Genomic DNA, 144,179 nt, shown 5'->3' with positions numbered 1-144,179 from the left:
TGTTTCCATTGGCCTACTCATAAATTCCCAGCTTACTGTATCAAATGCTTTACCTTCATCAATACCCTCTAGTAACAGTGGTATTTTCTTACATTCTAATTTCATCTGTCATCATTGTTCTATCAATGCTGTCAAATGTTTGCCTCTGCTCCACAAAACCACATGTGATCCATATCTGTCAATTTTGGCAGCACCATTGCCATTCTTTAAACTAGTATTGACATAAATATTTTATATGTAATCATGGTTTAATTATTGAAATGGGTGTATATGAATATGGGTTTGATGGGTCTTAATCATCTTTGGGTAGTACAGCCACCATGGCTTTCTTCCAAGATGTTGGTGCTTCACCTTCTCTTAAAATGACATTAAAATTTTCTGGATCTTTATCACCTACTTTCCTGCTAACTTACACAGGAATACCATCTGTTCCTGAAGACTTTCCTGTAGATTAATTATACATCACCATTTTTATCTCACCTCCTTCTGTCTTAACTGTTAGTTGTTGAGCCCCATCTGCCTCTAACCTTGGGATAATTAAGTCTTTCATAAATATTTCCATTTGTGCTTTTTCTTTATTTCCACATATCTTTCCATTCTACAAATTGTCATAAAATTTCCAAAATATCTCTAATACGATCTATAGGATTTCTGGTTATTTTTCTTATTATAAGCGCCATAAATTTGTTGACAACCATTTCTACTTTCTGTTGCCTAAGTGAATGTGCTAAAAGTTTTTGTGCTCTGGAATTATTATCAGAAAATAGTTGGTTAACAACAATCTTTCTAAACTCATGCATACTATTCATATACTTCATTATTTTTTCTTTAGCACTCAACATTTTGCCTTTTCTTGTTCTGTGACATTCCCCTTATTCTGTGGTACTTTAACCTTTTGTCAGCCATTCTAGGTAACTCATTGCTTTTTAATCATATATCTTTCTTGTTTATTTCTACCCTACTTTTAAACTGTATTTTCATTTTGTCCCACTCACTAGCTATAACATGCAAAAAAATGCTATCTTCTTAATAACTCTCAAATAATTTTTAATACCCATTTCTTAATGTCCTATCTTTTTAATAAGTAGATGGAAAAGTATTGTCTCATTTTTATTTCATTACTCTGCATTTGTATCTTGATTTTTATCGATGCATGATCTGAAATAGTTATTGGATGTGTGTTGACACTTTCAATTAAATGCACATGTTCCTGTGAAATATAATTTCTGTCTAGTCAAACAGTTATTATTCCTTGGGGAGTATTTAATAAGTAAATTCTACCCAAGTGCCTAATACTGAATTCACATCTTCTGTACCAATTATTTTCAAAACTTTCTTTAGAAATCCACCCTGCTTTGTTATATTTTCCCTTCTAGGTCCATCTAATACATCATCACTATTGCAAATCAAGTTCCAGTCTCTGTCTCTGAAGAATTTTCCTTTGGAACATTGGAAAAGGTTTCACTGGTAAACTCTATAAACATTATTGTCAGAAGAATGAGAGGCTGAGTGCTTTACTATTTGCTGATTCGCTTTTTGTTAGCTAAACTTTTTTTTAGTTCCTCCTTATCATATTCTGCATCAAAAAAAAAAATTCTGAAGACAGCTGGATATAGCAGCTTGAATTTCACACCTGAGACTTGACTTTCCCTTATTGCTTGGATACGTTTGCTTCTGTTCTAATCATTTTCCACAAACACTCTGCTATCTCCAGTTTTTAATACTTTACGTAATGCCTCAGTTTTTCTAGATCAGTTCTTTCTACTGGTATGATTGTATCTTTACTAATACAGGTCTTGTGGCCAGGATTGGAGCATACTCTTGATGTTTCCTTACAATTAACAAATCCTGCTGCAGAAGACCAGTCAATTTGCATATTTGTGCTTTCATAAAATTAATACAGTCTGCTTCTTCCAGTTGCTCTGGTACAGAAGAAAATCTCAGGTCTTCTCTGTGTGCTCTGTCTTCTATCTCAATCATTTTTTGAAACAGTTCTCCTTTAAAAGTGTCATAGTCAGCCAGCCTTTTCTTCATTTTGGCCTCATTTTTAGTAGTTTTTATCAGTTCATCTAAACAGCTAGTGAAAGCTTTTTTGAATTTTTTTTTCCAGCATTTTAGTATTTGAGTTGATATGCTCCTTCAGTGTGTCACTTATTTTAATCACCTCTAAGCGCAGTTGATTTATCTTTTCTTATAAATTGCTGGAAGCCATCTAAATAAAAGTATTTGTGTTATGCCTAGTCATTTTCAGTGATATATAAGACTATACTTTGTATCCTTTGTTTCATTCTCCTCTATTACCCACTAGATGGCCATTTGGTATAGGCACATCTGCAAACATATTGTAATGTACATATTCTATATCATGCACACTGCAGGAGTATTGGTTGCAGATGTTTACTATGATTTCATAGACAGAACATGCAGCTTGACAGTTAACAGAGTCTTTCCCGTTGTCATTCACGTATGTATCCACTTCTTCATCTTCTGGAGCTTTAATAGTGAGGTGGCTATAGTCAATGCCTCTGAAAACTCTGAATAATTGAGATATGCTAGAAGCGAGTTTAATGGTTACGTAATGCTTAGCAGGTGACACCTTGTAACACATCACAGTGCAAAATATATCAAGTTTGCAGAGGGCAGCACTCTGGGACACATTTACAGTATCCCCATATGATGCTTGAATGGCTCAGACAACACTATACCCAGCACCAAGCATAGATTTACTTTCAAAAGGAGCAGACGAGTAATTTGAAGGTCATTGTTACTTGATGGCATCTTGAAATTTTATAGTAGCCAAGGAAATTCCTCAGAATATGAGATTCCTTTCATCATGATCACATCACATCCTATATCCAGTATTCAGAACTTTCTGAAATTCATCAGAATTGTGTTTTAAGGGTTTTGCATTATGTTTTTTCTTTAGAACTGCACATAAGGGGGAGACAGATGATTTAGCATGCTGTGTGTCATCTGAACTATACTGAATAGCACAGATGGTTTAGCATGCTGCGTGTCATCTGTACTATAATGAATAGCAGAAGGTCAACAGTGGTCCATGAAGATCATGTCGCTGTTTACCCTTTGTGCAACATGTCTTGGAACTCAGCCTTATTCAAGACGAGAGATGACGGTCTGCATAATACCTTGGCAACTTTAGTCTGTATGTACCTTTGAGAAACAAGTGTATAGATGGAAAAACTAATAAAAACACATAAATGAGAAGCCTAACAATATTTTTGGGTGAAATAAAGCCATTAACAAGCCCTAAAACAGAAGGTAAAAGCATTCTACAACAAAATATGATCACTCCATTTATGCAGATAACTAGAACTTCCTTAATGGTTCTTTTTGTAGAGCTAAATGATTAGTTGCAAATTCTCTAGTATTTAAATTATAATAAAACATTTAATTATATCAAAAGAATTAAGCAGAATAATGTGATGTTTTAAAAATAGAAACCATACAAAAAGGTAAATTCCACACAGGAAAACTTTTAATTCATTAAGCACTTTTGTCCTTAAACAAATATGAACTACATCAGAATAAAGTCAAAATGAAACACATGAATTAAATAGATATAAGTTGATGGGTTCAAAACAATTGTGCGATATACAATGCAACCAATGATCATGCAGCCACATTAAAAACATGAAAAATATTAAAAATACAAACTCTCTTAAATATTAAGACATTTAATTTGTTAATCACCGGTGACTGAAACATTTTCATTCAAACTTGGGAATTTATTGGCCATCAAGTCCAGCTACCAGACAAGTTGCCAGAACAATAAATATCCTAATCCCCACCTCTGAAATTGATAAGCACATTCTCTAAAACAAAAAATACAAATGTATTAAAACTCAAACTTGACAATGCTTCACTAATGCATTTTGAGGATCGCCCTTTCTAATTATATAACAATGTTGGTAAATACATGACCTTAAATTGTTCATTGCATTACTAACATAAAACATTGGGCAAAATTCACATACTGCAACATATATAACACCATCCATAATACAGTCATACAGTCATAGTGTCCCCTTTGGGTGATCAATGTATTGAGTATGCCTAGAATGACACTTTTACCACTAAAACGAATGGACAATATTTACATAAGCTTCATCTAAACATTCCTTTTTTATAATGGTTCTAGCAAAATAGTGATTAGATTTGAAAATCTGTTTAATGTTACATCTGCTTTTATAAGCAAACTAACAAGTCATCAAATGTTATTATTTCCCAATGTTTGTAAATAAACTATTTAATCAAAGAACAATCCAAAGAACAATATATCACCATGGCTATATCTAAATTTTATAGATTAGGTTTGTCCTTCATTTGTAAAGGGGGTGATCATAATCTTACATCTATTTAATTCATTTGTTTCAGTTTGATTTTATCCTGAAGAACTCTTTATCTGATTAAAGACAAAAGCTCTTAATTAAAAGTTTTCCTGAATGAAGTCCACCGTTCAATGTGATTTTTATTTTTTTACTGATTCCTAGTATTTATATTCTGATGGGGTTTTTGGACCATTTCCTGTTGACATTGTCTGTGAACTGTGGATTGTATTCTTATTAATGTGACTTTCATATGACCTTGTCCAATCACAGACCTATTTAGCATGCCATTGCATTACTGAGATTTACTTATTTAAATTACCATATCTTCATACAATATGCTGGTTGTCAATGGAAATGCTTTTAATAAGTGTATATTGGCTAGTCTATTTTCTCACAAATGTAGTTACTATTTTAAACTAAATACTAATAGAAAGTCAGAATTTATGACTCAGAAATATTTGCTAGATTACTTTGTGTCTTGTATTATCCTTCCAAATGAAGACTCAGACTGGGGGTTGGGAGGGTGGCCTAATGGTTAAGGTGGTTGCCTTACAAACTAATAACTTTGTATTTCTGGGGCCCAAAATATCACTGAGATTTTTGTCTCTAAGTAATTTTATTCACTTACTCACTTGTCAATTCCCCTTAAGGTCCAAATCATTCTTGGAGAATGGAACAGAACAGAATGGAAGTTGTCAATAATTATTAAATTTATAAGGGGCATACTTATCCTGCTGACCAGCATGCTTTGCAAAATAATTGAAAACTGCTCTCCTACCTGATAGACAAATTTTGATAACCTGACATACACAGGTATGACTTTATGAAAAACACATTATGACTGTTATATCTTGTGCCTTTTTTGAGTGGAGGCATTGCCTCACTGGCTGTAGGTGTTTCACTGTATTCAGTATAATTCAGCCTTATTTTTTACACAATTTCTGACTACTACACTGTAAACAGCCTGTATCATAATGGGACTGTTATGCTGTATATCAAGTAAAAGATTGACATACAAACAAAATACAGAGCACGAGATGGTTATCTTGTTAAATGAAACTCAGCACCTTGAAGACTGTGGCCTTGAAAGTTTATATGACCCTTTGCCATTCCTCAGCTCTTCTGTTCACATTTATTATCCATTATGCAAATAAAGTAGAGTTTGTATATAAAAGTAAAACCTTGGTGCAGTCCTCAATATTTTTTTTCATTTTATGTGACCAGGTGTCTGCTGTCACCAAGTGTTTGTATTATCAGCTGTGGAATATTACAGGTAAAATAACTGATATCTTCCAAAGATCTGGAGATAGATGTCCATTCTGCAGCTTTTTCTCATTCTGACTACTGCAAAACACTTTACCTGTGAAGCCTCGATACTGAATCATTGCAGCTGGTGCAGACCTCTGCTGCACAGTTAATTATGGATCCACATCAGCACCTGCATGTTAATCCCATGCTTCACAGACTACACTGGATTACTGCATGTTAATCCCATGCTTCACAGACTACACTGGATTACTGCATGTTAATCCCATGCTTCACAGACTACACTGGATTACTGCATGTTAATCCCATGCTTCACAGACTACACTGGATTATTGCATGTTAATCCCATTCTTCACAGACTACACTGGATTACTGCATGTTAATCCCATGCTTCACAGACTACACTGGATTACTGCATGTTAATCCCATGCTTCATAGACTACACTGGATTACTGCATGCTAATCCCATGCTTCACAGACTACACTGGATTACTGCATGTTAATCCCATGCTTCACAGACTACACTGGATTACTAACAGGCATTGTAAAGTATTCTGCATCTTGGTGTTTATTTTTTATTCTTTTGGCACAGCACAACATAGGTTCCTCCTACTTAAAATAATCGACTGTACCTTATTGTTAACTATGCACACTACACTCTGCTATCTTAATGCTGTCAATAGTTCTTAAAACATGGCTAGAAATAGCTGGTATTTGTAGCTTTGCTTATTAAGGCCTGCATCTTTGGAACCGACTACCATGGTGATGTTAAGAGTGTTCTGCTGTGGTCTGCCTTAAGCATTCACTGTAGAGCAATCTTTTTAATCTAGACATTTCTTATTATTAACTGAATCAGAGTGTATTGCTTTAGACATAATTATTGAATTTTCTATTTTATCTAGATTTATATTTCTGTTATTGTGTGTTAATTTTGTTAACATGTTAGTGCTTAAGCAGGTTAATAAATGTGAAGTTGAGGTCATTGCATTTTCCAAGGTGTCAGTGTGGTCACTAGTAAGGTTCCCAGGAATGTATGCAGTGCTACATCCTCTGTAATTTTCTTTGTCTGTATTCAGTCTTTTAATCATGTAGACTTGAGGTAAGATCACTGTTGACTGCAAACAAGGTAGTCTTATTCCTACTGAGAATGACAGGACCTGACTCTTTAACCATCTAATTAAACTGTCTAACTGGTATAAGGATTAACCTTTAATGTTCATAGGTGCTGTATTATCTGTTTTGGTAAAAATGTACCTTTCATACATCTGTTTTTATTTAATTTCATTATTTTATCTTGCAATGCACTGAACTGGGCCACCGTTTTTGTCATAAACTAGCTAGAGTAGAAAGGTTAAGAAAAACAAGTAGATGCATGCACTAATCGGTATTGAGGTGACTTGCATTATTAAAGTAATGAAAACAATTATATAATTGCTGATAGTGTTATATTCATTGAAGGACATCCACATGATCTTGCTCAGTCTCACACCTCTCTGGCTTAGTATTACATATACAGGAATTTGAATATTTAAATAAAAGTATTAGTGCATTTATATTCTCTCTATCTTTTTTTTTTACACTCTCTGCCCCACTGTCTGTCAATCATCATACCCCTCCAACACAATCAGCCAACTTGTTCCGCATCAACAGAGTGAGGATTGACCAGGAAGGGCCTTCGCCTTCATTCAGACAGCCATTAGGGGTGTTTTAAGGTTTTTCTTTTTATGCCCTAATGTTTCCGCATGGACAGTCCTCTTAAGGAGTAGAAGAAGTACATGCAATGGAATGACTGCACTGGCCATCCTGCATTGTCAGCAAGTAGCTTTACCCCTTCCTCCTCAAGAAAGTGGTTTCCCCTGGTCTTTATCAGAGAAATTTCACTTCTCTGTATATTCCACAAACACCCACAACCCTTCCCTACCATCCCAGTAGAGGCATGTTTACCATGCCCTTATCCCGCTCTCCATTTTCCATTGCCACAGTTAGTACTCAAATATAATTTGATTTAGTTGCAGTAAGAGCTCCATCTGTCTGTGGCACAGATACAGGCTTGCTGCATTTATATTCTCCTTTCATATAAAGTACTATTTGAGCTGTTTAAAAAAATATTACATTGTAGGTACTTGACTGCGGTGGTGGTGCTGCGGTAGTGTTGTCGCCTCACAGTTAGACGTTGCCCATTCGATTCTCAGTTAGAGCGTCTTCTGTGTGTTGACATGCATGAATGGGCGTTCCTTCATTGAAGGTTGTGCATTAGGCCTGGCAAGCCAGCACGTAAAAATCTACTGCCAATCATTAGCGGACCGGAGTTCCGCTGTGGCGACCCCTAACCAGGAAAAACCAAAAGAAACAAACAAAAGTAGATACTTGTAATTCATATATTGAACAGAGAAGTGAATTCCATAGCTTTGATCCTAGAATGGAAAAGCCCCCTTAATATGCAGTTAAATAAATAGTGTGATTTATAAGTAAAATCACTTAGGAATATAGAAACACAGGAATAATACTAACTTAATGAACACAGGGACCATAAGATGTTTACACTTAAAACTTTTTGCCACCTTTTACAACCCTCCAAATTGGTAATGGCTGTTCTTCTTTTGGCTTTTCCCAGTTAGGGGTCGCCACAGCAGAACTCCAGTCCGTTAATGATTGGCAGTAGATTTTTTACAGGTGCCAGTTCGATGCCCAACCTTCAACGAAGGCACACCCATTCTACGCATGTCTTTCGAACGCCACTCGACCATGGGGAGGACATGCAGACTCCACACAGAAGGCGCTCCAGCAGAGAATTGAACTGGAAAACCTCTTGCTGTGAGGCAACAACACTACTGCTGCACCACCGCGGCTTCCAAATTGGTAATGGCTGTACAGTTACCGTATTGCGTTCTTATATTAGGTTTCATTTTCTTAGTTTCTCTGAGTAGTAAGTCATATTAAGCAGTTAGTAAATTGGAGGATCAATGAGGGACATCACTCTGACAGTTACAGAGAGGAAACCTGCGGTGCTGAGAGTACGTCATGAATCAGCAGGATTTGTTTCAAGCAATAGGCACACGCAGAAACTGCAAGCAGAAGATCATATACGACACGCATTGCATTCTGAACAGTTAGAATTATAACCAGTTTCCTGAATGTCACCTTTGCCGCTTTAGTTAGGAGGTTTGCATTTTGTAGTACATGGATAACTAAAACTGACATTTTATATTTAGTATTATGTATGTTTTTAAAGGCTCTGAAATATAGCATACCAAGTAAATGCAGGAATTATCAGCAGATGATCAGGGTTGCTACCTTCTGAAATGCTCAATGTGTAACATTTTTTTACAGAAGTGTGAGATTTTCCAGAGCAAATCATACCCACAAACCAGTACATAGGACTGCATTTAATTGATTTTGTCAAGGTAAAAGCTCACTCCTGCAGTATTTGAGTTGTTTCTGTTTCATATAATATATATAATATATATAATATTGAAGTGTTTCAGTTACAAAAATCTTTGCATTATGCATTTGTTAGACAAAACTTAGGAAATATCCTTTTTCTTAAAATATCAGGACATTTGCCATTTTATGTTTTTTTACAAGACACATCTGCCCAGACAGGGAGCGTCCTGTGTAAAGAGTGGCACTTGGTAGCCCTATAGATGAAGGTGTCACATGGTCAGACATCTAAGCTAGCCTGTCCAGTGTTTGGGATTTTTGTCAGCTATTGATTAAGTTTTGATAAAGTGACTTCATTAAGGTCAGTGAAGAAGCTGTATATAAACTCTGCTACTGATTTGGGAGTTTGCTAAGGAAGTTTCATTCCTGAACTATGTAATCAAATGAAGAATGCTGCAAAGGGTCAATTCAGATATATGTTCACTGGTGATGCTTAGGATAATTGAGTGTATTTAGTCCTTTTAATCGTGACTTCTTTACAAAAAGCTTTGATGTTAGCTAGTCAGAACACATGTGTTTATTTGACAAATACATTTAAATGTATTTACATTTTGCTGACCAGGTTAGCCTTGTTGGATAGAACCAATTTTCAGAGGCGACCCAGGAGACCATCCATCAAGGAATAACAGTACAATGAAAAAAGCATTACAGTGATATGTACAACAGAGCAGTAACAATAACTGGCTTGCTGGAGTCTGTGAGACCATTTTCTAGTTGTCCCAGAGCAAGGCAGTCACTTAAGCAGCAATAAATATAGTGATAGAATGACACAATGTAGTGGTTGAGTGAAATTAAGGTAACAGTACAATGGATATATGGAGAAGACTCCCTCTTCTCCATATATCCATTGTACTGTTACCTTAAAAGGAGAAAGATGATGCTTTGATAGTTACAGTAACATAACTGTAGAAATTAGATAGAGAAAGTGACGTGAGGTACATTAGTTAATAACTAAGAAACTCCTTATTTGTAGTAGGACAATGTGATGTTGAACTGGGATCTGCATTAGTCTCTTTCTGATGCTGTAATACTGGTAAAGTCTGACAGAAAATGGCTACATTCTTACTTTTGCTAAACTGACTGATAGCTCTATGTCAGAAGCTCAAATTTTCTGAAACTTGAAATTCATATTGTCGAGAACATACGATCAAGTTTCCAAAAACCTGAACTTCAGAAACAAACAAAAATCTCTTTTTTTTCTACAGTTTTGTAGAGGGGCAACTGTGCCCCCCACACCCCCTGCATGCTATATATAGCAATAAGGCTGCAATCTCAGAACCCCGGTGTACCACGATCACCATTCAAAATCTTTCAGTTTTCAGAAAATCGATCATATGGTTTTGACTGTATCAGTTTTGAGTTTCTGAAAATTCAACCTTCTGATAGGAACTGATATGCCATAAATACTTGCTTTAATTTTATACTAATCCGTGGGGCTGATTTTCCTGTCACATCTTTCTTCTTACAAGGATATCATGCATCCTATACTAGAAAGATGATGAAATCAGCAGAAAAAAGGTGAGTAGGGATGCAAATGGAGAGCTAATGAAATGAGTAAGAAAAGGAGAGGAGTGTTGCTGGAACTGGATTCATACTCACGCCTTGGTGAGGACATTCACACAGTGTATCCTGTTTTCACAAAATCTCCCTAAGATGACACTGATATATAGACTGCATCTTATATAGCATATATCATGGAGACAGGTAGGTTAAAAAATAAAAAAGGTCGCTGAGTGCACGGGTCCCAGGATGAAAAAGTGCCCAATCCTGGTAGGCGCACTGGTGCCAAGACTGGAAAAAATGACAGTGTAGATTCCTCAAAACATGGAACCATTCCTACAATGGAGTTAGGCCCAGGCTCAGGGGGAGGATGCTCACTCCCCTATTATGGGAAGAAGTCCACAAAAAAACTCAAAAACTGACAGGCCAAAAAAGAGACGTAAAGATGATAGAGTACACTATTGAAAATAAGGAAGAAATTACATATTGTCACTGTTATGCAAGAAGCCCCAAATTTCCAGATAGAAGATATTCAGAAAAATTAAGAGAGAAAATTTAGAGAAAAGAAAAATACTTGATCAAGAAAAACTGTTAAAACATTGAAATGCAAATTTGAATTCATTGATACAACAGGTCCATGAAAAACATTACATAGATGCAGAAACTTTGGGCCACCTGGAAATAAAAGCAACAGACAAAGTGTGAAAATATAAAGAACAAGAACCAGAGATTTTTGAAACACACGAAAAAAGAAATATGGACATGAGAAAGACAAAGAGCTCTGACATGATAAAATATTTATGCAAAGGAGAAAGCCAAACTAGTCAATACAAAAACAGATCCAAAGAAAATTGAAGAGAAATACAGGCAAAGGCACCCAGACATGAACTATTTCACAATACAAAAATAAGAAAACAAAGGGAAATATAGAACAGAGTATTAGTAAGGTAGAAGCTGAACAAATAGAAACAAGTTATGGATTACCAGTGAAGTGAAGGGTTTAGTGCAGAAAATCCAACACAGGTAATGTCACAACATGATGCAACAATGATTCTTCAAATTAAGGGAAAATAGGGAGGCATTTGAAGAAGAAATATGGATGGGGGAAAAAAAGAGATCTGAAACAGTACAATATTTATGCAAAAGAGAAAGCAAAACTAGTGAGTATAAAAAAAAAGCAATACCAAAGATATTGGAAGAGAAATGCTGGTGAAGGCAACCAGATATGGAACATTTCACAATACAAAAAAATAAGAAACCAAAGGAGAAAAGTAGAAAAAAAAAACAGTACAAAAGTTTAATAAAAGTCACACAACAAGAGAAAGAGCAAGAAACACTGGCAACTCTGATTCAGCCAATGTTGTGGAATAAACAGCCAATGAGTTCCCACATGAAGGAGCAGCAGCTGACGCAGGATGTATCTGAAGTGGATATGTGACAGGAAGCTGTACTGGAAATTTGCCCGCAGGAAATAGAGACCAAGGAATGTGCTCTCATTTTAGAAGAAAATTATATAAGGGAAGATCTACTTGATTTAATAGAGATGGATAGACATATTAAGATCAATGAAAGAAATCGATTACAGAAAGTAAATGAGGCCCAAAATATCAGAAGTCTGACAAAACAGATGAACGCAGTAATCAAGACTATTAGGCAAAATTCATGTGACATAAACGAAGTAAATAGGATATATTACTGTACAGCTAAATTAAGAACAGATAATGTCTTACCTTAAAAACATAGAGCAATAAGGGATAGAATGGGAAGAAATAAAATGCCACCACGAAAGCTTAGAATAGAGAAAACCATAAAGCAATTAAGACAAGAAGTGTCACTGTTAGAAGCATATAGAAAAGGGAATAAATCAGCAAAAATATTTAGAAAGATAGACTTGGTAAAAACAATGCACTCTATCAGAACAGACCAGGATCTATCATACACTATTGCAAATAACAAACTAAAGATATTAGCACAGGCAGAAAAAAAATCAACAAAAGATGTGCAGGTAAATATAAAGGAAAAGTGCAAAATAAGCAATTCATTGATGACCTAAAAACATTTTACAGAGAACTGGGCAACAAAGATGTTGAATGGATAAAAACATTAAAAGAAAAGTAAAGAGTTCAAATGCAGAGAATATAACATGGGATGAAGTTATGGCCAGAGAAATTGAAGCAAAATTAAGAAAAACTCCTAACTGGAAAACCTCAAGTCCAGATGCAGTACCTAACTTCTGGCCAAAAGTATTAACATCTTTATACAAAGATTAAGCCCTGAGTAAGAATCACTTATATGCACATTCCAAACAGACACTTTAATTTATTTACTTAACAGTACTGCACTGTTTTTATTTGTTCACTTGACTGAATTCACTTTTTTGTGTCTGCATTTATATATTTGCTGACAGAGTTGAAGATGTTAAGATTTGCACTGGGTGTGACGAGGATGGACAGGATTAGGAATAAGTATATTAGAGTCTCAGCCCAGATTGGACGGTTTGGAGACAAAGCCAGAGAGGTAAGATTACGTTGGTTTGGACATGTGCTGAGGAGGGATGCAGAGTATATTGGGAAAAAGATGCTAAGGATGAAGCTGCCAGGTAACAGGAAAAGAGGGATGCCTAAGATAAGGTTTATGGATGTGGTGAGAGAGGACATGCAGGTGGTTGGTGTGACAGAGCAAGATGCAGAGAAGAAATGGAAACAGTTGATCTGCTGTGGTGACCCCTAACGGCAGCAGCCGAAAGAAGAAGATTTATATATTTGCTGACCTCTGGCTAAATTTAGTTTCATGATCTTTGCTGATTTTTTTTTCTGTTCTGAGGCATTTGGCACAGCACTTTAGCTTGGACTAACTGGTTCCACATAGGGGGTCCTTTACAGCTCTCTGGGGCAGCAGAGTTTGTAGTGAACTCATTCCAGGGTGGAAACACCTGTCAGACAGCTTCTGTGTTATTTCATTGCCTCAAGGTGTGGCTTTGGAAGGGTCTTTTGTCTTGCTGGTATAAAATATTACATTTGTGTGAATTTCTGCTTATCTTGCTAGCATCTCCATTGTGCCTGACTGAGAGTGTTTCTTAAACAAGCTGGAATTACAAAGCTAAAACAAGTACATTGTTTGTACTTTATCTAACTGTTCAGTGTTTTTAACAGTACTGCACTGTTTTATTTATTTGCTTAATAGTACTGCACTGTTTTATTTATTTGCTTGAATTAATTATTCACTTTTTTGTGTCTGTATTTACATATTTGCTGACCTCTGGCTAAATTTAGTTTCATGATCTTTGCTGATTTTTTTTTTCTGTTCTGAGGCATTTGGCACAGCACTTTAGCTTGGACTAACTGGTCCCGCATAGGGGGTCCTTTACAGCTCTCTGGGGCAGCAGAGAGTTTGTAGTGAACTCATTTCAGGGTGGAAACACTGGTCAAACAGCTTCTGTGTTATCTGATTGCCTCAAGCTGTAGCTTTGGAAGGGTCTTTTATCTTGCTGGTATAAAAATATTACCTTTGTGTGAATTTCTGCTTATCTTACTAGAAACTCCATTTTGCCTGACTGAGAGGGTTTCTTAAACAATCTAGAATCACAGAACTGACATAAGTATATTTTTGTACTTTATCTAACTGTTCAGTGTTTATTAACAGTACTGCACTGTTTTTATTTATTTACTTAACAGTATTGCACTGTTTTTATTTATTGCTTGACTGAATTATTTACTTTTCTGTGCCTGATCTCTGGCTGAATTTTGTTTTTCTCCCACCCAACTGCTGTTGTGTTCTTAACATGGGTGGCTTTTGCAGTTGCCCGCCCCTACTGTAAATTTGATCTGGGACACTCCTGTCAGTCCCATATCTTTAGGTCATTATACCTAATACAAAGATCATTTGTGAAGGCCAAACCCCTTAGTTCCTTAACCTTGAATTATCTTCTGTTCCTCCTCTCTCCCTTTCCACTTTACTAACAAACAAACAAAAACATTTTATTCAGCTGCTTTACTATATTTGTGTTTCCTCCTCCTACTTATAGGTTCATAGGTTCATAGGCTGGTACTAGACTATCAGCCCTAGGGCCTATACAAGCCTAACCATAACAATTCCCTGGCTATTTCTTCCCACACCATTTACTTCCATGGACCCCTGTCTAGCAGGGTGACTGACGTGATCCCCAGGATGAATCTCCTTTCTCCCATCCAACCGTCAAGGTTCCTTTTGAAGAGGGCCAAAGAGGCACTCTGCTTGACATGTATGGGCAGTCTGTTCCAGAGTCTGGGGAGTCTCTGGGTCAAGAACCTATCCCTCCAGCATGTTTTGTTTATTGTGATGACAAGGTTTAGATCCCTGCAATGTGTGGCTCTGAGGGATTGGGATTTCTTTAAGTGTAGCATGTCCAACAGCTCTGGGTTTGACATGGCCTTGTATGTTAAGCAGAGATCGCCTCTGAGTAGACGATATGTGACAGACTATAGCTGGAGTTTTTAAGGCGGTCAGAGTAGGGCATCTGCTTTATGCCTGTGATTCTTTTAGTGAGGTATTTCTGCGGCCTTTCCAGTTGTTGCAGATGTCTTGAGAGGCACATACCAAATGGGGCATTGTATTCTATAATGGGTCTAATGAGGGATGAGTACAGTGGGACAATGACCTCCTTTTTTCTCGATGAAAAGCCCTTATTGATGAGGTGTGCCACATAGAAGGATTTCCTGACTGTTTTGGCGATGTGGTTATAGAAGTTGAGACCACTGTCCACCTGTGTTCCTAAGTCTCTTATCACACTTTCGGTGTTTAGTGTACTGCCACCTATGTGGTTATTCACGGGAACATGTTTTTTCCCATAGGGGATAACTATACATTTCTTAGCACTGAGCTTGAGCCCATGGCTCTGGCACCAAGCATCTGTTTCTGTAAGGCCATTTTGTAGAGTATCCGCATCATTTGGGGATTCAATAATGGCTCCCAGTTTGCCGTCATCTGCAAACTTTGTTTCATCTTGCTTTTTCTGCTACTTGCTGCTTGTTCTTTAAAGTGTTCAGTTGCATCTTTTCTGTTGCATTTATTACTGCTTGTTTATAGCCTGTTTAAATTGTAAGTGTTATTCTAAGCCTCTTAGTTTTGGTTTAAGCACTTGGGCTTTAGGCCTACTCTTTAGCTCTCTCTGGCCTTTCTCCCTCAGATTCTGACAAATATGGATGGGCAGTTTCCTACAGTTTCTCCTGCCAGTCTGGTTGATATGGGCATCCTGAGACAGTGTAGCAACTGCCACATGTAGACGGACAACCATCTACTACTACCACCTAGGAACACAATTTGTGAGAGATGCAATTACATTAGGAACCTAGAGCCTATGCTCTCTCCTTCACAAGCCAGTATATCTGGCACTGAGAAGGTTGTCAACACAATCACTACACCTCAAACACCACCCACATCTATATAACACATATTCACATATATGGAGGCCCTCAACAGAAACATACCCAAACAAAGCAGACCTCCGAGGCAAATCACATGCAATCTGCACAGCCCTCCACACCACATACTATGCATAGTTCACACACCTGTGTCTCACAGCCACTAAGGCTTAACCATAAACCCAACATATTAGTCATAGGAGACTCCATTGTGAGACACACAGATGTGCCTCTCACCAGGCTGGATAAGGAGAAAGTCATGGTCAGTTGTCTGTCAGTGGCCAGAATCCGCCATATCACATATGCACTCAAGTCTCTCAACAACAGGTACTATTATGACTCTGTCATAGTCCATGTCGGTACAAATGGCTTGAGACGTACCTCCCTGGACTATATGCAGCATTCTACCATCACCCAGAATGATGCCTCAGTTCAAACATAAAACTGTTGACTTTAACAATTGGCTTAGTTTCTGGTGTCAGTCCAGAGGGATCCAGTACCTGACAGCCTGGGAACATATGATAGACAGACCACAATGCTTTGCCAGAGATGGTCTGCATCTGTCTCACCTGGTCTTCAAGCTTCTGGAAAGGGTCTTGCCTCCCCCATAGTGACTTTTTTAGGAAAAGTGATGAGGTTAAAACTGCCAACATAAAAATTTCAACAAAATGCAAATTAAAGGTCATGCTGCTAAACGCTAGGAGTTTAAACATGAAACTGCACTCATTGCAAGCATTCTTAACCCTGGAAAATGCTGACATTTGCGGAGTCACAGAAACCTGATTCAAAGTTGTGGAGAGCACCCCAGCCTTACCTGGTTATTCATCCTATCATACATTCACACCCAAAACTATGGACAGCAAAGCAAAAGGAGATGGAGTTTCAATATATATTAAACACATGCACACCTCCAGTCTGGTCAGACAGTATGATGCACAGGTGACACTCCAGGTCCGGTTAACCATTGACAAGACCACTATACAAATCATAGCTAGCTATCTGCCCCCAAATCTGACTCAAGATGCCCAATTTGCCTATCTGGACTTCTTAGAATCTATCAAGATTCAACCCTTTACCCTGATCCTGGGTGACTTTAACTATCCAGTAATAGATTAGAAGTGCTACTTATGCTAGAACACAATGCCCAGAGATTCCTCAATTTTGTCAATGCAAATGCCTTGGAGCAGCTAGTTGATACCCCCACAAGAGGTGATAATATCTTGGACTTAGTATTAACCAACATGAGTAGCCACTGCAGCATCCCTGCAGTATCATCCTCCCTGGTAAGATCCAACCATAAAGTGGTCACTTTCAAAGTCACCATCTCCCCGACTCCCATCTAGCTAGGGTCAAACAAAAAACCTCTCCAAAGCTGATTACAGCCTCCTGAGGGATGGTATAAACAGTTTCACAGCCCCTTCCCCTCTCTAGGAACTGGCACCAGTATCCAAAACTACACCAAAGCACTATATGAGCATTTATATAGATTCATGGCATTATGAATACCTGACAGGACTAAATCATCCTCTGCAAAGAAGAGTAAACCTGTCTGGTGGACATCTGCAATAAATAAACTCTATAACAAAAGGAACAAATTGCTCTCCAGGACCAAGAAGGAGCAGGTGCCCAACTGGAAGCAATCTTTCCTTAGCCTGTACAAGCAAATAAGGGCACTAGTGAAATCCTCCAAAACAAACTTTGAGTCCAAATTGGCTACATCTACTAGAGACAGTCATAAGGCCTTCTTCACATATGGCTGCAATCTCAAAGGAAGCACTCAGATCTGTTCAGAACTGGTGGTCAAGGACACCACATATACAAATGCCGTAGATTCAGCAAACTTGCTGGCTGACAGATTCAGCAAAAACTTCACCCACTGTCTCCCATCAGTAAATCAAGACATCCCCAGTACTTGCCCCCTTCCCCTTATATCTAGGGAATAAGTCATCACTGCTCTCTCAAAGGCAAAACAATACAGCCTCCATGGGACCTGATAACATCCCAGGCTGCATCCTACATGAACTCAGGCAGGAACTTGCAGCACCATTAACCACCCTATTCACCCAAAGCCTGAGTACCAGCTTCATCCCAGATGAGTGGAGGATAGCCACCATCATCCCTTTGCACAAAGGTGGAGCGTACACCAATCTGTGAAATTATAGACCCATCAGCCTAACTTTGCCTGATCTGCAAGGCCATGGAACAGATTATCATGGACCTCATTAACAAGGACATTGGCAACGTCTAACTACTTGATCCCACACAGTTTGGCTTTATCAAGAGGAGGTCATGTCTGTTAAATTTGGTCAACTTCTTTGAGACAGTCAACAAAGCCATGGACGAGCGAAAGATGATGCACACTGCCTACCTTGACCTGGCCAAAGCCTTCGACACTATTCCCCCACTCAGGCATAATAGATAAACTCACTCAACTAGGCATCAATCCATATGTTACCAGATGGATAGTTAATTGGCTTACTGATAGAACCCACCTAGTCAAAATAGGGGAAGGCACCTCAAGCAGTAGACCCGTAATGAGTGGCATACCCTGGGGTCCGTTCTTGGGACCTCTGTTATTTGGGAGATACTTTTCTGACATGCAGGGCAAAACCAGTGGGCTATGGCTGACCAAGTTTGCAGATAACTGCAAGTTGGGTGCTGTCATCAATTCTCCTAGTGATGTGGACATTCTCCAAGAGGGTCCCACCCAAACAAATGACTGGTTCCAGAAACATGGCCTCAAGTTGAATATCAAAAAATGCATCATCATCCGCTTTGGGGAGAGTGATGTCCCCACAAATTATCACATTAATAACAATGTCCTAAGCACATCATCAGTCATGAGGGATTTGGGCACCCAGGTTGATAGCAACCTGACTTTTGACCACCATGTTGCTTCCATGGTATGGAAAGCTTTCTACATGGCCCAACTCATAGGTAAGAGTATCTCATCCATGGACAAGGAGGTCATAATATCCCCGTATTCTTCCCTTATAAGGCCCATTATTGAGTACAATGCCCTGTGTAGCATGTAACATGAAAAGCACGTGCAGCAGATGGAGAGACCACAGCAGTTCCTCACCAGGAGAATCCTGGGCCTCAAAAATCTACTATACACAGATAGGCTAAAAGCCATATCCCTCTACTCAGTTTCATACAGATGCCTCAGAGCTGACCTCTGTCTGGCATACAAGGCAATCTCAGACCCTGCCTTGATGGGACTGCTATATATCCGCAAGTCAAGTTCCACTCGAATAACCCACACACATGGCCTCAACCTGGTCTGTGACATAAATAGGACTTGTTGGCAGGAGAGATTTGTTTCCCAGAGACTCCCCCCATCAATGGAATAGACTCCTTCTCCACATTAAGCAGAATACCTCTTTACCCCTTTTTAAGCACAACCTGGATAACTGGATGAAAAACAGAAAATACATGCCTGGGGTTCCACCTGTGTCCCTGCTGGACAGGGGCCTTGGGGGCTGACTTGTCTAAACATAGGCTAAATTCTTGTCTGGGCTTATAAGGGCCTTAGGGTCAATAGCTTAGTAACTTTCTATGATCCTATGACCAACCAGATTAACAATAGAAAAAATAATACTCCGCCTTAAGAGTGAACCTGTAAGCCAGCCTAGAAACTATAGACCAATAACTTGCCTTCTGATAATGGAATGGATGCAGACCGAGTTTATAGTCATTTAGAAATAAAACAACCATGGCAATAGAACAAAAGGGTAACAAAAGAAAATCATATGGAACAAGGGATTATCTGGTGCTAAATAAAGCCATAACAGAGACTTGTAAAATGGGAAAGAATCTAAGTATGGCATGGATAAATTGCAAGCACACATTAGACATCACCCCACATTCATGGATAAAGGATTCCTTAAAGATGTATAAGATACACCCTGCATTGGTCAGTTACATTACAGTGGCCATGAAATGATGGCAAACTACTTTGCAGTTAAGCCATGATAAAGGCCAAATTATTATCCCAGGGATGAAAATTCAAAGTGGGATATTTAAGAGTGATTCTTTATCACTGTTGCTGTTTTACCATACCTCTAACCCATTAAACTGTTTACTTAACAAATTAGACTATGGTTACAATTTAGTGCCAGAAAACAACCCTGGTTAAAAACTTATCATTCACTTTTTGTGGATAACTTAAAACTAAAACTGTATAGTTCATCAGATGAGGAGCTGAAAGCACAACTTCAAGTACTTAAAACTTTCTCAGATAATATAAGAATGTCATTTGTTCCTGATAAATGTGTAAAAGCAATGTTTAAAGCAGGAAAGTTGCAGTACCAAGCAAATAATCTAGGAAAGGATTGTGATATTAAGGAACTTGAGTAGGAGGGAGTGTATAAATATCTGGGAATTGATGAAGGATCTGCAATAAAACATGAACAAATGTGAATTAAACTTCATAAGGAACACTTCAGAATATTAAAACTGATATTGAAAGCAGCCTTGATGTCTAGAAATAAAGTCCAACCAATAAACCAATTTGTTCTTCCTGTTCTAACTTACAGTTTTGGGCTGATTGACTGCCCCCAAAAGGTACTGGATCAGTTGGACAGGAAAACAAGAAAAATACGTTGTACTTATCAAATGATGTATAAAGAAATCAGTGTATACCAAGATGATATATTCCTCATTCTGAAGGAGGTATGGACTTCCTCCATATTGATTACATGTAGAGATCTGAAGTAGTGGGATTGCATATATATCTGCTGAACTCTTCAGATCTAAACATAGTGGACGTTTTAAAATATGAGAAGTTGTCTAAGATTGCTTCCCTGCTTAGTTTAGCAGAAGCATATAGGTGTCAAACGGGAATGAAAATAAAATCAGAAGTTGACAAAAATAAGTCTGAAACTAAATGTGCCAAAAAAAAAAACAAAAGAAAGAATATAAGAAGAAGTATCAGATGAGAAGAAAAGGGATGTGGAAAAGGCATAAATATTGTGGGAAAAATAGCCATCTCCTGGAACAAACTCATGTTGATTAGGATTTGATGCAGGAATGATTAAGGAGAGGTGAACTGAAACCAAAAGACGAAAAGGTTAATAATGGTGCCCCAGGATAGTAGACTACATACATGTTGGTTTATAAAGCCTTAAACATGTGGGAGAAACAGACAAATGCAGGTTCTATGAAAAAGAACTGGAAACAGTCACACATCTTGTTGCTGGGTGTGATACACTCATGGCAGAGGGCCTGTATACTGAAAGGCACTCTAATGTGGCAAGACTGTTGAATTGGGGATTGTGCAAACACTACAATACTGAAGGAGTTGAGACGCATTGGAAACATGAGCCACAAAACATTGTAGAAAATGATGAATTTTATATCACATGGAATCACCCGTTACCACCAGATCAGAAATAGATGCGAGAAACCAGGTATAGCAGTCTTGGAAAAAAAGACAAAAGTAGAATTGATCATTGAAATTGCTACACCCAGCGATTACAGAGTCTTATGTACAGAAATACACAAAGTCATAAAATACCAGGATTTGCAGGCAGAATTGAAAGCAGTATGGAAGAAGCTTACCCAGACAGTTCTAACAGTAGTAGTAGGAACAATAATAATAGAAAGGAATTTACAGTCATATTTAGATATGCTACCAATACATGTAACTATGTATGAATTGCAGAATGTTCTGGGCTGGGCACATTGCAGGTGCTGCAAAGAGCACTTTTGGCTAACTTCAAAGATTAAAACAATACTAATGTCATGAACTTTAATTGCACTCTTAATTAAGAATAAGGTTTATTCCCCTCATGGTGTACGAAACCCTAAAGACTTGGAGAAATTATGCTCCAAGGTAGAATACTGAGAAAGTTTTGCAAGGCAGATTCAAAGTCAGACTGTTTTCTGACACAAGACCCCTCTGTGTCTGCGAATATTTCCCACAACTGCCCTTGAAATACTCTTTAATTGATTTTGACCATAATATATGTTGACATAGCTAGGAAAGAAGTTCTGATATTGCAGTAATTGCTAAATATTAAGGATTCAGTAGGTGGTGGCTTGCAACTATTAAAGTAATTTTTGCCAGGCTCCATGCTGCTTGAGGCAGAGACCTGGAGCCCTGATTCTGATCGATGAGACCGGGATATGATTTGCAGCCCCAGCACTGGAAGAACCAGGGAAGGAGGGAGAGGAATGAAGCAACATGGCTGACTCACCTTTCCCAGGAGATGGCGATTACGGATTACAGCCACTCGAGAACCATATAGGGAAGTACAAATTCCCTAGTAGAAACTCGGGAAATCATTTCCCATGCCTCACGTTTGAGGTGGGACTGCATGCTAGCAAGGTCCATTATGGAAATGACAGATGACCAGTGCAGTTAGCTTATTGTATGTCCTCCTCCTTCTTCTGCTTATCTGATAGTGGCCAGGAAGTTAGGGCCATAAGTATAACACCCCTAACCACCCTTGATGGCTGCCTTAATGATGGTCCTTCTCAGATGACTCTCACTTTTGTTGATAAGGGAAAAATTGATTAATTCACTGAGATGGGAATGATGACTGGGAAGCAGTGTGGGCAAAAACAAAATTTCAGTTATTACTAATCCAGTCCAGTGTATTATCGTGTCCAGTACTTGACCTTTGTCTGGTTCGTATGCCCTGTAACTAAAAGGGAAAAGCATGTTCAGTCAGAGTGCTGGGGATGACTATTGTTCTCACATTCACTATACCAAAATAGCCTATTACTATATCATTTTACAGTGTAGGCATACCTCTCAATTATCGCTGATTTTCAGGGATGTCCCTGATTTTTCTCAAATTTTAGCTTTGTCCCTCTTAATCCTTTCTAAAACTAATGATTTTCAGAGAAAAGTTGGTGAATTATACTTAATAAATAATGACAATAATTAGAGTTATAGACTTATTTTACTTCAGAAAATGTATATGAATTCACATCCAATTATTCTGTCAATATTTCAGGTTAATAATATTAATATTTTGTAAGTGTCCCTGATTGTCCCTGATTATTTCTGGATTTGTCCCTGATTCTGTTGAGATTTGTCCCTAATTTGTTGAGAGCTATGAGTGTAGGTGTTAGAGCATATTAGAGCTAACCTTATTTAGGGCCTTGAGAGTGATAGGAAGTGGCCGACAGTGCAGTCCAATTTTGAACTTTCGTTTTATGTGCATTCATGTGCTAATGAGTTCAGTAAATGATCAGAGTTTTTTTCACTATTCAGGGAGACTGGATAATGCTGACCATTGGCAATGTGGTGTTTCTTCATAGTTCCATCCCATTCACAATCTGCATAAACTTCTCTGCAAATCTTGTCCTAACCCAGCTGGCCAGGGTTGCGAACCCTCTGCTTAGGTGAAGATGCAAATGGTGTGATGGGTGAGATGACCAAACAGACATCATGGTTGCACATAGCTTAGGTAGGTTTACTACATAAGAGTGAAGTCATACCTCCCACTGTGTACAGATAAAAAAACTAGCTTTTATTTGGAAGTTAAATATGAGGAGAGGACAGAGAGAGGAAGGTGAGGGGGGAGGGGTAAAGGTGGTGTATAGTGTAGAAAGGGAGTGGGTTGGGGGGTTTAGAAATTTATGAGGTATAGGGTAGGAGTGGAAGTAGAGGCAATGAGTAAGAGAGCACAGTGATAGAAGGTTGAGGTATATAGTGCATGGGAGATGGTGTTAGTTTATGTGGTAGGGGTGGAGGAACATTCCCACTTTGAAAGGAGGTGAGATTGGAGAAGAGTTTTGAAGTTTGAGTGGCTCTGAGTATTTCGAAGCCTCGCCGACCCCCTGGCCACCTACTATTATCCTGCTACACGCTCGAGAGACTTGAACCTCAGCACTGAAATAAATAGGACATGCTGGAGGGACAGATTCATTACCCAGAGGCTCCCTTCACTCTGGAATAAAATCCCAGTCCAGGTTAGGCAGAGTCCCTCATTGACTCTCTTCAAGAGGAATCTTGATGAGTGGATGGGAGATCGTAGGTTTACCCCGGGTATCACTTCGGTGTCACTGTTAGACAGAGGCACAGTATACTAACCTCAAAAAAGGGCATAGCAAAATTAATTTAAAATGGGTGGCGAAAGCCAAACACATTCTGGCTAGGCTTATAAATGCCCTAGGGCAGATAGCCTAGTATGAACCTATGAACCTATGAACCTATGGTAGAGAGAGAATTCCAGAGTTTAACTAGGGAGCAGGATAATAGTAGGTGGCCAGGGGGTTGGCGAGGCTTATATATGTTTAGAAGATTGTGGTTTTCTGATCTTAGAGAGTGGTTGGGAATGTAGGGGGTTAAAGAGCTAGACAGAGAAGGACAACTTGAAGGTTTGCATATGAGCTTGTGAGCAGTAGTACGTCTAAGGAGTTTGAGGTAGTTAGGAAGTTCAAGCCATTTCATGGATTGGAGAGAGAGACAGTGATGCAATGAGTTTCTGGAGTTGGTGGCAAATTTGGAGATTTTATTGTAACAGGCTTCCAATTTGGCCTGTAAGCCTAGCTGAAGATTAGTGAATGGGGAGGGGGGCACCATACATAAGAGAGGGAAGAAGGTAAGCAGAGTTAAAGGTGTGTCTGGTGGATGGGGTAAGGTAATGCTTGTGTCTATACAGAAGACCTAGTTTTTGGTGAGTTATTTTTATATTAGTTTGGATATGGATGTCAAATGTTAGATTTTCATAAATTATGACAACGAGCAGTTTGGTATGTGATACTATTTCTATGGGGCTATTATTCTGAGTAGTCACTGCAAAAGAGTTTTTTTAAATATTGGTGATTTTGGATGGGGAGAAGATAATTAACTTTGTTTTATTGGCATTTAAGGCAAGGTGATTACTATGCATCCATGATTCGGTATTAGAGAAGGCTAACTGAGTTTTGAGAAGTAGGTCATAGGGGGTGTCTGCTGTACAAATAATGGTCGAATTGTCAGCATATTGAATTAGTGTGGCATCGGAGAAAGACTGGTGGACGTTGTTAATAAAGATGTTAAAGAGGAGGGGGCCTAGGATGGACCCCTGGGGAACTCCGGTAGGGGTGTGTAGAAAGGAAGAGAGTGAGCTTTTCCATTTTACGGGTTTCTGTCTTTCAGAGACGTAGCTGGTGAGCCGGGTGATGGTAGGGGGGAGAGGTTGCGAGAGGAGAGTTGAGATAATAGTAAGGGATGGGAAACAGTATCAAAGACTTTGGAGAGGTCAAGGAACAGAGTAGAAACTATTCTGCCAGAGACATGAGCAAGGTTTATGGAGTCTAGAAAGGAGAGGAGGACAGTGATGGTAATATGTCTGGGACAAAAACCATGTTGTGTCGGGGTTAGTAGGTTGTTTTGGGTCATATAGGACATAATTTGGGATTGAATACATTTCTCCCTGATTTTTGATAGTGAGGATAGGATGGCTATGGGACGAAAATTAGAAGTGTCAGTGTTTTGACTCCTTCATGGAGTGGAATGATAAAGGCATGTCTCCATAGTGAGTGAACGTATGATTCTAGTATGGATCGGTTTATTAAGATAGAGATGGGATGGGCAATGCTATCTGCAGACAATTTGAGGAAAGGTGTGGGTAGGTTATCGGGGCAGGGGCGCATGGTTTGACTTTAAGGAGGAGCTTCTTTATTTTGCTTATAGAGACAGGACAGAAGCTAAAAGTAGGAGTAGGGGTAGTCAGATTGTGTGGAGATGTAGAGGGGCTGGTTGGGGGAGGGGATTGAGCATGGTGAGAGAAGTCAGTGGTGAGTTTAGCTATGGGTTCTGTAAAGAAGGTATTGAAGTTAAAGGCATTTTCTAGATAAGTAAGGTTTAGGTTAGGGAATGGATTATCCTTTTTGTAGAGTCCCAGAATTTTCTTGGGTTGGATAAGTTTTCTGATTGAAGTTTATTGCAGTATGATTTTTGATCCCTGATTATTAGCTTTTTTGCAGTGTTACAGAGTTGTTTGACTTCTGTTAGGACATGAGGTAATTTATTTTTATGGTAAAGTTTCCACTTTTTGTCTCTTAGGTGCATGATTTGTTTAGTTTCTTTGGTTAGCCAAGGGTCGTATGACGTTTTTACTGTTTTAGTTTTTAGTGGAGCAAGGTAGTTAAGAAGGTGCAGGAAGGTTTTGTTAAAGTAATCAATGGCATTGTTGAGAGGCAAGGTTTTTAAGGGTGACCAATCTGTTACTTTTAGGCAGTCTATGAATATTTGTGGGTTGAAATTGGAGAAGTTCCGAGATTGTACATAGTGGTGTAGCTTTTGAGGGAGAGAGGAGTGACGGCCAGCAAATGCAGGCAGGTGGTTGCTGAGAGAGTCAGGAAAGGTGACAGTATCTGAGATAAGGTTAGGATGAGACACTAAGATCCAGTCAATGATGGTACCAGCGGTTCCACCTTTGTTTGGCCTGGTAGGAGAGTTTATTAATTGGGTGTAGTTTTAGAGGCTGATATTTAGGGAGGGGGATTCCGAGTTTATAATGGCCCAGTTTATGTTTACGTCACCTAAAATAACTATTTAGTTTTTGATGTTAGCTGAAAACCAGGAGAGTATGTTTTCAAGTATAGGGATGTTTTTGCCTGGAGGAATATAGAGGGCAGCAATGCATATGAATTTGTGTTTGTTGAGTTTAAGGAGGGCAATACAGAGTTTAGAACTGGCAAATATAGGAATGGGATTGGTATACGGAGTAACAGTGTAGGAAGAGGAGTGGAGTATAGGTACTCTGCCACCTTCTTTGTTGGGTCTGTCACAGTGTAGCATTTGGTAGCCTGATGGGAGAATTTTGTTATTTTTATATTAAAATTAAGCCAGGTCTCTGTGATGGCAACAATGTCAGGTTGGTTATGGGACTGCCAAGGTTGGGGGATGGGAATTTTATTTCTAAGGTTTTGGGCATTGATTGTAATAAAATGAAAATTCTTGCGGGTGGGAGAATGTGGTAGGAGATGAGAGTTGGGTTTGGCATTGGTAGGGACAGGGTTGGGGTGGATGTACCTGAAGAGAGACAGTGAGAGCCTGTCTAGTATGAGTCTAATATAGTTTGTTAAAGAGGGTGAGTACAGGTGATGATGAATGGTGCATATGGATGGGTGTGGGGGTGAGGGAGAATAGAATGGGGTAGGATGGTAATTACTCTGAAATTAAATACGAGGTTAGTGTTTGAAGAGTACAGCTCATGGGCTATAGAAGAGAAAGATGGGTAGGTAGTGTGTTTGAAGTTTGATGTATGGAACTGAAGAATTAAAAGTAGAGAGATGAATATTATTAGAGGTGACCTTTGCCTAACATACAAGGCCATGTCAAACCCAGATTTGATGAATATGCTTCACCTCAAAAAATCTAGATCCGTCAGAGCCACAAGGGCGGGAGACTTAAACCCCGACACGGCTATTAATAGGACGTGCTGGAGGGATAGATTCATCACCCAAAGACTCCCTATGCTGTGGAATAAAATCCCGGTATATGTGAGGCAGAGCACCTCGCTGGCCTTGTTCAAGAGAAATCTTGACCAATGGATGGGAGATAGATATACCCAGGGATTACCTCAGTGTCACTGCTCAACAGAGGCACAGCAAAATAATGGGTATAGTTCCCCATACTAAAGGTAGGCAACATAAGAAAGGGCTAGGCTTGTAAATGCCCTCGGGCAGATAGCCTAGTATGAACCTATGAACCTATGAACCTATAAAAGAATGTGTTGAAGTCTGAGATATAGCGTGGGTAGATTTAGTTGAGATTAGGATGGGGTGACAGGAGGGGTTGGGAAGTTGTATAGGTGACTGGGTGCTGTGGCAGAGTGGGAGGAGTTATAGATATAATAAATGTAGAGGTAGTGAGGGCAGGTGGGAAATGGGGGCAGGGGAGCAGAGTAAGCTCGAGTATTAACGAGGGCAAACGGAGTGGGGCTAGACCAAGAATGGCAGGTAAGGAGCATTTAAACAAAAAAACAATCAATCAGGAATGTGGCAATGGGACTGTTCTGCAGTATAGTTCTGTGAAAGGTAAAAGATGTGGACAAGTAAGCCAATCTGAGTTGTATGGATGGTGAGGGGGCCTGAAGGAGGTAGTAGAAATAAGACAGTAAGGGGAACTAAGAGCTTGCTATGGAAGTACAAGTCTAATGTTTCAACAGTTGTCTAGGAGTATGTGACTTTGGTACAGCTAAGGAGGTTATAGATACACTTCTTCCTTGTTAAAAGTCTAACTAACAATATGGGGAGGGGGAGTTAAAATAAGTTTACATGCAGCCTAATTTAAACACTATGGTAGGGGATATAATGGTAGGGGATATAATAATAATTATTATTATTATTATATTACATACCAACTTGTTAACCAGACAGGCCCACTGGAGACACAGGCCCTTTTCAGGGGCAACTCAGGACCAGTGCTTGGTTAAGTGAACTTGCTCAAAGTCACATAGCAGACCGATGAGGACTGAGGTAATCAAACCCTGTGCCACAGGAACTACAGCTTACAACCTTCACCCTTTGCACCAACTGAAAGCTCCCCTGCAAAAAAAATTATTTTCTGTTTTGCGGTTACTAGAATTGTATTAAAGCCATGTACTTGTAAATACATGCGTTCACATGATATTTGTAGTTAAATTAATTTGATTTGTACAGTTGCAGCAACGAAGTTGTGTTTAGAGGTGCTGGGTTTAGAGGAATAGCAACTGAGCAAATAAAAGCACAGTGAATATTATTTCCTCTTTTTAAAAGTACCTTTCCTCCTGTTTGTATTCCCAATCTCCAGGATTGGAATACATTATAAATATGCTGAACAGACTGTGTAATGATATAATCACATTTTAGAGGTCTGGTTTATGCAGGTGAAGCCAAACTTCAGAACTGGTATACGTCCTTCTGATGTTAATAACAGTAACATTAATTATATGGAATTTGTGGTAATACTGCCATAGATTGTTATACTCCTAAATACAAGGAAAGATCCTAGCAGGAGTTCCCGCATGAAACAAATGGCTGCTGTGACAGAGACCAGAGGCTTCTCTGTAATTTGAACAAATTCCAGGTGAATGCTTTTAAACAACAGCATATTAATAAGAAGCAAAATTTCGTATTAGCTATATAAATTCAGTTTTAGTAATATGGTATGGGGGATGTAAACTGACTCTACTGTTGGGAAAATTACATCATGCCCTCCCTTGTGCTAGTACTCTTGTCCTGGGTATGGGCAGATGTGAGGAGGGCAAAGAAGGCCCACACCCCTCTTCTGCCACAAGCAATCAAGCACCAGTTAGTTACAGCTGCAGATTAACCATTCTGTACACCTACTGATTAAATGAAGTGTAGGTCCAGGAGATTGTGAGTGCTTCCTCAATACACATTTGCTAGCAGACATGCATAATAAGGACACCCGTTTACCTAAATACATAGTGCTGTATATTATTTTCATCTCATGCATTTCAGTTAAAAGTGCATAACAGTAGTTTTATCTTTATTAGGCTGCTAGTATAGTCAAGGCAACTGTAAATCTAACGTATATAATGCTATCATGCAGAGTTAAATCCATCCATCCATCCTCAACCCCTTTTCCCATTTTGCACAAGGGGTCAGGGTATCACTTCAGCAGTGACAATCATCTGAAGCCAAGGTTTACACCGCCAGGTGGCTAGCCCTGCCATGGTAGTTCATTCGCACTACTCAATCACACATACACTCTAACCTACAGACAATTTAGAGTGCCCAGTCCACCTACTGCGTGTCTTTGGAGTGTGGGAGAAAACTGGAGCACCCAGAGGAAACTCATGTGACTGCAGGGAGGGCATGGAGACTCCGCACAGAAGGCACCCCAGCAGAGAATTGAACCGGAGAACTTCTTGCTGTGAGGCAACAATGCTAACTGCTGCATCACTGTGGCCACCCCCAGTATAAAGCAGATAATGGAAGTAACAAATCCTAACAAAACATATTTACAGCAATACTAAATAAATGCAAATTCATGTATAGCAATATGGACAAAATCCAGTACAGTAGTGATATTACATTTCCTGACATTCTTTGACATGCCTGTTGCACAAAATGAAAACCATTAAGTTTCATTTAAGTAGTCAGGAACAACATAATGGCTATTAACACCACAATACCTTATTCTGCAGTATACACTGTAGGTTCAAAGATCCATGTTAATGCATATGTAACATAAGGAATCAGAAAAATGCCAAGCTAGTAGTATCTATCTTAAAGTTACATTACTAACTGTTAGTCTCATTAATTTCAGGAGCTACTTGCATGAAAATGTGTTATGTTAAGCAAAACTAGTAGCTTGACATGTTGGAAAGTATATAATTGCATGTCTCCAGATTACAGATCCAATGCAATTTGAATGCATCCAGTTTATGGTTCCATATAGCAACATGCCAAATAGAGTCAAATTCCACCAGAATGTAGCCTAAACAATCATTTATGTAGCAGAGTGACACATCCCACTGAAAGTAGGATTTCTGTGATCATTGAAAATTATCTATTACAGAACACTTGTATGGTCAGCTAAATTCAAATGGATTCCTATAATGTACATTTATCCACAAAGTTTAAAATAATGTAGCTCTCTGATGTTAGCAAGCCCCTCTATACATCCATGGGCCCCGTATTAAAGTCTCAGTCTTTACAAATCAACTAAAAAACATACATCATGTAGAGAGTTGGTATATATTAAATGTGTTGTTTTAATACCATGTGTAGAAAGTGTAAAAACATAGTGCCATCCATAACAAATGGCTACTGATTGCTAGTTGGATAGTGTCTGTGTTATACAACATAAAATGCAGATCCAGAAACACTGAAAGCAAAATTAAGCCAACACATATAGACATACAGCACAGGGCGCTTGCGTGAAACCAGCTTATGCTGAAGTTGCTAAGAGAACACTGCCTAAGCCTCTCAGGCTAAAGACTAAGAAACCACTGACATTAGTATACACAGCAACACACACTCCTTTGCCCTTCACAAGCACCCCTAAGGCATATGTGTAAGAGTCATAAAGGTGCAGACTCCAAGCCCTTATGGTCCACTGAGAATGCATCAAACCATGGTAATGTTTTAGTAATAGGTGACTCTGTTGTAAGGCATTCAGACACTACCCTCACCAGGCTGGATAAGAACAGGGTGACAGTTAGCTGTCCTTCTGGAACCAGAATCCGGGATGTAACAAGGGCTCTTAGATCCCTCATATCTGACAAATATAAATACAAACTGATAGTGGTCCATGTAGAGGTGAATGACCTTGGATGCTCTAGCCAGAGGTACATGCAGAATGATATGATTGAGCTTACTGTGCAGGTGCCTGAGGCAGGAAAGACCCTGGTCTAGAGTGGTATTTTGCCATCATTTCACCCAGAAAAATGACAAGATTCAAAGGCATAATAATAATTTGCTTTAATAATTGACTATGCAGTTGGTGTCATTCCAGGGGGTTCAGTATGTGACAGCATGGGATAATATGTCTGACAACTCTTCCTGATTTGCCAGGGATGGCCTTCGCCTCTTTTAACAGGGATTTCACATTCTGGATAAAGCCTTGCTGTCCCCATAGTGCCTTTTTAGGCAGAGTCCATCTGATGGACATTCCAACCTTGTACATTATAATTTGGAACATATCAATGTGGCTCTACTCAGTGCCAGTAGTCTTAAAAATGCCTAAACTTGAGGCTGTCCTGCAATTTGAACACATTTATGCATTCTTTATTCCAGACATTACACCCAGTAATAGTGGGAGGGCTTTCAGAGCAATGAAAACACTCCCTGTTCCTGGGTATAATGTCTGTTATATTTTCAAACCCACTGGCACTTGTGGGGAATAGCAGTATTTGTCAAGGATATAATCACCTCATGGCAGATTTTTTGGGGCACCACATGTGAACGCCTAGAAGTCCAAATCACCCTAAACAAAATTAATTACCACTTCATCGCTAGCCATAGAACACCCTGTATGTCCCCTTTTGAGCAAGATAGCTAACTTAACACATTAGCTGAAATTCCCATTAAACCCCAGACCTTTCTACTGGGGGACTTCAATTATCCATCAATAAAATGGCTGACCTATACTGCCAATGGTTGGCATGCCTAGTGCTTCCTTGACATTATAAATCCTAACCCTCTTTCTAAAATAGTTAACCATCCTACTAGGGCCCCAATATTCCAGACTTAGTCCTCACAAATATGGCCAGTTCTTGCACAACTCAATGTGTATCATCATGTCTCATTAAATCAGACCATAATTTAGTGACCTTTTCCTTTAAAAGTGGTGGTACTTCCCATGTAAATAGTTCTGTGTTTAGGCACTTCTTAAAAGCAAACCTTCTTCAGTCACTTGGTGACTTAAATAAGTTCTGTTGGGATCCTCCTCAGGAGGATCCTATTGTTAAAGCTGCTGGCTATGCTTCTGACTTATGCTCCCACTTAAATAATATCCACAGCAAATGCAATGACAAGTTTAAAAGCAACCCTTTGTGGTGGAATACCCATAGAAATAAAGTATATAACAAGAGAAAGAAACTGAGTAATGGTTATAAGAGGTCTTTTTCTACCTGCATTAAGAACACACTTAAGCAAATTACCAAAGAGATTAAGGGATGATTAGGAAGCTTAAAGTTGAGTATGAGCTTAAAATAGACACTAAAACAAAAAATGACTGCAAGTTATCTCAGTCATTTGAAAAACTAAGATAACTTCATCCATGGGCCCTGACAACATACCAGGTTGCCAGATTATCATTGCCAAATATGGGTGCTCTGAACCCCTACTTAAACTAAGCTTCTCCACTGGTTACATTCCTGAAGCCTGGTAAACAGCTATTGTAATGGAGTTACACAAGAGTGGCCCAACCATGGACTCTACTCACTATAGACCCATTGGTCTCACTAGCCTATGTAAAGCTATGGAGTGCATTATCTCAGACTTCATTGTCTGGACATTGAAAATCTCTCAACCCTGGACTCTAATCAATTTGGTTTATCAAAGAAAGTTCCTGTATCTTTAACCTCATTAATTTCTTTGAAAAAGTAGCTGAATCAGTGGATAGTGGTTATGCAGTGGATACGGCATATCTAGACCTGGCCAAGGCTTTTGACACTCTTCCTCATGCAAGCATTTTTACTAGACTTGTAAATCTGAAAACAAATCCTTATATTGTGCAACAGATAGCTAACTGGTTATATGACAGCACCCGTGTGGTTAGTCTAGCAGGTGCCACTTCTGAAAGCAAAACATTTACCAGTGGAGTACCACAGGGCTTCGTCTGGAGCCTTCTCCTATTTAGCATATATTTTTCAGACCTACAGGCCTGCATTTAAGGCCTGTGGTTAACTAAGTTTGCAGACGACTGTAAATTGGGTGTTGTTATTCAATCTTCAACTAAGTCACAATTGCTCCAACACAGCTTAGACCATGCTAACAATTGGTGAAAGTCAATGGTCTCAAATTAAATGTAAAAAAATGTAGCATAGTTCATTTTGGAAAACAAAACAGTTTCACTTACCATATAGGAGATGCACCCATTCAATCAGACACTGTTGTAAGGGATCTGGGTACTCTTGTTCATAATTCCTTGTTGATAATTCCTTATCATTTCACCATCATGTCTCCACAGTAGTTCGGAAACCTTTTATCTGGCCCATCTAATTTCCACAGACATCTTCACTAGCTCCAAAGAAGTCTTAATTACCCTTTATTCGCAGTCTTACCAGGAACATTATTGATTATAACGCACCTTTATTAATGTATTTATCTAAATATATCACACAGCTTGAGAGAAACTCAGAGATTCATAACTAAAAAGATTAGTGGCCTTAAAAATCTTAGTTATTAGGAGAGACTGGCAGTCCTTTTTCTGTACTCAGTCTCTTACAAACTGGAGATCTATGTCTAGCGTTTCATGTGACAAACGATCCAACCCTATTTGAGCTCCTGCTCCTTTGTAGAACTATTGCTACATCAAATACTCAGTTAAAGGAACTAAACCTTCATCAGCAGATAAATAAAGCATGATTTGATAAGAGTCGTATCCCAGTGTATTCCTCACCTCTGGAACAAACTTCTACTACATGTTGAGCAGAGTAACTCTTGCCACCTTCAAGGTAAACCTAGATAATTGGATGGGAAGCCTCATCATCTCTTGTCCTTCTTGAGGCTTGAAAGAAATTTTAAATAATTTTTTGGCTAGGTTTTAAACGGTCTTTGGACAGACCGCCTCTTACTTACCTGTGAACCTGTGACCATCAAAACTAGTGGAGCTAGTTAATGCATATACAACTTTTTATTACTATCAAATAGGAAGATCCATTAAAATGAAAGCAAATATGGAAAAAGAAAAATAGTCTGATTTACTCATGAAAAATAGCGTGCAGTGATAAATTTAAAGTGCAGATCACAACATGTACAGATTGCTTAGTATGAGCAATAAGTTGCTAAGAAAATTGTATAGCAAAGGTTTAAAATAAAGATCAGAACAAACTTTGCTACACAAATGACGTTTGATCACTATTTCTTGCCATGCATCTGTTTGTACTATTTAAAAAACTTAAAATGAAGCAGTTAAGAAAGAGGTTAAAATTAGCATATAGGCTTTGCTGCTGAATAAAAAAAAAACTATTAGTCAGCCTGAGTAGACAGTGCACTAGAAATGAAATCCCTCCCTTCTGTTGGCTTTGTAATAGCAGCTTCAAGGAAAGAAGCAAATTTGCTGAAATGAGCAATGCAGCCTAGAACAATCAGAAACTGTAAGCATCTTAGCAGACAGCGGCACGGACGTAGCAAATTGGATAAAAAGCAGTGAAAGCAATAAGATGTCAAAAACTCTCCCCTCTTCATTCTGCTGATGGCAATCAAGGGATATGTAATAACAGGCCTAGCTTAGCTTTTTAACTGAGTATAGCTAACAGGAAATTGAGACTTACATCTGACACTAATTTGCAATGAGATATGCACAGCTAAGGGCACTCACTCACTCATATACCCTTTCTTGGCTATTCTTTTCAACTTAAGCACTTATATTAAATATAGAAGTCACTTGTGCTATCTTAAGCCTGCTATTCGTTACTAGACCTAATGAAAGATGCAATTAAATAATCCTATTATGCTAAGTTAAATATTCTTAACATAGAATGGAAGCAACAGTTCCTAACAAAAAGCATGGATTGCAATACTAAATAAATGCTATTCTGCAACACTGTTACATTTTCAACAACACTATTGTCCCTGCTGCATTGAGCGTAAGCTCTGTGCCTTTTTCAAGTATTCAGAACTGGCAAAATAAACAATATGAGTAGCATTAGTCTGCAAAACTTGTGTTCAGTCAGAGCTCCTTTTTTTGTAGAGAAATAACCAGAAAAATATTGAACTACTTGTATCCATCCTAGTTGTACATTACTAAAAATGTCTTTAATTTAGGAAGCCACAGGCAAGTAAATATACTAAGGGAATCAGATCTAGCAGTTTGGTGTGTAGCAACACTGAATAAAGTACACTACTTACAATTTGCAATTCTGTTAATTTAAAATATACAGTATCCTGTGTAAGTTCCAAATACTAATTGTGGAATATAAGATAAAAGAACTCCAGAATGTATGTTAACTCTGGCCTTCAATTTTATAATAATACTTTGACTTTTACTAAAAAAAAAAAATGTTATATAGAACACATCAAATATTAAATGTAATCAAAAAAGATATATAACTGGTATTCTAATGTTGCTTTCTTTACTTGTCAGTCCTGTTACAGAATGTGGACTGCTCGTTCCAAGTAAGGCATGCTGTTCTGCTTAACAGGACTCAATGCTATTATAAAAATCCATTGTGTGTAGTTATTGCTATATGAAAACAGGCTAAACCTTTTATTTCTGTCTGCTTTACCATCTAAACTTTTTAAGAGTGAATGTGTTTCTTACATGTAGACATATTTGTGGTCACTTCATACACTAATCTTTCTGTCTGTCCAGCATGGGGTGTTGGTTCGATTTCAGACTTGAGTTTAGTAACACCAAGTCAAAGGCAGATTTGTTTTTACGGACTCCCTTGCTTATGGTTTACCCTCCAAATTAATATAAAGAAGGCTCCTTTGATGTATATGTTTATAATTCTGTTGTATAATTACACAAAGGATAGAAAATACAACCATTGCATTGTGGCATGCAAGCTTCTATATGGGCAGTAAACTTTGAACCTAAGCTCAACATCCATAATAGCATCCATGACATAACCAGTGTGAAACAATGACATTCATTACATGTTTCATGCATGGGATCAGATGGTTCTATATTGAACAAGACAGATAGTGAGGAGTCTGTAACAAGTACCATCAGTGGTAAATTTTTGTTCTTCATACAGGAGAGTGAGTGTGGACTGTTTGATGTATTTTAAAGCTGTAGTTTGTTTAAAATATAAATAGCTTGTTCCAGTCAGAAGCAATAATCTGACAAAGTACTTATTATTTTTAATTGTGTAGACTGCAGAAGAACATAACAATATTGTACCAGCATATAAACTTATACGTTGGTTAATTGATATACTCTGTTTATGAAAAGCCAGTCATTTCCCATTGTTAATGTTTGGTATACGGTGATTAAGTCCCTCTTGGAAACTATATTTGATGGAATTGGATGGATGGTGCCTTTTGTGCATGCCAGCTGAGAATCGAACCAGAGAACCTCTTGCTGTGAGGTGACAACCTTAACCACTGCACCATTGCACTGCCACAACAATGAAGGAGACAGCTAAAAAGTTCAACAACATTAGTTAACCCTGGTAGGAGACTAACAGAGCTCCACATTAATCAGATCTTCCCCAAATATCCCACATAAAAATTTGTAATAACCCATCTAGTTATCCAGACTGGATTGAAAGGTTGCTGTGTAATGGAAATGCTCTACTAGGTTGCTTTGGAAGCACTTTGCTTAATATATAATGGCAGCCTATTCCAGAAATGGACCCACACTGCATTGGATATACCATCTGGTATTGTTGATGTGGTTGTATAGGTTTAGGTGTCTAGAACGGGTGTTTGTTTTATCACTAGTTTGACTTAGATGGCAGACTTCAAACAGTGCTAGGCCATTTATGAAATAGAAGGCTAAGCAGAAATCATCCCTCAGGAGACTGAATGGCAGTTTGTAGAGGGACAGTTTTTAATCTATCAGAATAGTTACACTAAGACTTCGTGAGGAATGTTGACATCAGCTTAGATGCTCAGTGAAATGCAAGCTGTAGAGGGCATTTTATCCAATAATGGGAGGAAATAAGGTGGGGGTATAACTTCTTTGGACTTTGAGGAGATGTCTTGAAGGATAAGTTGTACAATGAGGAAGTACTTTTTAACCACCTCAGAGACACTGTGGCCAAAAGAAAGTCTGTTATCAGCATAGGTATCCAAGTGCCTGATAACTGAAGCAGGTTTAAATGAAATTTCATCTCTGTGGTAAACACTAGTGATGCTATAATCAACAAAGGAAACTGCTTTGCATTTCTTGGCACTGAGGGCTAGTCCATGACAAATACACCAAGTGTTTGTTTGTCCAGTATTTGCTGCAGAACCTGAGTATTATAATAGAATTTAATAAAAAAGAAAAGAAAAAGCAGTCTACAATTTTCAGCAAATTTGGTTACATGCAACGCCTTAGTAAATGATTCTTTAACTGCTTTGCCTAAATGTTTATTGAGTACATTTTCAATATGTTTGTATCACAAATGCACTCCCAAGCTTACTGTGATACAAAAGCCTTATCCCAGAAGCTTCCCACATTGCAGTAAGCCTTTCAGTTTCAAAAACAAAGTCTGTTGTTGTGGTTTCCCCCATTGTAAGGGCTATAACACATAAAGTAGTGACAGGTAAAGCTGCGTGCTAATGCAGTGGTCCAGGGAAGTAGGTAAAGCTAATTACCTATATGCTCTCCCTAGGAGCCATAGTGTGGGGTCTTTCAGTCTGTATACTTGTGTAGACATTTGTGTGCATGTCTGTAGAGGCATGGGTAGTCTGAATAGGTGTGTGTGTGTGTGTGTGTGTGTGTGTGTGTGTGTGTGTGTGTGTGTGTGTGTGTGTGTGTGTGTGTGTGTGTGTGTGTGTGTGTGTGTGTGTGTGTGTGTGTGTCTGTGTGTGTGTGTGTGTGTGTGTGTGTGTGTGTGTGTGTGTGTGTGTGTGTGTGTGTGTGTGTATCATGTCCGACAGAGTGGTTTTTGATTCAAACACTTAGTAATGATGAACAGTTTCTCAGTGTAGCTTTACCATGTCTTTGAATCAGATATTGTCTCTGTCACACTGATTAACCAACCTGTATTGGTCAATTAGTGCAGGAGAGAGAGAATCTCTTTCTGAATCCAGCCAATGACATTCACTTTGCTCTGCATTGACGTCTTGCAATTAATCCAGATCACCTCTGGGTACCACAGGTGATCTGGGTCACTTGTGGTACCCAGGACTTTATAATGTATGGCTTTATCTAACAGGTCATTTATAACATGAGCATACTGGTAATTGTTGTGACCATATAGCACATATGTTATTACTAAAGTAAATTTGCCTTCTCAAGGCCTGTTTAGCTATTTTGTTGAGATAATTTTGGAAATTAAAGACAGCATTTGGGTTCATAATAATGGCACCAGGTTGGCTTTCATCTGCAAATATGGATGTACTTACTTTATTTCCTAATGAGAAAACTGCAAGATGTTAAACAAATCAGGACCCAATATGCAGTTCTTTTGATATCCACTTGACGTCATTTCACTTTTGGATATCAAACCCTCCTCCTCACAGTTTATATCCTAATTGATCCTATTCCAACATAGATTACCAGTGATATACCAGACTCTGTATGGGCCCCATTTCTTTTTGAACTGTTCTTCTTAAATATAAAAAATGGGCACTAGGTTATAAATAACTAAATATGCTGATGGCTGCAAATCTAGTAACATAATTGCTTCACTGAAAGATTACAAAGTTCTCCTCAACAGACTGCACAACACCACTCATCTATCTTCTGTTTTAATAACGCTTCTTGCTAGTTCTATATAACAGGAGTGTAGCACTTTATTTATTTTAGAAAGACTTGTATCAGGGAGAGTTGTAACCATCATGCTATAGGACAGTGTTCCACCATTAGATGGAAAGATTTCAAATGGTTATCCTGTTTTACTTTTGAACAAAAAATATATTCACCTGGCATAATAGTTATGACAATGTCAGTAGCTGTAATGTCATTAAACATAGCAAAGGGACATACAAAATGTATTTTATTTATTATGTGTTTACACTTTCTTGACTGGGCTAGTTCTACTTGGCCAGGGGCCTCTTTTCAGGAACACCAGAGATGGTATTCACATTGACCAGGGAAAAGTTGTCTGTGGCAATTGGAAAGTTCCCTTACTCTTTTTGGTAAGTGCCAGGAAATCTTTCACATCCACCTGAGCTAACCACCAGCTCAGGCAGATGGGACTTCAGTTTAAAATAGCATCCAAAGTATAGATAAATGGCAAATCATTTTTATTTTATTTTTTATTTGTTAACCAGGAATGTCCGACTTGGAATGAAGCCAATTTTCAGCAGAGGCCCGAGGAGAAAGGCTTAAGATGCATATCTTTGTAACATGGGAGGAAACCCACATGAATGCAGGGAGGATATACAGACTCCACACAGAAGGCACCCCAGCCAAGAATTGAACCGGAGAACCTCTTGCTGTAAGGTGACAATGCTACCGCTGCACCACTGTGCCGTCCTAAAAAAATGATTCCATTGTTAGAGATTTAGGGGCATTATTAAACAATTTAATTGTGGCAAGTGTGTGTCTACCAGGGTAAGAAAAACATATACTGAAGCCCATCTGATTGAAAAGGTCGTATCTAGTCACTCCAGGGAGATCATTATATTGACCAATACAGTGCTAGACTTTTGAAACCTTTGAACAAGCTACCAGAAAGATGTTGGAAAGGTACAAGGAGTCCTTACTAGAATGCACATAGAATTGGAAAGCTGGAATTATAACAAAAGGCTTCAGCAACTGCCATACTGTGTTTGTTATAGGCTACTTAGAGGCATTCACTACCTGGTCTACAAGGCAATATGTATTTTGTTTCTTACAGGTTATTTAGAGGTGAACAGTGCCTGGTCCATAATATAATGTCTGTTTTACTTCTCTTTGAAAGTCTGCATCTGAAACATACCACTGTGGAATCTAGCACAAAACTTAATAACCAGACAATAAAAATAATATCAGTAATAGAAAAAAATAATAGATGTGTTATACAATACCTACTTATGTTACAGAATAAGCTTCACCTTGACAACAAAAGTTACTACATATCTTAGACATGACATCTCTCTTTGTCTATCTATCTATCTATCTATCTATCTATCTATCTATCTATCTATCTATCTATCCATCTATCTATCTATCCATAATACTTCTCAGCCTCTCTGTGCAAGAAATCTGGACAAAGCCAAATTTAATGGGGGCAAAGGCCTAAAAATATGGATAGATTTTAAACATTGCTACTATACATGTAGAAAGTTGCTAGAATAAAAGGTTTTGTGTTGATATGTATTTCTCTGAATGATAGGAAGTCTGAAACTCAAATGTATGTCATTATTTACTGACTTCAATCCCCAATGATTTGCCAGAAAACCACAACTTTTATAAGGAACAGACCAAAAATATGAATCCAAAATCTGGACAGTTGAGAGGTATGCTTCCATCTATCTATTTACCTATCTGTCTGTCTATATATATATATATATATATATATATATATATATATATATATATATATATATATTAGAAAGTAGCCTGGTCATTGTGCATGGAGTTACAGCAGTCAAGCTTTTTGGGGAGTAGAGGGTTGTAAGCTGGACAAATTAAAGTATGAACATATGAGCCTAGCCAATATCCAGATAGTGACCAAAGGAAGCCTACCCAATATCCAGATAGCGACCAAAGGTGAGAAGCAAACTCTGCACCTATCTGTGAGGTAAACACCTTCACCATTATGCCAACCACCAACTGTATGAGGAATGCAGATGTGGTTATTGAACGCACAGACACACAATGGTCCACATTATTGCTTGCATGATTTGCTTATTGAACTAACTTTGTTTGCCAATAGATGATTCATATTTTATCTTGGGGCATGCAAGCTCTTTCTTGAATATGCTTTAAGATTTTCTGTATGTAAATAATATAACATTAGATAAATTACAATGACAATATACAGTTATCAGTGATTCATAGTTGATCTTATTGCTGTTTCCATATCCGCTGAGTTGATTCTTTCCTTGTTGTATTGTCCTCTGTGAAAATTCTTATCAGTAGAAATGATAACTGTTTTAAGTAGCTGTAGTATATCTTATATTTAATACAAATATAATCGGATTTGCCAGATCAATTGGAGTTAGAACAGGTCTAAGAAAGTACTTTAAAATAAATATTATGCCAGGTACGTTACTTCTGTTGGTGAGGAAATTGATAATTTGGTTTGTGTTGCCCTCTGTCATCAAATCTATGAGTGTTGATTCATAAGAATTAGCTGGGGAGTTTTCTTCTCTATATAAATGTGGATACCCAACTAGACATTTTTCACTTTAGACATAAATAGTAGTACATGCTGTGTAAAGTCTAAGCTTTAAGTTCTGTTTAGTCTAGGGTTACATTTGTATTAATAGTACATCATAATATTTGTGCATCCATGGATTTCTAAGCAAAATTTTGTTTACTCATATTCAGTACTGTATATGGTATGCAATGTGCTTATTATCCAGAGACATTTGTTTTTTTTTTCATTTCTTTTTTAAAAAACAAATATTTTTCATGCTGATATACTTGTGAGTTAATTTTGTTTATCCTTCTGTGCTTAAGTAACTACAATCTATATTGCTAGAAAATATCCATATGTGTAGACATATAAAATGTTGGACTTTGTTACACTGCAGAAAAAAGATCGCCCATGGCTAGACTTGGTAAGATTTAACTATGTATACAGAGCTGTTTCTGTAAAATATTACTTTAACATTCAAACCAAATCAGCTGTTGTTTATTGCCTGTAACTTAGTTTACCAGGAACTACTCAAAACAGGACCATTAATATATCTTTAATTTGATATATTGCAAGCAAAAATTATCTGGGCTGAATAAAAATACAAAGAATGGTTTATACACTTCATGGCAGATTGCATGTCTTCAGAAAGTAAAACCACTACCTCAATACTTTAAAATTCCCAGCTTACAACCAAAGCAAAAAACCATTGTGTCATGAGTTTGGGGACAATCATAAAGTTTACTGGCCTTCCAGAACCTTGTCAGTCATTTTCCTATGCTGGAAATTATGGGTACCTGTATAGTCTTCAAGATATTTCTTAAATGTTCAAGCAGACTTGCATCATTTTGTAGTAGGAAGAAATTAATTCAAGAGATGCTGAAGCTGCTGGTGATGAATATGTTGTACCCACTATAACTCTTTATGGTTATTTAATGTATTTGAAAAGCAGAGGGTCATGCAGATTTTTGAATCCAAAGCACAGAACATATCTGAGTGGGTGGTAAGTTACTGAGGAAAAGGATAACTGCCAAATCTTCTCTGAGTAACTCATGTTATTAAAACAACTGTTTTTCTTGCTAGAACTCTTTGAAGCTTTTCTAAAGGAACAATCTGCTTTCTTTCAAGATTGCAGAATGGGGAATTATAATCTTCTGTAATTTATTCATCTAAACCCTAGGCAGAGTAAAATTCTGAATAATGATGACTAGTTTTTCCATAGTAAACAGGATGGCATAGTCTTGTGTTGTTGATGTGCCAGGTCTGAGCAGCTCCAGGCAATAAATGGCCATTCATGAGGATGAACTGAATACCTTTAGCCAGCTCACTTTCCTGGAGGAAGTGTGTCCTTCAGTTACCGCAGTAGTCCATTGAAGACAGCACTGTTACCATGAACTAATCAAGACATTCTGTCTGTGGGCATGGTCAGGGACAGAAATTCCATTGGATACTCTCCATAAGGAGGGTCTTACATATTTAGGTTAAGTTAAATGCTCATGACAACTTTATACCCTGCGGCTATGACTTGTACACCTCACCATTACCATTGGCATGGGTGTATAAAGCCCTGACTCTAACCCAAGTAACCTGAATTTGATTATTTGCATGGCTTGGGCACCTGCTAACATGAGAGAGAAAGAGAAAAGTGAAGGGACTGCGTTCCTTCACTTTTCTTAGGGAGGAGGGGTGAAGCATATGCCCAGGGCATACAAGGTGCACCAATTTCCCCAGAGAACAGCACCAAAAAGTGCATGGTGAGGAGGGCTCATTTGTTGGCTTACATCACTCACAGAAGTGAGTAAAAATTCTACCCTTCTCCCATGGCATGACATTCTGGAGAACACTCACTGAGTATGCATGGGAGGTTAGGGACTTAACAGCAAATGCCCCCCAGATGGCTTCCTCGGTGATGGCTCATGTGACAATGTGAGGTATTGACAGCTATGTCAGGAGAAGTAGGGCAGTGTATGTATAACAAATTCCAGAACAACTAGCTGGACTTTTGTAAAGAATTATATGTTATTTGTTTATCAAACTGATTTGTACAGATGTTTGTGTTGAAAATGTATTTGTACAGCTGCTTGTGTTAAAAATGTACCAACAGTGTGCCTTGCTGGATAGAACAATAAATATACATGTATTGTTGCAACTGTTTAAATGTTTATGTTTTAACAGAGGATACTGGAAGAGAAAAGGTTAATCTCAAACATTGAAAATAGTTTGAAATTAAATTATCTGGCTTAGGCCATAAAGATTGTATCTTAAAGTTCTTAATGCAGCCAGAGACAAAAAGTCTGTACTAGGAAGCTTTCTGCATTGTCAATGGGGTGAACTAATTGCTGCTCTGGAAAGATGGAGGTTTGAAATTGTTTTATGACTTTCAGGAGCTGCAGCAGATCTTAGCAATACTCCATGTGTGTGTATTATTGACACATATGTGCTAAATCCTAACAGCTTCTAGCCAAGGGGGTAAGCATGGGAATTGGAAGTCAGATGACCAGATGTATGTGATGTCATTCTGTAATTTATCACTACAAATAATGTTTAATACTAGGTGAGACTGAAGTCTCAGAGCACTCTGTTTTTTCAGCCTGACAAAGAAGGATCTCTCACCTACTTAATCTTGCCTTGCTCTAGTAAGTAACTATGGAATAATAATTATTTAGATCAGTCAGGAAAATATAGTGCGATTAGTTCAGTATTGTTTTTCTGTAACTGTGTGAACCTGTCCACCTGTGTTATTTTTAATATTTCCTGTGAATGAAACTCTGGTGTTTATTGTAAATAGATATTTAGTATTTTCATGTTCTTTTATTATTCATTATTAAATATATTTAAACTTTTCATTGTGGCTGGTCCTTTAGAGAATATGTTAAACTTTGTGAGAACTTATATCTATTTGATGACACTGTGGTCACTCCTGGAAGCCTTACTACATTGGCCAAACACTATCATTTGTATTAATATTAATTTCACTCAGTATAATTGGGTACCCTTGTAAGAGCCATAGAGTAGCTGGCTTTGGGGTGTCTGGTGGCAATGTAACTACATTATAGTCTGGGCAGAAGGGGGCATAGCTAGTAAATCTGTGCCAGCCTTTCCCAGGTGTGTGAGTGTGTGTGAAAATCAAATCTCAAAGTGTGTGTGTGTCAACTACTTGGAACAGGGACACTGGTTTCACAGAGAGAGTGGTGGAGAACATAGCTTGGACACTCAGCTGAGGTCTCAACTCTTTAGCTGTGCCAGTGGGGAGTCTGACTGGGGACCTGGAGGGAGACAGAGAATCCTCTAACCCCAGACTGAGTGTGCTCCTTGTGTGCTCTTAAGGGAAATTGTGTTTGATACAAAGAGCTGCATCTGAAAATGCTGGGTGTATCCATTTTTGTTGTAAGTGAACATCCCACCCCAGTGTGAGTGGTGAGGATTCAGATTCCTTGATTACTGGCCCAGAGTGAGGACATCGCACTAAGAACGTCACACGATCAAATTAATTTAAATACATTTAAAGACACAGTGAATAAAAACACAATTATTATAAAAACACAATGGTAAAATACACATTTATACAAAATACATTGTTAAAACAAACGTTTTTCTTATCATAAAATAACAGCCTTCATCTTTAATAGACTGGGAATAGAGTCATTTAATCCTGAAAGCACTGTTGCATTGAATTTAATCTCTCAGAGAAGTCTACATGCCTCTAAGTGAGTTTTAAACAAGAACTGATATTGCTATGGGAGCAAGTTGCCTCACAATTTATGCCAACATGGTGATGTATGTATGGGAAACAAGGTATTTTTTTGTAAGTGAGTGGTTTCAACATGTGCAGATATAGTTGTTTCTTAGATTACATATTTTTGATATGGATTGGTGGACCAGAATGTTTGTGTTTATTGAATTTCTGAATTCTACAATTCTTCAGCAGAAATTTTAAATTTTACACAATGTTAGTCTTCTGATTTTGTGACTTACCTTGATGTGGTTATCTATAAAAATCTTGCAGAAAAATGTTTTGATTCTGCAATATATGGGAAGTCAACATTTTCCATTTCTTTCTTAGATTATTAAAGTTACCATCCATGCAAACAAAAGGCTAATATAGTTAAGGACCAAATGATAAAGAGTATCATAAATGACATCCAGTGAATTACATTTCCAGCAGGAGTTAGAGACTTTAAAAAATATGTTTTAGAATGGTTTCCACTTGAATTGTTAAGAATTACTGAAATAAAATTTTGAATGAGACAAATGGTAGGCTGAGGGGTGGTAAATAATCTAACTATGAGTCATGACAAAAATACAAAAGTTAGGTACAATAAAAATTCCTCAGGAACTTTTGTGTTATCTTACTCCTACCTGGGTTCTCCTGTTATAAAAAATATGTTCTGAGAACTGGAAGGCCTTACTAAGTGTTGAACCCAGTTTACAAAACAAAATTCAAACCCAAATTAAGCTTGTTAAAAAAATGGAGTGTATATACCACAGTGAGAGTAAAAAAGCAATAAAATGTTTACATGTAGAGCTTGTGCACAATGCCCATATATACTTGTGGGGAATGTAATTCATGTGCCACCTGATTTTGTAGTAAACTGAAAAGTGAATTTTTCCTGTGGAACTTTGTAGGGTATTTATGTTGCAAATTGTGATTTATGCAAACATTCTACATTGGAAAGACTGAACGCGCTTTCAGGAAATGTGTTTATCAGCATGTTATAGCATTAAAATACATCATAGGTTATTGCAGTCAAATGCTATACCACTGATCATCCAACAAATGCTTTATATAAGCAGTTTATTACCTGCCAGAATTGTATGCTATTTAATTTTATTTACCTCACAAAATGCAGTAATGCCCCTGAGGGTGATGACTTGGAAAACTCACTTAGAGGCATGTGAACTTTTCTGGAACTTAAATTCAATGCAACAGTGTTTCCCGGATTAAATGACTCAGTTTCCATCAGAAGTGTATTAAAGAAGAGGACTGCTATTTTCTGGTAATAAAAATAAAGTTTGTTTTAACACTACATTTTGTATCAATGTGCTTTTTACAGTTGTGCTTTAAAATTTAAAACTCAATAGTCAGGGACTTGGAGACACACATAGACATAGTATTCTATGTTTTGCAACTTATAAACAAAGGTATGGCATCTAGGTCCAAGGAAGTTATCATTCCACTGAATTTGGCATTCATCAGACCTGTCACTCAGTACAATGTCCCCATTGGTATGTACCTAACCAGGCATATCCAACAATTGAAATGTTCACAGAGGTTCCCCACTAAGAGAATACAGGGCATAGGTAATGTGTCCTGTGCAGACTGCCTCAATGCCCTGTCCCTGTATTCTGTCTCCTACAGGCTGTTGAGGGGAGATCTGTGCCTGGAATACAGGGCATTGTCAGACCCCCAGCCTGATGGACCTTCTACATATCTACAAAATAAACAGCACCATAATTACCCATTCTGAAAACATAGACCTTGCCTGTGATATAACTAGGACCTGCTGGAAAGACAGGTATGTATCCCAGAGTCTACCCCTTCCCTGGAACAGGGTTGCCATCCATGTGAAGCAGACTTCCTCAATAACCCAAATCAAGTGTAACTTGGACAATTAATGGGGAACAGGAAACTCATCCCTGGTTTGGCACCTATGTCTCTAATAGACACAGGCAGCCTGTAAATGATTTATCTCTGAGGTCCTACATGTAAATATTTCATCTCCCAAGCCCCTGCTTACACTTATCAAGAATACCAGAACTTGTTAGAGCTTTGGGGTGCATGGCTATGCTTAAAAAAGCCCTTATGGTCGTTAGCCTACTAAACACCTATGAACTTAAAATAATTGTGTTTTGTTTACTGCCCCTTGAAATGTATTTAAATGTATTTGATCATGTAATGTTCCTACTAGCAGTCATATAACTTTTTAATATTTAAATATATGTGGTGTTCAGTAGGCTTCATTCTTGAAGAAGTCTAGGGTTCTTTAGAATAAAGCATTAAATTAAAAGTACTACTTAAGGACTACCTGAGTGTAATAAATGGCTTTGCTCATGTTCCACCCTGCGCTGAATCGTAATCTTTTTACATATTTACTTCCCAATCTACAGTGCATCCGTTTTATGTCCAACACACGAAAAATAGTCATACATTTCTTTCTTTCACCCCTTACTTCCCTACCCCCCAAAACCACCTTTCCCTTTCCAATTTCTTAATGCCCTTCATCATCAACTCTTTTCCCTCATCTTTCTAAACTACCCACCTTTCCTTTTTCCTCTATCCCCTTGCTCTATTTTCTACTATCTAAACTACTGCTTACTTCTTCCTCATAGTCTGTAATATTTCTTTACTTTTATCCATCCATGTCAGTTGATTTAGACAGTTTTTGGTTATATTGCTATAAGTGTACTTACATGATCTGGTCAGCAATGTAAAAACATTACACTCACCTGAAATCGCATGCCTGTGTCTTACTACATTTGCTCTGCTCCTTGTTATGTAAGTCAAAATGTCCTCTAACCTATGTGAATTCAAAATGTGATGCCTTATGTACTTGTATATATTATACAATGTATATCTTTGTATTTTGGTGTTTTCTGTAATTCTAGTACACGGTGTATACTTTGTATTGACATATTTTGTATCATTGTTAATTGTATATTGCTCTGGAGCTATTCTCCCCGGGTCTCCGCTGAAAAAGGGCTCTGGTCTTAGTCGGACTTTCCCGGTAAACAAATGTTAAATAAATAATATAATAAATTAAAACTGTGTTTGCCTTATTCTTCTGCTTTGCATCTGGATTTGTATGTATTACATGTCTGAGGTTGGGTTTGGCTTTTGGCATTTAAAAAATAAAACAAAAAATAAATAAATATAGATGTGTTTATGTATTTATTTATGTGTTAGGTAAATACTGAGTGTTCAAAGACGTACATAACTAGGACATAACAATTTTCTTAAGGTACCATTACACACCCAGCCCTCCTCTAAGGCTTTCCTATATAAGTTATTTAGTTCCTCCGTACTCAGTTCTACTTTTGAATCTGCTTCGTTCATTGTGAAACTTTTCCAATAATCTGATAGTGTTCCTGTGAAAAAACGTATCCCTGTGGTTTGCTTAGGTCTTCTTAAACCGATGATTTTAAACTTCAGTCTCACACAAAATATAAACATACTGTGTGTGTGTGTGTGTGTGTGTGGACACACACACACACAGATAGAGTGTGTTTTTTTAAGCTACAGTGTTTCTTTTTAAGCTATTATCTTCACAAGCTTAGCTTCCTTGCCAATATTCGGTAGTCTTTCCTGTAACCTTGTTCTTTTCCTGTCTTATGAAATGTGTGACAACCCCTGACCTTCTCATCATAAAACTTTTGAAGCGTAAATTGTAGGCTTTAGTTGCCTCTATCTAGACCATATCTACTTATGCCTCTAGAGATCTGTTTTCCCAAATGGGCATGATCGTAAGGCAATGTCTTAATATCAATTAATATAGCGGCTATACGGGTTCTGTCAGTAGCCCTCACTATAGGCCTGACAGCATCCCCATTAATGCTTCCAGTTACCGTCACGCATTCACACACACACACACGCACGCACGCACACACGCACACACACGCACACACACACACACCTTGTGAAAGATTATGTATTCCATCGATTTACACACCTCTTTGCTATTGAAATCAGTTGACGCGAGTGTTAAAATGATGAGAAGAACTGTGATTTGTTGCTTTAAGAAAACTGATAGGAATCCCACCTTTTCAAATGTCCAAAATGGGACATTTTTGTAGAAACTTGAGATTTTGCTGGACAAAACATACCCGTGGCCGGTGAAAAGAACATAACTTCACTTTTATGCTAAACTAAAAGCGTATTCTAGTAACATTTGAGTTGCTTATGCTACTTCATATAACATTTTGGTGTTTCAGATAAAAAAATAACTGTTTCATGCAACTATTAAAGAAAACTTATGATATATTTTTGTCCTAAAATCTCAGGATATTTGCCATTTTAAAGTTTTTTCCTCTCAGGACACAACTGCCCAAAGAGGGACTGCCCCTCGCAAAGAGGGACAGGTGGTAACCCTAAAAACTGATCAAATTTCAAACCTTTTGCAGTTTCGTTGCAGACAATCTTTAGATCTCATCTCAGTAAGCCGCAACTATTTTCTGTCATTAGATTGAAATCACATGGTCATACACGCAGTCATCGTCTGTAAATGAGATTTCGTATCTGCTCTCCTTAAGTCTCAAGTGATCTATTAATATAACATTACAGTGGTTGTAATGTCTATCTCATAGTTTATTTAAAAATGAGTTGATTACATCATTTAGTCCACCAAAAATGTGCAAAGCTAAAAGTCTACACACTTGCGTAAAATGGTTGCCATCCCTGGTACTGATCTATAGTTATACTAACAACTAAACAGATTTCAAATGCTGAAATATTTTCCCATCTTTGTATTGTATGCACTCATGCCATAAATCATGCTTGTTCCTAACCTGCACTGCCAGTTTCAGGAAGATGTAGTTGTTCTGTGTTCTCTACTCCACAGTAACAGACTTTGGTCATAAACATTTAATCAAATAAATGAACGAATAAGCAAACATATTTTACTTAGAACATAACATCAGCTGAAACTTCTATTTCTTTTTATGCCACAGACCCTACACCCCGCCCACGCACGTATACACACACACACTCTCTCTCTCTCTCTCTCTCACACACACACACACACACACACACACACACACACACAAAGTCATTCCACTCCGCTTACTGTGGTTTTAAACAAACGATTTTAATTTTTTTTATTAATTTCATCACAATGTTTTAGACAATCATTTAATCCAACAAAATAGTTCTCTTACATACAAAATATATAATTTTATTGCAAGTATCAATAAATATAAAAATTCACAAAATATAATTTATCATTGTATTACAAAAAACATTAGGTAGATAATGGTGACTGCTGCCTAGATAAAGTAGGATTCCCAAAAAGTAGTAATTCAGAGAGTAAGAAAGAGTTGGTATCAAAGGGAAGCTTCAAACATGTACAACATAAAAACAGGAACGTCAGCACTATAGCCGCACTCTTAAATGACACAATAAGCATGCCAAAGCCCACAGACCTAACATAGATGGGTAATCTAAAAAAGTGCTTAGAGGAAATGGTGCTTTAAAATTATTAAGGCAAATGGCAAACAAGGAAGGGGGAAAGCTATTTACTTGGCACAGAGTATAATAAATGCTGACAACATAATAAAACTGTCCCATTCCCAAGATATACATCAGGTTAATCTATAGCGACTTTTAGAAATCAGATTTGTTAATAGGGCTGACTGGAAACGTGCAGTCTTAATTTATAGTTCTCGTATACAGTTCTTCCATCGAAATCTTTGCACTCAGAGGAGGTGGTACCGGATCAGAATTGTCAACTGCAGTTTTAATATAATTTACCATGGAAGTGAAATACTGGAATGAACACCTCGATCGGTTGCAAAGGGGAATGTTTCTTTGCAAGAACCTCTGCAGGGGCTGAGACTGCCAGTCTGGGAGATGGGAGAGTATAGGGAATCCCAGTCAGAGCCGGTGGATGAACTGTCCGGACTAGCAAGCTCCTGCAGGAAACAAGAGTAGAACCTCTCCGGACCAGATTCCAGAACACTCTGGTCTGCAAGTCTCAAAGTCTCTGTCAGAGCCCATATGTAGTTGTGAGCAAAACGTAAAGTCTCAATCTTAGTAAGTTTAGCGTCATCCGGAAAGGCTGGTAGGACGCTGCGCAGCGCATCTAGTGCAGAATTAAGGTTATGCATGCGGTTGCGCTCTCGGTCGTTGGCTTTCATGCGTCTATTTTTCCTCTGTTTGGTGATTACTGCTTCGCTCTTTACTTTACTGCGTCCTCTTCTCGATTTTATTTTTTTCTGTGAGATTGTTGTGTCCTTGGTGATGCCAAGGTAGGAATTCTGAGCTGGACTTGGAGACCTGTCTGTAGATCGGTTGCAAACTGCTGGGCTCAGATCAGGTACGGGACAGCATACAGCATCAGCTTCTTCAGAACACGGAACTTCCTCTCTAGGAAGATGGGCTGGAGAGCAATCTGTGGAGGGCATCATCCTGTAGGAAAGAGAGCAAAAGGAAAAGAAAAACATCTTATTTCAAAAACAGGGATAAACACTTCAGTTTACAAAATGGTGCGGTTATACTTTACAGTCATTACTATTATTTTCTTACAGCTACTTCCGTTATTTACAGCTGTGCTTAAGAATATATGAAAACTGGAGTTAAACCACCCCGGTGTTTTGTTAATACTATGTCATTATTATTAGGATTAGAAACATTATTTCTGAATTCCGGCACTGCCGGGATACTTCCCTTTCTGAAACCTGAAAGTAACTCTCCAGCGTGATAGGAAACATTAAAGATTGACACTGCTGAAAATTACTTGATTAAAAACTGTAAGCCTTCATTAGGTATATAGCTGAACGCACGCCCACAGCCAAAGATTTTGAATGCGCAAAGTTACTTGAAAAAATACCTGCTGCAGGCGTGAATCTGTTTTGGAGAATCTGTGCCAGTTAAGGATGATGAAGCAAGGACACTGTAGGGGGACTCCCTCTGACTTTGTCCTCTTTGCCCCATGTCCTTCCACGTGCTGATATTTCTGAGGAGATGAGTAACTGTCAAATGTCCTCTAGTGAAGGCTGTGCGTCTGGCACACGACTGCCTTGAGCTCTTATATATAGAGGCCAGGGACAATGCTGCCGCGCGGAACAAGTAATGTAAACGTGTGCCCCTTTGGCACGCTCTGTCTGATCAGGTTTGCCTGGAGCGTGCCGGGCTGGTCGGGGCAAAGGGAGTGTCCAATCAAATTGAAGTATGAAGGGTGTGCCACGCGAACCCCCTGCTCCACCGTCCATTTGCCACATGCGCTCACGAGCTAGATAGCGAACAAAGAGCTTTGGAATGAATCAGGTAGAGTAAATCTAACACAACATAGTGAAAAGACAGCAGCGAGATCTGAACCACAGTTAAGTGGCCACTAGTCATGAACTTTTTCAATGTGTATATTAGCAATAGCAGAAGCAACAATGAACACTTGTAGATAGAACTTGATGCAGCCCTTGTTTTAGCTATATACTTTGTACTCACTTAAAGGTGAAGTGACAGTGTTGAGTATTGGTTGGATATCTGCAAGAAAATTAATTTATGAAAGGAGGTTTTAGGAAATGAAAAACAAATTCTCTAAGACTGTGAATCTATAATTAAGTTAACTTGACATATGAGCTTCTCTTTCATCACTGACCTGCACTACATTAGTGGCAGTTTCCATTTTGCCATGTAAGTAACCTTTAGCTATACCTTAAATGTGCCTTAGCTGTAATCTCTATTTGCTACTTTGTTAGAGGTGTTTTTTCAAACTTACCACTATAGGCAATTGTTACTGCCCTTGAGCAGTACTCATCAGTGCATGTCATATATACCGGTCCCATCCTCCCCTAGTTTTCAAAATCTTTGTAAGCTAGCTTCTTTAGACGGCAATTTTCTATTCGTTTATGGCTAGGTAACTTAACTATTCGCTTTTAAGCTTCGTCTTTTTCATTTTATTTTATTTAGTTTGTTATTTTTATTATCAGACCTTATTGATTACTTCACTTAATGATCCCAGAAAGAGTTCAGTGGAAACCCCAGTACTGCTGCCACTTCTTCAATTCGCTGAAGATATGGTGCCAGTTTAGGAAAGGTGATTTAAGGCTCAGTGATACCGAACAGTAGGGTTGATAACTAGCATTGCATGTCATCATTTTGCCTAGGTAATGCTAGGCTGAGTTTAAACTCAGGGATGGAGATTCTCAAAACAAGAACACAAATCTAAAATTCGTACTTGCCATATAAATTTCTAACAGACAATGTTTGTTTTGTGATTCTTTTGAGTAATAGGCCTCTAATATTTGGTAAAAATCAGTCAACTTCAAAAAAGCACATATTTTAGGAGCGCCAGCTGAAAATCCCTGCATTGAGACAGACAGAAGATGCCTCCGAATAAAATAAAGGCTTATTTGAAGGGCTAAAACATTAATGATAATAAGACATCCAGTGTCGTGGCAGAAGTGGAATCTTTTGGTTTCATTCATGTGTTTGCTTTCCACCTTATAAATCACTCTTGTACGTGCAATTACAATAGCGCATTTAAATACAGAGTTCCGTTTGTATCTAACTTGTAATAGATCAAATTATTTATTTCCATTTTATACGCCGTTGGCGACTAGTTTGTTACAGGTCGCGTTTACGGTCCAGAAGTGTTTTACAGAGCTGTTGCAAAGCTCCAGCTTGGCGTAAAAACAGCACGTTTTGTGTCAGTAGATTATAGGCTTTGACATGCAGGGACACATTTTCGGTGCACATTAGTTGGATTCAAATAATTTCTAAGGTATGAAGAGTTCTGCGTTTTCTCTGAGCTGCTTTGACACCTGAGGTGCTATTGTAGTACAAATGAGGAAGCAGATAATATAGCGGGCAGAGGCAATAGATGCCAGTGTGGTTAGAGGCTCGGGGAAAGGATATACCCCCCCCCCCTATTTTCATGATGATAACAGAAACAAAATAGTGAACACCAACTCTTACGCTGATAGAGGTTACAAAACAGTGTGCAATCACCTGTTTATGGTGACTCCTAAATGTAAAATAGAATAACCTAACATGAAATAATTTAAACAAACTATCAGATAAAAAATAACAGCTGCGAGTGGACAGTATCTAGAAGAAATACGTGCAGGAATCGAAAGGTGTTTGGAAGCATGATTTCAGCATCCAACTTCGGAGCGTGAAGCAACAAACTTTAACACTCTGTTACAAGGGCTCTCAAAATTTACATTATGTAACATTTTAGATGCATTTTCTGGTGAGAATGTTGCCCATACCTCTCAAAGTCTTGGCGCAAGAAATCTGGAAAAAGTAAAAAATAATGGTGACAAAGGTAAAAAAAAAAGATACAAATTGTAAATATTGCTCTCATAAACTTCGAAAGTTGTTAGAATAAGTTTTGTGTTGGTATGCCTTTTCTGAAGGATATGAAGCATGAAACTCAAATGGCTGCAATTATTTACTGACTTCAATCCCCAGATCAAAAATATTAAACAAAAATCTGGACAGTTGAGAGCTATAATGTTGTCATTCTGCAACTGTTAAATAAGTCAAGTGTTTAATGACTTATATTTTTAATGCGTTCACTGGTTAGAAATATTTGGCGGTTATAGAGTGAAATTCTTTCTTCCAATACTGCCACATCATGGAGAAATCTGAGAAAGTAAATTTATGTTTTACCACACATGTTTAGAAGTTAATAAAACAGTCACATCACCTTAGTAAAGCCTGGAATAATAATACTATATTTCCTTCAAAAGTGGTGAAAGATGATTCGCCTGCATGGCTCTATGAACTATTTGGGGGCTTTCAGTGTTATAAATCTTGTGTAGTTGCTGTGTAGCATTTGGTTATGCATATAAGTGACCCCAGTAGCATTACTCTTTGGAGTTTTCCACTAAATGCAAGGTATGCCTTTCCAAAACCTTATCATTTCGCTTGTGATCTTTAAAGACGTTAGCATGGCTGCAAGTGATTGCATTAAAAGACTGATTCACCCCTATCCGCTTACCTTTGAACATACCACCAATAAAGAAAGATATTTGCGCCTGCACCCAGACTCACCATCATCAAACTGTGTACATTTAAGTAAGGAGACGAAATAATACACTATTTCTGTAGCAACTTAAACCATAATCATAAGCTGCAGTGTTCTTAATTGTACGATATTTGCATATGATACGTAACTAATTAAATCAATAATATTTCCCGAATAACTCAAAATAACCTCCAGGGAACTACTTTGGGAATATATTTAGCAGCAATATGCACAACTCTGCATCGCAGTAGTAAGAGCAAAATGAGCAAGTGAGACTGATTAATATGCATGAGGGATTTAGACTATGTTCTTATCGAGAGCTTGATTAAAGTTGTTTCCCATACAAAGTGCAAAATATGGTTTTGTCTTTGCCCTGGAGCTGAACAGTAAAACTATCTTGCCATTTTTTTTCAGAAAAATAATCATTACGACAGGCACGCGCAATTGGCAACAGCAACAAGTGCACCCCATCTTAACACCTTTCTCTGCTTTCCTGTAACCCCTTTTAGCAAGCAAGTAGCTCAATACCTAGTACACAAGAAAGAAGATACAAGAAAGACTGAAACTGATATGACTACTGTACACCACCTATGCGCAAACTATTGCATAATGTTAGGTACCACTGCCGCGTAAAAAGTGCCAAGGGAGAGACACTCTTTGCGCAGCCGTTCTTTCTGAGCTCGAGCATTGCATAAGGGCAGAAGCTTTTTCTTTGTGTTGTACTCTGTCTTAGAAAGAAATTAGACATAGCTTCAAGGTATAGTTAAACATATTATCCTGCAGAAGAAACGGAAGAAAAACATTATCATCATAGGACTGGCTATCCAAATTGGAAACATTTAATATAACCACTAATTAGCTAATAGTTTTACAAGCAGACAGACGTGCTGTAATGGATATCCATGTTTAAGACAGGCACGCAGAAGCGCAGACCTGTGCATAAAACAGGACTGGAGAATTTCAGTCCTCATTAATTGTTGAAAGAATCAGGGGGTGTTCAGGGACCCTAATGTGAACCCGTGCGCTCGCGCCTCTCCTTACTACCGCAATAGCTCCATTTGTAGAGGAGGCTGTGCATATGTTCGTTGCATTCACTTCAAAAGCAGAGTGTTTTTTAAAGCTTTATTTTGTTCACTTTCACGTGAACTTTTCTTCTTCGTTTTCTTTTCTGTGTCCTTTAGATTATTTAACTAGTGAAAAATGAATAGAAGAGTCTGGCCTTTCTTTCTTGCATGAACAAATGGGATGGCAAAAAATCTGGTGAGCGAGTTTGCAGGCTTACACTGCCCACTTCAAACGCCATTCAAACAAAAGCTGAAGAGGAAAAGAAAGCCCCACCTGGTACCACTGTTTGTTAAAATAATAATAAATAGATGTCGTTTAATAAATAATTACAAGAGATTGTAAAGTGGAGTGCTTTTGGGAAGTATTAATCATGGAACATGGGGCAGGTATCACCTGCTGTGGTACAAGACAACTTTATTGTTAAATCACCTTCCGACAGCTACTTTTCTGATAAGTCCCTACTATTTCCCCAGCAACTGGTCGCTTATGTTTACTCATAGTTAGCATAACAAGCAGAATATTACTGACAAACTAGATAAAAATCAGAAAAAAGTAACATGTTTAAACTCACACCTGCCTGGAGAGCCTAAATATGGATTTACCATTCGAGGGCCCTTTCAGGAGTGGCCATATTTCGTTTACATTGGATTATTTTATGCTTTTTTATAACAGGTTAACTGCAAGTCCTATCTCCCTGTCCTATTTGTCTTATTTTATTGAAAGCATATGGTAACCAGATGAGTCCCCAGTCCAATATTTAATCTGCCAGCATTAGAGAGGTTTTGCAATCTCATCAAAGCATTTAGGAGCTCTCATATACTGGTATGAACAAATGTTGTTATTTAATTTTTGGGGGCTACTTCAGATAACACAAAGACACACGTGCACATACACACACATGGACAGACACTCACACATACTCTTTCAAGCTGTAAAAACAAATGCCTTTCTTCACCGCGCCTGGTCCGCCTTTTGGTTAGGTGATACAGGGCACACCATATGTCACCTTGGAGAAGACAGAGGCACTCCTGGAACACTGAAGATGAAAGCTCACAAGCAAAGACAAGTCTCTCGACTTGCACAAATAGGCTAGCCTTTTATTTACATATCCAGTGAATCCTGCATTCAGCAAACTGTAAACAAACGATTTATATTATTGTAATGGCAACCCAGAAGCACGGATCTCAGTGCGTTAAAAGGTGCATTGCGCATAGTGCTACTCAACACCTGTTGCTGTAGAGTTGCCTTGTCTCAGGAGCTGTGCTTTTCCCAAAGATACAATGTGTACACGTTTAAAACGATACTGTGATTTGTGGTGACATATGCTTAGCGAATGTGTCTGTATACTCTTCAGATGGAGCAGCTGGTTGTACTGACATACCTACCCGTCTATAATACCTGTATTTAACGCAGTCCTATTCCATTTCTAGCTGGGGACCCTCCACCCATCCAGTTCCTGATTAGCATAGGTCTCGTTGACAACTGTTGTATTTCTTGATTTTATTGTCAGTTTCAGCAGATGTACACTGCTGCAAAAATAGAAGAAACCCCAGAAAATGCAGTTGGACACATATGCTAAGCGCAACGTGCACATATGCCTGCCTTTGTGTGAAGCATCCAATTCAAACAGTTTAGTTTTAGAACAAATAGCGCAAATTGCAAGGCTCGGTGACGTGACGACTATATATCTTTTTCTCCATTTTTCAATTTCTCTGAGCTCAGATGCTGACTGGCACCCAAGGAAACATTATAATTCCCTCGCGGCGGGGTGCTGCAAAGGGCAGGGTGGATTACAATTTGTATGAACCTGTCTTTGTTGGAGAATAACCGTGTTACTAAGTTTAAACCTATGTCTGCCCAGCATTTCAGCTATCAGTTTGTCCTAGTGTGTGTGTGTGTGTGTGTGTGTGTGTGTGTGTGTGTGTGTGTGTGTGTGTGTGTGTGTGTGTGTCTGGGAGAGACAGCTGTGCCCCTTTTTCCCATGACTCCATGAAACTCACTGATTTAATTTTTTTCTTTAGAAATATAAACAGGCTTTATTACAGGACTTCTTTTTAGAAATCAACTGGGACTTGTCATTTAGAAACTGCTTCATGTGAAATAGATTAATAAAATAAAGAACACCAGTGTCCAGCTGACCACACACTTCCTAAGACATGCTGCACCAAATCTATTGTAATTTAAGAATATTTAAGACAGGTGTTTTCTTACTTTATTTTATTTAAAAAAAAAGAAAACAGGACGTGTGACTGGATTTTAAAGTTTGTAAAGTTCATGTTATCTGCTTGCCTACCTCTCCATCTATTTCCTTGACAGCACCCTGATCGGATACTTGATTTGAGAAGATCTGTACACCCTCTCTTCATAATTTGAAATGCCCGGCCACTACAATACAAGTTTTCTGTAAAAGTTGCATCATATCTGCACCACGTCCAGGAGTCCCCATTCCCCTATTTCTCGTTTTATGTAGAAAAAAAAATGTCCCGAGTTTTTATGCAGCACAAAACGTCCATTGCTTACTGTTAGAACTGTGTCTAACAGAATAACACAGAACCTGGCGGGCAGTCAGACTTATTTTCGAGTCAAATAATAAACGATATTCATTATAAACCTAACATGATACATGCTTGTTTGGGCCGATGGAACAACCGAGTTAGCAAACTCTAGTCCCGTCCCATTCCAACTCATTCTAAATGGATTTTCCAAAATGGCAGTAAATCAACTGGTTCGAAATCTTTGAGGTTTTTGCAGGAATAGACTACCATAGCAAAGTGCACCACAGATTATTTGTTTTTGTGAATGTCTCTGGCCTATCACCTTCTGTGTGTGCTGTCCATGTTGATTAAACCCTTGTTTCATAGCCCAGGGTGCTTAGGTGCCATATGTGACTCCATTTGCATGCTTTAGCCATATTTAACTGTTCCTTTTATATTTTTAGTGTAGTTCTTGTCTTAAAGGCACGTAAGTGTGCCTGTCCTGCATTGGTGATAGTGGAGATGATTCAGAAAGTAAAGCAGAATACTCCAAATGCCATTTTAGCATGAGCTTAATAACTAAATAGTCTGTTAGCATCCAAAACTGGTGCTGGCCAGTGCCCAAACCAAGATTTGTTACTCTGGCGTCTATATTTTGTTGCCCTCACTATTCACCTAGTCAGAATGTCTGTAAAAGACACGTATGTTTCCAAATTAAGCATTCAGACAGCGCACCCTTAATTTAACTGCAGAGTGCAAATTTGATGTCTGTATATTGGGGAAAGCATACAGTTGTGCAACTCTGTACAATTGGGCGCTGACTGATTTTCCATCAGTTTTACAGAGCGCTGGAGTACCCAAATCCACAGAATCAAAGCTGTAATAAATCCAGAGGGAACACGTTTTTCAAACATGGGGACAAGAAACATAAACGCTTACAAAGGAAACTGTGCAATAACTAAGGGGCTACAATCAGTAAAGATCGCATTCTGCAGACTGCTATACAAAGTTTGCACCCCATTTGCATCCTGGTATCTAGATATCAGATTAAGAAATCACAGAGGTTAATTGCCACTAATAAGACATCATTGAGAAGTCTTATGCTAGTTTTGAATAATACTATAACAAACTAAAGTAATATAAATTCCATTTAAATGATTTTTAAGTGTCTGATAACTGTTATGGCTTAACGTTTACATTGTTATTTGGATGATGTGTCTCCAAGTACTATTTTAAGCCGGAAACGTTCCTTTCTCTTTTTATTAAATGATCTACATGGCAAAACTAAGACACTATGTATACTAAACTTTGTATTCATATAGATTTACCATAATATTGCAAACGGAATGAGTGCTTGCTAAAGTTCTGGACTGTGCCTTTGCAATAATACACTGATACATAAAATTGGCCCATCTAATTAAAACGTTATTATCTCTTATTTGTTCTCAGCTCCTTTGTTGAAATATTGTAACTTTGTGATAGGCTGTGCCATACCATATGAGATGAAGCTATACACTGTAATACTTTTGAAGTAAGTCAGCATTGTTGTGCTTTACTATAGTGGCAAAAAATATGTTGTAATTGTCATTTCTCATCTGCCAAAAATATGGCATTAAACATAAAGTTTAATGTAGCCTGATATGACCTTACATCATCTGTTGTAGTCAAATTAAATAAAAGTACTACAATTTGTGCCTCTCTGATACATTCAAACCAGGAGCTATCAGTTCAAACCACAAATGCATTACACTTCAATCAAAAATCTGTATGCTTGCATTTCTTATCCAACAAAATGCATTATATAAATACTTTGGGACATTTTCTCTACATTAAAATGAGAAATGAAAGAATGGGAACTCCTGTACACAGTACAGGTAGGATGCAACTTTTACAGAAAGCTTAAGAGTATGGCAGTAGGCATTTCAAGAGTATAAATTATTGTCATTTGCATGCAATAAAGTTGGTTTCCAAATGTGAATAATTATAAACCAGGAGAAGCTTGCCTACAGTAAGCTGTATGCCTGCAAATACAAAAGTACAATTATTGCAATGCTGGGAGCACTGAAGGACACAGAAATTTTCCCCCTCTTATGTGAATATTTAAGGGAGCTGAGACAAAGTTGCATGAAATGAAGGAATCTAGAAGTAGTGCACCTCACTGTTTAATAACAGAAAGCCAGAAATACTGATGGGAAGGCATGCATATCTTGTATATGAAGGTTGTGGATGGTAGGCTATGATCTACAGAGTTCATGTAAATTGCATCTCTCTGCCTTAACACACCATGCTGTACTGTCAGTACAGAAGAGTAATCTGATCATTGAAAGTCTGTATGACCAGTGCAAAGCATGCCAGCTAGAATGAATTGTAAAAAAATGAAAACCGTACACGTTGATAGCAATACAATATGATGTTTTGCAAATACATTTATTAATATTTTTTAGAGCACAAATAAAAACACAGAAGCAAACAACAACGTAAACTAACACACTAATAAGGAATCTCAGTCACAAACTAGACTGAAGTACAAGACTATCTAATAACTACTATATACACTATGTGCAATATATAAAAAGACAGAAAAACATATCAGAGAACTACAAAAACGTCTCTCATATCATCCTAAATTGAAATAAATACCTAAGAAGGAAGAAACAGAAGCAGCAGTAAAAGCAGAAAAGATCCTCAAAACCACAAAGAAGACAGAGTGCACAGGAATAGCATCAGAGTCAGATTATACGGCAATAGGCATCAACAGAAGAAACAAGATTATTACTCCTCTGTTTGCACAGCTGCTAAAACCCTAGATTGAGTATGTGCGTATTTTGGATGCATAATTTTGCCAGAACATAAGACTGAGGCAGTATAGAGGAGAACAACAAAAAGATACCTATTCTTCATTGCAGCCCTTATAAAGAAAGACTACTAGCTTAATATGTGCAGTCCTAAGGAATGTATACACTCCAATGGCTCAACTCTTTACAGACTCACACACTCACTCACTCACTCACTCAGGAGTGTGCCCACATGCACATACACATACATCACAAACACACACATATGCATACACACAAGTTTGTGCATACCCACTCATACGCATAAGTACACATACTTATCTTTCACTTTCTCTCTCTCCCTCTCTCTCTCTCTATATATATATATATATATGTGTGTGTGTGTGTGTGTGTGTGTGTGTGTGTGTGTGTGTATTTATATTTAGGTTCATAGGTTCATAGATAGATACTAGGCTATCTGCCCAAGGACATTTATAAGCCTAGCCAGACTGTGTCGGCTTTTGCCGCCCAATTGATTAATTAACTGATCCTCTGTCAAGCAGAGCCAATGAAGTGATCCCAGAGGTGTATTTTCTGTTACCCAACCACTCATCAAGGTTTCTCTTGAAGAGTGTTAGTGAGGGGCCCTGCCTAATGTAGTTTGGAATTTTGTTCCAAAGCATGGGGAGTCTCTGTGGCAGGAATATATCCCTCCAGCATGTTCTATTTATTGTAGTGGTGAGGTTTAACTCACTAGAGCTTGTGGCTCACAGTGACTTGGCTTTCTTTAGGTGGAGCATGTCCATCAATTCTGAGTTGGACATGGCTTTGTAAGTCAGGTAGAGATCACCTCTGAGTAAGCGATATGCCACTGAGTACAGCCAGAGTTTTTTCAGTTGGGCTGCATAGAACATATGTTTGAGGCCAGTAATCCTCTTGGTGAGGTACTTTTGTGGTCTTTCCAGCTGTTGGAAGTGTCTTGTGAGGTACATCCCAAATGGGGTGTTGTACTCTATGATGGGTCTGATGAGTGACGAGTAGAGGGGCACTGTAACCAATTTATTTCTAGATGCAAACCCTTTAGTAATTAGATGGGCCACATAGAAGGATTTCCTAACTACTTTAGCAATATGATTGTCCAAGGAGAGATTACTATCTACCTGGGTCCCCAGATCTCTTATTACCTCTTCTGTATTAAGGGGGTTGCCACCTATGTGGTAATTCATGGGTGTTTTGTTTTTCCCAAATGGGATGACTATGCATTTTTTGGCATTTAGCTTGAGGCCATGACTTTGACACTAGGTGTCCATCTCAGTAAGGCCCCTTTGGAGGATGTCCATGTCAGCCGGAGGTCAATTATGGCTCCCAGTTTTCAGTCATCGGCGAACTTGGTTAGCCATAGTCCTGTGTTTGCCCGTACTTCTGAGAAGTATATGCTGAACAGTAGGGGTTCCAGGATCAAGCCTTGCGGGACACCACTTGTGACTGGTTTAGAGTCGGACCTGGAGCTCGTTATTCTTACCGTGTGAGTTCTGTCTGTAAGCCAGTTGGCAACCCATCTCGTGATGTAGGGGTTTATATTCAGGCTGGTGAATTTTTCTGTAATACCCGAGTGCGGAATGGTGTCGAAAGCCTTGGCGAGGTCAAGGTAGGCTGTGTGAACCACCTTTCCCTTGTCTATGGCCTTGGTGACAGTCTCGAAGAAGTCAACCAGGTTTAGTAGGCATGATCTGCCATTAACAAAGCTGAACTGGGTCAGGTCAAGTGTTTGGAGGTTCCCAATGTCTTTGTTAATGAGTTCCATGATGATGCACTCCATAGCCTTGCAGACCAGGCTAGTCAGGCTTATGGGGCGATAGTTACCAGGGTCAGTTGTGGCCCCTCCTTTGTGGAGTGGAATAACTGTTGTTGTGCACCATTCTATGAGCACATAGCCTGTGGAGAGGCTGAGGTTGTACAGCGTGTTTAGGTGGGGGGTTAGTTTGTTCTGTAGTTCATGCAAGACACAGCCTGGGACACCATCTGGCCCCATAGACGCTGTGTTTTTGGCTTTTGAAAGGGCTGTTTTCACCTGTGCATCTGTGATTTCCGGGACACTACACTTTTCCAGTATTGTTGTGGGCCCTTTTGGGGATGTGAGGGGGGTGAAGTTTGCATTGAATCTATCTGCCAGGATGTTGGCAATATCAGTAGGTTCAGTATATTTTGTGCTATTTTGCACTAGTTCAGTGCATATCTGTGAGTTGCCACTTAGATTCTTAACATAGCTAAAGAAGGCTTTGTGGTTATCTTTTGAAGCCTTGGCTATTTTTCTTTCGAAGTTAGCCTTGGATGATTTCATGAGGGACCTTAGTTTCTTACTGATACTGATCAGTGATGTCTTTCCTTCTTGGGATTTGCTTTTTTTCTCAACTAGTTTCCTCCTTCTATTGTATAGCCTGTTTATGGCAGGGGTCCACCAGATTGTTTTCCTTCTCTTAGAGGAGTGAGTCTTGGTTTTGCTAGGGGATGGCACGATCCATGCATTCTTGTAGGTGCTCATAGAGTACATTTGTAAAGGTTTCTGCATCTTGGGCAGCGTTATCCTTTAGCATGGGGGCTCTGAAACTTACCGCCTCTGTCTTAAGTAAGGTGAAGTTTGCTTTAGAGAAGTTTTTTACTGTGGTTTCCTTAGTTGGGGGTGGTGGAGGGGTGTGGACATCCAGAGTGATTAGTTTATAGTCTGATCTAACCAGTGAAGGGTTGACCTCTGGAGTGGAGCACCTGTCGCCCACGTTGGTGATGACCCGGTCCAATATGTTTTTACCTCTAGTAGGGGAGTTTACCAGCTGATCCAGGGTGTTTGAGTTGAAAAATTCCAGGAAGCACTGGGCCTGGGAGTTTGTACTCGAGTAGTTTTCCCAGTTAATGGTAGAGTAATTGAAATCACCCAATATCAGGGTGTTTGGTAGGACCTTCATGTTTTCCAGTGTCTCCAGAAAGGTGGAGTGGTGGTCCTGGGTCATGGAGGGTGATCTGTAGCAGGCCACAATTTGCATTGTAAATTTGCCCGATGTTAGTTGCACATGGATGATCTCAGAGGTATCATGCTGCGCCACTAACCTGGAGGTGTAGGTATCCTTGATGAATATGGATACACCCCCTCCTTTTGTGTTGCGGTCCATGTTCTGTGACCAAGATGTGTGGTATGAGTTGTAGCCTGGTAGTGCTGGGGTGCTCTCTGGAGCCTTGAACCAGGTTTCAGTTACTGCACAGATGTCGACGTTCTTCATACTTAGGAGTGCTTTGAGTGCGTGCATTTTGAGATTTAAACTCCTGGTGTTGAGTAGCATAACCCTCATTTTTTTTGTTAATTGTGCTGTTTAAGGAGGTGAGTTTGACTTTTGAGCCTTGCCTAAAAAAGGCACTATGGGGTCAGCAAGAGCCTTGGCCAGTATTCAAAAGCCTAGGAATGACAGGTTCAAGCCATCTCTTGTGAAGCAAAGCGGCTTGTCGAGCATGTCGTCCCAGGTTGACAGACACTGGATCCCCTTTGAATGACACCAGAAGCTTAACCAATTGTTGAAATTGATCATTTTTTCTTTATGCTGATGTATCATTCTTGGTTAGGACAGGATGCTACTCAGGGTCAGGTTCATACCAGCCTGGGCTACATGATCAGAGAGCTCTTCCATGTTTCTTTTCATGTAGTCCAGGGAGGTACATCTCAGGTCATTCACACCAACATGAACCATGACAGAGTCATATTTGTACTTGTTCTGGAGTGACCTGAGGGCTTGTGTTATATGGCAGATTCTGGCTCCCGACAGGCAGCTAACAGTAACCTTCTGCTTGTCCAGCCTAGTGAGTGGGATTTCAATGTGCCTGACTATAGAGTCACCTATTACTAGTGTGTTAGGTATGTTATTTCACCTTATGGGCTGTGATTGTGCGGCACACTGATTTTGTGCTTTATGTGTTGTCTGGTTTGTGATGGGAGGTGCAGGTTATTTGGGTGTCTCTAATGCTTTTGCAGGTTTTTATTTAGAGCCTCCGAGTATGATTTTGTGTATTTATGTGTATTTTTTGCCATTGCTGGTTTAGTAGGTCTATGTGTGGCTGGAGGTGTGGTGCAAGTGTTAACCTTCTCCTCTTGACTGTCTGTTCCATTCTTGGGTGGAGACAGCTTAGCCTCCAGTTTGGCTGTATAATTGCATCTCTCGCATATGTTAGTGTTTTGTGGTAGGAGAAGAGGTTGTCTGTTTACATGAGGCAGTTGTAATATTGCCTCAGGATACCCAGATTCACCAGCTAGACTGGAGAGGACCCCTGAAATTGCCCTTTGGTCATGCCTGAATAGTAGAGTGAGCTGCTTAGTCACTTTGTTGGTGAGGGGTGAATAAAGAGCCTTGCCCTGCTGGGCAATAAAGTGTCAGGGTATATTAGTGCTTGCTATTAGGTCTGAGCAAGTTCTGGGCTGTAGGAAGCTTTTTGAGTGCTTAGGTTGAGAGTTATACTAGTTCAAGGGAAAAAACTGAAGAGGAGACTTTAGTGGAGCCGGGAATAATTTAACCCTAACTAACCTAACTAACTAAGCTGCACATGCGACACACACACACACACACACACACACACACACACACACACACACACACACACACACACACACACACATATACACACGCACACACACACACACACACACACACACACACACACACACACACACACACGCACACATATGTATATATGTATATATGTATACATAAATATATATGTGTGTGTGTGTGTGTGTGTGTCACTGCACACATATATATGTATATGGATACGTATATGATTTTTTTTAACAAAAAGAGTAGTAGGTGACTGAAACAACCTTCTTAAAAAAGTGGTAGCATTAAAAATAGTGATAGATTTCCAGAGTTGATTGCACCAATGTAAGACAATTCTTATTTATGGTGAAAGAAAAAATAAGCTGCTAGTTAGGATCTGTAGATTAGCAATGTGCTAAAGAAACAGACTAAAGAAGTATAATGGCTCTTAAGTGGCACCAGAATCTCTGCTCCTCTGTTTCTAGACAAAATATCCATGCGGTCCTGGCAACACAGGTAGCAAACTATTCTTACTTAATGTCATGAACATTTTGAGTGCCATGAGCTAGACCATTAACACTTATCAAAAAGATGCCATTCAGCATAGAAAGTATGTGTTTAGGAACGTAACTACAAACAACGCAACATTATATGCCAGAAGGTTAGAATTTCCATAATGCAAACAAATACACCACTCCAGATGATGAGGAAAAGGAAACAAGTATTCTACAGTTGTAGTGTGATAAACAAATTGCATGTAAGTGTCATGAAGAATGGTTAGGGCAAGAGGTCTTGATATATATATATATATATATATATATATATATATATATATATAAATTATTTTTTTTCCTGTGTCCAGTTGTCCAGCTTGGGTTACCTAGGATAGCTCTGTTGAGTGAAAACGTGAAAACTGGATGTAAAACCAATAAACTTGCCAAACATGAACTAAAAATTGCTGTGTCCAGTGCAGGTTTCTGACAGGATAAAGCTTGGAAGTAGATGGCATGATGGTAAGAAGAAGGCTGGACATCTTATGTATCCCAGAGACAAGATGGAAGGGCAGTGCAGCAAAGCCACTTGGCTTGGGATCCAGAGTCTACTACTCAGGAAGAGAACAGGCTAGAAACCATGTGGGAAATGTGGTAGGGACAGGCTTCAGATGGCAGTAAGGGATATCATCAGAATTAGTGACCAACTCATGGTAGTCAGACTCCAGTATATTGATAAGGCAGTATTCATAATCACAGTCTATGACTCATAGCAGAGTTCTGATAGTGAAGAAAAGGGTGCATTCAGATAGAAGTTGCAGGACTTACTAGATAAAGCAGGACAACATGAATTGATGTTGATAATGGGTTAGTTGAATGCACATAATGGGACATACAGAACATAATATGAAGACTGCCTGGGTTGACGTGGGTGGGGCAACAGGAATAAACAAGGAGAGGCCATTCTATGGTAAATGGCTTTATAGTAGCCAGCACATGGTTTAGAAAGACAGGCAATCACCAGATCACATACAAGAGTGGCCAATATGCAGCTCAGGTAGACGTCCTCCTAGTAAGGAAAAGGCATTGAGTAGAATCAGACAGTGATTGCAAAGTCATCCCCATTGGAACAGTTGACATACATCATAAATCACTGGTTGCCACAGTCATCTACAAGCAGTGGCCAGAGAAGGCTCTAAGGTCACCAGAGACCAGGCTGAAGACCTGGAAGTTGACTCGAGAGAAAGCATGGCAGTTCAAGGAATTGCTCAGGGCAGTATTACCTCAAGAAGACGAGGATACAGGTGGAGTAGAAGAAGAATGGTAGTGCTTCAAAACAGCATGTGTGAGGCCTATAGAACAGATATGCAGCCAGTCCAGGTATCAAAATAAGGCACATAAGGAAAGCTGGTGGTGGAATGCAAAAGTCCAGGAAGTCATCAAAAGAAAGAAGGAGTGCAGGAAAAAGTGGGAGATATAAAAGACTGACCAGATGTGGAAGGAAAACTGGTTGGCTAACAAAGAAGCTAAGAAATGAGTTGCAATAGCAAACAATAAAGCATTCTACTGGCTTCTGGAAAGTGACTCAGTAGGTGGCATAAAGAAACTATATCAGGTTGCAAGGCAACGACAGAACGATAAAGAAGATAATCAGATACCCTTCATAAGGGATTCCAGCACCCACCTGCTCAGCAGCCCACAGGACAGCAAAGGCAAATGCAATGACAACTATCAGCAGCTTCTGAATGAAAAAAAAAACACCACAGAAGCTGTACTGCCCCAGACACAGCCTACAATGAGAGAAGAGGAGGAGCATACCACAGCAGAAGTAAGAACAGCAGGAAGGAAAACGAAGTCAGGAAACACAGCAGGCTCAGATGAGGTCACTGTAGATATGATAAAGATATTGGATGGGATAGGGGGAGAAATGGCTGCTGAGGGTACTCATAGCAGTGTGGAGAGAAATGCATATCCCAGATGACTGAAGAATAAGCATACTAGTGCCAGAGTTCAAGAACAAAGGGGACATTAACAACTGCAGGCAGTACAGAGATATCAAACTCCTGTCACACTGCATGAATATTCTGGAGTGGGTGATTGATGAATGAATACACAGGGTAGTAGAAAGTAAGATGAAAGTTGAGCAGTTTGGATTCAGATCAGGATGCAGCACAATTGACCCAATATTTGCACTGAGACAGACACATGAGCAGAAGCTAGAGATGAGGATAGAGTCCACCTAAGCATTCCTAGAGTTGAGGAAAGCATACCAGGTCTCAAGAAAGCTGATTTGGGCAGTCCTGCAGTGGTTCAAAGTCCCAGAACCACTGGTGGAATTAGTGCAAGCCATGTACAAGAACCCAATGACTTAAGTGAGAACAGTGATCATTCTCACAGAGAAGTACCCAGTGGGAGTGGGTGTGCATCATGGTTCAGCTCTGAGCTCACTGCTGTTGATACTGGTGATGCACTACATTACTAAACAGGTTGGAGAGGATAGATCAACAACGTTGCTGCATATAGATGATGTAGCATTACAGGCAGTCTCTGAGTAAGGATGCAAATAAAGGATTGGGGAATGGAATGCAAAACTGAAGGCACATGGGATGAAACTGAATACAGATAAGACAGTTGTAATGGCAGCAAAGGGGGGAAATCAGAAAAAGTTGAGAACTGAGTAGAAGGGAAAATAGTGGAACAGGTTAACAGCTTCAAGTATCTATGAGGGATGATTGAGGAGAAGGGAAGTCTGAATGAAGAGGTCAAAGCTAGAATCATAACTGTTGCACACAACTGACACAGCATATCAGGTGTAGTGTATGACAGAAGAATGCCAGAGAAACTGAAAAGTAAGGTGAACACAACAGTGGTGTGACCAGTACTACTGTGTGGTTCAGAAAACTGTGCAGTAAAGGCAGAGCGGTTGAGGAAGCTGGAAGTGCCTGAGATGGGTGGAAGGTTGCTAATTATGATACTAATGAAGAAACGAGGACATAGGAGCAGAAGCTACAGTAGCTCCAGTTGCAGAAAAGGTCAAAGAGAACAGATTACTGTGGTTCAGGCATATGTGCAGAAAAACAGAAGACAATCTGGTGAAGAAGATTTGGGACAGACAGGAAGAAGGCAATAGGAAATAAGGGTGACCAGCAAAGAATTGGATGGATTGTGTGAGAGAAGAGACAGTCAGGCATGAGTTTGGAAGAAGACATGACAGTGGCATTGAACAGAGAGAAATGGTAACAGCTGATGGTACACCCTGACCCCATGCAGAAAATGGGAAAAAAGGGGTTGATGATGATGATTTTCAAGAAACTGCTGTCACTGCCAGTAATCAAGGAGGCGCATATTGTTGAAACTGGTACTACTCAGTCATCAAGCACCCATGCCTAATATCCCATGGTGAGATGGGGTTCTGGTGAGGGGTTAATACTGTGTGTGCATGTGAGACAGATGCATGGATGAGTGACTGTGAGAAGCAGTGGAATCTCCATTGTCTTGTGAGTGTGTGATGTGGAGTGGAGGTGTGTGCGCGCGCGTGTGTGTGTGTGTGTGTGTGTGTGTGTGTGTGTGTGTGTGTGTGTGTAGGTGTGCAGTTTTTGTATTGAAACAGCTTCAGTGGATGAAACAGCACTGCTGTGGGGTCTGATGGACAGATGTAGGGCACCTGCAGGAGATTTATGCTTTGACCACACACATTTCTGTGCCAGCAGGGGGGGGGGGCTCCCTCTTTCAGGAGAGCCATAGGAGTGATCCACAAAATGCAAAGAGGGCAGAATGGTCCATGAGCAGCAAATGCAGGATGTGCTATGAGTGGTTTGTGCATGAGCACTACATCCATATGTATATCCGGGTCTACTTCACATAATCAAACACCCAAATGTTTGACTTTCATATGGCCGGGACCATATGATCGAACATTTGAATGTTCGAAAATGTGAAAAAAAAAAAAAAAAAAAAAAAAACTAAACTGTGCTGGCAGGGGGGCAAGCCCCCCGGACCCCTCACATCCCCTGATATTTAAATATACCAACTCCGAGATTGCACTACATTGCAGTAAAGGGAAATCTTCCTCTTCCATGCTCTATATAGAGCAGCATTTAAACCGTTTGAACTTTTAAAAGTTCAATCGTATGGTCTTGGCCATATGAAAGTTGAGCTTTTAAAAGTTTGAGCTTATGAAGGGGACCCGTATATCCACAATGCCCCACAGTGCCTTCAACACCTTATGGTGGTGTAGAGGCTGTGGCATTGGTTGTCAAAGACTGGGCCCTCCCACTCCACAGTTGACTTTCCTACCAGAGGCAGTGGTTAACCAGTCAAGGGAAGAAGAGTGGCAGTGATGGATGGCCACACTGGGGACTTGCACTGTACAGACTCCCCATGCCACCTGTCCATGATGGTGCACATCTGGCAGAGGCAGTCCCAAAGGTTTTCGCACAAATCACATATTACCCCAACCAACTCAGCTATGGCTGCATTGGTCTCTTCTTGTCCCTCTATATGGCCCTGCAGAAATACATGTAGTGGTCATGAAGTATTCAGCTCAGAAGGGTTGCAGTACCCATGATATGTTTAGCCCATAGGACTCAGACCACTGTGGTCATCTCCTCTTTCAGTGGAACTGACAGCAATCAAGGGTGATTCTGCCACTGGAGATGGGACCATACCAGTTAATGATATATTAGCTTGTTTCTGTTTTTGAGTGCCATCCTGGTTCTGTGGGGGCAGGTTTCACAAACATCAGAGGTGTGCTGTGGAAGAAGGTGGGGGATGTGATCGTCACACTACCTGAGTCTGCCATTGACACCATGATCCACTGACTGTGCAGGGATTTGGCTGCCATCATCAACAGATCCAAATAGTTCCCCAACATCAGGCAATAATATATCTATGGAGGAGGAACCAGGTAACACAGCCTGAGTCAACCTTAGGAGAAATGGTGTCCTTGGCAAATAGCTCTATAGTACCCACTACTGCCTCCTGCTCCTCATTCATCTACCTGTGCCTCCCCCTACATTGCTCCCCTCCATCATGGCATCCTAACATCATCCATTTTTGTTTTTTCCTACTTTTCTGTAATTTTTTTATAACTCTCCAGCTTTTTCCTGTATCCTTTTACCACACCCAAACTGAATCATGCATTACTGTAATAACTGTGGCAGAAACAACTGAATTAAGTTGGTTGTCTGGGAAATGCTAGGCCCCCAGAAGCCATTGGGGTGTAAGATGTTTTTAAGTGCATTCTAGAGTGTTTTTCCAATTCTTTTTAAACTCATGATGGCCTAAACAAAAATCAGTTTATGGATAGAAATTCAGTTGTACTCTTTACCTTTGCTTTTCCCTGTATCATTTCAATACACCCCAACTGTCCAGTAGTGCACTATAACTGTGGAATAAATAATGAAATTAAGATGGGAGTTCCCAGAAGCCATAGGGTTGTAGATGCTGTGAGTTGCATTTTAGAACTATTTCCCAATTTTTGATCTAGTGATGGCAGGAGCAAAAAACATGAGCAAGGAAAGAAATTCAGTATTATTTTTTAACTTTGCATTTGCCTGAATCATTTCAGTACAGTCTAACTACATTGTAATAACTGCTGAATGAATAATCATATTAAGCTGGGGGTTGGGGGTCCACTAGCTCTTTCAGAAGCCAAGGCTCCAGAGAGCACCCCTGCACTACCAGGCTATAACTCATACCACACTTTTTGGCCATGTAACCTGGACCGAAACAACAAAGACGGAGGCATGTCCATATTCATTAAGGTTATCCACACCTCCAAGCTAGTTGCTCAGCATAATGCATCCAAGGTTATCCAAGTGCAACTAACTCTGGGCAAAACTGCAATCCAAATTGTAGCTTGCTACAGATCCCCCACCATGCCGCAGGATTCCCACTCCTCTTCTCCTGATGTACTGGAAAATATTAGGGTTCAACCAAACACCCTAATAATGGGCGACTTCAACTACCCCACCATTAACTGGGAAAACTACTCATGTACCAACTCCTTAGCTCAACGCTTTCTGGAATTCATAAATTCCAATGCCCTGGATCAACTTATCCACACCCCCACCAGGGGCAACAATATCCTAGACCTAGTCATTACCAACATGAGTGACTGGTGTTCCACACCTGAAGTCAACTCCTCGTTGGTCCGATCCAATCATAAGCTAATCACCCTTGATATCCACATCCCACCCCTACCCCACATTAAGGAAACCACGGTAAAAAGTTTCTCCAAAGCCAACCTCATGCTTCTTAAGACAGAAGTGGTGAACTTCATGACACCCATGCAGATGGACAATACAGTTACAACTGCTGAATCCTACACAAATGCACTCTATAAGCACTTACACGAGTGCATGGCTCATGCTATCCCAAACAGAACCAAGATGCTATCCTCCAAAAAAAGGAAGCCAATTTGGTGGTCGTCTGCCATAAACAAACTGTACAACAGAAGGAAGAAACTGTTGCAAAAGAGAGTAAAATCCCATGAGTGGAGGAGCTCCCTGTTCAGTTTCAGTAAGAAGCTGCGATCCCTTATAAGATCCTCCAAAGCTAGCTACGAAAACAAAATCACCACTAACTCTAAGGACAACCACAAAGCATTCTATAGCTATGTCAAGAATCTCGATGGCAACACCCAGATCTGCTCTGAGTTACAGCAGAACACCATGAAAATTACAGAACCAACTGATATTGCCAACATCCTGGCAGATAGGTTCAGTACTAACTTTATCCCCACCGCTTAAAGGGCCCATATCTATACAGGAAAAATGCAGAGTCCCTTTAATCACAACTACACAGGTAAAAGCTGCACTCTCTAAAGCCAAAAACACAGCATCCATGGGACCAGACAAAATCCCAGGCTGCGTTTTACATGAACTTCAAAATGAACTGGCTCCCCACTTAAGCACCATGTTCAATAATAGCCTTGCATCAGGCTTTGTGCCCACTGAATGGTGCACAGCAACAGTTATCCCACTCCACAAAGGGGGAGCCACCACTGATCCTGGGAACTATCGACCTATTAGCTTGACGAGCCTGGTCTGCAAGGCCATGGAATGTATCATCATGGAACTCATAAACAAAGACATTGGTAACCTCCAAACTCTGGATCCCACCCAGTTCAGGTTTGTGAAAGGCAGATCATGCCTCCTGAATCTGATTGACGTCTTTGAGACAGTCACCAAAGCCGTAGATGAGGGTAAGGTGGTTCACACAGCCTATCTTGACCTTGCCAAGGCTTTCAACACCATCCCCCATTCTGGAATTATAGCTAAACTCAGTAAACTAGGTATAAATCCCTACATCACAAGATGGGTTGCCAACTGGCTCACTGACAGAACCCACACTGTAAAAGTTTCAGACTCCAAATCTGACCTCAAAGCAGTGACAAGTGGAGTACCACAGGGTTCCGTCCTGGGACCTCTCCTGTTTGGTATCTACTTCTCTGAAGTATAGGCTAACACAAAAGGCCTCTGGCTAACGAAGTTCACAGATGACTGCAAACTAAGAGCCATAGTCAAGTCCCCAAATAATGTGGACATCCTACAGAAAAGCCTCGCTGAGACAGATGCCTGGTGTCAGAGCCATGGCCTCAAGCTCATTACCAAAAAGTGCAGTGTCATCCCCTTTGGTAAAAACTCTGCACCCATGAACTACCACATAGGCAGCAATCTACTTAACACCAAATGTGTGATAAGAGACCTAGGGACCCAGGTGGACAGTAGTCGCTCCTTTGATAGTCACATCACTACAGTGGTCAGGAAGTCATTCTACGTGGCACACCTCATCATAAAAGGGTTCTCATCCAGGAAAAAAGAGGTCATTGTTCCCCTCTACTTGGCACTCATTAGACCCATTATAGAGTACAACACCCCTTTTGGAATGTACCTCACAAGACATCTGCAGCAGCTGGAAAGGCCACAGAAGTACCTCACAAAGAGTATTACTGGCCTCAAACAAATGCCCTACACTGACCGCCTCAAAAAACTCCAGCTTTACTCCGTAGCATATCGCCTACTCCGAGGTGATCTCTGCCTAACATAAAAAGCTATGTCAAATCCAAAGGTGTTGGACATGCTACACCTAAAGAAATCCCAATCCCTCCAAGCTACACACTCTAGAGACCTAAACCTTGTCATCACAATAAACAGGACATGCTGGAGGGATAGATTCCTGTCCCAGAGACTTCCCATACTCTGGAACTGGCTACCCATCTATGTCAACCAAAGTTCTTTATTAGCACTCTTCAAGAAAAATCTTGATGAGTGGATGGGAAATAGGAAATACACCCCGGGATCACTTCTGTGTCACTGCTCGACAGTGGCACAGGAAAATAACTTTCTTGGGTGGCATAAGCCAGGGAACCTTGTTGGCTAGGCTTACATAGGCCCTTGGGCTGATAGCCTAGTACCTACCTATGAACCTATGAACCTATGCTCTGCTGTGCATTTTAGAGCTATTTTCCAAACTTTTGATCCAATGATAGCCTGATCAAAAACATGAGCAAGAAAGAAATAGTCTTATTTTTTATCTCAAGGAAGAATACGTTGTGTCTGACAAGGTTGCAGTTCACAATAAAATGTTTGTCAAGATTCATACATCATATCTGGGAATATTGCCTGTCTCCCTAATCTCCCTCCCTCAGAAAAAAAGATAGTCACCTTTTATGTATCCTTCTGGTGTTAGATTGGGGTGAAGGTACAAATTGCCACAGTCATGCATAATTCAAGTGGCCACTCTAAAACGTATACACAGCATATCTTCTTATCCTCACTGCCTCCAAAATAACCAGCCATATATGTTTTTGATGTTTGGCTGAGAAGAAAGTAAAAACAAAATCTAATTTATTTCAATATACTGCCCCTAAACTCTATTCTGCCTATAGACAAGCTATAGTAACTTCCTGTACACACCTCAGAGATATGGGATGACAAAACTGTCAGCTACACAAGCTATAATGATATTCTGTGCACACCTCATAGGCCTGATTGCAAGAAAAAATTATAGTAGTAACGACCACACCATCCGCAGACCCCCCACACAAACTACAACCTTCTCTGTACATATCTAGCAGGTCTGGTTTTAGACCAGATGAGGTTGCAATATTGTTCATGTCTAAAGATAAAAATCTGTGATTTTTTAAACACAGGCACACTGACACTGCCCCTAAAAGCTAGGTCTATCACAAGATGAACAAGTATATATATATACACACACACACACACACACACACACACACACACACACACACACACACACACACACACACACACACACACATAGACACACATGCACATGCTGACACTGCCCCTGAGAGCTAGGTTTATCACAAGATGTATAAGTACACATGCACAAACTCATACATAGACACACATACACAGTGACAATGACTGTAACAAGCCACAACTATCACAAGGTATACACACACACACACACACACACACACACACACACACACACACACACACACACACACACACACACACACACACACTCATGCATGCATGCACATCTTTGGAATGTTGGAGAAAACCAGCGTACACAGATAAAGCCACACAGAAACAAGGACAATATGTACCTGTAGCATTGCCAATGATCAGTAACTGTCAGGTACACCCTGTTTTTGCCAGACCAGCAAAGATATCACTTACAGTGTCCAGTACTGATGCTTGTAATGGAAAGTAAAAGAAATTATGGCCAAACCGTTACTGTTGAATACACTGCAAACCCCTTTCTTATATGCACAGATACACTAGCATAAGCCATAACAGTACCAGTTTAACACTGATTTCTGCAAGCACAATGTACTGTGTGACACTACTTCTTCCATCCCAGATTAGTGACTGCTGTTTAAGAATGATCAGGCAACAAAAGAGGTAACTTACTTATATCCAGATATGGCCTCTGTACCCCTCAGTTACAGTCACTTTACTGACTATGTCCATCACATATCTGATTGTGACAAAAATGATAATAATGGACACAGTGATCAAACATACCCTCTTGAGTCACACAAATGTACACTAGTCTTGCAATGCCAGGCTAGCAACTGTTTAAAATGAGCACATGACAAGTTACTGTCATCCACAAACATTGCCACGCCCACCCAGCAGCATACCTCTCAACCTCCATGGTCATGAATTCTGGACAAATCCAAAAGTAATGGGGAAAGGGACAAAATTAGGGAATGATTTAATTTTTTTGTTTGCTCACCCTCCCCATAGCTGACCATTAGTTGCCACCAGCTCCTCCCCTCCTTCATTAGGTCTACTGGACCCAGCTTTGCCTTCCCTGTGCTCAACCTGACCCTTATCTGGGGCTGGTTAGGAAATTGAGGATGCTGGTACAGTGTCATATTGCTGCCAGGGAGTGTGCTTTAACCCTGGTTAGGAGATTGAGGATGCTGGTACAGTGTCATAATGATGACAGGGAGTGTGCTTTAACCCTGGTTAGGAGATCGAAGATGCTGGTACAGTGTCATACTGCTGACAGGGAGTGTGCTTTAACCCTGGTTAGGAGATCGAAGATGCTGGTACAGTGTCATACTGCTGCCAGGGAGTGTGCTTTAACCCTGGTTAGGAGATTGAGGATGCTGGTACAGTGTCATACTGCTGCCAGGGAGTGTGCTTTAACCCTGGTTAGGAGATTGAGGATGCTGGTACAGTGTCATACTGCTGCCAGGGAGTGCATATTAACCCTGGTTAGGGGATTGAGGAGCTGGTACAGTGTCATACTGCTGTCAGGGAGTGTGCTTTAACCCTGGTTAAGAGATCAAAGATGCTGATACAGTATCATACTACTGCCAGGGAGTGTACGTTAGCCCTAGTTAGGAGATCGAAGATGCTGGTACAGTGTCATACTGCTGCCAGGGAGTGCGCTTTAACCCTGGTTAGGAGATTGAGGATGCTGGAACAGTGTTATAATGCTGACAGAGAGTGTGCTTTAACCCTGGTTAGGAGATTGAGGATGCTGGAACAGTGTCATAATGCTGCCAGGGAGTGTGCTTTAACCCTGGTTAGGAGATTGAGGATGCTGGAACAGTGTCATAATGCTGACAGAGAGTGTGTTTTAACCCTGGTTAGGAGATTGAGGATGCTGGAACAGTGTCATAATGCTGACAGAGAGTGTGCTTTAACCCTGGCTAGGAGATTGAGGATGCTAGAACAATGTCATAATGCTGACAGGGTGTGTGCTTTAACCCTGGTTAGAAGATTGAGGATGCTGAAACAGTGTTATACTGCTACCAGGGAGTGTGTGTTAACCCTGGTTAGGAGATTGAGGATGCTGGAACAGTGTCATACTGCTACCAGGGAGTGTGTGTTAAACCTGGTTAGGAGATTGAGGATGCTGGAACAGTGTCATAATGCTGAGAGGGTGTGTGTTCAAAGCTCTGCAATTGCTGCTTGTGGGTACATGCATACAACCTCCTGATCTGAGTGGTATATAGCATGCATCATGGAGCTTATCCAGCTCATACTGCTGCTAGTTCAATTAGCCCACGAAGCCTCCCTCCCCCAGGATGGGTGACCTGATATCAGCCGCTCACTCCCATCTTCCCCACCTTCCGATCCTTCCACCACCCCTGCTGCTAGTTGAACCCAGGTTATTTGGGGTGCAGTTGAGGCTTTATCTCTCTGCACTATGGAACCTAAATTAGGTACAGATTTTAAGTATTACTTTTGCTTTGCTAGAGTAATAGGTTTTATATTAGTATGCATTTTCCGAAGAATATTGCATTTGAAATTCAAATGTCTGTCATTATTCATTGACCACAGTCCTCAATGATTTGTCAGAAAACCAGTGCCTAAGACTGTCAGCACCTGTGGAAATCCACAAGCATTACCAAACCTAAGGTCATACCCTTTAACAAGACCCTCAGTCCAGTGAAATACTCCTCTATGAGGAAGTGCTATGGAGACTTTTATACTTAACATACCTTGCACAAACTACCTTCACACCTGTAATCCCAATGATCCTGTGAAAATAAATAAGTCATGCTTGTAAGCTCTATAACTCTGAAATGGGAAGTCATCTGGATAGTGCCACATGTTCAGACATACATACACACCTGGAGCATTACTACTAGATATTCAATGTGCTACTGTCTAGTCGGCACTGATGACCAGCTGTCCTCCCTGGATTCTTGAATTGTCTGGACCATCGTATGGAGACATCAGAAACTCATCTATGTTTGTCAGTAGTGATTGTGTCAGTGAACCCCTCATGGCCCTCCACTCCCATGCTGGATGGGTTGCTTTACCTCCTGCAGGATGTCTTGTTGTAGGACTATGTCTACCTGTGGGCTGCACACACATATACTCTATACTGGTTAAGTGTTCTATGGGTCTAGATACATCTCCTAACCAGGGTTAAAGCACACTCCCTGGCAGCAGTATGACACTGTACCAGCATCTTGGATCTCCTAACCAGGGTTAAAGCACACTCCCTGGCAGCAGTATGACACTGTACCAGCATCTTCAATCTCCTAACCAGGGTTAAAGCACACTCCCTGGCAGCAGTATGCCTGTGTACTCATGTCAGTGACCATTCTCCAGACCTGCTCATAGATCCAGTTTTGGCCACTGACATCTCTGATGTCCTCTATATGGCCATGCCAGATGCACACACATAGACAGCCGGGTCAGATTTCTCATACAGGAGCACCTGGTGACCATGTTTACAGTGGGCCTGCAGCAGGATGTCATTCTTTGCCTGGGAGAATTAGCTCTTCCTGTGGCAAATAACTTCATGTTTGATAGCCTGGAATTGCAAAGAAATATTTGCAGGAAACCTTCCACACAAACTACTGCATGTTGGACAGCTGATGTCTTCCAGAGGTCCATGGTCCACTGAGGCAAACTGACTACCTCCTTGTACACTTTGAAGGGTACAAGTGTGGCAATTTGCATCTTGTTACTTCTCATGACTGTGGAAGTGCTACAGGCCTAGCAGAGGCTTTGATCACCACTGTTCAACCTCCCTGCTAGTGATGTACACCATTTTTGTGAAGTACAATGTATCTAGACGCATAGAACATGTAGCCAGTATAGAGTACATGTGTGTGCAGCCCACAGGTAGACATGGTCCTACAACAGGACATCCTGCAGGAGGTAAATACAATCAGCTACTCCCGTCCATTTACATCCCCTTGTGTGGGTATGCATGGAGGTCATTCTTCTTCCCCACAATAAAAGAACTAGCACAGGCCAGACATGAAATACCCTGGAACATGTGTAGCAAGGGAAGGCCAAAAGTGCTAAGAAGGCTGTAGAATAAACTTCCCCTTCAGTGATCCCTGAAACAGGCAACACATGCTTGTCTGTTGCAAAACCAAGAGGATCCATGGCCTGTAAGCAAAATTAGTCAATATTATTATTATTATTATAGGCTACCAGACGACTACTGAACATGCACTTTTCCAACATGTGTAGTCCATAGGAGATGAGCGATCGTAAAAGGTATAGGGACACCACTTAAACAGTAATGCAATGGGGGGACATAGCCCCTTCATTCATGCATCTGAACTTTGTAGGTTAGCAACCCCAAACTCACTCCATTGTACTGCAATAACAGTTACTGCACCAGTACTCTCAGCAGACATACATACATACTACTTATGGGACTCATGGAGTACGCAAAACACTTGACAGCTGTAGCCCTCCCATATATGACAGTACAGTGTATAATGCAACAGATGTGAGGTACTTATCAACAAAAATGCACCTCTCAAGATTTGTATATCAACACTGAGTGGGACACAGAAAATCATCCACCTATATCTGGACTTACATTACCCACATAGTACACATGGAAACAAATGTTGCTATTGTTTTTAGTGAACTTGCCAAACTGCATAATTTCCACTTTTCCCCTCTGGTAGTAGAACCTACTACCCCTATTTACATACCCATACACATCATGCAGCATTGCTGTTGTTTACAACCATTGGCTTACCTCCTACAGTATGAAACTCTCACATAGTTCCTCAAATGACACAGTACAGAAAATGTGGAAATAATATCAATTTACATTCACTTACCTCTCTTTAAACTTGTACAGCATGTAGTAGTTGAGTTTTCCCTTACAGAAAGCAGGTTGCTGTTATGCAATCTTCCATAGTGAGATGAGCCTAGTCATGGCCAAGGTTGCTTTGTCATGAACTTTGAGGTTATTAGCACAATCATTATACCAATGAACCTATTTCAGATGAACTATTCATCAGTCACACTTTTACCTCATGGTGCAGTTCACCTGTGAGGCTTGGTCTTCTTCATGCACTCATATGAGTACCTGAGCTTGTGTGAGTTGGTCAGGCACACTGGTGGTGATGCAGGGGGAAATTATTGTAGTATTAGGACCTGTAATGGCACTGGGGAGCAAACAGAATTACATACAGTAGACTCCCTCTTATCCAGTCCTGCTGGGACCAGAACTTAGGCTGGATAAACGAATGGCTGGTTAATCCAAAAAAGCATACAAAAATAGCATTTATAGGTTGTAAATCAGATTAAGAAATGATGTATATATGTTGTATTGATTACCAGTGCTCTTATTTAACTTTGCTTTACTTTCTGCATGAAGTAATATGTTGTGTCTGAGTACAGCGCACTGTACTTTTTCCTAGAACTGGCAACGGAAATTTGATTCATGGAAAAAAATCTTTACAAAAATATGGCCAGTTAAAGAGGAGTCCAGTTAAAGTGAAACTAGATAAGAGGGGGTCCACTGTATTAAGGCACTGTGATACTTATAAACTCTTTTTATGCCATTGTTCACACCTTAACACCATTATGTCATGCTATGTATTTGCATGGTATGCAGTGGTGGCACCACAGCTGGTCACACTAACTAGCTGCCCAAACAAGCACATCACCTGCTGACAGCAGCAACATGTATGGCTGTCAGAGTGTTACCATATTTCCCATGATTGTGACCTACTGAACAGACATGGCTTCCAAAGGCACTGAAGGTGGCACGACTCCCAGATTGTGCAGTAAAGAAAGTAAAAACTCTTTGCACTTTATGTACAAAGTCCCTCAGGAACACCTGCTTGGGGATACCTATGAAGGTCTCAATGTAAAGGGAATGCTTGGCACAGTTTTGCCAGGGCAGTCATTGGTGATACTGGCATTAGCCACTCTGGGGAGCAGTGTGGGCACCATTACAGTGACCTGAGAAAGCACCACCCTGACTTTCAAAGACAGTGGGAAGAAGATGTGAGATGTGTTGTTAAGTGTTCAGGGCTGATCACTTTGTTTCCCTTGTAGTTAAATGACCACTTGCAGCACATTTAATTGCTATGCCTTGTATATGTTGCTGTTTAGTGCCAGATAACAGAGAATATGCTCTAGTACCAGAAAGTGGAGTGTCTGTCCAGGTACAGGGGAAGAGTATGATTGCTGTCATCTTATTTATTACTTAGCCATGTCAGAGCAGAATAGAAGTAAATATTGTTGTAGCATGCATAGTTACCTGTGACAAACCTATGTCTCAGTTTTATTTACAGCCTGACATAACGTATATGTGTGTGTGTGTGTGTGTGTGTGTGTGTGTGTGTGTGTGTGTGTGTGTGTGTGTGTCTGTGTGTACAGATAGATAGATAGATAGATAGATAGATAGATAGATAGACAGATGATGCTTTGCATACCTACATGCGCAATCTACATGTATGGGGGATACTTACATTCCTTATTTGCTAAAAGATACCTGTCTGTCTCTCTGCCGAGCTAGCATACTCACTGACTCATAGGGCTCGGCATGCAGGAATGTTGCTGTGGACACTGCCATAGGCCAGGTTGGGGTGACAGGGGAGGGGCGTGCATCAGTATCTGTCCTGTGCATCACCCAGCCACATGACCATGCCCCTACCACTTTGCTTTTCATATCACTGGTATTTCTGCTATACCCCTGCTCTGTCCCCTGCTTCAAAGAACACTGCAGTACATAATGATAGCATCTTTATTGACAATAGTTGCTTGTTTGCCTGTGGTACACCACACTGGCATCATTAGCATGTTGGGTTGCTTGAACTGTAACAAGTAAGTAGTCAGTACCACACAACACCACTCTAAACCAATCACGCACAGCTCAGACCAAACACATAGAAATCTACATATGGAGGCTTTTAAAAGTAACCTACTTAAACCACAAAGGCCTCCTAAATGTAACCTAAGAAACAAGGACCCTTAGCAATCTACACAGGCTGATAAACACACAGCATTGACAGCACCCATCAAGAAACCCATATCTAAGAGTCACACTGTTTCAGTTCAAAAGCCCATAAGGCAAACTTCTCAACAGTCCAATAGCCTAGTCACTCACTAGGCTGTGCAAGGAGAAGGTCATGGGCAGTGGCCTCTCAGGTGTCAGGATTTGCCACATCACACATGCACTCATGTTCTTGTGCCATGAGCACACAGATGATACAGTCCTTTTACATATGGTTTCTAAATGACTTGAGATGTACCTCATAGATTATTATTATAATATAGGCCTAACTAAACTAGATCACAGCCATTTGGCAGCACTAAATGTCTATTTATGTTTTTAATATGACACAATTATATCCATGCCTTATTATATAATATGTTTCATTTGCTTTATGTCTATAATTATAATGAATTCAAGTATATTAAATGAAATTAAGAATTTTGTCTGCCAAATGGTTGTGATCTAGCTTAGTTAGGCCTATATTATAATAATATGCACATATATATATATATATATATATATATATATATATATATATATATATATGCATTTTCATAGGTAATGTTTTGCTAATATTTTTTATTAACATTTTATGTTTCTATTGTATTATATATACTGAGCTGTTTTTTATAAGCATTTTGTTTAGATATAAGCTGATACAAAAGAATGGCAAAGTAAGAAGTTTTGAATTTTTAAAAAGTTTTTATTGAAAGGGAACCACTCCCATTTTTTAATTAGGTAATTGTGATTAATTAACTGCAATGTGTTAATGACTGAAGGTTTAAAATGCTTGGTTAGATAAGATGACATTGTAATACAGTCTGAAGAAGCGATCTGGGCAGATCGCGAAAGCGCTTTCTCTCTTTTTGTATAAATAAAAGGTAAATCTGTCGTGGAACTCTGCAACTTCTTTCTTTTACTATGTTGTGTATTGCAGGGTCCAGGCTTGGGCTTAATGGCAATAATGATCTTCATGGAGATTTTCACACACCCATGGATGCAGTTGTTTCAGCAGACTGTCAAATGTTAATAACTGCATTGCTGCCATGTACTCAACAGCCCTTAACTGGTTATTAGGCCCCTATCATCAGGGCCTATAATGATGGACCTTCCCCTCCAACCTTTTGGTGGATCTTTCTTTCTTCATCTGAATCTTCCACAGACAATGACAATGGATGTTCTACTTTCAGGGTGTGAATACCAAGCTTCCTTTCTGCAGTGGGAGATTGGCAGCCACAACGTTTGAAATAAGAGCATTATTTTCTGGCTTGGAAGGCTTTGAAAACAGCTTCTTTCAGGGGCTCCCCTTATCTGATCAGACAACTAGTCCATTGTGTGGTGTATAAGGAGCAGGAAGGTGATGCTTGCCTATCAGTAGGCCATAGCTAGGGTATTACAGCCTCAGAAGTAGACATTCCCAAGGAAGTAAACAGGCAAGCGGATTTTATGATGTCCTCAAACAGTCCTGCTCTGAACTGCCTATTCAGTGGTTCTGCCTTGCTCAAGTCTTCTAGAACTGGTGCTCCATTTATTTTTCATATAGAAGGATGCAGTTTTCTCCCTCTTCTGTTCAGTGAAGCAGGGCAAGCTGAAGTAGCAGTGAATGTTTTCTCTAGCAAGAGGTACAGGAAAATTCCTGTATGCACTTCCCCATTCACACTGATTCCATATCTCTTCACAAAATTCAGAGAAGGAAAAATCAAAGCTCATTCTCTTTGTACTTTGGTGGCTAAGAAGGCATCCGGCTGTATTAAATTCATTTACCATCTGGATATACCAAGCTGATATAAGTATACTTGTTTGCACTTGATCTGTTTCAGTGATAGTTAACAAAACTGTACTGTATTTATTTATTTGCTTCATTGTTTACAGCTGGCCTCTGTCTGTCTTCATTTTATTTGTTTTTCCCACCCTCCCACCAAAGTGTTTTACTATTAAACCTGGTGGCTTTAGAATTGCCCACCCCTGCTGTAAATTTTATTTTGGTCACTCCACCAATTTCCATCTCATCAGCTCAGTTTACTGAGTAGAGAGAGAGCATTTGGAAAGGCCAACCCTTTATTTTCTTAATCTTCATCTATCTTCTGTTTCCTCCCTCTCCATCTAAGGGGAAATATTTACATTTTATTCAGCTGATTTTACTGTAATTGCGTTCTTCCTACTTTATTACCTTATCTTTGTTTTGCTGCATGCTCTTAAGTGTTCAAGTGATTTTATTTTACTGCATTTATTGCTGCTTGTTAGTTGCCTGATTAAATGTATCTGCTATTCTAAGCATCTTAGTTTTGGTTTAGCACTTAGGCTTCAGGCCAGTTACTTTACATTTAAGAAAGTTTTTTGTGGTCTACACTCTTGTGGACAAACCCTTATCAAAACCCTCGCTCCATAAGTCCACTCAGGTATTCGGAACACTATGTCTGGATAATTCCCATCAGTTTCTCCTGACAGCCTGGTCGACATGGACACACACGGCGTAGTAACTGCCTCATGTTTACTGACTACCTTTTTCTCCTAGCACATAATTCTTCTACAGAACTGTAATCCAAGCCAGATGGCTAAAAAGAAGAAACCAGCAGTACTTTTAAAGATTTATTTTGTTAGCGCTTTCATTCATTAAATATGTGAACTTCTTCAGAGTACTTGTTTCATTAAAATTTAAGTAAAACTAGTACAATGACATCACATCCTTTCCTCTGAGCCTTCATAAATTTTAAAGGTATATGTTCCAATTTATAAATCCACACAAAACTATGCATAAAAAACAGCCACAATCAACTGTAAAAAAACAAACCCTTCAAAGGGAGTCAATATTAAAAAATATATATGAACAATAGCAAACATGCCTGCATATGCATGCAAGAAAAATAAACTGTATATGTGTGTACATAAAGTTAATTATGTACAAAAACAGAAAATCACCTATCAAGTGATTTTAATTTTAAAATACATTTTAAATTGCTGTGATCATTCAAACCAATATGAACACAAGTGTTGAGTTTCAACTGCCACAAACTCTCCCTTTCCTCTAACTTCAACAACCAGGGCCACACCTTACATCCTTCTTTACCTGTTCAATGACCAAGAATAAAAAGGTATGACCTGGGTTTGTGACAGTGTGCCTGGCCAGTGCATTGTTTAAATTTCATTTCGCTATTTCATACTGGTGTTCATAGATGCGCTGCCTCAAGTGTCTCTCAGTTTCTCCTGTATAGAAACCACAACATAACTGGCACCTAGCCAAGTAAACAACACCGGTGGTGTCACAATTATATTTCCCATGGATGGTATATTTAGTGTTATTGATGTTAACCTATCGGTGGTGTCAATAAATTTACAACTTGTGCAGCTCCCACATTTATACATACCACCACTTGGAATATACAAATCTTTAGGGTTTTCCAAAACCATCTTTAAGGTCTGACCTCTCTTGAAAACCACATTGGGGAAGTCCCCTAGTCTAAGCTTCATAGTTGTATCTTCACTGATTATTACCCAGTTTTTCGTAATAATATCACATAAAACTTGACCATCAATGGAAAAAGAAGTAATAAAACTGGTGGCAAAGTCAGTTTTGTTAGAATTCTGTTCTACATTCAAGTGAGTTACCCCATTATCAAACAAAGCCATAGGTAGTTTCTGTTGCCCTGCATACAAGAGAGGTTTAAACATCCCTATTTCTCTCTTGATAGTGACTTCAGATATAACCTGATCTACCAACTGAAGGGGATAAGCCCTCTTCAGAAACATATTCCTTAGTAAATTGTATTCTTCATGAAAGGTAGTTTCCAAAGAGGACATCCTAGCCGCCCTTACAAGTTGTCCTTTAATGATTGCCTTCTTTTGGTGGAAGGGGTATGAGCTCTCAAAATGCAAAAGAAGCATTTGAGCATGTGGGTTTTTTATATATCTTAGCCACATACCTATTATTGGGTATGTCCTTAGATATTAGGACATCCAAAAAGTGAATTGAGTCTGATGCAAAATTAAAGGTGAATTTCAAAAAGGTGGTAAAGGTAGAGGTGTGATTAACACACTGCTGAGCTGTTGTATACCCACCTTTAAAAATTACAAAAATATCATCAAGATAATGGGTATATCAATGTACCCTGCTTTTAAACATATCATCCTTGAATAGATATTCAGACTCCCAGTGTGCCAGCACACAGTTGGCAAAACTCCCTCCATAGGGTGACCCCATGGCCACCCCGGTCTTTTGTAGGTAGTATTCATTATTAAACAAGATTTCGTTATTGGAAAAAATACTATCCAAGAGGAATTCCACCAGGTATGTCTCACCATTATCAGCACTTTTCCTATGTAGGTGTTCCGTAACCCAACTTATGCCAACATTTTGTGGAATAACTGTGTAGAGATCTTTAATGTCGATGGACAAGAAATTGTATGATTCATCAAATTGCAAGAAATTAAGTGTATCTAAGAAATTCTACGAATCACAACACATTTGTATCTTGTTCACCAAGTACTTTTTTAACTTCAGGTCAACAAATTTAGCACAGGCATAGGTGATAACCATCTACTATCCACTATGGAGCGCAAGGGGGGTCAGCCAGGTCTTTATGTATTTTCGGAATACCGAAAATAGTTGGAGTCAGGGGGGATGCAATGTCTAGATAATTGTAGGTATCTATATTGATGCTGGCCTCAATAAACAAGTAATTTAAGAAGCCTCTAATTCTACAATGTGCTCCATTGATCTCGTTTAAAGAGGCTTTGACGTAAGCATCAATCTCCAAGATATGCTTCACCCTACATATGTAGTCGCCCTCATCCATGAAGACCAGGTATCCCCCCTTATCAGGTTTCATGACCCTGACCTGGTGCAGTTTAAGTGTCTGCAACACTGACCTTTCATCCATTGACATGTTAAACTCTGTACTAAATTTACATGATTTATTTAGAAGATGTCTAATGTCTAACTCACACATTTTTCATGCACCAACAGTGTAAGATGTAAGGGGGGGTTAAAAATGCTTGAAACTCTACATGTGTCATTATACAAACAATTATTGCCAAACAATAAATTCAAATTCACCTTCCATACAAACACTTTAAGGTCCACTTATGTTCTTGTAAAGTCAGCATGTGCACTCGGAACAAAGCCAAGACCCTTAGCCAAAACATCAACTAAACTGTGTGGCACATCATAGGAAAAATAGTTATAAATTTTAAAGTCACCTGTAGAATTCACTAAAACACTTAAATTAAGTCCATTGGATTTGCTGTCATTCACTGAAGGGGCCTACATGATGGCTATCTTCTCTGTCTGTTACATTTCCTCTGGCATCGGCCTTGGGAGGAACCACTCCTCATTCCTGGTTGGCTCCTCACCCAGTTTGTCTGAAAATCCCCTTGTTTTGAAGCGTTGTTTTGTTGTCATTCCTTATATGCTCACTGCATCAGACAGGTAAACCCTCTCCCTGGTTGTCGGTAGGGTTGCCGGTGTAGGAGTCATAATTTTACACAGGAAACCATCCTACTAAGTGATCTAAATACTGACTGGTAAGCATGCAACTCTAACAACCCCACTAACCACATCAATCTCTTTGTTTTTTCCCCAACTCATCCAAAAAACCAATAGAATAGATAAAAAATAACAAAAACAACCTATACTAGACTGGACGCTAGTCAATTGCCCCAAACAAAACTACCAGACAGGATGTCTACCAGACACTCTAAGTGACCATCTCCCCACAGTCCTCCTTCGTAAACGTACCAACTTAGCTAAGCCCATAGCTTTTAGACAAGTCAGAGATGACTGCAAAGTAAATATACAGGATCTTAACTCCATTCTAAAACAATGTTACTAGGAACCACTTAAAACCCTAAGTTGAGACCAGGCAGTCGACTACTTTAATAGTACTTTCATTAATGTCCTAAATTTAGTCGCACCCATTAGGAAAGCTAGAGTTAAGACAAACTACGCACCATGGCTAAGTAGGGACACAAGAGCCCTACTGATGTCAAGAGACAAGGCTTGTAAAATGTGGAAAAGAGAAAACACTAGCCTATCCAAACAAAACTACCAACAACTCAGACATCAGGCCAAGAAACAAACCAAATTGGATAAACAGAATTATTTCCTTGCTGCCCAAAATAATCACTCAAAAGACCCTCAAAAGTTTTGGCATACTATCAACTCACTGTTAAAACCAGGTAAAACCACCACTCCAACTCCCATCTCCACCAACAATACTAATTACATGGCCTCCCAATTTAATTAACACTTTACAGAATCTGTCCTGACTTTATCCTCCCAACTATCCAAGAACAAACTTTCAGATATCTCAACAAAATATCCTGATGACATCCACTCCTTTACTCTCTCATCTGTTCCTACCTCTGCTATTAAAAAACTCCTAAAACTGAACCCTACCACCCTTGCTGCAGACAATCTACCTGCCTAATTCCTAAAAGTAGCTTCTGAGTCCATATCTTACCCTGTATCCATCCTTATCAATCGCTCCATACAGGAAGCCTACATCCCTCAACTATTTAAAGTATCATATATTATTCCACTTCACAAAGGTGGTAATTCCTATTATTTCTCTAATTATCATCCAACTGTGATTCTATCCCCTCTAACTAAACTACTCAAAAAATGTATCTACTCTCAAGTAATGAATTTTCTAAACTCACACAATCTTCTCTCCTCCACACAACATGGCTTCCGGCAACATCCTAGCACAACTACTGCTCTTCTCTCTTTTACTAACCTGGTAAACCATCACAGAAACAACTTTGTATCTGCTATATTTTTAGATCTCTCTAAAGCATTTGACATGGTCTCACACTCCCTACTTCTAGACACCCATGCCTCTCTAGCCTTTACCTGTCAGATAGGCAGCAGTCTGTCCAATGGCAAGGTATACTGTCTCCTCTACTCCCAACAACCATAGGTGTACCACAAGGATCTATATTAGGCCCTCTTCTTTTCTTGTTTTTCACTAACAATCTTCATCCCTCCACCCACCCTGCAACACTCATACAGTACGCAGATGATTCAACTCTTATCTGCTCTGTACCCTCACTTTCCACGCCACGTTACAACAACTCACTCAGGATTCCTTTAGCTTAGTGGAAAGTTGGATTACTTGGATCCAAAATATCCTAAATCCCATAAAGACTAAATTGGTTCTTTTCATCCCCAACAAATCTATTCCTACCTCTCTATCCTTCTCAATCACTTTCAGTAATGGTACTATCATAACCCCCTCTAATCACACCAAACTCCTGTGTAGAAATTGACAAAAAACTACAGTTTGATGTCCACATTTCACAAACCATCAAAAAAGTCCATAAAAAATGAGAACACTTTACAGACACAAAAACTTTCTCTCAAAACAAGCAAGAATTTCCCTAGCCCAAACCCATCTATTGTCCACTCTAATGTATGCGGCATCAATCCTTACCCATATTAGAAAACATGATTTTGCTAGACTTGTGACATGTTACAACAAAATTACCAGGTTTCCTAATAACTGCACCTTCAGAACTCATCACTATCAGGCTCTAAAGGAACTACAATGGCTAGAATTTCCCCAACTACTCAATTATCATCAACTAATCATTGCCTACAATATTGTGAGACATTCTGATAGAACCCCAGCACTATGTCACCTACTCATGCCCTACAAATCAAATTGTCCCCTTCGCTCCACTAACGAATCACTCCTTTGTATCTCTAAGGCTAACAACACTGAAGATAAAGCACTATTCTCCCATAACGTAGCTAAATCCTGGAATAACTTTCCCCCTGCTTTATCTTTTGCCTCCACTATTACACTGTTCAAAAACTCACTTAAATCACACACAATGAATTCCTGGCTATGTCCATGCATTACCTAATCTTCACTGTTTCTACCACCCCAGATAGCTTCATATCCAATTATACCTACTGTAATTTTTCCACAGTATCAGGAATTATATTTTCTGCTCGTTTCTAATAGTTGTACTAGCTCATGCTAAACTTACACTAATTCATTTCTATAAGTAGTCTCTGTCTCTATAATCAGTTACAATGTTTATCTATTGTCAATTTCTGTTTCTGTATCGAAAGTTGTATTTTTTATGAAGTGTCAAATTTTCTTTTTGTATCAAAAGTTGTATATTTTTATCTATTGTCAATTTTTTTGCTTCTGTATAGATGATCATATTTGTTATTAATTTGTTCAACTATTTGTTTTTCTGTACTGAATGTGGAACTTTTCTCACCGGGCGTCCGCTGTAAATGGAGATGTGTCCAGTCGGACTATCCCGGTAAACAAATGTAAAATAAAATAAAATAAAAATAAACTTCTGTGTCCCCAAATCCCTCATTAGGGTCACCAAAATGTGTAAGTTGCCATTCTGTAAATGGGGGGGGGGGGATAAGCTGTCCCATTGTCATAATCATGCTTATCCCTATTCAGTTTCTTTAACTTGACCTCATGAAGTTTACCCAGGCTGCTTTCAATGCTGGAAAAAATATGACAAAAGTCATATTTATATTGAGAAAAATCACGATCTCTCTTGATGTTGTTTTCAAGTGCACTAAGCTCCTCAGTAAGTTTGTCTATTTGCAGGCAATAATCCTTTACCAATAATTCCAAAAACTCATATCCATGTTGGTCAAATAGGTGCATGAGTTTGCAATGAAAAGAAGAACGTTTAACCAAACCGACTGGATACTTCCATTGCCTAAGCCCCTTAGGGAAGTGGCGTCTGTGAATACATTCACGCACATAAGCCACCTCTAGTTGAAGTTTTTTGCACTTGAACAATTTAGAGTCAGATGTTTAAGACTGACCACAATACTATTATTCTCAGAATTTACGTTGTTACTATTACCAAAGTTTCCAGCAGCATTCTCACCCAACAGTTGCGAGAAATGCATCTACATCAGTAACCTGGAATCCAGGCTCTCTCCCCACAGTCAGGACTCCTGACAAAGAGAAAATTGCCAGCACAAACACCACACCACTCACATCAGATAGCCAAGCACAACACACACCCAGCTATGCAGAGGTCCTCAATAAAAACTTATCTAAACAGCAGAGACCTCCAAAATACACTTACAAACATTACACACACAACACCAAACACATCATATACAGCAGTCAACACAACAGTATCTCACAAACACAGCCCATAAGGCAAAACAATAAAGCAACAAAGCCCACAAAGCATAAAAATAAACCAGACATACTAGTCACCGGTGACTCCATTGTGAGATGCACTGATGTCCCACTCACTAGGCTCGACAAGAAGATGGCCACGGTCAGTTGTCTGGTGCCAGAATCTGCCATGTCACGCACGCACGCACTTAAGTCTCTCCACAAGTAAAAGTATGACTCTGTCATTTTCCATGTTGGTGTGAATGACTTGAGACATGCCTCCCTAGACTACATGAAGAGAGACATGATTGAGCTCTCAGAGTCTGTGTCCCAGGCAGGTATGACCCTAGCTCTAAGCAGCCTCCTACCTTCACTAAGAATGATATCACAATACCAACAAAAAATAATTGACTTCAACAATTGGCTTAGTTTTTGTTGTCATTCCAAGGGGATCCAGTATCTGTCTGCCTGGGGTGACATGGTTGACAGGCCTCGATGCTTTGCCAGAGATGGCCTCCACCTATCATCCCTGGGATTCTGAATCCTGGCCCAGGCTCTTGCCTCCCCCATTGTGCCTTTTTTAGACAATGTCCCAAAGACAAATCTTCAAACATAAAAAAATCTGTCCAAAAGCTAATTGAAGGTCATGCTGCTTAATGCTAGGAGCCTTAACTTGAAAATGCACCCACTGGAGGCTCTCCTCATACTGGCAGATGCTGACATTTCTGCAGTCATGGAAACTTGGTTCAGGGCTGCGGAGAGCACCTCTGCCTTAACAGGCTATACCTCATTCTACACATTCCAATCCCAAAATGAAGTTGGGAAGACAAAGGGTGGTGTAGTCTCTATCTTCATTAAGGACAAGCACACCTCCAGACTGGCTTGCCAGCATGATACACTAAAACTACTCCAGGTGCAACTGACAGTTGGCAAGACACCCATCCAAGTTATAGCCAGCTATAGCCCACCCACCATGACTTAGGACACCAACTCCTCCTACCTGGATCTACTTGACTCCATCAAGGTACCCCCTAACACTCTGATCCTTGGTGACTTCAACTATCCCACCATAGACTGGGTAAACTATTCCTGCACTAATGCACTCACCCAATGATTCCTTGACTTCATCATTTGTAACATACTAGACCAGCTCATCTCATCCCCCACAAGGGAAGATAACATTTTGGACTTGGTTCTGACCAACATGGGTGACTGCTGCACCACTCCCACAGTATGTTCTTCCCTGGTGACCTCAGATCATCGGTCTGTCTCATTAGAAGTTTATATCCCACCCAACCCCCACAGCCATAATCAGGCTAAAAAACATCTCAAAAGCTGACTACAACCTCCTAAGGGAGGGTATCAGTAGCTTCACACCACTTCCCCCCTCAGAGGATGCAGACAACTGTGCTGAACAATATAGCAGTGCAGTATACAAGCACCCGTACAACTGCATGGACTCAGCCATACCCAACAGAACTAAAACATGCTCCTCAAGGAAACACAAACCTGTCCTGTGGACATCCTCTTTCAACAGGCTTTACAACAAAAGGAAGAAACTGTTGTCCAAGGGTAAAAAGGAACAATTCCAAATCGGGAAAACTCCCTCCTTAGCCTCAACAAGCAAATTAGATCAGTAGTGAAAACTTCCAAAGTCAATTATAAATCAAAACTAGCCTCTGAAACAAAGGGAAACCAGAAAGCCTTCTTCAGTTACATCAGGAACCTCCATGGCAAAGCCCAGGTTTGTTCCAAATTAGTACTTAATGGTATCACTTACACTGATCCTGTTGATTTAGCCAACCTGCTAGCAGATAGGTTCAGTGAAGTCTTCACCCCCTGCCCCCAAAGGCCCTTTATACATCTCCCAATACTTGTCCCATACCTCACATCTCCATAGATCAAGTGTTAAAGGCCCTATCCAAGGCAAAGAATACAGCTTCCATGGGACCTGATAGTATCCCAGGCTGTATTCTGCACCATCTCCAGCAAGAACTAGCTTCACCATTGAACACCCTATTCAACCACAGGCTAAGTATGGGCTTCATTCCAGCCAGAGTGGAGAAATGCCATTGTCATCTCCATGCACAAAGCTGGTGCCACTACTGACCCTTGAAACTATCATCCCCCCATTAGCTTGACAAGTCTGATCTGTAAAGCCATGGAGCATATTATAATGGATCTCATAAACAAGGACATAGGCAATCTCCAAGCACTTGACTCCACCCAGTTTGGATTCGCCAAGGGCAGATCTTGCCTGTTGAACCTGGTTGACTTCTTTGAAAGTGTTACCACCAAGGCCCTGGATGAGGGAACGTCAGTACATACAGCTTACCTTGACTTGGCCAAGGCCTTTAACAAACTCCCCCACTCGGGCATCATCAAAAAGCTAACACAACTTGGCATAAATTCCTGTCTCATCAGGTGGGTGGCCAACTGGCTCACTGACAGGACCCACAAGGTCAAAATAGGTGCTTCCACCTGCGATAGCAGACCTGTCATTAGTGCAGATCCCCAAGGATCTGTCCTAGTATCCCCATTGTTGTCATCGAGTCCCCAAATGATGTTAACGTACTGCAAGAGGGTCTCACAGCAACTAACGACTGGTGCCAAAGCCATGGCCTGAAGTTAAATGCAAAAAAAATGTATCATCATACCATTTGGCAAAAACATGGCCCCTCCTGATTACCACATCAATGGCAACCCCATAAGTACACAACCTGTGGTTAGAGACTTGTGTACGCAGGTTGACAACAATCTCACATTTAACCATCATGTAGCAACAATGGTCAGAAAAGCCTTTTACTTGGTTCATCTCATAAGTAAAGGGATTGCATCCAGAAAAAAGGAGGTTATTACCTCTCTCTACTCCTCCCTCATTAGACCAATAATTGAGTATAACATCCCATTTGGTATGTATCTCTTCAAACATCTGCACCAACTGGAAAGGCCACAGAAATATCTTACGAACAGAAGCCATGGCCTCCAACACCTGTCCTATGTGGACAGGCTCAAATCACTATCACTCTACTCGGTATTGTACAGCTTGCTCAGGGGATATCTGTGTCTCACCTACAAGGCAGTCTCAGATCCTGCCCTACTAGAGATGCACCATAGCCACAAGTCTAATTCCTTGTGCATTACCTGCTTGAAAGGTCTGAATCTAATATGCAACATCAACAAAACCTGCTGGACAGACAGGTTTGTCTCCCAGAAGCTGCCCAGTCTGTGGAATAGACTTCCCATACACGTCAAACAGAGTTCCTCGTTTACCCTCTTTAAGCACATCCTTGATGAGTGGATGGGAAACCACATATTTATCCCAGGGGTTCCACCTGTGTCTCTCACTGACAGGGGTGACAGGTGCTGACTTTGGGTTTTTTTAGGGGATAAACTGTTGGATAGGCTTGTAAGGACCCCATGGCCATTAGCCTAGTAAACTCTTATGATCCTATGATGTGCCTGTTGATAATGAAAGCATCAAACAGTGCTTATAAAGGATAGTTCTCACAGTTAGGGTGATAGCTATCTCTACACAAGAGCATGATTCCTGGTGCAGTGTCTCTGATCCCACCAAAATGGAAAGCTGCGGGTACTGGAGGTTGCTAAGACTACTATTAATCCTTCCACTTAACACACCTGCACTTCCAAGTGGAAATTGATCACAATTTAGACAATGACATCTTGTAACACTCTGTTGATCAGTTCACTTGTGATCCTGACCTATCCCAGGAACCTGTATAATTTGGGACTCAGCTATTCCATTGTCATGGTTCATGTTTATGTGTCAGTATGACTGTACATCATGACCTTATGATATTCAAGGCTATGACCTAGCACTAGATGGTCAAGCATTTCCATAATGGAGTTCTGAACCTTAATCCACTACTGAAGAAACATTTTCTTCCATGGAGCCTAAAGTTCATAATTAGTAGGACTGCTTGTCCATCATTTGAGCTGACTAACTTGGAGGCATGAAGCTCATTTCATGGAAATCACTCTTTCTGGTGGTCATCATCTCTGCACATAGGATGTTGGTGGCTCAGGCCATTGCTTATTACCTTTGAAGTTAGTTTTTGAGTTATCACTTGATCAGTGCATTCAACTCTCATATTTTTATGCAGGAGTGGAAAGCATGGGAGAGAGGGTGCTTCATATTCTGAATGTCTACCTTCCGCTCTTGTGTTACTAGAATTAGGTACATGAGTTTAGAAGGATGGACAGTCTGGTGATCTCCTTTTCCCCAGGGAGAAAAGACCTTATTGTTGCAAAACAGACACTTTCCAAATGGATTGCCACCTGCACTAAATTTTGCCACTAGGTAAGAAATTGTTGCTGTCAGAGCCCACTCCACTAAGGAAGTGTTACTTCATGAATGTCTATATTGCAGAAATTCTTACGATGGCCACCTCGTCTTTGTGTAAATGTTAACTAAGCATTGCTTTCTTGACTAAGAATCTGCCATTTATGCCTCCTTAGGAAAGTCAGTATTGCAGGACTCTGCCTTCTGAGCTTTGTTTTATATGGTCATCATGCTCCTTCATTCCTACTTGTTTACTTTCTTGGAGCTCATGTTAGAAGTAGCAAATATGTTCTTAATTCATTAGCTGACATACAAAGGTGACCTGCCTTGATGGGTTAGGTATATTCTTCTTCTAACTACCTCTGGATGTCCATCTCATCCAACAAGCCGTTGATGTCATAGTTCTCTGTCAGTTAGTTGGTCAAGTATCTACTTGTATATTATTTGTTAACACCATAGGTACAAATCTTCAATGTTATTTCTTGATTTGGAATAATATGCACAGTAGTGGCTAGGGGCAACTGGGAGGTGCAGGGATGGGTATGATTATGAATGTGGTACATGGTATGATGGCATGCATCATGAAATTGTCTGATGTTCCCCGTATCAAGATTGATGGAAAGGATGAACTCCAGCAATGACCCATCAAAGACGTTTTTCTCATAGATCATCTAATATAGTATTTACTTCCTACCTGTTTGTATTACTATGTCCCACTTCATTCATCCTTTTGCCCAATAATAGCTGGTTGCCTGCCTATGTCTTGTATGTCTACCAACTAGGTTTTCCTAACTGAGAAAATTCTGTCAAAACTGTGTTACATCTTCAGATGCATAACTTGAAAATGGGAGTGTTGTACGTCATGAGAAAAAGGGAAAAATCAGTGCCATCATTCAAAACAGTTTGAGATATTTTTCTGTACAATAATCAGTAGTATCAGTTATAAGTGCAGGCAAGATGAATACAATTACCCATAATCCAGCTTCTTTAAGCCTCCAGATTTTATAGTAATATATAGCATTGCATATTATGTTTTACACTTGTAGTGACCTGAAGTGTTTCTTAATAATTATGTAAATTATAAGAACGATGCTGTATTCAGCTTTATTTAAGTATGTAACTTGGTACAGCATTATACAGTTTTTCATTCTTTATTTTAAATATATAATTTGGTATGCACTGTTGATGAAACCAATTTATTATGTGGGTTTGCTGCTTTTTGATGTGATTATAACCACAGTGATATAATGTGTATGTATCATTTTATATGGAGAGAAAGGAGAGAAAGGCATATCGCAGATGACTGGGGAATAAGCATACTAGTGCCAGTGTAGAAGAGCAAAGGGACATCTGCAACTGTGGGCAGTACAGAAGTATCAAACTCCTGTCCAGTAGCATAACTAGGGCAGGGCAAAAAGGGCAACTGCCCCAGGCATAAAGTGTTGGGGGTGTGATCACCAGCCAATCCCAATCTCTCTTTCTTTAAAAGCCAGTATTGCATTTGAGGTCAGACCTGAGCACTGTAGCACTCTATGTGTGGTCTAAACTGTAGCAACTGCTTGCTATATTGTTGCAAACAGTTTGCTACAGTTTAAGAGTTAGAAAAAAACATTTTTTTAACTAAAACCTGAGTGCTGTAGCGCTCTGTGCAGGCAGGGCATAAACTGTAGCAGTTGTTTGCCACATTTATAGCAAGGATTTTGCTACAGTTTATAAGAAGAAATTCTTATTGATTTATTTACTTTAATAAAAGAGGGGAAGGTCGGGGCAGGGCAAAGAAATGGGACCTGAGTGGCTGGGCAGGAGGTAATGGGGGTCATGTTGTGCATCTGGCCACCTGATTGGTGGCAATAGAAGGAATGTTCATTTTTTTTTTTTGCCCTTCAGTGGAAGAGTTTGTTTAGAAGGTCATGGATCTGTAATAATCGTCTTAATATAGATACCCTTTTACTCCTGTCACACCGTAATAAATTTCTAGAGAGGATGATTGATAAACAAGTATATAGAGTAGTAGAAAAAATATGGGAGATGAGCAGTTCAGATTCAGATCATGATGCAGCACAACCAACCCAATGTCCGCAGTGAGACAAATACTTGAGAAGAAGCTAGAGCTGAAGAAAGGGCCCAACTTGGCATTCCTAAACTTGGAGAAAGCATTTCGCAAGGTCTCAAGTAAGCTGATTTGGGCAGTTCTGTGGTGCTGTGAAGTCCCAGAAACATTGGTAGAATTAGTGCAGGCTATGTACAAGGATCCAATGACTCAAGTGTGAACAGTATTTGTTCCCACAGAGGAGAACCCTGTGGAAGTGGGTCTTCATCAGGGTTCAGCTCTGAGACCACTGCTGTTCATACTGGTGATGGACTACATTAGCAAACAGGTTGGGCGGGGACATATCAACACAGTTGTTATATGCAGATGATGTAGCATTACAGGCAGTCTTTGAGCAAGAACTTCAGCAAAGGATAACAGAATAGAATGCAAAACTGAAGGCACATGGGATGAAACTGAGTACAGATAAGATAGCTGCAATGGCAGCAAATGGGGAAATCAGAAAAGCTGAAAAATGAGATAGAAGGGAAAATAGTGGAACAGGTTAACAGCTTTAAGTATCTGGGAGGAGTGATTCAGGTGAAGGGAAGTCCGAATAAAGAGGTCAAAGCTAGAATCAGAGGTGCTACAGGCAACTGGCATAGAGTGTCAGGTGTAGTGTATGACAGAAGAATGCCAGAGAAGCTGAAAAGGAAGGTGTACAAAACAGTGGTGTGACTAGTGCTACTGTATGGTACAGAAACCTGGGCAGTAAAGGCAGTGCAGTTGAGGAAGCTAGAGGTGATGGAAATGAAGTGCCTGAGACAGGTGTTAGGATGCATATTGTGGGACAGATGATGAAATGAGGGCATCGGAGCAGAAGCCAAAGTAAATTCAATTGCAGAAAAGATCAAAGATTACAGAGTATGGTGGTTTGGGCACATGTGCAGAAAAGCAGAAGACAGTTTGGTGAAGATCTGAGAGAGAAATGAAGAAGGCAAGAGGAAATGGGAACATCCAGCAAAGAGATGGATGGGTGGATGGATCATATAAGAGAAGACCTACGACAATCAGGCATGACTGTTGAAGAAGGTAGGAGAGTAACATTGAATCAAGAGAGGTGGCAACAGTTGACATGACACCCCAACCCCATGTAGAAAAAGGGAATTGATGATGATAATATATATGATTGTGCATTGTGGGTGCTTTACAATATAACTTGATAAAGAAATGTTTGGAGAGTGAGTGGTTGTACTTGAAATATATGGTAGTAAGAATGGTACAGAAAAGAAGACATGTTTTTTGTACCATGATCCTCCTACATGTTGTAGTTGTATCTTTCGGCTTTTCCCGGTTAGGGGTCGCCACAGCGGAACTCCAGTCCACTAATGATTGGCAGCAGATTTTTACGTACTGAGTTGCCAGCCCTGACGTACAACCTTCAACAAAGGTACATCCATTCACGTATGATCCTCCTACATAATGTTGCTTGTTTTATTTGAGATACAGGTAGTGTTCCTTGCACAGCACTGAACAAAGTATAGAGACACAATATAAATTCTTGAGCCTGATTCTAAAAGACTAGTCTCAGTGTAACTGACTACTTACACTGAGAGCAGGCTGACAGCAGATGTTTTGCCACAGTAGCTGTTAGGGGGAACTGTTTTTGCTTATTTTAATATGTTGGCTGTAATTAATGCAATTGCAAACACAAAATTTATTGAATATGACATAATATGTTGGTTAGAATACATGCAATTGCTGTGTCAAAATCTATTGTAAATACAATATTTAAGTATAAACATTTCCATCATAACTGTGATCTGTATGTCTGTCTGCAAATGTTGCTGAAAAAATAGCAGACTTACCTAGTGACGTTTATTTATTTTGTCAATCATGGTAGTATCTTTGGCTCAAAATGTAGCGTGCTTCCTTTCATGTGTAGAAGATCAAAAGGCTATAGGTTCTATTCCCACTTCAGCTGTTTGGATTAATTTAACATCAAACTCCTTGATGACCTGTAGGTCTTGAGCCTGTTCACCAAACCCATGAACTGATTTAATTAAATTATGCAGTCTTCATGCTCCTTTAACCGTACAAGAGAAAGTCTTACTTGAGAATAGTCAGGAATGAGTAAACAACACAGAAATAAATTAAATCTATGGGAACAAAACATGTAGAATAATGTTCAGGAGGAGGAGTGACAGTTCAGGGAAGGCATGGCTTGAGAAAGCTATGTAATGTTAAACTGAACAATTGTTTATACAAAAATCACATTTATATAATGTGTACAAAGGAAAAAAAAAACATTGCAATGGTTTTTCTCATTTATAATTGAATGTATACTCACATCACTATCCAATGTGTGATGTTAATATAGACATTTAAAATATTTGTCTCACATGCTGGCCTGATATATTGTGGACAACAAGCTGTAGTGTCTGATTTGTCTGACTTCTTGCAACAACTTGAATTTTATGTAAGTAAATTGTTTTTGCTCTGTAGCTGAGATAGTATTGTTAAAAGTAGAGGCCATGGCATTTATAATCACCCTTGGCGGGAGCTTGGGTGTGTTGTAAAAGCTCTTAGATCTGTTTTTTTCTGGTTTGTACAAATCTGTTTAACTGATTTGATTGCCATCTTGGTCTTTGTTTAGTTAAGAATATATCACTGGGCCAAAACATTTTCCTTGCAATTATGGCTCACATGCTAATCTGATATACTGTGGACAACAAGCTGTAGTATCTTATTTGTCTTGCTTCTTACATCAGCTTGAATTTTCTGCAACTAAACTGTTTTTTTGTTCTTTAGCTGAGACAGGGGTCCAGGAAAGTAAATAATGTGGGAAGAAATAGCCAGGGAATTGTTATGGCTAGGCTTGTATAGGCCCTAGGGCTGATAGCCTAGTACCAACCTATGAACCTATGAACAGGTTTGTTAAAAGTAGAGGGCATAGCAGTTATAATCAGCCTCGGTGGGTGCTTGGCTTTGTTGTAAAAGCTCTTGGTTTTGTTTTTTCTGGTGTATACAGATTTGTTTTACTGACTGGATTGCTATCCTGGTCTTTGTTTAATTAGGACTATGTATCACTGGGCTAAAACATTTTATTGGCCATTTTGGCTGACATGCTAATCTAATATACTGTGGAAAACAAGATGCGGTGTCATGATTTGTCTAACTTCTTACATCAGGAATATCCAGATATTTTCAGTCCTTACAATACATTTAAATGTCTTAGTAAGGTTTGAGACACAACTCTGTGTATTGTGTAACACTACAGTTATAACAGTTGTGTACAGCAGATTTGACTTTTTTGTAAGTAAACTGTTTTTTGTTCTTTAGCTGAGACAATATTGTTAAGAGTAGAAACCATAGCATTTACAATCAGCTTTGGTGGGAACTTGACCATGTTGTAAAATTTTTTGGATTAGTTTTTTTCTGGTTTGTACTGATCTATTTTATTAATTTGATAGCTATCCTGGTCTTCATTAATTAACTCTACATAACACTGGGCCAAAACATTTTCCTGGCCATTTTGGCTCACATGCTGACCTAATATACTATGGACAACAAGCTGTAGTATCTGATTTGTCTGGCTTTTTACATCAGAAACTGTAGTACCTGATTTGCTAGCTTCTTATGTCTGATTGAATATTTCACAAACCCTCATGTCCTTTTTCTGTTGCCATTTTAAAAGTCAGTGTTTCTGGCTTTCACTCCTTTTGATAATCTGACCAACAAAGTCCCTCCCTCTCCTTCTGATTGATATAGTCAATTTCAATTATGTACTTTTTCCACTCATTGTTTTACATGGATCCACGATACAGAGATACCACTAAGCAAGCAAGTATTCATCTTGAGTTAACATCCCTTTCTACAAATTATCATTTCACAAAACTCCCATCTGCTTAGCATCCTTGTCACACTCTGAGAGGGTCCTGAATAAATCCTGTGTCATCCTTGGCAGTTAAAATATTTATCTTACTGTTTTGCACTTCATTAACTACTTTATCTGCTGATATTTTTCACTGTAAATCAATTTTAGGTACTCTGATATTGTACTGTTTGCTGATTGCTGAGAACTGCACTTTTGAGAAACTTTACTGGCAGTTTTACTGCATAATTTACTACTTTGCATTTTTGTTGGTACTTAATTGTTGTATTCCTGCAATTTTGGCAATGATAAAGGAACTTTAATTAGTTTCCTTTGTTTCAAGTGTCTGTATATATATTTGGTGTGTTTGCAAAGCTCTTTGTTGATTCCCACAAAGCTCAGTAATACTTAGTGTCCTTGCCTGTGCCTCTGAAGTGATTTTTTTGCTTCATGTCCTATCCAAGTGCAGGCTAAGTGCTTGTTGTCACAAACCCTCTTTACCCTGGGGCAGTAACTAAGGAGTCTCAATCCTCACCACTGTCTCCAGTAAGGGAGTGTCACTAAAAGCAGGGATAGAAATATGCAGTTTCTCCTAAAATTACAACGGGAACAGTTTCCAAAACCTGGGACTGGACTCTATGCTTCACCTCAGGTCCCCAAATGAGTCTCCACACTAAACATTGCAGAACAATGTGTCCCAATTCTAGGTATTTGACAGACTCACTCTTAAATGTCTGATATTCACACATACACACACTCTTGGGAAACACTGGCACAGATTGACCTGCTGTGTTTCTTTGCCCAAATTACAAGGTAATGGCTGCCACCGGTCAAATACCACAACACCCTTCAAAGAGGTGTTCAGTTATATTTGGAAAATAGATATTGAAACAAATGGTAGGATGTATCCCAAGCAGTAAGGCTTTCAGAGTGGCTCTGGTGTTATCACAATAAGCATAAATACTCTCAAGTTATTAAAAAATTCTCATTAAAAGCCAGCCACAATGAGTGGTAGTAAAACATTTAATAATAATTATAAGGATTTAAATCATGTAAATACTGAATAACTGATTCCAATAAGCAACAAAGTTTCACACACAGGAAATATGAAAATAATATTGTAGGATAGAGCTCACATTGATTTTAGAAAGCCTTTAACTAACTAACTGTAGTTCTCTGAATATCTAAAGATTAACTTCCCTATCTAATCTAAACAACTCATCAAGGCAAGCTTATGCCCTTACTTCTGCAAGCCAAGATGAATTATGTCCACACTCCAAGCTGTTGTCCACCCTCAGTGACTGGAACAACTACTCTGAAAACAACTGGACTACTACTGCTGAACAGCTCTGGAAAAAAATTTGAACAACTGACTCAGAACATGCTTTTATCGCAGATATTTTTAAAAAGTAACAGGAAACTGCTATGAGAATTCTACTCTCTCATATCTGGCTTTGAAAAGTAAACAAAAAGTTTCAGTGAAGATTCTATTCTCCCAGCCCTGGCACACAATGACATCACATCTTGGTCAGCTGACTCTGGCATAACATACATTCATAATTCTTTAAAAAAAAAACATGTACATTTGGTGAGCCAGAAGAACACTGTTTGATAATCAAACATCTTGCATAAATCAGAGTGATAATCAAAAGACATAAACTTATTTACAAAATTATAGCTTGTCATGCTGGCATATGTAACACAGGGTAATTTACAATTATTTACAAAACTGCAGCCAGTCATGCTAGCACAGATAACAATATCTAATATCATTACACTTGTATTTAATAATTGAACTAGCAGAAGTTATTTTACTGATGGCCTGCTGATTTCTTGTTTTATTGATGTATTTATCTGTATTTAAGGCTGAAATTATTCTACACACAGTTAGCGTCATGTCAGATAGCACTAATATTATATCCTAACACAATTCAGCTCTAGTACCTAACCCCAGAGACCGCCATAGGAGACCCCTGTAAAACCCAGTCCTCATACCTTAATAGCCCACCCTAGTACAGGTCCGGACAACATGGATATGCAATTTCCATGCCAGCTTGGTAGATATTGACATCCTAAGACAATGTAGCAAGTTGTCTCATGTTCACTGATGATTTTTTAATCTTTATTGAAACCAATACAGTATGCAAGAGATGTACATACACAATTTCCTTGAAGGCAAAAGTCTTGCATACAAACAAGATTGTCCAGAACATACACACTACATCTACCACACCTGGTGTCCTCACACATAGACCATCTTATGCTGAGGCACTAAAGTGCAATTTCCCCAATGTCAAAGATTTCCTAAGTCTTCAAAAGCAATGCCTATCCTCAGTAATCACTAAAACATACACCAAAAGCCACACTAAACACTACACATAAGCCAACACCCAATGGACCCCAGAAAAGAAAGTCCATAACACAAGCAAACAACTTACCCAGGACTCCTGTCATAGGGGACTCCATTGTATGACACACAGAAGCCCCACTTACCATACTGGACAAGGAGAAGATTATGGTCAGTTGCTTATCTGGATCCAGGCTCTGCCAAGTTACAGACACACCCAAGTCATTGTACCACAGGTACTAGTATGATTCTGTCATAGTCCACATAGGTGTAAATGACCTGTGACATACCTCTCTGGATTACAGGAAGAGAAATATTATGGACCTCTCTGAATATATGTGTCTCAGACCAGTATGCATCTTGCATTGAACAGAATTCTGCCTTCGCCAAGGATGATGCCACAGTATGAATAAAAATGACTGGCTTTAACAATTGGCTTAGTTTCTGTTGTCATTCAAGGGGGATTCAAGATTTGATGGCCTGAGAGGACATAATCAAAAGACCATGTTGTTTAGCCAAAGATATCCTACACCTGTCCCCCCTGGGCTTCCAGAATTTGGCTAAAAATTTATCCACCCCTTAGAGCCTTTTTTAGGCCATGCCAAACTGACAAACCTACTAACACATCAAATAAGCCTCAAAGGAACACAACATTTTTGAGAACTGGGAACTAAGATACAAGGAATTGAAAGACCACAAAAAAAGAACTAGATATATTTTGAAGAAGTATCTATGACGATCCTGTGAAACATAACAATGATGCTAAATGAATAGAAGAAGTAAAAGAAAGAATAAGATGTTTAAAGGTACAGGATATGAAATGGGATGAAGTAACAGCTACAGAGATTGAAACAAAGTTAAGAAAAGCCTCTAATTGGAAAATCCGAAGCCCAAATGCAGTACCTAACTTCTAGTTAAAAGTATTGACATCTTTGCACAAAGATTAAGCCATGAGTAAGAACTATTTATGTATGCACCCAGAACAGACACTAACCAGGCTAACAACAGGAAAAACAATGCTCCTACATAAGAGTGAACCTGCAAGCTAACCTAAAAGTTATAGACCAATAGCTTGCCTTCTGATGACGTATAAACTATACATGGGAATTGATGCCAACATAGTTTATGGTCATTTAGAAGTAAACTCAATTATGACAGTAGAACAAAAGGGCAATGTTGTTAAATAAAGTCATAGTGGAGAACTGTAAAAAGAGGAAGAATCTAAGTATGGCACGGACTGACTACAAAAAAGCATTTGATAGTATCCCTCATTCATGGATAAAAGAGTGCCTAAAAATTACATTACAGTGACCATGAAACAGTGGCAGACCACTCTGCAATTAAGCCATGATAAAGGACAAATTGTTATCCCAGGGATAAAAATTCAAAGGGGATATTCCATGATGACTGTCTGTCACCTTTACTATTCTGCCTTGCCCTTAAATTAAGCTGTTTACTCAACAGCTTAGGCCATGGCTATAATATGGCTCCTAGAAAATAACAAAGTGTAAAGACTTCGCACCTTCTCTTTGTCGATGATTTAAAACTGTATAGCTCATCAGATGAGGAACTGAAAGCATGACTGCAAGTTGTCAAAACTTTTTCAGATGATATAAAAATGTAATTTAGTCTTGATAAATGTGCAAAAGCAACCTTTGAAGCAGGAAATCTGCAACACCAAGAAAACATCAGCTTGAGACACGAATGTGATATAAAAGAACTTGAGCAAGAGGGGTCTGTATAAATACTTGGAGACTGATGAAGGATCAACAATAAAACATGAACAAATGCAAATAAAACTTAGTAAGGAACACTTCAGAAAACTTAAATTAATCCTGAAAACAGCACTGACATCTAGGAACCAAATCCAGGCCATAAACCAATTTGCTCTTCCTGTCCTAATTTACAATTTTTGGAGTGACTGACTGGCCCCAAAACGTGTTGGATAGATTAGACAGGAAAGCAAGAAGGAGGCTTCATGCTCACCAAATGATTTATAAAAATCAGTGCATGCCAAAATTATATATTCCGTGTTCCAAAGGAGGGATGGGCCTCCTTAAAATTGATTATATGTATAGATCTGCAATCATGGGACTCCACACATATCTGCTGATCTCACAAGAACCAAAAATAGTGAAAGTTTTGAAACATGAGGACAATAAATCTAAGATGACTTCTCTGTCTAATCTAGCAGAAGCTTATCGACATCAAGCAGGAAAGGAAATCAAACCAAAGTGGATAAAAATCGGGCAGCAACAGAATGTGCCAAAAAACAAAAGAAAGAATATGAGGTGAGGGATCAGATAAGAAGGCAAGAAATGTGGAAAAAGCATAAATATAGCTGCAAGTATAGAAAACTTCTGGGAGAACGTCATGTTGATCAGGAACGAACACAGGAATGGTTAAGGAGGGGCAAATTCAAACCAAGAGATGAAAGGTTAATATTGGTGGCCTAAGATAGTGGGCTGCATACACATTGGTTTATAAAGTCCATTGAACATGTGGGAGAAACTGACAAATGTAACTTTTGTAAAACCGAATTAGAAACAGTTGCCCACCTTGTTGCTGTTTGTGACATACTAATGGCAGAAGGACTGTATACTGAAAGGCATAATAATGTGGCGAGACTGTTGCACTTTGGATTGTGCAAACATTATGGTATTGAAGCAGCTGAAAAACACTGTAAACATGAGCCACAAAGCATCATAGAAAATGAAGAAGTCTACATCACATGGTATCATCCATTACCAACAGTTCAAAAGATAGATGTTAGAAAAATGGATATAGTGGTCCAAGAAAAGAAGACAAGAGTAGCATTGATCATTGAAATTGCCACACCCAGTGACTACAATGTCTTGCCTACAGAGAGACACAAAGTCATGAAATATCAGTATCTACAGGTAGAAATGAGAGCAGTGTGGAAGAAATGTACCCAGACAGTTCCAATAGTAGTAGGAGCAACGGGTCTTATAAAAAATAATTTACAATCGTATTTAGATATGTTACCAATACATGTAACTCCATGCAAACTGCAGAAGGAGTCATTACTGGGCATATTGCGGATGCTGCGAAGAGCACTACTGGCTGATATCAAAGATTGAAACAATATTAATTTCATGAACTTTAATCATGATTTGACTTAGGAATGAGGTCCATTCCTGTCATGGTATTAGAAACCCAAAAGACTTGGAGAAATTAAAAAAAAAAGAACATAAATATGTTACTAATCAATGCTATGAGCCTTAACAAGAAACTCCACACCCTACAAGCTCTCCTCACTCTGGAGAATACAGACATCTGTGCTGCTACTGAGACATGGTTTAAAGCTGCAGAAAGTACTCAGGCAGTGCAAGGCTATAGTGCCTTCAAAACATGTACACCATGAGCTGCACATTCAGGGACTAAAGGTGGAGGTGTCTCTATCATTAACAACAAATATATCTCAAAGTTGATTAAACAGGATGATACCCTCGAGTTAATCCACATGCAAATCTCCTTACATGGAGTCCCTTACCATATCTTAGTAAGCTATAGGTCATCATCTATGTTTCAAGAATCCCAGAACTCTTATCTAAACCTACTGGAGGCACTATCTGTCCAAGCAAACACACTATTCATGGGAGGCTTTAACTACCTAGGAAACATACATTGCCTCCAACCTGCAGGCACAATGTTTTCTGGACTTTATTAACACAAATGCCATTGATCAGTTAGTGCACACTTGTGTTTCAAACATATTGGACCTTATTCTTGCCTATAAGGGAATCAGTCAGTGCACACTTAATCCAGTGTTTCAAACATATTGGACCTTATTCTTGCCTATAAGGGAAAGTGCTGCTTTCATCCTCACTGGTGAGGTTGGACACAAAGCTGTCTCATTCACAATAAAAATCAACTTGGAAATCCCAACAAAACCTGTTACATTCAGAAACTCTTCTAAAGAGAACTATATCCTTTTAAGTGACAGTTTGTCAAATTTCAACGCCCCACCCAACCCAGAGTTCACAGTAGCCTATGCAGAATTATTCACAGAAACACTGTACACAAATGTAAATGACTGCATAGAGACTGCTGTATCTACCAGTAGTAAGCCCAAAACAATCCCCAAAAACTAACCACACTGGTGGAATCCTAATCTTAAATTATATAACAAAAGGAAAAAAAAGTCATAGTCTAAGTCAAAAAGAGCGACTGTCATAATGACAAGAGCTCACTAATAAAACAATAATTGAAACAGGAAACCAATAGGAATAATTAAATCCAACAAGGCTAATTATTTGGTCAAGATAGTTCCTTAAGCTAAAGACAACTAACAGGCCTTCTACAGCTATGTCTGAAACCTCAAAGGTAGCACACAACGTTATAGAGAACTGGAAGTAAATGGTATCACTTTCACTGAGCAGAGTGACAACAAGTCTGCTGTCTGACAAAGTCAGCCCAAACTTTACCACTTACTCTGCGTCTGCCACCTTTGTGAAATCCCTACCAGCATAATCCCCTACAAACTATCAGCAGGGAGCAGGTCACAGTGCTGCTCAGTAAGGCTAAATACACAGTGTTAGTGGGGTCCAACAATATCCTAGGATGCCTCCTAAATAACTTGAAACATGACCTAGCAGGACCACTTGAGTCACTTTTCAGCTATAGCCTCAAAACTGGCTTTGTACCATGGGAATGAAGGACTGCAGTGGTTATTCCACCTCACAAGAGTGAAACATCAACCAGTCCTGGACAGTACAGACCTGTTAGTCTGACTAGGCTAATATGCAAAGCCATTTAACAAATTATCATGGAAATATTCAGCAAAGACATTGGCAACCTACAGACACTGGACCCATCCTGATTTGGTTTTGTCAAAGATAGGTCATGCCTACTTAACCTGGTAGACGTCTTTGAGAAGGTAACCAAGGCAATGGATGAAGGCAAAATGGTGCATAATGCTTACCTAGACCTAACTAAAGTGTTTGACACAATACCTAGCTGATGTATTGTGGACAAACTCACCAAATTAGGCATAAATCCCTTCACAACTCATTGGATTGCCAGGTGGCTTACAAAAAGGACCCAAAAAGTCAAGATTGGTGAGACCACTTCCACCATGAGGCAGGTCACCAGTGGAAGACCCAGAAGCATAGCTGGCTCAACCAGTACCCTGGGCCCATATGTACCCCACTCCCAGCACTTTCATTGAAGAGCAAAAAAAAAAAAAATGTTCTTTCTACTGACATACCAATTAGATGGCCATATGCACAACATTCCCCCTTCCTGCCTAGCCATTCAGGTCCTGTTTCTGTGCCTGCCCTGACCCTCCTCCATGTTATTTAAAAAATACTACTACTACTACTAATAATAATAATAATAATAATAATAATAAGTTCTTATAAACTGTAGCAAACTGCTTGCTACAAATATAGAAACCAGTTGCTGCAGTTTATACTATGCCTGCACAGAGTGTTAGGCACTCATTTTACTTAAAAAAAAAAAAAAAAAAAAATCTTTCAATAAAAAAAAAAAATTCTTCCAATAACCTGGAGCAAACTATTAAACTATTTGTTACATATGTAGCAAACAGTTGCAACAATTTATACCTTGCCTGCACGGAGTGCAAGGTGCTCATGTTTTACTACTTATAAACTGTAGCAAACTGTTTTTTTTTTTTTACAAATGTAGCAAACATTTGCTACAGTTTATACCCTGCCTGCATGAGCACTTCAGGTTTTTAACAGGTTTTAGTTAAAACAAAAGTGACTCTTTCTTTTTTTTTTTTGTACTTTTAAACTGGAGCAACACACAGAACAATACAGTGTTCAGGTTTGACTACAAATGCAATAGCAGTCTAGTATTGGAGAATGGAAACAACTGATCATGACCTCCCAACGCTTTACACCCAGCGCAGTTGCCCCTCTTACCCTGCCCTAGCTATACTACTGGGAGTACCACAGGGCTCCATGCTGGACCAACTCCTGTTTGCCATCTACTTCTCAGAGGTCAAGGCCTTTGGCTCCCCATGTTGGCAGATGACTACAAATTGGGAGCTATCATAAATTCCCCATAACGCTAACATCCTACAAGAGGGCTTAACACAGCCAAATGACTGGTGCCAAAGCCATGGCTTAAAACTCAATGCAAAGAAGTGTATTATGGTGCCTTTTGGGAAAACATCTGCTCAGGAACATTACTCCATTGATAAGACACCTTTAAAAGTTGACTGAGTAATTAAAGATCTCAGAACGTATGTAGATAGTAATCTGGCCTTTGAACACCATATAGCCAATGTAGTAAGAAAATCCTTGTATGCTGCCCAACTTACAAGTAAGGGTATGACATCCAGGTCCAACGAAGTTATAGTACTACACTACTCATCCCTTATCAGACCCGTCATTGAGTACAATGCCCCTTTCATCATGTACCTAACTAGGTATATCCAACAGTTGGAATGCCCACAGAGGTTCCTCACTAAGAGAATCCAGGCTATATACACAATGTCCTGTACAGATTGCCCTAGAGCCCTGTTTCTGTACTCATTCTCATACAGGTTGCTGAGAGGCGATTTGTGCTTGACATTTAAGGCATCCTTAGATCCAGCCTTGATGAAGCTTCTGCACATCTGCAAAACAAGCAGGACTAGATCTAGATCCTAGAAATATGGACTTTGCTTATGACATAAATAGAACATACTTGCAAGACAGACATGTGACTCAAAGGATTCCCATGCTCTGGAATAGGCTTCCCATCTATGCAAGCAGAGTCCATCCCCTAACCCTGTTCAGATATAACCTTGACCATTGGATGGGAAATCACAAATTCATCCCCAGGCTGGCCCCCAAGACAGAGGCTAACAGTAAACATTGCCTAACTAACACTGGATAGGTAATCATAAATCCAGCCCTAGGCTAGCCGCCACCTCTCTTATAGACAGAGACCAGCATTCCCTAACATGTATCTCACATAATTTTTAGCAGCCTCCTAACATACCCATTCTAACAAACAACCTCCACAATTAAGCCATACATACTACAAGAGGACACAATTTAGTTGAGTTGCATGGCTAGGCTTCTAAAGGCCCTGGTGGTTGTTAGCCTAGTACATACCTAGCTGTTGGGAGCAGTACTCCAGACAAAGACAGGGTACACTGATGGAGACTGGTAAATAACATGCACATAATTTTGTCAGTGATACAAGCTAAAAAGAATTATGTTAAATATTTGCCTTTATTAAGGTACCTCTGTAGAGAATATCAGTGTTTTGTTGTCAATACTGATATCAATTTAGTTTCATTCTAAGAAAAGGAATTAAGTAAGAAAAAGTCCAGTTCAGACTGTGCCCAAAACCATATATAGTCCTTTCATGCCTGTTCTATCCTTTTCTTTTTCTTGCTTTGTTATTCACACTTATAATACCATTTAGAGCTAGATGGTACGAGTGAAATTTAGAGAGATGTAATATACACGGGTGTTTAATAATGTCAGTGATATACATTACATAATAGTAACACTGTTTCAATAAAGGGCCCAAGGTAAGAAATTATCAGGATTGAACCCCTCACTCCCAGTTTGCATATCAGCAGGACAGCAGAGTAAATAAGTAATCTCTCTGCCCTGTATTGTCTTAAATAACCAAGTAGGTTCCCTACTCCAGTGACACCCTTTCAGCTCTCTAAAGCACTCCTCCACATAGACTTTTTCATTAACAAATTCCTTTACAGTTTGGAGCTAATTCTCTTCTAAATAGATCCTCTAACTCCATCTCTGAATAAATGTTTTGAGGGTGAATATCACATCCATGATCAGTTCGAGCAGACATCAGGTTTGACAGGTCTCTGGACATATGAATTAAATTCATAAAGATATAACAAACTCTCCTCTTCAAGCCACATTCCTAGCCAACCGAAATATATATTTCAGAAAACAACCTGTAATAGATAAGTGAGCTGAACTTGTATCAGATCAGCCACATGACTCTTCTACTGCATAAAGGACCACACAGCTGAGACAATGACATGTCACAGACCTCAAGGGCTTCATCAGAATGAGTAAGTCTACAGACAGGTCACATATCTCTAGAAAGACGGTATTTCCCCATGGTAACAAACTGAATTTCACACACAGCAACATCACTTATATCACTGCAGGCCTTTAGATTAGAAAATGCCAAATGTTGTCTTTGAGAATAAAACACCCATCACAAATCCAAATGTTCTAGCTTATCTCCCCCAAATGGATACCTTTTAAATTAGGGATATAAAAATAGTGGATGGAACATGCATGACTCGCCATAGCAAACAAGCTCCATACAGAATGTGTGTCCATAATAAAATCAGGTATTGGTTGGACTTCAAGGTAATAAAGTGACCAAAAGTGATTTCCCGTAACATTAATGACCCCAAACTATCCTGTTCACGCCTCTCAAAGTCTGGAATGATACCCCTATGGAAGAGGCCAGGGAATATATCTAACAGTCTAGGATATCAAGGCTGCATATATTTGGGAGGAAGGAAAGCAAAGCTTCTATTGACAGTATCACAGGATTCCTGTACCAGAATAATCTCATATTCAACCTTTTCCTAAGATTTAATATTCATAGATGAGAAAGGTGAGGTCAGGGTTTGTTGAGCATACAAAATATCTTGCACTGCACAATTTAATGTGTGACAAACATTGCATTAGCAGGTATATTGTAAAAGTTAATCAAACTACACTGTGTAAGGGCATCAGCAGTCTGTATATGAGGTTCTAAGATAACCACATATAGCAGAAAGGTGTCTAGTTGAAGAGAATGTGGACATTTTAATCCATTATTATGCACACAAGGACAAATTGAAACAACACTGAATCAATCCTTGATGAGAATACAGAGTCCAACTAGTCCATTCACCTATGCATTTATTATCAATTTTACAAGTGAACATAACTTGTTGAAATGGATTTTGAGGAAGAATTGGTCAATCATGGATGAGGACATTCTTACTGGGGAGAGACTGGGGAATTCTCAGAGAATTGTTTTTAGAAGGGATACCACATTTAAGAATATTTTTGAAAGACAATTTGTATTTAAGGCGGTTACCAATCCATTTATGAATAAATGTGGATGTTATCAGTATTGTAGATAGATCTATGTGGGAGCAGATTATTTTATTCCGAGGAGAAAATATTATGTAAGGGAGATATTCAATTGTGAAAGTATGCGGTGGTGCATGGTGTGCTTTGTCAATGTAGCCCTTGTTTTTATATTGGAAAAACTGAATGTAAATTGAAAGAAAGAATCTATGAATATGACATCAGAAAAAGTAAACAAGCTAATGCATTGTTTAAGCATATTCAGATTTTTCCAAGACATAACTTTACATTTGTTATTATCCAAAAGATAGAGAGGGATATTCAAGGTCATTGTTTTTAGAAAAGCAGGAGCTCTACTGGCAGTTATTTACAAATGCTTGTAACTGGCCAGGTTTAAACTAGCACTGTTCTATCAGCTCAATTTTGAGGTTAAAAGCAGTGGGAAGGTAGGTTATTATATTCTGAGTTAACCTTATATTTTTACTGTTTTGATTTACCCATACCGTGATTTGCTTGGAATATGTTTTAATATTTGGTTTTAATGTATTTATATGTATAAATATGTATATATATATATATATATATATATATATATATATATATATATATATATATATATATATATATATATATATATATATATATATACGTTTATATTTTTATATAGGTATGTTCACTCTTACTATTTTAAACACGTGTGTTGTAATTATAATTAGGATTGTTACATTTATTATGTGATGGGTTTCAATTATAAGATTTCATTCTTTTTCTTTAAATTGGGAGTTGGTAGTCGACCATGTGATTTCTCAAGCCTTGAAGACGGAGGTTTGAAGTGGTTTGGTTTGTCTGAGGAAGTTTCTTTGTTTTTTAGAAACAAAAGCGCTAAACATTTATTTTTTGTCTAATAAAGTGTTTTAAGTGAATGGTGGATTAGTTGTCCATCTGCGCGACTATACTGATGTGAGGATTTATAGACCCTCTTAATAGTCTTGCTCCCATAAAGAGGAGAACAGCAAAAACTGACAACACACCTTGGCTTTCGCCTACTTCCAGAGTCTTAATGCACAAAAGAGACAAGGCCTGGAGACAATGGCAAAAGCATAAGTGTCCTGCAGATCTACAGTACTATAAGCAATTCTGTCACCACACAAAAAGACAAACTGAAAAAGACAAAATCAGTATTACTTAGACCTTCAAATTAATGAAACAAATACCTCCTTCCCTCCCTAAACTATGCCTTCCCCATCTTTGATAACATAAATAACACCCTTAGATCACAACTGGAATCTTCCTACAATAAAGTAGCAAAGTTTGCAACTAACCTGCCCTATAACTCTCACCACTGCACTAAAATCATTAAATTGGCTGCACCTACCAAACTTACTGCTGTTTGATCACCTGCTCATTGCACATAACATGATTCATTCACCACCCCCCTGGAATCCCATCAGCTCTTTATTTAGCTCTTACCTTCTTACTCATCCTCTGTGCTCTTCTGATAAACAGCTTTTAAAACATGGTCTATATTCCAACTCTATGGCTAAAGCTTGGAACAAAATCACCTTAAACATCAGATTGTTCCTTATTTAAATATTCCTTGAGACAATTCCATTACACGTCCTGGCTCTGTACATGTAAAGCACCTGGATGATATACACCTCTCTCTCCACCATCTTTTTCCTTTTCTGTCTTTTTTAATACCCTATAACTGTGCTACATTATGTTATAGTAACTTCTATTTTTTTTGTCTTTTGTATTCTTTCCATTGTTTTACTACTATTAATATTATATTGACTTAATTTTTCCCTCATTTCATTACTCCCCTCTTTTTCTCAACTCATACATAGTATACCCCCCAACTGTCCAGATTTTTACAGAATGTGGTTCATAGTTTTGGTCTGTTCCTCATAGAATTTGTGGTTTTCTGGCAAATCACTGGGATAATCTGAGGACTGAATTCACTAAATAATGGCATATATTTGAGTTTCAGACTTCAAACTCTTCAGAAAATGTAAGTTAAAACAAATAGTTTTACTCTAGAAACTTTCTAAGTTTATAAGAGCAGTATTTAAAATATGTCCATATTTTTGGGCATCTGCCCCCCCCCCCCTTGTTGGGCTTTGTCCAGATTTCTTGCACTAAGAGGTTGAGAGGTATGGTACTTAGTTTTTTTTTTCTCCTCCTTTGACACCTTTTACTATTGTATTTCTTGGTAAAGTATATATTCTACATAGCTATTTATGCATATATTATCCTCCCTGTCCAAAACTATTTGTTTTTATTTATTTATTATTTGTTAACCGGAAATATCCATCTTGGAACAAGTCAATTTTCAGCGGAGGCCCAGGGAGAACTACTCCAGATGCATGTCTTTGTAATGTGGGAGGAAACCCACACAAATACAGGGAGGACATGCAGACTCCACACAGAAGGCACCCCAGCCGAGAATCGAACTGGAGAACCTCTTGTTTTGAGGGGACAATGCTACTGCTGCACCACTGTGCCGTACAAAACTAAATGTTGAATACAGCATTTATCTTCCTGGGCTTACTACTCTATTTTTATTGACTAGCATATCTCATCTGATTGTACTGTAATGTACAGTCTGTTTAAAAATTGCTTGATTTCTTTCCACTGGAGCTTTTCTCCCCAGGCCTTTGCTGAAAATGGGTTTTGTCGAGTTGACTACCCCCTTTAACAAATCTAAAATAAAAATAAGTAAATAACCACACTTTCTGTGAAATGATACTCCCGCCCCCCCCCTCCCCATATTCCATTGTATATATTTAGCTGTGTCCTCTTTTTTTCTTGTTAAATCTTTCACTTGTGAAAGAGGGAAACAACTTGGATTGTACAGATCACCATAAGATACTAAAATTGTTGTCTTGTTACCTCTCAACTGTAAAGATTTTTGCAGAATGTCCAGATTTTTGCCTCGTATTTTTGGTCCATTTTTCAAAAAATTGTGTTTTTTTAGCAAATCGTTGGCAAATTATTGAAGATTTAAGTCAGAAAATAATAACAGGTATTTGAATTTCAAAATTCATACCCTTCAGAAAATTCATGCTAATGTAAAACATGTTATTCTAGACTTTCTAAGTTTGTAAGAGCAGTATTTAAAAATTGTCCCTAGTTTTGGGTATTTGTCCCCCCATTGTTTATGGCTTTGTCCAGATTTCTTGCTCTAAGATTTTGTTAGACATGCCCCCCACTCTTTTTCTTTTAGATGCCTGCATGCTAAGGTACCACAGTATTTCACACTATGGCTCCTGGCCCAGTCAGTGCACCATTTGTCTTGCCCTCTTCTGAACTGCCTCTGTTTCTTCAGTGTTGTTATATTGATGAGGTTTCCAGATCTGCACACATCACCCCAGATGAAGCTATCAAGTATTGTTAGAGAATAAAAAGTTCTTCTTTCTCTTGATTCCACTTCCAAAGTTCTCTCTTACTTGCTAACCTGTAGGTCATCTGATGTAACACCCCCAGCTCATGCTGCTGTTTTGTTGCTACTATTACCCCCAACAGTTGTAAATCAATGTTCTTGGATTTCTGCTTCCAAGGTATAGTATGTTGGAGATTTTTACTGTGAATTTAAACTGTAATACTTGAAAACATGCTTTAATTCTTGCCTAGTATTCTTAGATCTGTGTGTGTGTGTGTGTGTGTGTGTGTGTGTGTGTGTGTGTGTGTGTGTGTGTGTGTGTGTGTGTGTGTGTGTGTGTGAGTGTGTGTGTGTGTGTGTGTGTGTGTGTGTGTGTGTGTGTGTGTGTGTGTGTGTGTGTGTGTGTGTGTGTGTGTGTGTGTGTGTGTGTGTGTGTGTGTGTGTGTACCATAGCTTTATATAGTCAGCAAAATGGGAACTTTCCCTTTCAGTCTTAATGCATTCTTGGTTACAAACATATTGAAAGGGTTAGAACTCTGTAAAAATATCTGTGGTAGTACCATGCTTTCATCTGAGTGAACTCCATCGATTGTGCTCCATTGTGTCTGTATTGTCAAGTTAATGTTTTACCCACGATACCACTCTAGGACTTACTCCATATTTTGCAAAACTGTTCACTATCAGTGTACAGTATCAACTTCTTCAATAAATTCTTAACACACCCTGTTGTGGTTCTCCTGGCAAAAACGTCATCAAAATGTATATGAATTTAAGTCAAAAGTTTTGGAATGGAATGACTGCATATGAATGCATTTCTGATAGGGACAATAGGAAACACAGCCTAGTCACCAAACAATTGCATTGAGAACCATTAAATGGTATGGTGTGCCACAATTTTAAATCAAGATGAACCTTATATTGTTATGGTACTATTATCATGTTGTAAATAGCTACATGTAATATTTCAGTGGATCTGATGTCATGATTACTTTGTATAACAATGTTTTTGTTCTACTGTGATCACACAATAAAGTATCAGGATGTACTCTTGTCAGTCTTGTATGCAATTTGTACAGTGAGCCTGGTTTGGTGCTGAAAATGATCCATGGGCCAGTCCAGTTGACTGGTCAGCAAATACATAAATAAATAATACAAAACAAGTTATCCCTAGATGATGTTGTAATACATTTTAACAACACATTCCTGAACATACTGCATGAACAAAAATAAAAACACCAAACCCTGCCCCCTCACTAACAAAAGAGATCAGGCAACTCGAGTTGAATAGACATAAGACTTGGCAAGCATGGTCCAAACACAAAACACAACAACCTTGGCAAAATTTTAGACCCCTTCGAAATCCCTTCAAGCAAAAAAATTAGGGCAGATAAAACTGCATAATATTTAAAACTGCAGGACAGACAACCCCAAACTATTCTGGACTTCTATAAAAAGACTACTACACCCTGGCCAAACCACCACACCTTCACCAACTATTACCATCAACGTGAACACCACAGCTACTCAGTTCAGTACTTATTCCATTGATTCAGTCATGTCTTTATGCAAATTAAACCTGTTCTCAACCTTCACTGTCCCTCCCAGCCAAAATTACCAGCAAAGTCCTTTCTACCTCCAACCAGTATCAATCACTTATCAGAAAACATCTCCTAAAGTCATAAAATGCAGCCCCAGCTGTTGACAATTTGCCATCTGAGTATCTTAAAACAGTAGCTAATGCTCTTGCATACCCTATATCCATGCTGATGAATTGATCAGTTAGTAATAACTATGTCCCCTTGTCATCATCAGCCCCCTTTTTCCCATTTTTCTACTTGGGGTCAGGGTATCGAGTTAACTGTTGCCATCTCTCTCGATTCAGTGGTATACTCCTGCCTTCTTTAACATTCATGCCTGACTGTCGCAGATCTTCTTTCACACAGTCCATCCACCTCTTTGCTGGACATCCTCACTTCTTCTTACCTTCTTCCTGTCTGTCCCAAATCTTCCTCACCAGATTGTCTTCTGCTTTCCTGCATGTGTCCAAACCACCGTAATCTGTTCTCTTTGATTTTTTCTGCAATTGGAGCTACTATGGCTTCTGCTCTATGTCCTCATTTCTTCATCTGAACCACACTGTGCATCCTACCACCCTTCTCAGGCACTTCATTTCCATCACCTCTAGCTTCATCAGCTGTTCTGCCTTTACTGCCCAGATTTCTGTACCATACAGTAGCACTGGTCGCATCACTGTCTTGTACACCCTACTTTACAGCTTTTTTGGCATTCTTCTGTAATAGACTACACCAGACATTCTATGCCAGAGACCAGCTGGCATAATAGTTAATGTCTTTGCCTCCCATCACAAGGTACAAGGTTTGATCCTGACCTCTGACCAGTGCATTTTTGGAGTTTGCATGTTCTCCCTATGTCTCAGTGGGGTTCCTCCCATGTCCAGAAAACATGCTGAGTGTTTCCATCTCAAACTTACCATTGAATGGAGCTGTGGGCAGCAGCACAGACTCTACATGGTGACCTACTGAGGGAGGAGTTGTACAGACCAACTGCTTTGGGCATCTACTGTGGTGCACAGTATCTTCAAGATGGGCAAACACAGATCACAGACTGTGTGCCGTGACAGGGCTCGCCACTTGATGGTGTAAAATATGGCTCTAGGTGATTTGGTAATGTTGAGTAATATCGCCAAAATGGGCATAAGTCATTAATGGTGATAAGTGGGTTGAGGACCCGGCCTACTCTGACCTATGCCAGGGACCCATGCTAACAACAGGGGGGTATATGTACCACTATTGGCCAGTGTGTGCCCACCATAAAGCTCAGCAACCCTGGGTCAATAAGCTACTGGCTGGCTGGTGTCTAGTTGCCCAGCCTGGGTTACCTGGGATAGCTCCATTGAGCGAAAGCTGGACGTAAAAAACAGCCAACCTGCCAAACATGAACTGAGAATTGCTGCACTTAATGTAGGTTCACTGACAGGCCGCAGCTTGGAAGTGGATGACATGATGATATGGAGGAGGCTGGACATCCTATGTATGCCTCCTCTGTCTGCGGAAAAATCTCATATTATACCTCTGCATAAAAGTGGATCATAGAACAATTTCTCCAAGTTCTGACTCGTGCTATTCTATCGCCCACTCTAAAATCTTAAAAAAATGCTTTCCCTCTCAATTCCTAATCCATGTCATCAATAATAATCTCCTGTTTACCACACAATGCAGCTTTCGGACACATCATAGTACCACAAGCCTCAGCTGAAAAAGGGACTTGTTGCCCAGTTGGACCTTCCCAGTAAACAAAGGTACTAGATAAATAAATAAATAAATAAGATAAAAAAACACATTGAACTTCCTGTAGTGAACTGATGTTGGATTTTGTCCTGAATTCCACTGATTTACGGATTTGTAAAATTATTCTCTTAAGCAGTGACTCTGACTCTTTTGAATAAAGCAGCCTGACAGGAAGATAGGTTCATGGGTTCATACTAGGCTATCTGCCCTAGGGCATTTATAAGCCTAGCCAGAGTGTGTTTGGCTTTCGCCACCCATTTTAAATTAATTTTTCTATGCCCTTTTTCGAGGTTAGTATACTGTGCCTCTGTCTAACAGTGACACAGAAGTGATACCCGGGGTAAACCTACGATCTCCCATCCACTCATCAAGATTCTTCTTGAAGAGAGTCAATGAGGGACTCTGCCTAACCTGGACTGGGATTTTATTCCAGAGTGAAGGGAGCCTCTGGGTTATGAATCTGTCCCTCCAGCATGTCCTATTTATTTCAGTGCTGAGGTTCAAGTCTCTCGAGCGCGTAGCTCGATGGGATTTGGATTTTCTGAGGTGCAGCATGTCCATTAATTCCGGGTTGGACATGACTTTATATGTCAGGCACAGATCGCCTCTGAGCAGGCGGTATGCCACTGAGTAGAGCTGGAGTTTCTTTAACCGGGCAGCATATGGCATCTGTTTGAGCCCTTTGATCCTCTTGGTGAGGTACTTTTGGGGTCTTTCCAGTTGCTGCAGGTGTCTGGTAAGGTACATCCCAAAAGGGCATTGTACTCAATTATGGGCCTGATGAGGGATGAGTAAAGAGGCACGATGACCTCCCCTGATCTAGATGTGAATCCCTTCATGATTAGGTGAGCTATATAAAATGTTTTCTAACCACTTTGGCCACGTGGTTGTCAAATGAGAGATTGCTATCAACTTGGGTCCCCAGGTCCCTAATTACTTCTTCTGTACTTAATGGATTACCACCTATGTGGTAATTTGTGGGCACTTTGTTTTTGCCAAAGTGGATGACTATACACTTTTTGGCATTTAGCTTGAGGCCATGGCTCTGGCACCAGTTGTCTGTTTCTATGAGGCCCTTTTGGAGGATGCTTGTGTCGGCTGGAGAGTCAATTATGGCACCCAGTTTGCAGTCATCTGTGAACTTGGTCAGCCACAGTCCTTCCGTGTTGGCCTGTACCTCCAAAAAATATATACCGAACAAGAGAGGTCCCAGGACTGAGCCTTGTGGGATGCCACTTGTAACTGGTTTGGAGTCTGACATGGCTCCAGCAATTCTAACCATGTGTGTTCTGTCCTTGAGCCAGTTTGCAACCCATCTAGTGACATAGGGGTTTATATTTAAGCCGGTGAGCTTATTTATAATGACCGAGTGGGGTATTGTATCGAAGGCTTTTGCGAGGTCCAGGTAGGCTGTGTGGACCACCTTTCCCTCGTCAATGGCCTTGGTGACTGTTTCAAAGAAATCAACCAGGTTTAAGTGGCAGGATCTGCCCTTAACAAAGCCGAACTGGGTAGGATCCAGTGTCTGTAGGTCCCCAATATCTTTATTTATGAGGTCCATGATGATCCTTTCCATAGCGTTGCAGACCAAGCTAGTCAGCCTTATGGGGCGATAGTTTCCAGGATCCATTGAGGCACCACCTTTGTGAAGAGGGACCACTGTTGCTGTACGCCACTCTTTGGGTACATATCTGTAGTAAGGCTGAGATTGAACAGTAGTTTTACGTTTGGGTTTAGCTCTTCTTGGAGTTCATATAGGACGCAGCCCGGGACACCATCTGGTCCCATTGATGCTGTGTTTTTTGCTTTGGAGAGGGCAACTCTTACCTGAGCATCTGAGATGTCAGGGGGGCAGCACTCTGCTGGGATAGATATTTGCCCTTTTGGTGGGGAGTTTGCGCTGAACCTGTCAGCTAGGATGTTGGCAATGTCTGTGGGTTTGATGTATTTTTTGTCATTTTGGGCTAATTCTGAGCATATCTGGGAATTCCCACCCAGGTTCCTAACATAACTAAAGAAAGCCTTGTGATTATCCTTAGTGTCCTGTGCAATTTTTCTCTCGAAGCTGGCCTTAGACGATTTTATGAGTGCCCGTAGTTTTTTGCTAATACTGATCAGAGATGCCTTCCCTTTTTGGGATTTTGCTCTATCATGTAGTAGCTTCCTCCCTCTATTGTATAGTTTGTTTATGGCTGGGGTCCATCAGACAGGACGCCTGCCTTTGGAGGACTGGGTCTTGGTTTTATTTGGGATTGCATGATCCATGCATTCCTGAAGGTGTTCATAGAATGCGTTTATAAAAGATTCTGCGGTCTGGGCCGTATTTTCCACAGGCTCGGGGGCTTTGAAGGATTCCACCTCGGTTTTGAGGAGTGTGAAATTTGATTTAGAGAAGTTTTTCACTGTGGTTTTCTGGGCAGGGGGTGGGGTCAGGATGTGAATATCCAGTGAGATTATTTTATGGTCTGATCTTACCAGTGAGGGATACACTTCTGGTCTGGAGCATAGAGTCCCCATGTTGGTGCTGATCAGGTCCAGTATGTTTTCCCCTCTTGTGGGAGTGGTAACAAGTTGTTCCATAGCATTTGAGTTTATAAATTCTAGGAACCTTTGGGCTAGGGTGTTGGAGCTAGAGTAATGCTCCCAGTCTATGTTTGGGTAGTTGAAGTCGCCCAATATAATGGTGTTTGGAGAGACCTTCATACTCGGCCTTCCTGAGAACACTGAGTGGGGTTCCTGGGTTTGGGAGGGTGGTCTGTAGCAGGCTATAAACTGGAAGGCAGTTTTACCCACTGTTAGTTGCACATGGATAGTCTCTGATGCTTCGTGCTGTGCCACCAACCTGGAGGTGTGGGTATCTTTGACGAATATTGATACTCCCCCTCATTTTGTGGTTCGGTCCAAGTTTTGGGGCTGAAAAGCATGGTATGAGGTATAACCTATTAGTGCTCGGGTGCTCTCGGGAGCCTTGAACCAGGTTTCTGTTACTGCACAGATATCGATGTTCTCCATGCTAAGGAGAGTTTCGAGTGTTTGCATCTTGAGGTTTAGACTTCTGGCGTTGAGTAGCATTACTCTTAGTTTCTTATCCCTTGTGATACCTATGGAGGTGGGTTTGTCTTTTGAGCCTTGCCTAAAAAAGGCACTATGGGGGAAGCAAGAGCCTTTGCCAATATCCAAAAGCCCAGGGCTGACAGGTGCAAGCCGTCCCTAGCGAAGCATCGTGGCTTGTCGAGCATGTCATCCCAGGCTGACAGGCATTGGATCCCCTTTGAATGACACCAATACTTAAGCCAATTGTTGAAATTGATCATCTTGTCTTCATATTGTGGCATCATTCTTGGTGAGGGTAAGATGCTACTCAAGGTCAGGGTCATACTGGCCTGGGCTACATGCTCAGAGAGCTCCTCTATGTCTCTTTTCATGTAGTCCAGGGAGGTACGTCTCAGGTCATTCACACCAGCATGGACAATGACCGAGTCATATTTATACTTGCCTTGGAGTGACCTGAGCGCTTGTGTTATGTGGCGGATCCTAGCGCCCAATAGGCAGCTCACCGTGACCTTCTCCTTGTTCAGCCTGGTGAGCTGGACGTCAGTGTGCCTGACGATAGAGTCACCTATTACAAGTGTATCAGGTGTGTTGTTTAGCCTTAAGGGCTGTGACTGTTCAGCACACTGGCTTTGTGAGCTATGTGTTGCACGTGTTTTGTTTTGGGGTAACGGTTGCTTGGGTGTCTGCTTTGGAGGTCTCTGCTGCTTAGGCAGATTTTTATTTAGAGCCTCCGAGTATGTTTTTGTGTGTTTATGTGTTTGGTTTGCTGTCGTGGTAGGTCTATGTCAGACTGGAATTGTAGTGAGTGTGGTTTCCTTCTCCTCCTGACTGGTTACGCCAGTACTGAGTTGAGAGAGCTAAGCCTCCAGTTTGGCTATATGGTTGCATCTCTCACATCTGTTAGAATTTGTTGGGAGGAGGAGAGAGTTGTCTGTGTACATGAGGCAGTTGTAACATTGCCTCAAGATTCCCAGATTGACCAGCTGGACCGGAGAGGAGATTGACAACTGACCTTTGGACATGCTAGAATAGTATTGGGAATTCCTTTATAATTGAAAAAAAGGGCCAATGGGGAACAAGGTACTCAAGTGGAGTTAGTGAGGGTGTAGTGCTTTTAATTTATTTTTTAGTGCTGACTTATATAATTGCTTTAGTGAGCAAGTGCCAGGTAACTTAAATGCAATGTGTTACAGGTAACTTAAATGCAAAAATGGCAAACAGTAACTTCCTTTCAAGTGAAACAAGGAAATAAGTACAGTAAGCAATGCAGATATCACTAGGGATCCACAGAAGCACTGAAAAGCCGCGTTTTAGGTGGAATTAGCATTTCAGGGAAATAACAAGCAAACAAACAACAAGCATACAAACAAAGCTAGATTCAGCAGGCCTGGATCTAGTCTATGCTACAGCAAACAAGGTGTACCAATTTCAGTAAGAAGCAGTTCAAATATGCAGGCACTATAAGCCTTTAACCAGAAATTCCCAGCTCAGAAGGGCAGAGTCCAGCCTCTCCTCCCACAAGAGTGCAGACCACGAACCCTCTTAATGTAAAATAACTGGCCTGAAGCCCAAGTGCTTAAACCAGAATTAATACACTTTTAGAATAACAGACACTGAGCCCTCAATCAGCAGTTCCCAACTTAGAAGGATGTAAGCTACCTGTTCTGCCACTACAGTGCAGACCAAAAACCTTCTTAATGTAAAACAACTGGTTTGAAGCCCAAGTTCTTAAACTAAAAGGCTTAGATTGAGTTACACCAAGCAGTAATAAATACAATTGAGTACTATTAAGATGACGCAAAAGCAAATTAAAGTAGGAAGAAACACAAATACAGTATTTTTTTTTTTTTTTTTGAGTGAGCAAATGAGATGGGCCCAGGAGTTACAGGACAGAAACAAGTGCAAATGCAGGCCTTCAAATGTAGTTTACTAAGAAGAGGGATGGAAGTCTGCCTTACACCAATCTGCAGAAACCTCACCTTTTTATGTGATTTGATAAAAAAGTTAGTTAATTGTATTATTGGTTCCGCTCTCATACTTATCAGACAATTGTATAGCAAATCCTACCAGAGTTACTAACTTATGCATCTTTAGTTTTTGGAGTTCTTTCAGTATCCTTTCTTTGAAACAACTTGAATTAATTATCTCATCTTAAATCTGTTAAATTTCCATTTTTTTCATTAATACCAATATATTCATTTAGCAGTACATTTTTTTCATTATCCTCTTAAGCCTTTACTCGTATGTCTTACTACCAACTTCCCTTTTTTTCTTTATTCATTAGATGTCTGTAAAATATTGTATCTCCTTTCTACAATGAATTCACTATTCTTTCTTATTGGTTGCTTTTCTTCTTATTTCCTTCTGTGTTGACTTGTCCAGCTCTCTGTCCTCTTCTTTTTCCTATTGTCCCTTACTGTACAATATGAATCCTTGATGTTGTCCCTAATTTCTGAAGCCATGCCATTTGAGACTATGTTTTTAACATCTTTTAAACTGCACAATTGTTTGCCACAATGATTTGTTGATTCCATTATTACAATACTGATGTATTGTCAAATTCTTGCACTCCGGTTATTCCCTTTCTCTAGAACATATTTGAGTCTCCTCAGTTTGAATTCTGCCTTCCTGAAGCCCACTGTGGTAACCACTTTTGTCCAAACCGATAGCCACTTCTAGCTTTGAGATTCTGTCTTCCTCACCATTTATAGGTGTAGAAATATTTACTAGGCTGTTGGTCTGTTAGGATCTCATGAAACCTAGCCTAATATCAATGGCCTCTGACAGATGAAGTTTGCAGGTGCTTGCACACTTGACATAGTCAAAGAATTCCCTGGAGACACAAATACCCTCCAAGAAGGCTTGACAAAGGCTAAGAACTCATGCCAGAGCCTCAGTCTAAAACTTAATGCCAAGAAATGCAGGATAGTATCCTGATTACCCCTGCAAACTACCACATTGATAATACATCCCTAAGAGTCGGCCCAATAGTCAGAGATTTAGGATTGCATGTAGACAATAGCCTTGCTTTTGACCATCATGTGGCTACAATAGTAAGGAAATAATTCTATGTTGCACAGCTTACAAGCAAGGGTATGGCATCTAGGTACGAGGATGTAATTTTTCTGGTCTACCTGACCTTCTCAGATCAGTCATTGAGTACACCACTCTCTTTTGTATGTACCTGACCAGGCATATGCAACAACTGGAGCATTTGCAGAGATTCTTCACAAAAAGAATACAGAGCATAAACAACATGTCCTACACAGACCATCTCAAAGTCTTATTACGGTACTTGGTTACTGATTGCTGAGAGTAACCTCTATACCTGGCCTATAAAGCATCTACTGATCCTGTTCTGGTGGACCTATTACACATTCACAAAAAAATAGCATCAGAATTGCTTGATCTAAGGACCTAAACCTGAGCTACAATATACGTAGTACTTATTGTAGGGAAAGTTATGTGTCTGGAGACTACCACTTCTCTGCAACAGACTTTCCATCCATGTGAAGCAGACCCGATCCAAAAGTTACTTGGACCAGTGGATGGGGAATCAGAAATGTACCCCTGGACTGGCACCTATGTCTCAAGTAGACAGAAGCAGTCTGTAAATGCTTGACCATACATGCACAAGCCTACATATACCCTTAAAATAATCCTAGACTATCAACACTTGTCAGATACATTTGGAAAGCATGGCTAGGCTTAAACATTCCATCTAGGCTATTAAAACTAATAACTACCCATTAACCAATGAAGCAGTGTCTGAGACATACACGGAGTTCAGCCTACACAACAGCCTTTGTCTCCATCATAGTATAAAATGTATAACTTTTTTAGGTAAATTGCTGGGGTGCAACACATGCATCCATCATAGTATAAAATGTATAACTTATTTAGGTAAATTGCTGGGGTGCAATACATGCACTTCTCCTGCCATAACATAAATCCCTACCCATCTCCACATTAAAGCGCATACTATGATCCTGCTGTTAGCTTGACTCCTTACCTCAAGATAATGCTATGTAGTTTGGAAAAATCTCACAATTACAGCTTATATACATATAAATTAAAAATAATAATACTTCCTAAACCATTATCTCTTCACTGGTTGTACATCTGACAGAGTTTCTGCTATTTTCTGTTTTCTCTCAGTGCATAGATCACCTCATGGAAAATTTCCATAGAGAGATAAGTATTGTAATGACTGCAGCTGCTTTTATCTTACAGTTTCAAGGTTCTTTGCATGAGCATTATGATAATGAACCCATTTAGAACAAATGTTCTTGAAACTCACTTTTATCTCATCATGCAGTTCACCTATGCTACACTAAAGGCTACAATGTTAGGCACTCGTATGAGCATCCATGAAGAGTACAGAGCGTGGGTGGCCAGGGTACAGATGAGGGGAAAACTATTGTAATATTATGACCTGCAGAGGCACAAAAGAACAAAAATTGTGACATATGCAGGCACTGTGATGTTGGGACACTCTTCACATGCCATTATTCACATCCTAACACAGTCTTTCCATGCCATATATTTTTATGGTATGCAATAGTGACACCACAAATGGTAGTTCTAGCAAGGTACCCTAAGATATGCATCATGTGTGAAAACCAGCAACATGCATGACGACAGTGAGAGTAGGGGGTTCACATTTCTTTCTAGATTGTGACACACTACATAGCTGTAATTTCTGAAAGAGATGAGTGTGGCAGAGTTGTTAGGTGGTGCAGCAAAGAAATTAAAAACTTTCTGTCCAAAGACCACCAGGAATGCTTGCTTGGCAACTCTTCTGAATAATAAAGTGGAAGCCTGGCACAATCTTGGTGACTGCTGCTAATGACATCAGCCACTCTGCTGAGCATTGCTGGAATCACTACAGCGACCTGAAGAGGTGCCATCCTGATCTTCTTCATCATTTAGAAGAACTGGGAAAAGAGGTCAGAGAATGTACTTCTGAGATGTAAAGTAAGTATGTAGGACTGATCACTGACCTTTACTTTTCCATATATATAGTTAAATGGGATTTTGCAGATATCAGAGCAGCATCAAAGTGCTTGCTGCTATAGAGTGTAACACACTTCTGTCACACTTTTACATACAGTCTGACACAACTTCTCTGTGTATGTGTGTGTGTATGTGTTTGTGTGTATTTACATATATATATATATATATATATATATATATATATATATATATATATATATATATATAAAACACACACACACACACACACACACACACAGGTTCATAGATTAGTACTAGGCAAACACTGCGCTCATGGGCCGTTTTAAGCCTAGCCAGTTTCCCCATGTGAGAATCAAACCCCGTACCTTGTGTTTCTAATGTAGGCACCTTAACCATCATGCCAACTTCCCACCCTAATCATCACATGAACCTCCCACCCATGTGATGCCTTTCTAACCCACATGCACACTCTACAAGTTCAGAGGATACTCACGTTACATATTTGCAGGGAGATGCCCAGCTTGGTCTGCCTGGACATCATATGCAGTGCCATGTGGTGCCTGACATGTAGGGATGTAGACAGAGTCACATGCTGTGAGCTTTGTCACAGTAAAGTAGGACATAAGACAGGGATGGAATGCATCAAATCAACTTGGTTATGCATTACCCCACCATTTGTCCATGCTAGTGCCAGCTCTACCTGGCATACCACTGAAATGCATGCATTACCCTTTCTCTTTCTCCTGGTGCATGACAAACTGCATTATGGTAGTTGCCACGCTTCAGCTGATAGTTACCTGCGTTGGCAACACTTGCTTGTCTGCCTTTGGCACACCTCACTATGCAGTGAGGGCATAGACATGTTGGGCTGCACAAATGCTAATACTGTCTATGTCCTCATGGCAGATCTTTGTTCTTAAACCATACAAGTTCACAGAGGTGCACCTGTACACACTCTCCATGGCCTATTAAGTCCAACATTACCATCCTGCTGGTGTGGCCCTACTTCCCTTCCTACTTTGGCCAGGGGAACATGCACCCCTGCTTATAGATCATCTAATTGGGATATTTTCATTTTAATACCTTGTCAGCCATATTGGCCCTGGCATAGTAGATTTCTAGCAGTTGTGTAGTACTTCAGTTGGTACCTGTAAGAATGATAAACAGAAGTAGTCATGTAGTCATGGTAACAGTATTATTTTTAGATGGTACCTGTAAGAATGATCATCAGAAGCAGACAGAGTAGTAATTTGTTTTCTCTTTCACACTGTCTCTATCCTTTTCCTATACTTTTATATGTATTTTTTTACTATATCCATTTATGTCATCTTTTTTTGCAGCATTTGCCACAGCTATGTCTGTGGCATGGCACTTATCCATGATCCACCATCAGTCTTCCACTGGCTCATCGTCTGCCTCTGGGCCAGCCTGTCCATCAGTTGATGAAGGTCCTGCACTGGTTGGGGGGGGGGATGATGGGGGGTGGCAAACCTGGTTGTATTCACATTAGCCTTTGGCAGTTGATCACCGGTGGAAAGTGCTGCGACTCCCTCTGCTGATGCTACTGTGAGATTACAGTTTGTCACCTAGTGAAAGGTTGAAGAGTTGATGGGAGAGTTAGTGGAGTGCTGGATTTAAGCACACATTATCTACCTAGACAAAGTCCTTGTGCTGCTAACGGAGTCACAGTGCTGCCTGCCACTGCCTTCTCTCACCATCTGAGGCAGTGCCTAATGGAGAGAGCAGTCATGGAGGTGATTGACATCTTCCTGGGTCTAGCCCATACAGTTCACTCAGGAGCTGTGTAGCAACCCCATCACCCATCCTTGTGTATCACTTTCATCCTAGGTTTGTTGTCCAGCCTTTCCATCACCACTTGTCCTCCCTCTGTCTGTATGCCTATATATCTACTGTGAATTCTGTTGTGACAGCTCCTCCTCTTTTGGCATCTGTTTGTATTTTATGTTTATTCATTTGCCAGTGTTTCCATACCTCTCTCCTCTCCTCTTTCATCACCTACCTTCACCTTACACCCTTTATATCTACCCCTTTCTTAAAAAATGGACAACTGCCCCTCCTAAAAAAGTATACAATTCTTCCCTTTCCCACTCCCACTCTTACCTTCAATGTGTCTTTCTGTAGGCTCCTCTGATTGCCCCTTCCCCTTTTATTCTCCCATTTTCTTTCCATTTTAATAAATAAAACTGCATAGAAACACTGCTGGTAGCCACTTATTGTGACCCCCCCTAACCATTTGTTTGACATTGCTACATTGTGCTTTGGCATGTACATAGTGGCATACGTGTTATATGCTTGGTGGTAGTGTTCAAAACATCCCTGGCCAGAGTCACAAACAAAGCTCCAACCCTAATGGCACTGTCATTTCTGTGGGCAGATTTCTTAATTAGTTAATGCTTTGTTCGTGAAATTCTTACTTGTTAATTGATAATTACCCTCAAGCCCTATCATGCTTCTTTCAGGGTCAGGGCGTGCAAGAGGAATCATTGGGTAGGGAGCAGGAAGGAAGTTTAGGGTTAGGGAATGGCAGAGGAGTTTTGGGTAAGGGAGCGGCAGAGGAGTTTGAGTTTAGAGAATAATTAGAAAATTTAGGTTTAGAGAGGTGGTGGAGCTTTAGGTTTAGGGAGCAATTTGGGGAGTTTAGAGTTGGGGAGTGCAGTTTCAGGTTTAGGGAGCCATGTGGGATTTTTGGTTTAGGGAGGGGTAGTGGAGTTTTAGGGTTAGGGAAAGAGGACTCATTTTAGGAACTCAGTGAGAGTTTTAGGGTTGGAGTTAGGGATGTGGTACAGCTATGCAGTTTCTTAGGGCTGGGTGCTGGGATGTTTAAAAAGTTAAGTAAGATTAGGCTAGTGGCAGTTAGAGCACTTGCCTTTTTGAGCAAGTAGATGCAGGCATGTGTGTTGCAAGCTACCAGCTAGTGATAACTTATAGTAGATCTCTTTGTTGCTGCAGAGTCATGCATCCATTTCAGTTATAATTTATTGCATTTCATGGATGACTATAGGCAACTCCATTTCTCTGCAGACAGAACAAAATCATGCAGGATGGATACTCAGTTGTTCCTATCTTTCTATACCAAACAACTTAGTTGTAAAGTGTCTAACATTATTCTCATGAAATCCCTCCACCTGAAGCTCCTACACATGCTCACTTGCTTCATTTGTTGCAAACATAGCAGCTAGAACAGCCATTTCTGCAGTATATTCAAGCAGCTCATGCGTCATTCTTCCACTTTTTGAAGTGATCCTGATAACTGATTATCTTACAAAATAATTTAGGTTGTTAGCGATTTTTAAACCCTTAATTACTTACATAACCTCAGTTTCACACAATTATGATAGCATAAAAAAGGAGTAACACCATGCTGGTCAACTGGCAAAAACACTGGAACACAGTGGTGGTGTGAAATTTTTTATCTCCTGATAAAGGGTTTTTGTTAGTCTGTACTGTAAGACATATGTTGGTCAGGAAAATATATCATATCATGTCTGTACTTTATTACATATCCTTCAGATGGGCAGTCATTTGCTGACTTTTGAAAAGTGAGGTATGTGTAAAAGCTATTTTTCTCTTATTTCAGGTTGGTAACACAGGACAACAATGACAGAAGCATGTATGTTTGCCAAAGTCTTAAGTGATAATTCAAAAAAGGTGTAAAAATACTGAATACTCTTTTGTGCTACATTCACCTAATTACATGAAACATGCTTATAAGTGTGGGTGTCTTGTAACATTTTAAACATAGTCCTGCAGTAATCCATGACCAATTAAAACAGTGCCACCTCCTTTTTCTGGCTTCATAATATGAATGGACCTTTCATCTATATGTATTTTCAACATATCTCTTTCCTGTTTTACTTAAGTTTAAATGCTGATGTTTATGTTTTGCTCTGACAGAATTATAAATGTCAATTTCACAGGCCCTTTTAAAGCCACTATCAGAGGGTGCATTGTAGAATTAAACAAACTTTTCTTCCTAAATACATTAGTAGTGGTCTCAATATGTTTGTTTGGACCAAAGAGCACAGCCAAGTTTAGTTTTCTAGCAAACACTCTATGTTCTAGAACAGAATCCACTACATCAAATCTCTTCCTTGGTATGAACAAACATGATTAATATTAATATTTTCATGACTATAACTGAAAATGTTACACCCACTGTGTCAAAACAATCACATCATGGCTAAATGCAATACCTTCTAGACCACCCTTCATATTAATATCTAGGCTTCTTTCTCCCTCTCCCCTCTGTTCTACCCCCTGTTGAATTTGTTCTTGTCTGTAAAATCCCTGTGACTACCCTTCTGCTGGTGATAATTGGAGTAAGGTTCTTCGCTTACTGACTAGTCTTTTGTGCTATCCTAATGTTGGAAGCTCAATACAATCATTTGCATCAAATTACTTGCATTATCAAATTATTCACTGTTATTATCATCTGACAAAACAGCTTCAGCAGGGATTAAGGGAGAATGAGCACATCAGCAGTTTTGGATACCTTGTTAGATCAAGTGCAGTAGGCATTATGGTTGCAGTCTGTTCGGTATGATTAGATTTTTTTGTTTGTTTTTCCTGTATCTAATAGTTTCTCAGTATTTATCAGCTTTGTTAAACACATCATTGTAAACTGTTTATACTGAATGAACAGTATGTCACTGGTAATTCTCTTGTTAAGATTGCTCACTTCATCCATAAGTTGTTGGATCACAACACTATTTCTTTTGATTAGCAAATTCATTATTTCAAACCCACGGCAATCATACAGAGCTTCAAAATCTTGAAAAAATTGAGTCTCTGTCTATCCCATTCGGAAAGTTATTGAAGCATAGTCCTTGTGGTGCTATTTTTAACCTGATACTGTCATTAAAATGGCTGTTATGCAATTGCAGACTTTGTAGTTTGGATAGTTTCTTCTCAAAGTTTGCAATAACAGCTCATGATGTGTAATTAAAATCCTTTGTCATAGTATTATTATTGGAAGTGCCAGCTTCTGCTTCATGCACTCTCAGTTTCTTTGGGTTATTAGTAATTCTGAGTGAACGTATGACATTATTCATTTTGTTAAAGTTGACTGGTAGACAACTTTGTTACTATATTTGTCTCAGTATGGTTAGGAAAGTACCACTTAACTAGTTGTGTGCTTTCTGTGTATTCTGTTTCAGTCCACATGAATGCAATTTATTTATTTATTTATTTATTTATTTATTTGACATTTGGTTACCAGGAAAGTCCAACTTGGTTGGAAACCCATTTTCAGTGGAGACCTGGGGAGAAAAGCTCCAAATACAGAGAACAAAACAAAAATAAGTTTTTACAATAATGGGGCAAATAGTATTCATGAAATGTAAGCAGATAATACATGAAATATTTTCGTTAGCATAGTAACATGAAAAGAAGATACAAAATAAACATATAAGTGGGCCACATGAATGAATGAATGGGCATGAATGCAAGAGATGCATAGTTTGCATTTTTGCATAGATACAGCAATTTTCGTATTTGCATACAGACATGATTTTTTATAAAGGTGGAGCAATGTTTGATGGAAAAACTTTGTATTGAATGTTTGATGGAAAAACTTTGTATTGAGAAAGGTACAAAAGAATCATTAAGGCTTTGTATAGTGGGACGTTTTAGTAAGTAAAAAAAGAGTGAAAGTTGACAGTATTAGTAGTCTAATTGGCTATCTGAAACTTGAGATGTGAGGATATAGAGAAATTATTAGCAGGGAGAGAGTGAAAGAGTTAGTGTGGAAAGGTAGGTAAACTTACACAGTTATATAGGTAGTATTAGGACAGAGGTTAGGAAAAAGAAAAGAGAAAAATGGGGCAAGATTGGTGATTGGAGTACTGTTATTTATGAGTGACAGGAATAGAAAAGATGCGAGGGAAATGGATAGTTAGGGCAACGTGCGGATAGATGGGGAGGGGTAGAGGATAGAAAGAAAGGAAAGAGTGGACAGGAAGAGTTAAGTGCAGAAATGAGATGGGTTTTAGCTTGTCTTTGAACAGGGACAAATACTGGCCTTTAGTAGGTGTTCCTATAGTTTGAATTTGAACTTTTTGAATTTTAAGGTAGTTCTAACGTCAAGGGGTAGTGTCTTCCAAATTTGGTTATTGAATAAGAGTATAAACGTTGTCTGGCTATTTTGTTTGGTTTATAAAGTGTTAAATGTTGTTTGTTTTCAGAGTGTAGAGCTTGGTTAGGTATATATTCTTGGAGTAATGTATTTATAGCAGGACAGGTTTCAGAGTTCTAGATAATTTTATGGACTTTTGTCTGTTATAGGTAGTTGAGCTGTTGGGAGAGTTTAAGCCAGTTAAGGGATGTAAGAGCAGTACAGTGGTGATTATAGAATGGAGATTCTGTGAAAATTTAGCAATTCTATTGTAACAGGATTCAAGGTTATTTTTAGAGTAGATTGAAGGTTGGTTAATATAGGGACACCATATAGTAAGGGGGTAGTAAGTACATAGAGGCTAATGTTATTTTAGTGACTGAGTCCATAACATTTTTGTGTCAGTAAAGCATTCCTAGTTTAAGTGAGGTTTTTTAATGATATTGTATATATATGGAGATTGAAGGAAAGATTATTGTCTATTGTTACGCCTAACTGTTTGGTGTATGGGACGACTTCTATATCTGTGTTATTAAGAGAGTATATTTTGAAGTCGGTTGTACTTTTGATGTGAAAAGAAGTAGTTTGGTTTTGTTAGGGTTGAGTAAAAGTTGTGCATTGTTAAACTAGGATTCAATGGATGAGAAGGCAGATTGGATTATTTTCCTTAGGTGGGTAATAGTATTGGAGGAGGAAATAAGAGCTGAATCATTGGCGTATTGGATAAGACTGCTTTGACAGGAAGTGGTATGTAGGCTATTTATAAAGATGTTAAAAAGAAGAGGATCGAGGATGGACCCTTGTGAGACTCCTGTTTTATTTGTTTGATATTGTGAGAGAGCATTTTGCCAGTTTACGCATTGTTGTCTATGAGTTAGGTAACTTGAGAACCATTGATAAGAAGTTTGTGTTAGGCTGAGGGAAGAAAGTTCCTGTAACAGTTTTGGATGTGAAACAGTGTCAAATGCTTTTGATAGGTCCAGGAATATTGATGAGGTTAGTTGGTCAGAGTCTCTGGCTTTGTTAATTGTATCAATAAAGGATATTTGAGTAGTCGTTGTGCTATGTCCTGGTCTGAAGAGATGCTGGGTTGGAGTGAATAGCTGGTTATGGTTAAGGTAGTCAAGAATTTGTTTATGCACACATTTTAAGAATTTTCGAGAGGAGAGACAAAATGGAGATAGGGTGATAGTTAGACATGTCATTATATTTGCCTGCTTTATGTAAAAGCGTTATAATTGATTTTTTTCTTGAGGGAGGGGGCATAAGATTCAGAGATGGATCTATTTATGAGAATCCTAACTGGGTAGGCAATAGCTTCAACTGTAAGTTTTAAATGTTCAGATGGGAGGTTGTCAGAAGAAACAGCAGTGTTTTATTTTATGCAGTAGGGGTCATATATAACTAATGGATACAGGGTTTAATGATAGGGTTGGTGTTAAGGGAGAAATTTATAAAGTTTTTCAGAGCTCAAAGCTGGCATACACCTCAGCCTTTGTATACTGACCCCCCTTAGTACAGACTTAGCTCCTTTATAGTCTCAAGTAACTTTTTTCATGTCAGGTTATCATGAAAGATCTTTTTGACTTCTACCATTCCCTGATGTGGCCATTCATTAGTGGCAACTAGACACTAGACTCAGACTTCAGTCCAGGCTGAATATTATTTGGCATGCTTTTCTAATGACACCATTGTCTCCAATGGATCTATCCTCTGTTTGTTTTTTTCTTGTTTTCTCCTGAATCCAAATTATGTATTCCTTTTTTCCTCCTGTCTTATTGTATGAATCGAGGACTACACGCATACCTCTTAACTCTCCAGATATTCAAAGAATGTCCAGATTTTTGCCTCATGTTTGGTCTCTTCCTCATAAAATGTGTTTTTTTTCTACCAAATTATTGGGTATGCATATCAGTGAATAATGACAGACATTTGAGTTTCAGACTTCATAGCTGTCAGAAAATGCACGCCAATGCAAAACCTATTAGTCTATCAACTTTCTAAGTTTATAAGGGCAATAATTAAAATATTGGACCTATGTCCCTCATTATTTTTGGCTTTGCCCAGATTTCTAGAGCTAAGAGGTCGAGAGGTATGCATGGCATCATTCTTATCATTGTTCAAGATCACTATGCTTTATTTAATGGGGAAACTACATCCTCTACAAATAAGTATGTCTGCCTTCAAAGTTCACAAGATTTACTTAACTATTTCAACAGTTCAAGTTTGATTGAACAAGTGATAACTTATTTCAAGGAAATTTGAAACTTGATCTAAAAAGGGTGGCTGCTATTTCTCTAGACTTCAGTCAAACTTTTGGAGTAAGACACTGAGTCAGTTTATGTATCTCACATGAATGGTCACAGACTTGCAAGTTATATCTAAAATCTGAATTGTTCATTCAAGGGAACGATTTGTCTGACATATAAAGGCCAGAGTTTTCTTCTACATCTCATACTACATATACAAGGACTGGACAGTGGAGGCCATACAAAATCTGGCTGCCCTGATACATTTGCAGTGACTTAAATCCCCCCTACGTATTTATAATGTCAATGCACAAGAGTGCAGACAGCATGTGTGTGAACTCTGACTCTGACATGTACTTGGATAATCATACAGGTTCACAAATGGCAGGTACGTGCATGCTTTGAATAAAATATGTTGCCCTCTGAGGTGCTTTTTCATCAACTGTATGACGTGTTCTGCTTGTGCATAACATGAAGCTCATGTCAGGCAGAGGCTTTACTTGCCCATGCCAGCTGTGGGACATACTGGTGTGATTTGTACTGATGAGTGTTTGACAATACTGGGGGATGCACAAGGATAGTATTTGTATTGACTAGGGAGGGTCATGCAGCTTTGGCAGTAGGTGGGTGTCGTACATGGATGGTATCAGACATATGGTTCACACAGACAAAAAGACAAGTGCATAACATGAACCACTTTCATTGTTGCTATTGCAGATAGCCTCATTCACGTCCCTTTTAGCCCTGTGTCATTGTTGCATCTCAATTCTTTGTATATATTTTGTTAACATTCTCTGATTTATACACAACTAGTTCAAGAGAATCAAAGTTGTTTACAGAATATTTACTGACTACTTAAAAGCTGACAGTATAGGACAAACATTAATCTACTGGTTTAAGATCATCACATTTTTAGAAACATTTCACAGAAATACACTGATCCTATATATTAAGGAAAATACCCCATTAAATTAGTAAATAATGTCTGTAACGGGAATAGCTGTTAATAGATTTACTGTGCTTGTTTCCTCATGTGCATTGCAAGATGCTTCCACTGTATATAACAAATCTGTCCCTGGACATTTATGTTATCCGTGTTAAAAGATTCAAAACTCTAGCATACAATGACAAAATTTAAAATAATATGGTTATATAATAATTTCATTATATACATTTGTTAAGGATAATTTGTTTGTAAAACCTGTGAGTAATGTTTTGAAGTCTTTCACTCCTATGAACCACTGTATATGTACTTATTGGTGGTATACCCTTTATCTCTTTTCGTGACTTACCTGTTAGCAAATGGAGGAAATAAAAGTAAATAAATAAATGAATATCTCACAGCTGAACACTCTTTTTATAGGAAAGAAGTACTGACAATATAAATACTTTTGTTTTATATTAGACTGCAAAGAAAGCATGTGTGCTACGCTGGCTCAGTAGTGATTTGCAGCTGTCTCTTGATTTCTGTCTTTCTGTTCATTAGGCTGTAATTCCTGTCTTAGTTTTTATCTCAATGCTTCTACTATGGTATAATTTGCATTCTGGTAATCAGCAGTCAGAAAACTAACAAACATGTATTCATGTACTTTACTTAACATTATAAAGCTTTGCATACGCACACAATATTCTTTTGCTTTGGTTCCTTAATTTGTGTTTACTTTTCATTTAACCTTCCCTCAAGTGTTTTCGGATTTTCTAGTCTCCCCTCAATTTATTGTTCTAGTAAGAAAGTCATCTACTTGCTAAAAAGGAGGAAGCTTACAGACGTATTGTGAATGCATAGATGTCTGGGTGATTCCCATTCAGAATTCTGCAACAGTTGAAATGGAATCATTAGCACGTGTGCATTCACGGTCTTGTAAAAAATACCCACTCCCAGATTTTGATAATCCCACAACACTTGTTATAATATCTTGCGTCTATAAGTATTATTCCACTTAAATACTATTTGCAAGGTATATATTAGCAAATGTAGTCATTTTTTGTGTATGGTTATTTTAGAACACTATAAACAGTTGTGACATTAATGTGAAATAAATTACATGAATTTTCACTTACAAATCTGTTTTATGTTTCAGTAACAAATAATTCTGAAGTAATGTCATATTTAAAATCTTATCTTTTCACACTGGCTGTCATAATATACCAGGAATTGCAAGAAGAAACAATAATAGTAGTAGGAGAAGTAGGCATAATAAAAAAGGATTTACAATCATATAATACACTGCCAGTACATGCAACTCCATAGTGAATTACAGAAGGAGGCAGTTCTGGGCATATTGTGGGTGCTGAGAATAGTAGCCAAACACTGAAACAATAAAGAGAAAAAACCCAGTTTGAGACCTTCACATGTGTGAGTTCAAAAATGCAGCGTAGTCATAAAATCCAAGAAAATTTATTGTAATCCACTCTGTCAAGCGCTTTCGTCCCTCTACACTTAATGCTGGGACTTCATTTATTATTTATTTATTTATTTATTTATTTTCCATTTGTTGACCGGGCTAGTCTAGCTGGATATATGTCCATTTTCAGTAGAGGCCCAGGGAGAAAAGCTCCAAACATGAATAATGACAAAGTTAACAATACATAGAACCATAAAGAATCACAATGCAGAGGTAGCATTAGTCTAGAGAACAGTTATAATATTAAATTTGTAAACTAAACAACTTTAGTAAAAATTAAACTAAACAATTCTACAAATACACTCAGAAGGTATGAGGAAGTATTAGTTAAGGGAAAAGAATCTATATATTATTCTAATATAATCAGAACAATTCATCAGAACAAACATAGTATAAATGCAACTTCCTGAAACAATACTAATTTCAAGAACTCTGATTGTACCCTGGCTTTAGAATTGGGATCATTCACATCATGCTATTACAAATTCAAAACATTTGAAGAAATTAAAACCCATGACAAGCCATTAATTTAGCAACATGCATCTTACCTTGTAAGAGCAAAAACCATACCTCTCAAGTGTACCTCATTACGAGGAACATACCTGATTTGGGGTCTTAAAAAGTTCATGTTCCTCAAAGTTCTTCAAAGTTCCACATTGAAAGAATCTGTCACACATTCAATGTTAGGAATTTTTTTTTAAGTGAAATCCATGGTAAATAGAAATTAATCATATTAATTCATTACAGGATCTTCTTTATAAGTAAAACCAGCATATTTTAACCATCCTATGACCCTTCTAGTTGAAGTTGTTAGTAAGCCATTAATATGTTTTCCACATTTTACCCATTTGCTCCACATTATGAAGGCGAGTGTTCCTCATTTTGGAGATGGAAGATTGAGAGCTATGGCAAAAACTGATTGCTATTGTCTGACAGCTGTTAATCTGGAAGCTGCATACCCCCCCCCCCAACACACATTCTTTTTTTCTTTCTCTCTCTTTCTTTGACTCTGTCATTCTGATATTAGTTGTTGTACTGCTGCTGTTCTTTACATAGTATCACTTGACCGATAACATACTCATTTGATTTTGTTTTTTTTATAGCCACATTACTATCCTTACATTCTAATATGCTGCAAAACATTAAGTAGCACCCCTAGTAGAAGTGAAATGTACAGTTTATATAACAATTACCTTTTGCCGTCGTATAACTAATTTGATTATAATATATGTCAGTACTAAGGCAATTGTAATAGTAGTGAAAAAATATGCATTAGTGGTTATCATAGCTCTGTTTTTTTATTGTAAGTCATAACAACATAAAGCAAACTCAGACAGATTTACTAAGGTCTGTAAAGCCCATTTCACAACATTCTTGTACCAAAAAAAAAAAATGCAGGTGGTCTTGTTGCTAATCGTTGATCATAGAACTGATTCTTGAAACATAAGACAAGGGGATGCCACCTTTGTCGTTTTTTCCCATAGACATTATAACTAATTGTCCCCACATTGTGTTATTTAGTCATCACAGCATAGCAATCAGCCCTGTATTACTATGCCTGGTGAATGCTTATTGTTTTTTCTCTACAATATAATAAAAGCTCTATAAAGGATTCTCCATATCTTAAATTTATATAAGAAATAATAATATGCTCTACCTTCCTGATGAGTTGTATGGTACATGTCTAATGAAAGGAAATGCAAACAAAGACATATAAAGTGGTGTTCAACAAAAAGAAAAACTGTATGTGGTAGAGTCCCACACAAAATGTCCTTATTTGCTGTCCCAGCAATTAATGATAAGCTCCAAGAATGAGGAGTGTTTTGTTGAAATGTAAGCATGGTGGTTACTGGATCCAGTATGAGAGAGGTATCTGACATATAGGCATCAAGGGTGGGATGCTGAAAAGCCTAACATCATATGGCACAGCATAAGCAGTGATAGTTGGGTATGTGTGCAGATGAGGGTTGCAACTAAACATGGAATCAGGCAGAACGGTCACCACAGATGGACCTGGTATAGAAGACTGAGCATATCGCTTTTCAGCATTCCTATATGTGCATTATAAACCTTGTAACGTAGGTAAAGCTGCACAGGGTACCCTGCTGGCTTTCTGTATGTCAATAATGCTTTGGGTACTTTACCAAGGTAGAGACATGAATGGGGCATGGCAGGAGCAACCTATATGCCATGTAAAAAATGAGTACCACATTTTTTTTGGGCTGGGGCATTATGTAATGAAATATTTGTACACATGCTGCTATGGTTTGATCCTATTGTTGACTCGAGCAGAAGCACAGTGAAGACAAATAATTATTTTTAGGTACAGAGTATACATATATGCATTAGTATTACAAGTTTGTAAGTGTACATACTAGCAATATTTTAATCAGTGCAATCCAGAGACACCAAAACACATAGAAGGATGCAGGCATAAATATGCGCACACACACACACACACACACACACACACACACACACACACACACACACACACACACACACACACACACTGTGTTTCTGCAAGTCTTTGAGCATGGTGCCAATACATTTAAAGCCCTTTTGGCAGCCCACACTTACTTGTCAAAGTAACACATGCACATAAATACAGACAGACAGACAAACAGAGTCATACACACACACATAAGCTCACATACACTAATTAGGCCACAACTATATAACACTAGAAGTCAGAAGCTCACCCCCAGGTTCTATACTAAGGACAAAATTAAATAACTTAGCTTCTGTTTAACTTTGAACAACATATGATATACAAAATTGCATGTTTTATTGGTAGGTCTCTAATAATAATTTTCCTCATCAGTGTCTTATATGTGCAGATATAAGATTCCAGAAATGATGGACAAGTAGCCAGCCTCAGTGGCCTAGAGGATGATGCCCTGACTGTAGCCCACGTAACCCAGATTTGATTAGTGGCTTGGGTGTTTGGCAGAGCTGGTAGGAGAAATTGGGTGAAACCAACTGCAAGACAGCCACATTTCTACAGGGGAGGGTTGGCAAGATGCATACATCATCTCAGAGTAAGCGTGTGGACAGCCAAGTCACTCTAAGACAGCAGCCATGAGAGAATAAGTGCATGAGAGTGTACACTTACATGGGGAAGGGGCATCAACCCCCAGGGGATACAAGTTGCATATCGTCTTTACCAGGAATGGGGCTAGGCCAATACAAGAGCCCTGTCATTGCTAAATGGCTGCTAAATGATGGTCTCTCTGTACAGATCTCACTTCCATAATCTACTGGGTCAGTCTGACTGAGAAAGGCTTAATGATTGGAAGGCATGAGGGCAAAATGGAACAATAAATAAAGAAAAAAGACAGGCAAATAATATCATATCAATATAATTAATATGGAATATTATGAAGGCTTCTAGTTATGACTAGGTAAGAGATGTATATCTCTCATGTGCTGCCCCATCTACCTGTTTAATACTAAATGTATTTTTTCCTCACATCCATCACCTCAGTCTTGCACAGTGGATCCCCTTCTTTCATTCCACTGACCCATTAGTTCCAAACCAGGCAAAAACCCCTTCAGCTCATTCTTTCTTCAACTGGAAGGCCTAATTAGTTCATCCATTCCACAGTGAGTTTGGTAGTATAGAGCTGGCCAGTCTAACAGACTCTGTATACTCCCCTTCCAACCCCTGTAGTTATTAACCCCAAAGGCAGCTTTCTTGAGCCCCACTATATGCTGCCTTTTGTGGGAAGTACATGTGCATCTCCTTATATCTTCCCTGGCAACTGCAGAGCACTACTAGGCAGTGTGTGCTCAGGTGTATAGCTATAGGTGCAGTGACCAATACTCCCACTTGGTGTTATCAAAGGGGTGAGCCATCTCCACCTCCTTTCTTCCAGAATGGATGAACCGGTATCCTGTCCCCTCTAGCAGATGTACTGTTAATTAAACATGGCTCATCTGGGTAGCATTCAGGGCCTCATTCCTCTAAACCATGTGGAAAACCAATAATAAATTTAATACTGGTGATAATTTCCTCTGTATGTTGATTTTGGTATGTGTTTGTGAAATGACTGAATAAGGAAAACTCCAAATAGAGTTAGCAGAGTACTTAGGTTAAGGACGTCTTGAAGATGAAAAGCAATGGGTCATCTCCCAGGTATCAGTCTGAGAACAATGGCTGAAACAGACACTATGGGACATGAGCTCGGGGAAGAAGTTTAACATCTAAGCAGAAATGTGAGGGGGAGAGCAAACTGGCAAAAAAAAAAAAAAAAAATAGAATTTGGCTACTATGTTGCTAGAAGAGAAATTCCAGACTAAAATGCACAAAATATTCTGGTTAATTTAGCAGGTGTTTGTAAGATGCAACTTTTAGCCACTTACCCAGGGCAACAATTAGGAAGATAGCCTGCAGACTGTATAAAAATTTGAATAAATATGGTATCATCTTAGTTCATGTGTCAAGAATTTGAGCAGATCTACATTTTCAGATATTGAAAACAATGTAGTGGGAATTTCTAACATTGTTGCAAGCAAAAAAAAAAAAAAAGAGAGAGAGAGAGAGAGAGAGAGAGAGACCCACATGATATGAAGATTTTATCTTTTTTTTTTCAAATGGCACCAGAGGATAGATTCAAAATTCAGTACATGTCCGAGTACCATATGTGACATCTGGCTATATCCCACTAGACTGCCACCAATTAAATGTGACATCCCATTAAAATCCCACCAGACTGCCAACAATGAAATGTGACATCCTTTACTATCCTGGGTCAGTAACTAAATAGCTTCAATTCTCACTACTGACTCCAATCTGAGACTCTCTCTTAAACGGGAGTAATATTTCACAAGTTTCCCCTAAGAGCACAACAGGAACATGCCCTATAATTTGGGCCTGGACTGTATACTTCTGTCCAAACCTAATGTAACTCCTTATTACACACTTCAGAGCAATGTGCCACAGTTTAAGACCTCTGATACACTTGCACTCAAAGTAAATTTAAATCTCACACATCCAAACACTTCTGGGAAAACCTGACACAGATTTCCAGCTGTGTCCCTTTCCCAAAATAATATGATAATGCTGCCACCAGAGTGTCTAAAGTGGTGTCCAATTATGAAAATTAAATATCAAAGTAAAGGATAGCTATGACCAGACATGGCCAGGCCTTCAAGGTGACCTGGGGAGTATCAAACAGGTATAAGCATTCTCTAATCTCT

At 39.3% G+C, this 144,179-nt stretch overlaps 1 protein-coding gene across 1 annotated transcript; it reads right to left on the bottom strand.

Moving 5' to 3' along the window:
- Positions 1 to 50,928: 50,928 nt before the first annotated feature.
- On the bottom strand, positions 50,929 to 131,432 carry NEUROG3 (neurogenin 3). Its single transcript, XM_044055632.1, has 2 exons — positions 131,350 to 131,432; positions 50,929 to 51,589 (listed from the first exon to the last, which is right to left on the bottom strand). Exons 1-2 carry the CDS (start codon positions 131,430 to 131,432, stop codon positions 50,929 to 50,931), a joined length of 744 nt encoding a protein of 247 aa, XP_043911567.1.
- Between the last annotated feature and the right edge of the window lie 12,747 nt (positions 131,433 to 144,179).

This window comes from Protopterus annectens, chromosome 14.part0 (assembly GCF_019279795.1).
Source record: "Protopterus annectens isolate FY-2018-M chromosome 14.part0, PAN1.0, whole genome shotgun sequence".
NCBI lineage: Eukaryota > Metazoa > Chordata > Ceratodontiformes > Protopteridae > Protopterus > Protopterus annectens.
The sequence above is the reverse complement of the archived record's forward strand: the minus strand, read 5'-3'. Positions and strand labels throughout refer to the sequence as shown.

Bases quoted from the DNA above. Each gene is read 5' to 3' on its own strand.
- NEUROG3 (XM_044055632.1), bottom strand. From the start codon at position 131,432: ATGACGCATGAGCTGCTTGAATATACTGCAGAAATGGCTGTTCTAGCT. The intron at 51,590-131,349 runs GTAGGAGCTTCA...TCTTTCCTACAG, and splicing joins AATGAAGCAAGTGAGCATGT to GATGATGCCCTCCACAGATT.